General features: G+C 45.3%; 1 protein-coding gene across 1 annotated transcript; it reads left to right on the top strand.

Moving 5' to 3' along the window:
• The first annotated feature begins 33,178 nt into the window (after nucleotides 1–33,178).
• Nucleotides 33,179–92,039, top strand: SERPING1 (serpin family G member 1). The gene is made up of 8 exons (XM_030186217.1): nucleotides 33,179–33,264; nucleotides 48,939–49,028; nucleotides 59,404–59,977; nucleotides 78,370–78,507; nucleotides 82,980–83,183; nucleotides 88,981–89,129; nucleotides 89,760–89,979; nucleotides 91,224–92,039. The coding sequence occupies exons 2-8, from the start codon at nucleotides 48,969–48,971 to the stop codon at nucleotides 91,475–91,477; spliced, it is 1,599 nt and encodes a 532-aa protein (XP_030042077.1). The 5' UTR covers nucleotides 33,179–33,264; nucleotides 48,939–48,968; the 3' UTR covers nucleotides 91,478–92,039.
• The last annotated feature ends 52,140 nt before the right edge of the window (nucleotides 92,040–144,179 follow it).

Genomic DNA, 144,179 nt, shown 5'->3' with positions numbered 1-144,179 from the left:
AGGAAGGGTAATTCTAATTAAGATAATGAAGAAAGGAAGAAAAAAAGTATTTAAGAGGAAGCAGAACTGAGGATGGTGAGCCTCAATGTGCCTACACTAGCGGTGGACATATTGACAGCTCCCAGGGAAAACTCTTTTTTTATTTGCTACATATTATACTCTATTGGGATTTTATTTGTTGATATTTCAATAATTACTGATTGGCTTCTTTGACTATTTGAATAAATGTTTATTATGTCTAATACTTATTTAGTAGCTAGAGTTTTTCTTGCCTGGGGTTCTGCCTGGGGGTCAAGGGTCCACCGTCCAGAAGACCTCCAGAAGGTTACTCCTGTCTCTGAGGTAAAGATAGGAAATGCAAACCCCCACAACAGAACCAGCCTGTTTAGTCTAAACTGAACTGCAGTGATTTTGCTGCATACTTCGCCAACAAAATTAAAAGTCTCCGCCAGGATTTACAGGCAGTCCCACCCAGTCCCCAACCAGTTAACCAGGGGTGCGCAAACTCGCCCCCTCCTGACAAATGGGACACTTTTAATCCAATGACAGAGAAGAGCCTTGACAGAATCCTAAGAGACCTTCGACCAACTACCTGATCCTTCAACCCCTGCCCATCAAAGATAGTGCAGAAGGAAAGTATGGGCCTTATAGAAGGCACCACAAAAATTGTGAATACCTCTCTTTCTAATGGGCAACTACCAGCAGTATTAAGAACATAAGAGTAGCCATACTGGGTCAGACCAATGGTCCATCTAGCCCAGTATCCTGTTGTCCAAACTGGCCAAGCCAGGTCACAAGTACCTGGCAGCAACCCAAATCTTGGCAACACTCCATACTACAAATCCCAGGGCAAGCAGTTGCTTCCCATGTCTGTCTCAATAGCAGACTGTGGACTTTTTCTCCAGGAATTTGTCCAAACCTTTTTTGAACCCAGATATGCTAACCGCTGTTACCACCTCTTCCAGCAAAGAGTTCCACAGTTTAACAATTCAATGAGTGAAAAAATATTTCCTCCTATTTGTTTTAAAAGTATTTCCATCTAACTTCCTCGAGTGTCCCCTAGTCTTTGTACTTTTGGAACGAGTAAAAAATCGATTTACTTCTACTTGTTCTACACCACTCAGGATTTTGTAGACATTAATCATATCTCCTCTCATCCATCTGTTTTCCAAGCTGAAGGGCCCTAACCTCTTTAATGAGCCTTTTCTAATTCCGCTATATCTTTTTTGAGATACGGCAACCAAAACTGAATGCAATACTCAAGGTGTGGACGATACAAAGGCATTATAGTATTTTCTATCTTATTCACCATCCCTTTCCTAATTATTCCTTCACCTTCCCTTTCCTAATAATTCCTAGCATCCTGTTTGCTTTTTTGGCCACTGCCGCACACTGAGCAGAAGATTTCATCATATTATTTACAACAACACCCAGATCTTTTTTTTGAGCGCTGACCCCCAAGGTGGACCCTAGCATCAGGCAACTGTGATTCAGATTATTCTTTCCAATGTGCATCATGTTGCATTTGTCCATATTAAATTTCATCTGCCATTTGGATGCCCAGTCTTCCAATTTCCTAAGGTCTTCCTCCAATATTTCACAGTCCGCAAGTGTTTTAACGACTTTGAATAGTTTTGTATAATCTGCAGATTTGATCACCTCACTCATCGTTCTGATTTCCATATCATTTATAAATATGTTAAATAGTGCCGGTCCCAGTACAGATCCATGCGGCACTCCACTGTTCACTCTCCTCCATTGAGAGAAATGACCATTTAACCCTACCCTCTGTTTTTTTGTCCAGTAATCAATTTCTACTGCACACCAGAACCTTGCCTCCTATCCCATGACTCTTTATTTTTCTCAGGAGTCTCTCATGAGGAACTTTATCAAAAGCTTTCTGAAAATCTAGATACACTACATCAACCGGCTCATGTTTATCCACATGTTTATTCAAGCCTCCAAAGAAATGAAGCAAATTGGTGAGGAAAGTCTTTCCCCATGTTTGTCTACGTGTTCTATAATTTTATTCTTTATAATAGTTTCCACTATTTTGCCTGGCACCGACGTCAGGCTTACCGGTCTGTAGTTTCCCGGATCACCCTAGAACCCTTTTTAAAAATCAACGTCACATTGGCCACCCTCCAATCTTCAGGTACTATGAATGATTTTAATGACAGTTTACATATTACTAACAGCAGATCAGCAATTTCATGCTTGAGTTATTTGAGTACCCTTGGATGTATGCCATCCAATCCAGGTGATTTCCTACTATTTAATTTATCAATTTGGCTCAGTACATCTTCCAGGTTCACTGATATTTCTTTCAATTCCTCCGCATCATCGACCTTGAAAACCAGTTTTGGAGGCCGTATCTTGCTAAGGATGTAAAAAGAATTGAAGCGGTGCAAAGAAAAGCTACGAGGATGGTATGGGATTTGCGTTACAAGACGTATGAGGAGAGACTTGCGGACCTGAACATGTATACCCTGGAGGAAAGGAGGAACAGGGGTGATATGATACAGACATTCAAATATTTGAAAGGTATTAATCCGCAAACGAACCTTTTCCGGAGATGGGAAGGCGGTAGAACGAGAGGGCATGAAATGAGATTGAAGGGGGGCAGACTCAAGAAGAATGTCAGGAAGTATTTTTTCACGGAGAGGGTGGTGGATGCTTGGAATGCCCTCCCGCGGGAGGTGGTGGAGATGAAAACGGTAACGGAATTCAAACATGCGTGGGATAAACATAAAGGGATCCTCAGGAGCTTAGCCTTGAATGGGTGGCAGAGCTGGTGGTTGGGAGGCGGGGCTAGTGTGGGCAGACATATACAGTCTGTGCTGGAGCTGGTGCTTGGGAGGGGGGACTAGTGCTGGGCAGACTTATATGGTCTGTGCCGGGGCTGGTGGTTGGGCGGCGGGGATAGTGCTGGGCAGACTTATACGGTCTGTGCCAGAGCCGGTGGTGGGTGGCAGGGATAGTGCTGGGCAGACTTATACGGTCTGTGCCAGAGCTGGTGGTTGGGAGGCGGGGTTGGTGGTTGGGAGGCGGGGATAGTGCTGGGCAGACTTATACGGTCTGTGCCAGAGCCGGTGGTGGGTGGCAGGGATAGTGCTGGGCAGACTTATACGGTCTGTGCCAGAGCTGGTGGTTGGGAGGCGGGGTTGGTGGTTGGGAGGCGGGGATAGGGCTGGCCAGACTTATACGGTCTGTGCACTGAAGAGGACAGTACAAATAAAAAAAGTAGCACATATGAATTTATCTTCTTGGGCAGACTGGAAAACTCTTTTTATTGGAAAAAACTAAAAACAAATAACATACAAATCAAAAACAAGCCCCTAGCTATACACAGTCCTCCTATCTATGTACACCCCCTCCCCCTCCTCAATAGTTCAGTGGAAACTGTTTATTAGAAAGACCAAAGAAAAAAACCGGACATGCAAATCAAACCCCAGGCTCCTAGCTAGACATGGTCTGCCTATCTATGTACACCCCCTCCTCAATAATACAATGGATCACCCCCCCCCCCCCCGACCCCCCACAACCCCTTCAGACAACTGGCACACAATCCCCTGGGAAGCATGTCCCCTCATGGCGGCTTAAGCCTCACGTGTCTCCACCACCTCGAAGCCACCCCCACCCCTTTTTCCACCCTTTCCCACTTCGCCGCTTCCTGCACCGCCCTTACCACATCCCAGCTGACTACCTCCGCTGGCCGGACCTCCTGGTACAGGGACACCCTGCAGCGCGCCATCCAGAGGCAGTACCGCAATATCACCGAAATCAGAAAGCGTGTTACCGGATCCCCGCGTCCCTCTCCACCCTCTGGGCCATACACCCAGTCCGCATAGCTGTAGTTGCGGAAACTGGGGATCTGCAGCAACGAGGAAACCCGGTCAGAGACCTGGACTGTAAATGGGCACCTCACCAGGAAATGCTCCATCGTCTCTTCAGTTCCAGCACATTCCTCCCGTGGGCACCCTCTATCCCGCACATTGCGATATTTCAAATTTCCTCGGACGTACAGTCTACCGTGAAAGGACAGCCACGCCAGGTCTTTATACTTCACCGGGATGCGGTTCGAAGCAATCAACCGTAACCCCTGCTGCATCCGTGGGGCCGGCGCGTCCCTCAGCGCCAGAGGAGCTGAGAACACCTGCGCCCGTACTCTGTCCATCCAGACCCCCCGTTGTCCTGCCTTCACCTCCCCCACCGTCAGCCCCCACACCCTCACCAATTTCACTAGGGTCTTGCAATAACTCACCCCCCCCGGAGCCCCCCTTCGCAGTGCCACTACCCTCCCCCCCTCCCGCCATAGGTCCCAATATCTCGGCCACCACTGCAGGACACTCCTAGCCCACCCCGGTGGCTCCCGCCCTACCGCCCTCCCCAGATTGAACTGCAGGAACAAAGCGCTGAAAAACAGGACTGGGTTTATCATGCCCACCCCCCCCTCCCTCCTAGGCAGATAGGTAACATTCCGTTTTACCGGATTCGTCCTGTTGCCCCAGAGCAGCCGGAAGAACACCCCATACAAGGCCGTGTACCGGCTCTCCGGCAGCAGGCAGATGTAACTGACGAACAGAAACAAAGGAACTAAGTGTGCCTTGATGAGCTGTACCCGCTCCCCCATGGTCATTTTCCACCCCTTCCATCTATCCACCCTCCCCTTCACTTCTTGGAGACACCTATCCCAGTTGTAGAGCCTATAATCCCCCTTCTCGAAGTATATTCCCAAGACCCGTATACGTTCCACAGCTGTAGGAAACCTACCTCCCAACTCAAATTGCAGCCCCTGATCCCCAACCCACAGGCTATTGGACTTTTGAAAATTGACCTGCGACGCTGTTGCCTGCGAGTATTCCTGGATCAGGTTCTGCAATCTACCTCCCTCCCTCTGGTCCGCTACCCACACTGTAACGTCATCTGCATACGCCACGACCCTTAACTGGTTATTGTCCCCCACCTCCACCCCTTCCAGCCCCTCCGCCCCCCCCTTCTCCAGCCGTCTTATAAAAGGGTCGATGGCGTATGCATACAACAGCGGGCTGAGTGGGCACCCCTGTCGGACCCCTGCCCCTACCTCAAACCCCTGCCCTCTCCACCCGTTAACCAGGGGAAAACACCCCGCATGCCGATAGAGTAGCTGTAATTGCTCTATCCAACCCTTCGGAAACCCATAGCGCTCCAGAATGCTCCATAGGACACCCCACTGCACTCTATCAAACGCTTTTTCCTGGTCGAGTGTTACCAACAGCCTACCATGCCCTCCCACTCTACTGCGTTCTACCCCCTCCCGCACCCACGCTGCAGCTTCCAAGACCCCTCTCCCTTTAACGCCACATGCTTGCGAGGCTGCTAGCAAATCCCCAGACACCTGCCTCATTCTCTGGAATAGCATTCGCGCAAAGATTTTTCGATCCGTATTAAGCAGTGCTATAGGCCGCCAGTTGGCCAGCATCGCCGGGTCCTTCCCCTTACTTAGTAGGATAAGAGCCGCCTCTGTCAAGGAACTAGGCAAGGAACCCTCCAACTGGGCTGCCCCCCATACCCTCACCAGGATCGGCACCAGCTGCTCCTTAAAGGCCTGGTAGAACTCAGTTGTTAGCCCATCCGGCCCCGGCGAGGTCTTCCTGTGGAGCGCCCCGATGGCTTCCTCCACCTCCTGTTCTGTCCACGGGTTCAAGAGGGCCTGAAGCTGGGGTCCCCCGTGACCTATCCCCGGGGTTCCTTCCACATAACACTCCATCTGCTCCATATCAATCTGCTGGGCTGAAAGGAACGCCGCAAAGTGGTCCCTCACTGCCCCCAGAATCCCCTCCTTGGTGTCCTGCAGGACCCCCTGTGCATCCCGCACCCCCTCCATCACCCTGCGCGCCCTCCGCTCCCGGCAGCATGCGAAGGGGTCCGGGCTACACATTTTCCCGAAGTCCCGCTCATACACCAAGGAGGTGTAGCGGTTGTACTGTACCTGCTCCAGGAGTGCTTGGAGATCATGTATTTCTTCCTCCCTCCCCCCTTGTGAAATCAATGTGTCCCTCTTTTTCTTTATTGCCATGCCCAACTTTGTCCTTTCCCTCCCCTCCCTTCTCGCCTGTCTGAGAAAGAATCCCCGCGTTCGTCTTTTCACTGTATCCCACCACTCCCCCAATGACTGAAATGCCCCCTGCACTGACACCTGATCTTCCAAAAACCGGCGGTACTCCTCCCGCACCTGCTCGCTACCTAACCACTTTAAATTTAGTCGCCATAACCCCCTCCCTGGCCTCTGCGCTGCCGCCCCCCCCACCTGAAGGAGGACCATGTGGTGGTCTGAAAAGTCCACGTCCACGGTTCGTGGACCCCCCAGACAAACCCCCTTCTTTACCAGGAATCTATCGATTCTACTTTTACACTGCCCTCGAAAGAACGTGAACCCCTCCTGTTCCTCACAGAAGGCCACATGCGCGTCTACCAGCTCTGCCTCCCGCATGATCCCTGCCAGCCTCACCCCGTCATAGCCCACCTGTACCGATCGTCCCCCACTATCCTTTTTCCGCAATATGGTGTTAAAATCTCCCCCCCAGACTACTTGGCGCGAAGTGTATAGGTAGGGCTTGATCTTCCCAAAGAGGAGCACCCTTTCCTTCTTGCTTTGGGGCCCGTACACATTCACCACCCTCAGTGCTCTATCCTCCCAAATCGCATCCACAACAAGACATCTCCCCACCCCCAGCTCCACCACTCGCTGAATATTCACCCGGTGGGACTTAAATAAGATCCCCACCCCACCATACCTCTCCCCCGCCAACCCCCACACCGAGGGACCCCACTTCCAGGCCCGCCTTGCCCGCCTGATCACCTCAATGGACCGCAGCCGAGTCTCCTGGAGCAGGAAGCAATCTGCTTGGACCCTCGCGAACCAGTCATACGCTAAACCCTGCTTCTTCGGAGAGGCGATGCTGGCCACATTCAGCGTGGCAAATGTCAACACTAAGCCTGCCATCCTCATTGCGAGTCACGGGTCTGCTCACTCCCAACTTCTTTCCTTATCTCCTGGGATACCCCCTTTTTACCCTGAAGCAGGTCCTCTGCTATGCGGTCTACATCATCCCCTGCCAGATCCCCCTCCCCCCCCCCGCAGCCGTCCTGTCTGCACCTTACCCCCCCTCCCCCTTTCTTCCTTCCTTTCTTCTTTGCTCTATCCGGACCCACCCCCTGATCCCTCCCTCTCCCCTCTTCACCCCCGCCCCCTACCTCCTCCTCCGAGTCCTCCACCTCCCCCAAGTCCTCCAAGTCCTCCAGATCCTCCTCTAGCTCCACTCTGTCCCCCCAAGCCTGCACTTGGGCCTTCACCACCTGCCCGGCCCCCTCAGCTTTCCTCTTACTCCCCTTTCCCCTCCCTCCCTCCCTTCCCTCTTCCTCCTCCCTCACCCCTCCCCCTCCCCCCAGAGCCTTCCCGCCCTTCTTCCTACCACCAGTACCCTCCTCCAGTGCTTCCTCATATTTCCGTTTGCCCTCTCCAATCCCCCCTGCCGCCCCCTCTTCCTCCATTAACTCCACCTCTTCTCCTTCCCCCTGTTCTTCCTCCTCCCTCCCAACCTCCCTATCCTCCTCCTCCTCCTCCAACACCTGAAATCTGTTCCTCCCCCTCTTCCCCTGCAGCGACCCCTCCCTGCCCACCCCTACTTTCCCCCCCCTCCGAAACTTCCCTTTCCTCTGTGGCACTTGTACCCACTCCCCCGCTCCCCCCTGCTCCACTCCTGACCCAGCCCCCTGCCGCCCCCCCTCCTGCATCCCCTCCTTCTCCCCCCCTTGCCCCTCCCTGCCTATCACCCCCTGCCCTATCCCCTCCTCCATTACCCCCCCCTCCCCGTCCATTCCCCCACATATCCCACTCGTTATGGGCCGCCCTAGGGCAGTTCCGATATGCATGGCCTAACCCGCCGCAGAGGTTGCACCTGATCGCGGTGCAGTCCTCTGTGGCATGCTGATCCCCGCATCTTCCACACTTTACCACTGGGCATGACATGCTGAAGTGCCTAAACGAACCACATCTGAAGCACTGCCGCGGCTGCCCCTTGTAAAAGCACAGTATCCTGTCACGACCGATAAAGGCAGCCGAAGGAATGTGCTGGACCACATGGCTCTCCTGTCTCAATTTGACCAGGGCTCCCCAACCTCCTGCCCAAACCCTGCTTGGATCCGGTAACTTTGTAAGTGGGGATCTCAGCTCCGCGTACCTCTGTAGCCAGTAGGCTAAATCTGCCCCAGAGATAGACTCATTTCTCACGAGCAGGGTGATCTGCACCAGGTCCGGCTTGCTGACTGGAATGGCCCTGAGGTCCCGCCACTCCCCCTTTCCCCTCACCCCCTCGTACCTTTCCCAGAATATTTCCATCCCCCTCTGGGTCATGAAGCTCAAGTCATATTCTGGGATGTTGATGGGGTGTATACACGCGTAAAAGTCCTCGGGTATAAACCCCATCACCAGCCTCAAGACCCGATCCCTGGAGGGCATTGCCCCCTCCCCTATCCATTTGAGCTGTACCACATTTCGCCGCTTAGGCAGCTGTCCACCCCCTGTCCCCGCTCCCCCCCAACCCCTCCCTGGGCCCTCAAAACCACCCGATCTCCCCCCCTCCCTCCTTCCCCCTCCCTGGACTACTGCCGCAAAGGACTTGGACCCCAGCCCCCACCGCCCCCCCTCCACACTTGTTCCAGCCCTTCCCTCTGCCTCCCCCCCCTTCTGTCCCTCTGCCCCTCCCCTCATCCCTCTCCCTTCCTCAATATCCACCGCCCCCTCCCCCTCCCATTGTCCCCCGTCCCCTTCCCTCTCAGACAAACATCCAGCAACGTCCATAGTCAGTTCTGCGGCTTGGGCTGCCTCCAACTGATTGTCCTGCCCATCACCACTTCCTGGAACGTCCCTGCTCGTCCCTGCCACTGCAGGCTCCAGCCTCTGGGCTAATCGCCTCCTCTCCTCTGTCTCCTGGCGATACTCTGGCACCTGCCCAGTCAGGTCTGCAGCTGGCGATACCAGACTCCCTGCTCGCTCTGCCCCCGAACTCCCTCCAACCTCCGGCACCAGGGGCGAAGCCTCCGGAACTCCGCCGCTCCCCTTGGCTCCTCGCTCCCAGCCGTCCTGCTGGCAGGTCTGCTCCACCACCCGCTGCACATCTGTTAGACTTGCCATGTCCACTTCTGTAGTCAACGAAAGTCTCTCAACAATCGGGTTACTTCCCCCTTGCTTCTGGTGCAGTCCCTCCTGCGTTCTCCCAATGGCTGGCGCTTCCCGGGGGCATGGCTTGTCTGTTCCTGATTCCGCCACAGGCTGGCTGTTAGCACCCCCCGATTTCACCTCTTGTAATGGACAGCTGGTCAAATGAGCTCCCAGCTGCTGCCCGCTCCTATTCCTCTCTCTCCGACCCCTCTCCTGTAAACCGCCAGCTACTCCATGCTCAGGGAAGACATCCCCTGCTCCCGGACTTCGTGGGCGGGGCTTCTCCAGATGCCATGCTGCTTCGGTTTCCACTTCAGTCATTGCAGACCCGGCCAAAAATACCGGAGTCTGCCTCTGCTGACCCTTTTCCAACAGGGCCTCCTTCACGGCAACTGTCTCTGCTGTTTGCACAACTGCAGGTAAGCCCTCTGAGACTTCGACCACCACCTCTGTAGAAAACAGGCTGCTACCTGCGTCTCCCTCTGCTGCCTCCATTATCTGGAGTTTTGAAAAGTTACTGAGTTCTGTCCTCCCCTCCACAGGTAGGATCTCTACTCCAGCCCCCACCTCAGAGCCATGTCCTGCCGCTGCCTCCTTATCCTCTGGCTGCTGGGTAAGTGCTCTAGACTGTGTTGCCAATTGTCTCATGTATTTTAAAGTGGGGTCACCTCTGAACCCAGACAACTCTTTTGAGTCTAATGCTGCTGAAGACACTGAAGCTTGCTGCAACTGTAGTGTTCCTGAACCCCCAGACTGTGGTATTGAAGCCATCCTTTCTCGGTTAACATAGAGCTCCCTCAAAGGATTCACAGAGCCCTTTTTTAAACAGTTCAACAAGTGTTCTTTTTTCCCCAACAACTTTGATATCCGGGCTTCCTCTTTAACATACATTTGTCTGTGCTCCGCTGGGGCAAATTTACACATAGTTCTTGCCATTTTCAGACGTTTTCCTAGCTCCACTACTTCTTTTTCCACCAGCTTAACTCGTCTTACAATATTTACCACACTACTTGCTGTATCATCAGGGTCATAGCTCACTTCAAGGAACTCCTCATCTGACGATCCACTCTCCTCACTCTCACTCTCAGCTGCCTCCAGCAAAGGCTTCTGGCAAACTTCCATCGCCTCTTCCTTCTCCCTTCCTTGGAAGCGCCCTTCTGGGGCCTGTACTATCTTCCTCCCCCCTCCACTGTCTTCTCGCTTACCTTCCGCAAGCTGGGCCATGGAGGGGGAAATGCTCTGGTGGCCTCCACTGGGCTGCTTCTCCCTTCGGTCCACTGGACTCCTTTCCCTTCTCCCGGTAGTCAAACCAGGGAGAGAGCCACTCCTTTCGGCCTTCTGGTCCCGGGCCCCAGGAGGCCCCATAGCCTGGGACTTTCCTGAGGCCTTCTCCCCAGGGACCCTCCTCATCTTTGGGGAGGGAGCTAGGTCTCACTCCCTTTCCACTGGAAGTCAGCAGAGCTCTCTAAAACACCTCCTTCCTCCTCAGCAGACTGGATGGACCGTGCAGGTCTTTTTCTGCCATCATCTACTATGTTACTATGTTACATTTCCGGTACAGGCAGATCTCTTACCTCTTCTTCCGTAAAGACAGAAGCAAAGAATTCATTCAGTTTCTCTGCTATGGCCTTGTCCCCCCTGAGCGTCCTTCGTGATCTAATGGTCCCACGGATTCCCTCGCAGGCTTTCTGCTTCTGATGTACCTGAACAAGTTGTTACTGTGAATTTTAGCCTCTGCAGCGAGTTTCTCTTCATATTCTCTCGTAGCCTTCTTGATTAATGCTGTGCATCTGACTTACCAGTGCCTATGTTGCTTCTTGGTCTCTTCATTTGGGTCCTTTTTCCATTCCTTGAAGGACAATCTTTTAGCTGCAATGGCGTCTTTTACTTCACCTTTTAACCATGCTGGCTGATGTTTTCTCTTCTTTCCACCTTTGCAAATATGTGGAATGCATCTGGACTGGGCTTCCAAGATTGTATTTTTGAATAACGTCCATGCCTGATTTAGCGTCCTAACCTTTGTAGCCGATCCTTTTAGTTTCTTTTTAACTGTTTTCCTCATTTTATTATAGTTGCTCTTTCGAAAATTAAATGCAGCTACAGTAAATTTCTTTTGCGGGTTCATCCCAGATAGTAGATCTTGTTATGTTCACTGTTTCCCAGGGGACCTAACACCACCACCTCTCGCACTATGCCCTGCATGCCACCAAGGGCCAGATCCAAAATGGCTCCCCCTCTCGTCGGTTCCCAGACCAGCTGCTCCAAGAAGCAGTCGTTTATTACATTTAGAAATTTTATCTCCCTGGCACTCCCTAATGTAACATTTATCCAGTCAATAGTGGGGTCATTGAAATCATCCATTATTATAGCATTGCCCAATTTGCCAGCTTTCCTAATCGCTGTAAACATTTCTTCATCCATCTGTTTGTTCTTTCCTGGCAGACGGTAGTACAGCCCTACAAGAACACTCCTTCCCTTCACACATGGAATTTCTATCCATAATGATTCCACGCTGCTATCTGTGTCATGTGAAATGTTTATTTTATTTGACTCAATTTCCTCTTTGTCACGATGGTGACTATTTCCTTGTCTGTGCTCACCTCGCCCTCTGGTGGCCAGTACAGGTGACTGCTATGGACTGTCACACGTTCCAGACTTCAGCGCAGCCCGGTCCGGATCTTCCGGGCTGCCAGACTTGCTTTTCTTGTTTGTGCCTGAACAGCACCCGTAGCTGCCTTGTGATTCCTGCAGCTTAACCTCAGCTGCTGATGGGCTTTATTAACCACCAGGAAACTTCTGTGCTTGCCTTTGCATTGCCAAGGGTCGTCAGGTTAGTCGGTGTGCTGTTGCACGGTTTACCTAGCCTTGTTCTGTGGGCTCTTGCCCTTCTGCTTTGTCTTGCTCTTGTCTTTGGGCTTCTAGTCCTTCTGTTTGCCTTATTCACTGTCTATGGTCCCTGTTTGTGGTGGCTTGTCAGCCTTCAGTCTTGGTTCTGTTCTGTTGCCTGTGTGTGGAGCTCTGGTCTGTCATTCTGAGTGTCTGCAGTAGCCAGCATTGTCCCTAATTAGCTCTCTGCTGTGCAGGTGGTCTGCTGTTCTACCCTGTCTGCTTTCAGCTTTCTTCCCTCTGTTTGGAGCCCCTGCTTCTGCCAAGCTTGTATGTATATCTTGAACCCCTGCTTCTGCCAAGCTTTTGTGTGAATATCCTAAACCCCTGCTTCTGCCAAGCTTGTATGTATATCCTGAACCTGCTTCTGCCTAACTTGTGTGTATATCCTGAACCCTGCTTCTGCCTAACTTGTGTGTATATCCTGAACCCTGCTTCTGCCTAGCTTGTGTGTATTGTAATCCCGGGAGCAAACCTTCAGGGGTGGTAGGCTCCCTTTAGCAGTCCACAAACAAAGTCCTTCCAGACAACACACAGCTTTTAGTTCCCAAACAGTTTATTTCCCCTCCTCCACAAAATCTCAGTTCAAGGGGTTAAAGTCCCATTCAGTTTCCAAAATAAAGCAACAAGAAAAAACTTCCCTTTAAATCCCAGTTCTCCCCCAGTTCAACAGCCTGGGTTTCAGTTTTACAAGTCTTTCCGCTTGGGTGGTTGCAGAATGGCAATACACTGCCCACAACACAGCTAATTGACTCTTGTGACCACCCACTGCCTTCAGCCCCTGCAACTCTGCCCCAAAGTACAATTACAGTCCATGTCCACTGGTTTCTCCAAACCTGGTGTGTTGGTCTCTCCAGCCTCCCCTTCCTCCAAACACTCCATTAACTCTGCTTCTCTGCTAGGCTGTTGGTTGGAGACCTCCTCCCCCTCCCAGGTGGAAGGAATCTTGTACTGATTTCTAACCCAAGGGTATTGAGCTTTGTCATCCCTGCTCCCCCTTCTGGCCCTTGCCCGCCATAGCAGCTGCTCTTTCCAGTCCTTTTCCCCCTCTCTTCCACGTGGGGCCATACCGGGTTTGGGACCTACCACCCCGATCCCTTCTCTCTGGGCCTTGTGGGGAATGTAGTCTGGCCCCATACCTCCTCCTGAGCTGCTTAGACCCTCCAACCTCCTTACAGTATATCCTGAACCCTGCTTCTGCCAAGCTTGTATGTACGCCCTGTCTGCCTAGTCTGTCTATGAATCCTGATCCCGTCCAGCTCCATCCTGTAAGTCCTGCAGGCCGCCCACACCCAGGGGCTCAACCTCTGGGGAACGGCGGTCAGTGCAGGTGAAACCCGGAGCTGCTCCAGTCCTGTTTGCCTCCTGTTATCCCAGTCCTGTGGTTCCAGCATTTGTCTGCCTACAGCCGCAGTTCCAGTCCTGTCATTCTGGCCAAGTCAATTCCAGATTCCAGCTCCAGCCTCGCTTGTTTGCCCAGTCCCAGCTGGGGGTCTTGCCTGCCACTGCCGCTCCTCGGCAGTGGTCCAAGGGCTCACACTCTAGTGATTGTTTGTTTTGCACCTGAGATCGTAACACTCTTTAACATATAGCACAACCCCCCCTCCAATTTGATCCTCTCTATCATTGCGATACAATTTGTACCCTGTTAACAGAGAGGGGCATTTTCGAAAGGGATGTCCAAGTTTTGATTTGGATTCCCTTGCAAAACGTCCCAATCCAGGGGCAGGGAAATCTGTATTTTTGAAATAAGATGGATGTCCATCTTTCATTTTGAAAATACCATTAGGGACGTCCAAATCCTTAAATTTGGTTGTCCCTAGGTTTGGTAATCCATAGACATGGATTTTTCAGATTTTCGGTGATTTTCAAAACCAAGGACGTCCATCTCAGAAATGACCAAATGCAAGCCATTTGGTCGTGGGAGGAGCCAGCATTTGTAGTGCACTGGTCCCCCTGACATGCCAGGACACCAACCGGGCACCCTAGGGGGCACTGCAGTGGACTTCACAAATTGTTCCCAGGAACATAGCTCCTTTACCTTGTGTGCTGAGCCCCTCAAAACCCAGTACCCACCACTGTACACCACTACCATAGCCCTTATGGGTGAAGGGGGGCACCTAGATGTGGATACAGTGGGTTTTGGAGGGATCACATTTACCACCACAAGTGTAAGAGGTGGGGGGGATGGGCCTGGGTCCACCTGCCTGAAGTGCACTGCACCCACTAAAACTGCTCCATGGACCTGCATACTGCTGTCATGGACCTGAGTATGACATTTGAGGCTGGCACAAAAGATTTTTAAAGATGTTTTTTGAGGGTGGGAGGAGGTTAGTGACCACTGGGGGAGTAAGGGGAGGTGATCCCTGATTCTCTCCAGTGGTCATCTGGTCAGTTCGGCACCTTTTTGTGGCTTGGTCATAAGAAAAACAGGACCAGGTAAAGTCGTCCAAGTGCTCATCAGGGGCGCCCTTTTCTCACATTATGGGTCGATGACGCTCATGTGTTAGGCACGCCCAAGTCGCTACGCCTCCGACACGCCCCCGTGAACTTTGGTCGGCCCTACGATGGAAAGCAGTTAGGGACACCCAAAATCGGCTTTCGATTATGCTGATTTGGGCAACCCTGTGAGAAGGATGCCCATCTTCTGATTTGTGTCGAAAGATGGGCGTCCTTCTCTTTCGAAAATAAGCCTGATAGGCTTCTAAGATAGGCCTGGAGAGGGCCTAGAGGTGGTAGTTGGATGGTGCTTTTGGTCAGGGGGGCAGAGAGTGGGAGACACTTTTGGTTGGAGGGAGTTTTGGTTTCAGCCAAAAATGCACCAACTTTTTCGTTCAAAACCAAAACATGGCCGAATCAGAATTTCAGACCGGATTCAGTGCCGAAGCCAAAACTGAAATTCAGTAGGCCTGTACTTTCCACCACTATGCATTTTTTCCTGCAGCCTGGGCTGGCATCTCCTCTTCTCTAGATGGGAGTCTGTGCTGTCTGCAGCCCAGGGCCACTCCTGTAATTTTTTGGTCATTTATCTTCCTATCCTTTCTCTCTATCATTTTGACAGCAGAGATGGCGGGGGCAGGAGCAACTGGGGATTGCTCCTGCCCTGATTAGGCCACTTTAAGGTAGGATCTTAGGGGTGGGTCCAGGAGGAAGGCTCTGTTTGATTGCGGGGGGGGGGGGGGGGGGGGGGGAGAGGGATATAGGGAAACTCTGATTGCAGGGGGATGGAGTTTGGTGTTGTTCACTTTAATATTCCCTTATCGCTTGTTTGTCCTGTTTGTCTGTCCTAATTAGAGTGTAAGCTCTGTCAAGCAGGGACTGTGTCTTCATGTTAAAGTGTACAGCGCTGCGTACATCTAGTAGCGCTATAGAAATGATAATTAGTAGTAGTAGTGGTGAGGTAGGGCTGGTTTTTGGCTTTGGTGTTGGCCGAAACTGAGCGCCTAATTAACATCAGTAATTGATTGTTAGCATCCAATTATTGACTGTAATTGTCTCGTTAACTAATCAAGATGCGTGCACATCTCAAGATCATGCCCATATTTGGCTGTCCAACTTTGAGTGACCTTTATAGAACCAGGGGCTAGTGAACGAGCTGTACAGTTTGCTAATGGATTATGTGTATGTATTGCCATCTAGTGGTAGAGAAGCATAGCAATACCTGTTCTCCTGGAACAGTTTGGTTTCGTTCTCTTTTTTTTAACAAAACAAGACAAAATTATCTGTGCATGCTGCTACTGTCTGGATGACCGTAGCAGGGAATAGAATGATGTTACTTGTTGTGGAGAAACAGGCTATATGAGGACAGAAATTATTTAACTGCAAGTGCCTGGCTGTCCAGTTTGTATGGTAGCTGCATTGCTCCTCAAGTAAACTGGGTTATTTGCAGGCTCATCTGATTTTTATTGGATCAACATAAGAACATCAGCACTGCCATACTGGGACAGACCAAAGGTCGCTCAATCCCAGTATCCTGTTTCCAACAGTGGCCAATCCAGTTCACAAATGCCTGGCAAGATCCCAGAACAGCAAAACAGATTTTATGCTGCTTATCCTAGAATATGAAGTGAATTTTCCCAAGTCCATCTTAATAATGGCTTATGGACTTTTCTTTTAGGAAAGTATCCAAACCTTTTTTAAACCCTGCAAAGCTACCTGCTTTTACCACATTCTCTGGCAACAAATTCCAGAGTTTAATTACTCATTGAGTGAAGAAATAGTTTCTCTGGTTCATTGTACTACTTAGTAGCTTCTTTGCGTGCCACCTAGTCCTAGTATTTGTGGAAAGAGTAAACAAGTGATTCATGTGTACCCATTCCAGTCCACTCATTTTATAGACTGCTATCATATCTTCTCTCAGTCGTCTCTTCTCCAAGATGAAGAGCCCTAGCTGCCTTAGGGGCCCTTTTACCAAAATGTTTTAAAAGGGGGCCGGTGCTGGCGTTGGTGTGTGTTTTACATGCACACTGAGGCCCCCTTTTACCGCAGCTGGTAAAAGGGAAGGTCTTGCTTTCCTGAGGTGGTGGTAAGGGCTCCTGCACTAACCCAGCGATAAATGGGCAGTGCGTGGTACTGCCCGATTACCGCTGGGTACAGTCTGGCACCAGATTGTACCCCCGACTGTAATGCCGGTAATGACAGCACGGTAAGGGTGGGAAGTACTGCTGAGCTGCTGCGTAGCCTGGCGGTACTTTCATTTTAGTGAGCAGTAAGCCCGCGTTGGACTTACTGCCGCTTAGTAAAAGGAGCCTTTAGTCTTTCCTCATAGAGAAGTCATCCCATCCCCTTTATCATTTTAGTCACCCTTCTCTGCATCTTTTTTAATTCTGTTATATTTTTTTTTAGATGCAGTGACCAGAACTGCAGATAGTATTCGAGGTGCAGTACAAAGGCATTATATCATTCTCAGTTTTGTTTTCCATTCCTTTCCTAATAATTCCTAACATTCTATTTGCTTTCTTAGCCGCTGCTGCACATTGAGCAGAGGGTTTCAATGTATTGCCAATGCTGACCCCTAGAACCTTTTCCTGGGCGGTGACTCCTAATGTGGAACCTTACATTATGTAACTATAGTTTGCGTTCCTCTTTCCCACTTGCATCACTTTGCCCTTGCTCACATTAAACGTCATCTGCCATTTGGATGCCCAGTCTCCCAGTCTCGTAATGTCCTCTTGCAATTTTTCACAAACCTCCTGCGATTTAACAACTTTGAATAACTTTTGGTCAGCAGATGTAATTACATCACTAGTTATTCCCATCTCTAGATCATTTATAAATGTGTTAATAAGCAGCGGTCCCAGCACAGACCCCTGGGGATCTCCTCTATCAACCCTTCTCCATTGTGAATACTGACCATTTAACCCTACTCTCTGTTTTCTATCTTTTAACCAGTTTTTAATCCACAATAGGACACTACCTCCTATCCCATGACTTTCTAATTTCCTCTGAAGTCTTTCATGAGGTTCTTTGTCAAATGCCTTTTGAAAATCCAGATACACAATATCGACCGGCTCACCTTTATGCACATTCTTATTCACTCCTTCAAAGAAATGTAATAGATTGGTGAAGCAAGATTTCCCTTCACTAAATCCATGTTGACTTTGTCTCATTAATCCATGCTTATGTCTATGCTCTGTAATTTTGTTCTTTATAATAGTTTCTACCATTTTGCTTGGCACTGAAGTCAGCCTCAGCAGTCTATAATTTGCCAGATCACATTTGGAACCCTTTTTAAAAATTGGCGTTACATTGGCCACCTTCCAATCTTCTTGTACCATGCTTGATTTCAAAGATAAATTAATTATTACTAATAGTTCTGCAAGCTAATTTTTCAATTCTGTGAGTACATCTGGTCCAGGCAATTTGCTACTCTTCAATTTGTAAAATTACTCTATTACATCTTCCATGTTTACAGAGATTTGTTTCAGTTTCTCTGAATTGCCAATATTGAATACCATTTCTGGCACTGGTATCTTTCCCAAATCTTCCTCTGTGAAGACCAATGCAAAGAATTCATTTAATCTCTCCACTATGACCTTGTCTTCCCTGATTGCTCCTTTTATCCCTCGGTCATCTAGCATTCTCCGAGGACAAGCAGGCTGCTTGTTCTCACGACTGGGTTGACGTCCACGGCAGCCCCCACCAACCGGAACAAAACTTCGCGGGCAGTCCCGCACGCAGGGCACGCCCACCGCGCATGCGCGGCCATCTTCCCGCCCGTGCGTGACCGTTCCCGCTCAGTCTTTTCTTTTCCGCGCTGGAGAGAGCCGTGTTCGTCTCTCTCTCTGTCAGCCCTGGAAACCGTATCGCGCTTTCGCCGCGAATTTTCTCTTTTTTCTCATGGTTCTCCGTTTTTCTATTTAGTTAAAAAACAAAACAAAAAAAAAACGCTGAACTTTGTTTTTTCCCTCGTCTCTTAGCGGGGGCGTCGCGTTGCGGCCTTGTGGCCGCGCGGTCGATTTAATTTCGAGGTGTGAATTTTACCGCCACCATCGACGACTTTGACTTCTCCGACACGATTTTTCCATCGATGTCCTCGAAGGTCCCGAGTGGATTTAAGAAGTGTGGTCGGTGCGGCCAGCATATCTCGCAGACCGACACTCACGCTTGGTGCCTCCAGTGCCTCGGGCCGGAGCACGATACCAAGACGTGTACTTTGTGTCTCTGTCTCCGGAAACGGACAAAGGTAGCGAGGCAAGTTCTTCGGGACCGTCTTTTTGGAACTTGTGCCGGCCCCTCGACGTCGACTTTGACGGCATCGGTATCGACGGCCGGTTCTTCGGTACCGGTATCGATGTCCACGAAATCGGCACCGATGGCATCGACCCCAGGAGCACAGGTCCCGTCGGCCCGCCGGTCCCCCGGTGAAGGCAGGGGTGAGAGGCCGCATGGGCAGTCGGCCCCGGTCACTCCCTCTACCCAGGGCCCTCGGGACCGAACCCTGTTGGACCCGGTCCCTCGAGGCCGAGGGGGATCGACCTCCTCCTCCTCAATTCCACCAAGTGCCGATGACGGCCACCGCAAAAAGGCAAAGAAACACCGTCATCGGTCGCCCACGATGTATCTGGCTCCCTGCGCCGGAGATGAGTCGACGCCGAGGAAGCGGCAGCGTCGAGAGGAGAGGTCCCCCTCTGTAGTAGAGGTACCGCCACGTCAGGGTGCCAGCACTTCGGTGCAGTCTCCTGGAGCAGAACAGCTTCCGGCACCGACGCCTCTACCGGCCCACTCGCCTTTCCCGACAGTGGGCCTGGACGAGTGCCTCCGAGCCATCCTTCTGGGGATTCTGGAAGGGCTGATGCGCCAGACTGTGCCGGCGCCGGGGTGTTTGCGCCCTCGGCGCCGTTGACTGTGGCACCGGCGTGCTCTAGCCTGGTGCCGAGGCCTTCGACGCCGCTTGCAGCACCGGTCTCGACTGCCACGCAGGTGGAGTCCCCGTCGACGTCGATGGAGGGAGCTTCATCCCCGCCGGCGCGGGAGTCCACCGCTCGACGACGCCACCGAGGCCTCAGTGCCTCGATGTCGAGCTGGGCCCGGTTGAGGACTGAGCTGCACGAGCTCATGTCCGACACCGAGGAAGAGGCCTCGTGGGGGGAGGAGGAGGACCCCAGATATTTCTCCTCAGAGGAGTCTGTGGGCCTTCCCTCCGACCCCACTCCTTCACCAGAGAGAAAGCTCTCGCCACCTGAGAGCCTCTCCTTTGCCTCTTTTGTCAGGGATATGTCTATTTGCATTCCCTTTCCCGTGGTCTCTGTGGATGAGCCGAGGGCTGAGATGCTCGAGGTCCTCGACTATCCATCACCACCTAGAGAGTCCTCCACGGTACCGTTGCACAATGTCCTCAAAGAGACACTGCTTTGGAACTGGTTGAGACCACTATCTAATCCCACCATCCCCAAGAAAGCAGAGTCCCAATACAGAATCCACTCGGACCCAGAGTTAATGCGGCCCCAATTGCCTCATGACTCGGCAGTCGTGGACTCTGCTCTCAAGAGGGCACGGAGTTCGAGGGATACCGCCTCGGCGCCCCCGGGGCGGGAGTCTCGCACTCTGGACTCGTTTGGGAGGAAGGCCTACCAATCTTCCATGCTCGTGACCCGCATCCAGTCTTACCAGCTCTACACGAGCATCCACATGCGGAATAATATGAAGCAACTGGCGGTTGACAAGCTCCCGTCGGAGCAGTCCAGGCCTTTTCAGGAGGTGGTCAGGCAGCTGAAGGCGTGCAGAAAGTTCCTGTCCAGGGGTATATATGACACCTGCGACGTGGCATCTCGTGCTGCGGCCCAAGGTATAGTGATGCGCAGACTCTCATGGCTGCGTGCCTCTGACCTGGACAACCGCACCCAGCAGCGACTGGCCGACGTCCCTTGCCGGGGGGATAATATTTTTGGCGAGAAGGTCGAGCAGCTGGTGGACCAACTGCATCAGCGGGAAACCGCCCTCGACAAGCTCTCCCACCGGGCGCCTTCAGCATCCACCTCAGCAGGTGGACGTTTTTCCCGGGCCCGGCAGGCTGCGCCCTATGCCTTTACCAAGCGTAGGTACACCCAGCCGGCCTGAAGGCCTCGTCAGGCACAGGGACAGTCCCAGCGCGCTCGTTCTCATCAACAGCATGCGCCTAAGCAGCCCCCTGCGCCTCCACAGCAAAAGCCGGGGACGGGCTTTTGACTGGATCCATGGGAACATAGCCGCCCTCAAAGTGTCCGTACTGGACGATCTGCCGGTCGGAGGGAGGTTAAAATTTTTTCACCAAAGGTGGCCTCTCATAACCTCCGACCAGTGAGTTCTCCAAATACTGCGGTGCGGATACGCCCTGAATTTGGCCTCCTCTCCACCAAATTGTCCTCCGGGAGCTCAATCCTTCAGCTCCCATCACAAGCAGGTACTTGCAGAGGAACTCTCCGCCCTTCTCAGCGCCAATGCGGTCGAGCCCGTACCACCCGGGCAGGAAGGGCAGGGATTCTATTCCAGGTACTTCCTTGTGGAAAAGAAAACAGGGGGGATGCGTCCCATCCTAGACCTGAGAGGCCTGAACAAATTCCTGGTCAAAGAAAAGTTCAGGATGCTTTCCTTGGGCACCCTTCTGCCAATGATTCAGAAAAACGATTGGCTATGTTCCCTGGATTTAAAGGACGCATACACTCACATCCCGATACTGCCAGCTCACAGACAGTATCTCAGATTCCGCCTGGGCACACGGCACTTTCAGTATTGTGTGCTGCCCTTTGGGCTTGCCTCTGCCCCACGGGTGTTTACAAAGTGCCTCGTGGTGGTAGCGGCGTATCTACGCAAGCTGGGGGTGCACGTGTTCCCATATCTCGACGATTGGCTGGTCAAGAACACCTCGGAGGCAGGAGCTCTCCGGTCCATGCAGTGCACTATTCACCTCCTAGAGCTGCTGGGGTTTGTGATAAATTACCCAAAGTCCCATCTCCAGCCAGCCCAGTCTCTGGAATTCATAGGAGCTCTGCTGAATACTCAGACGGCTCAGGCCTTCCTTCCCGAAGCGAGGGCCAACAACCTCCTGGCCCTGGCTTCCCAGACCAGAGCGTCTCAGCAGATCACAGCTCGGCAGATGTTGAGACTTCTGGGTCATATGGCCTCCACAGTTCATGTGACTCCCATGGCTCGTCTTCACATGAGATCTGCTCAATGGACCCTAGCTTCCCAGTGGTTTCAAGCCACCGGGAATCTAGAAGATGTCATCCGCCTCTCCACCAGTTGCCGCACTTCATTGCACTGGTGGACCATTCGGACCAATTTGACCCTGGGACGTCCATTCCAAATTCCACAACCCACGAAGGTGCTGACGACGGATGCATCTCGCCTGGGGTGGGGAGCTCATGTCGATGGGCTTCACACCCAGGGACTGTGGTCCCTCCAGGAAAAGGATCTTCAGATCAACCTCCTGGAGCTCCGAGCGATCTGGAACGCACTGAAGGCTTTCAGAGATCGGCTGTCCTGCCAAATTATCCAAATTCGGACAGACAATCAGGTTGCAATGTATTACATCAACAAGCAGGGGGCACCGGATCTCGCCCCCTGTGTCAGGAAGCCGTCGGGATGTGGCGTTGGGCTTGCCAGTTCGGCATGCTCCTCCAAGCCACATACCTGGCAGGCGTAAACAACAGTCTGGCCGACAGACTGAGCAGAGTCATGCAACCGCACGAGTGGTCGCTCCATTCCAGAGTGGTACGCAAGATCTTCCGAGAGTGGGGCACCCCCTCGGTGGACCTTTTCGCCTCTCGGACCAACCACAAGCTGCCTCTGTTCTGTTCCAGACTTCAATCACACGGCAGGCTAGCGTCGGATGCCTTTCTCCTTCATTGGGGGACCGGCCTCCTGTATGCTTATTCTCCCATACCTTTGGTGGGGAAGACCTTACTGAAGCTCAAGCAAGACTGCGGCACCATGATTCTGATCGCGCCCTTTTGGCCCCGTCAGATCTGGTTCCCTCTTCTTCTGGAGTTGTCCTCCGAAGAGCCGTGGAGATTGGAGTGTTTTCCGACTCTCATTTCGCAGAACGATGGAGCGTTGCTGCACCCCAACCTTCAGTCTCTGGCTCTCACGGCCTGGATGTTGAGGGCGTAGACTTCACTGCGTTGGGTCTGTCTGAGGGTGTCTCCCGTGTCTTGCCTCTAGGAAGGATTCCACTAAAAAGAGTTACTTTTTCAAGTGGAGGAGGTTTGTCGTTTGGTGTGAGAGCAAGGCCCTAGAACCTCGTTCTTGCCCTGCACAGAACCTGCTTGAATACCTTCTGCACTTATCAGAATCTGGCCTCAAGACCAACTCAGTAAGGAATCACCTTAGTGCGATTAGTGCTTACCATTATCGTGTGGAAGGTAAAGCCATCTCTGGAGAGCCTTTAGTCATTCGATTCATGAGAGGCTTGCTTTTGTCAAAGCCCCCTATCAAGCCTCCTGCAGTGTCATGGGATCTCAACGTCGTCCTCACCTAGCTGATGAAACCTCCTTTTGAGCCACTGAATACCTGCCATCTGAAGTACTTGACCTGGAAGGTCATTTTCTTGGTGGCAGTTACTTCAGCTCGTAGGGTCAGTGAGCTTCAAGCCCTGGTAGCTCATGCTCCGTATACCAAATTTCATCACAACAGAGTAGTGCTCCGCACCCACCCAAAGTTCCTGCCGAAGGTGGTGTCGGAGTTCCATCTTAACCAGTCAATTGTTTTGCCAACATTCTTTCCCAGACCGCATACCCGCCCTGCTGAACGTCAGTTGCACACATTGGACTGCAAGAGAGCATTGGCCTTCTACTTGGAGCGGACACAGCCCCACAGACAGTCCGCCCAATTGTTTGTTTCTTTCAACCCTAACAGGATAGGGGTCGCTGTCGGGAAACGCACCATCTCCAATTGGCTAGCAGATTGCATTTCCTTCACTTATGCCCAGGCTGGGCTGACTCTAGAGGGCCATGTCACGGCTCATAGTGTCAGAGCCATGGCAGCGTCGGTGGCTCACTTGAAGTCAGCCACTATTGAAGAGATTTGCAAGGCTGCGACGTGGTCATCTGTCCACACATTCACATCACATTACTGCCTCCAGCAGGATACCCGACGCGACAGTCGGTTCGGGCAGTCAGTGCTGCAGAATCTGTTTGGGGTGTAAATCCAACTCCACCCTCCAGGACCCGAATTTATTCTGGTCAGGCTGCACTCTCAGTTAGTTGTTCTTCGTAGGTCAATTTCTGTTATACCCTCGCCGTTGCGAGGTTCAATTGACCTGGGTTCTTGTTTTGAATGAGCCTGAGAGCTAGGGATACCCCAGTCGTGAGAACAAGCAGCCTGCTTGTCCTCGGAGAAAGTGAATGATACATACCTGTAGCAGGTGTTCTCCGAGGACAGCAGGCTGATTGTTCTCACCTACCCTCCCTCCTCCCCTTTGGAGTTGCGTTTGATCATTTTTGCTTGTCATTCAACTGAGCGGGAACGGTCACGCACGGGCGGGAAGACGGCCGCGCATGCGCGGTGGGCGTGCCCTGTGTGCGGGACCGCCCGCGAAGTTTTGTTCCGGTTGGTGGGGGCTGCCGTGGACGTCAACCCAGTCGTGAGAACAATTGTAATGGTATCAGTTTATTATATTTTGCTGGATTATATATACACCAATATATTTGTGCAGCTTTTACACTGCAGCAGAGAGAATAGTTTCATTTCAAGCCCCTCTCTCCCCCATCCCTTTTTCTGGGTGCTTCTGATAGCAGGGATAGGTAATTACAAACACTTAACAAAGACAAAAGAGAGATATATAACTCTCTCTGCCCTCCCACCTAAAAGAACTGAACAAAAGCATGACTAAGGTGGGTACCTGGACGCTCATCAGGACATCTCTGAAAACCAAAGACCCAAGAGACCGAAAGTCTGGAATACCCCATTGAAGACAAAGACTTCAGAGGGGAAACCATAAACAGGACATTTGCTTGTCAAAGGTATACCTGCCCCTCCCATCAGCTTTCAGACATGTGCAGAAAGGAAGGACTTATAATGTGGTCATGTGAACAGACTACATTAACCATAATGCCTTGCAAAATATCCAGGACATGCACACACCATGCTTCTCTGCTAACATTATAAAAGGCCTGGAAACAGCCCAGCTCGTCCTCTTGGGACCTGCCCCTCTTGGAACCTGGCTCCTCTTGGGACCTGCTGCTCTCTTTGGGGTCTGCTGACGCCTTGCCCCTCAACATGTGCTCATCAATCAGCTGGACCACAGCATGCTTGTAACAAGGACTTGTAAGTTAACCTACCTGCTACTTTGTTCTATTTTATGCACAGATTACCTGTAAAGATCTTTTAAAACCTACCTCTCGTGTGCAATTGTATATTAAATCAACCTTTTTGAAGCTAAAAATACGGTCTCTTTGTGTTCTGAGTATATTGAAGCTAAATATATTTAATTTATTTAATTTATTGCAATTATCACCTTTGGTGATTGGTGGAGAAATTAATATCCTAAAACTTATACATACAGCACCTGCTCTTAAATTATAAACAGTGGCGAGTTGCTCTAGAGCTATTTTCCCCAAAATAAATCATTTCTTGTAACACAATCAGCCTGCTGTCCTCGGAGAACACCTGCTACAGGTATGTATCATTCACTGTCCAGCTGATTCTTTTGCTAGCTTCTTGCTTCTAATATACCTAAAAATGTTAAAACTATCCAAAAATATTCCCCCGGATTTTATATGTGGCGTGCCAAGTAATGTGCGTAAATTTGTGCACTTGGCCAATTTATGTATGCTACTAAATTGAGTAACAAATCAATTAGTCTTGATAATTGGCTGATAATGACCAATTATCAACACTAATTAGGCATAATTGGAATTTATGCACACTTCTTTTTAGGTGTACTCTAAAAAGCAATGCAAGTAAATTCTCATGCACACAACAAAAAAGGAAGCAGGGTCGTGGGACGAGTGTGAGCATGTTGGGGCCATCAATCAAATTTATGCTCGTGGTTATAGAATTCAGGGGAGCATCCCTAGATTTAGAGACAGGCATTTACATCAGCCTTTCACTGGCATAAATGGCTGCACCTAAATCTAAAAAGCAAAACAAAAAAGTATCAGGGGCCTTCAAGAAGAGGGGAAAAATAAAACCTTTAATCATGTGTTTAGATAAGACAATCCTTGAATGGACCCGACACGGTCCGTGTTTCAGCGCCCAGCGCCTGCGTCAGGGGTCACAAAGTCTAGCAGAGTAAGTACAGCTGTATTTTATAATACAGAGCGTTTGCTGGAAGCAATATACTGCACCGCCTCGCTGTCCCTTTGCATAAGATCAAGCCAAAGGTATTTTGCTCACGAGAGTATCTCTTGGCTTGATCTTACGCGAAGGGACAGCAAGGTGGTGAAGTATATTGCTTCCAGCACATGCTCTGTATTATAAAATACAGCTGTACTTACTTTGCTAGACTTTGTGACCCCTGAAGCAGGCGCTGGGCGCCAAAACACGGACCATGTCGGGTCCATTCCAGGATTGTCTTAGCTAAACACATGATTAAAGGTTTTATTTTTCCACTCTTCTTGAAGTCCCCTGGTACTTTTTTGTTTTGCTTTTTGGACTTTTGTTTGCACTTTGCTCCCTTTCTTTGCTGCACCTAAATCTAGGCACATCCACCCAGCCTATGTGCTGTTCTATAAACTGCATCTGAATGTAGACGCGGCTTATAGAATACGGCTAGGTGTATGAATCGGATGTGTCTAGATTTTAGGCACCATATATAGAATCTGGCCCTTTGTGCCTAAGCTTCCTAGATGACAGAAGCCCTTCTTAGAGGGTTTTCACCGTTTTTTTATGCATCATGTTGAGAACGTAGCCATGCTGCTGTTACTTTTGTTTACTGCTGATGGTACTGTTGTATGTTTGTTCTCAGTAAATAAAAATTAGTGAACTAATAAGTCCTTCATCTATCATATCATGAGGAGTATTCATATCTGGACAAGGCTGGTGCCAGGTTATTAGATTGCCAATGATAAATCTTTCCCCAGTGCTAATTTACCTACTGGTGGTTGCTCCAGGACACTGCTTCGCCTACTGGTAGAGGTGGCAGCAGCTTCATCAAGCACAACACTCTCTTCTGTGGCAGCACTGCCTCTAGCACCGTATCCCCATGGCTCCCTTTCTCTTGTTCTCTGCCCAACGTCCCCCTCTCTTTGTCTCCTATCCATAATGCCCAGCATTCCCTCTCTCCCCACTTTCCTCCCTGATAGCATCCATCTCGTTTTACCTCCATTCCTTGCCCAGTATACCAGCATTACCACAGCAGCGTTGCCCTTTTCTCACAGCACTCGGCGTCCTGTCTCTCTCCACCCTGTCATCTGCTGAACACATTCTCCCCATCCAACCAACACCTTCCATTTCTCTTCACACCCCTCACCCACATCCTAAATGCAGCATCTCCAGGCCTCCTCTGCAGTTTTTGGCCCCTGGTGGATGGACTCTGTCAGTGTCCCTGTTCTCCTCTTTGGCCACTGTCAGGATAGATTCCACCAGCAGCCTACCTGCTGATTTCATAGTGCACAAGATCAACCACGAGCATGTGCTAGCCAAAGTTTTATAAATGATAGCAGTCAGTGCCACGCCTTCCTTAAAAGTACTCTAAGCAGCTGTCTAGCTCACTTACTTGAAGGGCTGACCATGCATCTAAAAAACAGACCTAGGTGATTTCAATAACTCACATAAAATATTTTCAGATAATTCTCATGTAGGTTCTGTAAAAGGTTTCAGAATCTGCTAAGATCCCCTGATCAGAAAGTAAATTAACTATTAAGTTACCATAGGGTAATTTTAAGGCTACTTGTATTGACTGAAAATCAGCATGTGTGTTGTACCCGTAGGCTTTGAACCAGTTCTGAACATACCCAGGTACTTTTGCTCTGAAAATTGTTGTAGGAATGAAGTGTGCATGGTCACTTGTACCTGCTCTTTGTGGAGGTAGAATTTTGCTGAACTGCTGAAAATGTGAAAATATGTATTTATTATTTATTTCTATTTGCTATACTGCACAATACCGACAAGCAGAACAAGATGGTGTACAATCTAAAACCAAAATATTTAAAAAGGTAGAAAGAAACTACAATTTACATGATAGGAAAGAGAAAGCAATCATTCACGAAGATTGCAAAAGAAAGAGAAGATATAAATAGACCAGAATAAAAAACAAAGATACCAAGTTCAGGCCACGTCAAATGGAACGCATAAAGATTAGGAAAAGAAAAGCCACATTTTTATAAGTGATTTAAACTTAGGCAAGAATAACTCTTTATGGATAGACAATGGGGCACTGTTACAGATAGCAGGAGCTAGGAAAAAGAAGGCAAGACATCTTGTGTGCCTTTTTATTTCCCCAACCTAATCACAATCCCAGGAAAGCCCCCATTCATAGTACTTTTAGGAACATTTAGGCAGGGCATCCCAGAAGCTGTGATTTGAGTAGGATTTGAAAATATGTGCAGTCACATTTTAAACAGGTCGTAGAAGTAGGAATTGAGACCTGCGGGTCAGTGTGTCTCAACTTTCACCAGTATTTTAGAAACAAATGTGCCAGCATAGAGCCTGTTCTAAAATACAGGAGAAATACCTGTTTATGCACTGGGTGCATGCAGCATAAACATCCATTTTGGAAACATAAGTACATAAGTACATAAGTAATGCCATACTGGGAAAAGACCAAGGGTCCATCGAGCCCAGCATCCTGTCCACGACAGTGGCCAATCCAGGCCAAGGGCACCTGGCAAGCTTCCCAAACGTACAAACATTCTATACATGTTATTCCTGGAATTTTGGATTTTTCCAAGTCCGTTTAGTAGCGGTTTATGGACTTGTCCTTTAGGAAACCGTCCAACCCCTTTTTAAACTCTGCTAAGCTAACCGCCTTCACCACTTTCTCCGGCAACGAATTCCAGAGTTTAATTACACGTTGGGTGAAGAAACATTTTCTCCGGATTAGGAGGATATAAGATTTATTAGTAATTATACTCCTAATAACATCGTTTTTATAGCATTGTGGAGAATGATACATATGTTTGAATGTTAAAATACTTGTGAGATGAATGCACTATAGCAACAAATAGATTTTGAGATAATAACTGATGTATAATACACTATTCTTATTACTTAAGGGGTTAGGGTAACAATAACCAGATGAAGAGGTACATGCAGAGAATTAGTAACTGAGAGGGGCATAAAAACATCGAAGGGTTCAAAGCCAGCACATAACTGATTATCTGTGCGATCTTAGAAGCATAACTGGTTATTGTCCTGATGCCATGGTTTGGCATGGGGGGGGGGGGGGACAAAACCACTGGGGGATTAAAGGGGCAACCCCCCTTATCCCTTCAGTGTAGTGCTGCTCAATAGCAACCATTTACCAAATCCTAAACGTGTTTGGTAGCAGGTGTAATTCCCAATGTTGATATTTTAGGACACAGATGTATAGCCCCTTCTGAAATGGGGAATAAACGTCTATGAATTTGCCACACCCTTGTCCCACCCAAGACATACCCAGATCAAGCCCCCTTTCCATTGCCCACATTTGAGTTTGACATATGCATATCCCGGCTTAGGATAAACATTTGAATGCCAGTTTATGCACATATCAAATGCAAATAGGGCTGGTAAAATGAGGGCAAAGCACATTTATCCCCACAAAAAGGAAGTGTAAACATATGCAGGTACCTTCTGCTCACAGCAGATTTCAAAGGAAAAGGACCCACATACTTTGAGAACTGGTGCAAGGTCCAAGGCTAAGAAGTAGTCATGGATTTCATCCCAGTGTGGACAGTTTGAAAAGTGGCCTCTTTAAGAAAAAATGGGTGTCTTCCCAAATAGAGCAGAGCTGTGAGAACCCTTCTTTAGAACATGTGCACTGTTTTATTTTTGCCAGTTCTATGATCTGTATTTCACCATGTAGAAGCCTCTAAGGCAGAGCTTCTCAACCCAATCCTCAGAGCAGGGGCGGACTGACCATTCGGGCAACCGGGCAGTGCCCGAGGGCCCAGAGGCTCCAGGGTGCCCAGAGGCTCTGCCCAGATGCCTGGTGCGCCGTTGGTGATCTAGTGGGCTCAGGAGGGGGGCACATGTTCTTTCCTGCCCGGCCCACTGGGTTGCTGCTATTCCCCTCCCCCCCCCCCCCCCCCCACCTGGCACCACCGTATTTTAAAAATGGCGGCCAAGACAGTCGAGACCTGTGAGACTACCTTGGGAAGTCTCAGCTGCCATTTTGAAAACACAATGGTGCCAGCAGGCGGGGGAATAGTGGCAGCGCAGCGGGCAGGATAAAACATTGCCCTCCCCCCGCAGAGGCCACCAGACTACCAGGACCCCTGGTAGGACCGGGGCAGCTGGGGTGTCGGCTGCGGCGTCAGAGGCAGCAGGAGGGATGTCGGGTAGTGGCCCGGCAGGGGGCCCAGATCACCCCCAGTGCCCAGGGGCCCAGACCACCCTCAGCCCACCCCTGCCTCAGAGCACATCCAGCCAGTCAGGTTTTCAGGATATCCATAATGAATATGTATGAGATAGATCTGCAAGCACTGCCTACTTAGTTTGTAACTCTATCTCATGCATATTCAGTGTGGATATCCTGAAAACCCCACTGGCTGGGTGTGACCCGAGGCCTTGGTTGAGAAGCACTGCTGTCAGGTTTTGCTCTATGTGACAGCAGAGACCTCTGGTGGCTGTACTAACTATTGAGTTTTGACTTGTGAATATCCCCGCAGCTTCCAGAACAAGAGAAGGGCTCTCCTGTTCTGACCAGTGAGGTAATGGTAAGAAGAAACCCCTTTTGGAGGGAAACTGTGATTGGTAAAAAAAACCCAGTCCTGTTTGAATTCTTTGTCTTTGGCTCCTACTTCTCTAGCCATTGTACTGCAAAGTAAGGGAAGGGGTCTTTGGCTCTGATACCCCAGCCACTGTACCAAGTTCTGGAGGAATAGTGCCAAAGAAGTGATGAGCAGTGACAAGAGTTGCGGGGGATTTAAATTAGAAAGTGGAACCAGCCCACCACTGCTTCTCAGGAGAGGGAGAAAAGAGTGGAGCAGTGGGAGAAACAGCAGGGGATCCTGTCCTAAGAAGCAGGAAGGAACACAGAGGACTTCCTTGGGATCTTCAGAGAGAAAAAAAACAACAGTGGGGGGTAAGGCATTGCTGAAGTTGTAAAGGAGTAAAGGAAATAAGGAGGGGTCTCTAAGGAGTAGAGCATTCTGAAGAAGAAAATAACTGAGTGTAAGTGTCCGTTTTTATTTTTGCTCTCTGCCTAATTTGATATTTTGTGATGTTCCAGAACCGTAATTCTGGCCTGGATGACTGTCAGTGGAGTGCGTGGATTGTAATGCCAATGGCCCCCAGTGATTTCTGGTTCCGACCTGGACCTGCCAACAAAGTTAATATCACAACACCAGAAAAAGTTTGTTTAATTACAGGGTATCACCCTTTGTGGGCTTGTTGGATATAAAATGTTAAAAAAATTGAAATCTCAAAGCCTCCCAGTAGGGAGTGGAGGAGTAGCCTAGTGGTTAGTGCAGCGGACTTTGATCCTGGGGAACTGGGTTTGATTCCCACTGCAGCTCCTTGTGACTGTGGGTAAGTCACTTAACCCTCCATTGCCCCAGGTACAAAATAAGTACCTGTATATATGTAAACCACCTTGAAGGTAGTTGCAAAATACCACAAAAAGGCAGTATATCAAGTCCCATTTCCCTTTCCCTTACAGAAATATCAACCCACTACATCAATCAGAGTACCAGTTCTATCATTTGGTTTCTGTTCTGAAGATGAGTAGTATGACAATTGAGAAGGAGATCCAGTTTTGATCGTTCTACCCACAGGTTTATTTGATACCATAGAGGAGTGGAACATTCGTAATAGGCTGTGGGATCCCCAGTTAAATACTTTGAACTTGGTTTTATTTTTTTTGGTAGTTTTGAGCATGCTCATTTCTTTAATGATATTATATTTGTTGTGATAAATTGGCTACAACCTTGTTTATGAAAAACTTCTAAATCTACTGGAAACAAGTTGCAGTCTTTACCTTCTTATGATTTTTCATTTATCAATCCTTTATTTCAAGGAGGAAAAGGCTTCAGATGCTCGGCTAATTTTTTACTTTTGCGGTTTGCCGGGCGGGCTTCTTCATCAGCCTTAAAAACCTCCAGAAAGAGAACCTTTTTATTTTTATTTTCTTAGTCCATATTCACTATATATATTTCTTTGATCCTCTTTTCAAATTTTTGATATTAATTTTCTTAAGGTCGTCACAGGTACTTATCTTTATAGACGTGCTGTTTGCATAGGTTTGCTCAACAGAGTGCCTCCGTTTTGTTACTTCTTCAGGAGACAACCGTGCCGCACAGTTTCTTCTGTGTCCTGTTAAAAGTAAAGCAAACTGTTTTCTTTCTGGAGGTTTTTAAGGCTGGTGAAGAAACCCACCTGGCAAACTGCAAACTACAAAAGTAAAAAATAGCCGAGCATCTGAAGCCTTTTTCTCCTTGAAATAAAGGATTGATAAATGAAAAATCATAAGAAGGTAAAGACTGCAACTTATTTCCAGTAGGTTTAATGATATTATGTTAGTGTCACTTAAATTGTGGACTTAATTTGGGATTTAAGTGGGGATCTTTTGGGAGGTTTTTGTTTTTTTAATACTGATCCTTTTTTTCCCACTCAGAACAGAAACCAGTGAAAGAATTGGTACTCCGCTTGATGTGCTGGGTTGACAATTCTGTAAGTACCCCTACTGGGAGCCTTTGAGGTTTCAATTTTTTAACATTTGATATCCTACAAGCCCACAAGGGGTGGTACCCTGTAATTAAACAAAGTTTTTCTAGTGTTTTGGCAGAATTGTTATTAACAAGATTAATATAACAAATAAGGCAATTCGCCTAAGACTGATTGGGGAAAGAAGGGGTTACATCCATAATGGTTGTTTTTTGCAGGGAGAGGCTCAGGGGTTGTGAGGAGGAGCCAGTTTGCTGGTCCCTCCTCCTTATACCTTAGTTTTTTTCCATGTGATCTCATAGTCCTTTGAACCTTGCGCCTTCTGTGGTTCACTCTAGTGAGGTATCTGGTTTTGCATAGCAGAAACACTAAGAGGTCTTTCATTAGATTAATGCACATTATTTGCAGCAGGGATCATAGGAATAAAATGGGTTCTGTAGCAGGTAACATGTGCTGATCTTTAGTAAAAGAACCCCTAACTTTCTTTTAAAAGGGTGATTTCTTCTGAAATTGCTAAGAACAACAACAACAACAACTGATAGCTTTATTTGCTCAGTCCTAAAGCATTCTAGATGCTGGATTTCTAATCTCTGACCCTCAGATCTCTCAAATCTCCCTGGCTAATACCTGGCATTGATGCCTCATATCATTCGTTCTGTGCCTGTCTCGGCCAAGCTGTGCTGTCTTCTTCACCTCCTGGCCATGTTTGTGCCAGCAGCCTTTGCTATTTCCCACATGCCTTTTGCAACCTGATTTACGGGAAATCATAGGATCAATCTCCCTTAAACTTTAACTGCTTTACTCATGGGCCAGCCAATGAAAGCTTGTCATCCTCCCCTGTTTTTTCCCTCTTTCTCTAATCCTCTCCCACTCACATTTCATCACACGTAGGACACAGGATTTATCAGTGATACTATTGACTTTGAAGGCTCCAAAATCCAACAGATCAGGTAAAGAAAAAAAATGCAACTTTGCTATTAGAGATTTATTTTTAATTATTTATTTGCCCTTCTTTTTTTAAGCCACAGATCTAGTAAGTTTTGCAATTTTGCAAAAGTTATGGAAAATTGGCAGATACTGGATAAATTGTATAGTCTTTCTCTGGTGGCATGTTCTGTATTTCTGTGGCGGAGGAAGGATGAGGAAGAGTAGCGTAGTGGTTAGTGCAGTAGACTTTGATCCTGGGGAACTGGGTTTGATTCTCATTGCAGCTCCTTGTGACTCTGGTCAAGTCACTTAACCTTCTATTGCCTCAGGTATAAATAAGTACCTATATATACTATGTAAACTGCTTTGAATGTAGTTACAATCAATAGAAATAGAACAAAATAAAGCATGGAAAAAAAGATGATACCCCTTTTATTGGCATAACTTAATACATTTTTTGATTAGCTTTCGAAGGTAGCCCTTCTTTTATCAGATCAGAAATAAGCAAATGTTGATAGATGAGAGTATATATAAATGAAACACCAAAGCATTTCAGTGACAGTCTAACAGGATGAGGGTGGGTTAGGTGAGAAACAGGGGGAGCTGGGTGGATGAGGGACAGGGAAATATGCATGGCGATAAGAGCATGACAAAGCAGTACAATTTTATGGTTTATAATGGGCTAGAAAACCTTTGTTAAGTCCTGTCTGGTGGGTGTCAAAATATTTAATCATTCTGACTTCAAAGGTCTTATGTTCCTGTATTGTTTTAAAGTTTCCTTTCAGTATTCTCACCATAAAATCACTGGTACAGTGTTCTGGTTTTGTAAAGTGCTGCCCCACAGGAGTGTCATCCTGGTTGGTACTGGCATTTTTCATATGTCTATTTAAATTAAATCTCTTCTTTAGTTTCTGACTTGATTCTCCAATATAGCACCCTTCTTCACACTTTTTACATTGAATGATATATACCATATTGGAAGATGAGCATGTGAAGGATTCCTTTATGTTGAATATTTTTCCTTTGTGAATGACTGTGGGGTCCTGTGAAATGTTTTGACATAGTTTGCAGCTGGATATATTGCAAGGACGTGTGCCACTCTCTTCTTTTTGAGTCTGTGTTGGGAGCTTACTTCTAACTAGCTTGTGTTTTAAGTTGGGTGGCTGTCAGAAGGCCAGCACTGGTGGGGTTGGGAATATCTCTTTCAGTAATGTAGCTGCAAAAACCACAGAAAGATGGTATATCAATTCCCTTCACCTTTTCTTTTTCCTCTCCCCAGAAGGGGAGATAGAGGAAAACCTGAATAAACATCATGAGACAGTAGCATTATTCAATCAGAGAACCCAGACAGAAGACTTTCAGAGTAACGGAGAGGGTGAATGCTGGGGATAGGTACTTGCATGCCATCTGATATATAGAACAGTTTTGAGATGGTTACAAAGAGAATTGCCCCGTTTTTGCACTTCTATGCTTGTCCAAAATCTGTTGCAAATGCCAGGAGTTCTGGGAGAGTCAATTCACCTTCAATGTGGGACTGTGGCACAGCACAGTGAATAATTTGCCAGTGCGCTTCTAAAATTGTATAGGAATGGTGTAACTCCTTACAGGCTGGCTGTCACTCCAGATTAACATGTTTGGCTTCTCCTGCAAGGCAGCATTAGCAATAACATGGCACTCCACTGCAGATGGGAATGTGTCATATGAGACTAAGGAAAGCCAGATTGAAAGGGGAGGGGTGGCTGCCATTTACTCTCTTCTCCACTAGTTTGCCCTCTAGTGCACCTGGCTAAATTTACGTCATAGTTGATCTGTATGTTGGAGATGACTATTATATTTGACATGTCCAAAGGGGATATTCCCTAAGTGTGATGTAAGGGGTTAGTATGAAAGCCTCTGGTGGAAGGGGTTAGATGTATTTTTGCAGCTCCAGTCTGGTGGTGGGGAGGGGGAGGTGGCCAGTGTGTAAGGAGGGTGCCTGGATCCCATAGCTAGGGGGGCAGTAGTCCCCATGTGGCTGACACTGGAGGGGCAGAGATTCATAAAGAAGTCTGAATCCAGCTTCAGCAGCCAACTCTATGGGGTGGGGGAGGACTGGAGTGGGTAGCCAGGGCTCTGGGAGGAGTGCCTGGACCCTACTATGAGGGAATGGTAGTCCTTGTGTGGTATCATTGGTCAAAAGGGATCCAGAAACCATAGTGGTTCTTTTAGAGCCACTGGGAATAAGTAGAGAGAATTGGTGAAGGGATTACTGCGTGACCCCGCAGATAACAAGAAGAAAGATGCAAAAGAATACAAGAGAAACCAGAAGCAAGAAGAGAGTTGGGTAGTACTCAGAGTCAGTAAAGATCTTTAGGACTGTCCTAGAGAGTTTGTTTTCAACCTATCCCTGTATGTTTTAGGCCTTTTTACCTGAAGAATACACTTCAGTAAACAGTGTTTTTATTTAGAGACTGGCTTAAGGCAGTGAGTGGACTCACTGGAGTGCCCATGGAATGAAAAGCCTCATGTAGATCAGGAGGAAGACAGCTCGCACAGAGTTAGGGCCTTGAGAGTTAGGCCCATCTCCTCCCACTCAACACAGCTCCAGGGTCAAGAGACTGGAGTTTTACCCCTACCCCACACTTTACTCTTGTTGTGAAGCCTCCTCCCCCCCTCCCCAGCCTCCCAAGTCATGACATAAAAATGAAGGAATTCCCAGGAGTTCACTGGGTAGTTCGTTTATGTATTTATTTATTTTAAATGACCATCAGTTGTAAATTGGGATAAGCACACAGCTCTAAGATGTTGTTATTAGATGGGTATATGAGGTATTATTTTATATTATTGTTATATTGTTGGTGTTGTTTCATTTTGAGGCTGTTTGATGTTTTAATGGTTTTTTTTGTAGATTTATGTTTTGATTTTTATACGTTGTAACTCTGGATAGCTATGTACACCGCTCTGATTGTACCGTATTAGAAGGGCAGTATATCAAATACTATAAATAACTAACTATTTTTGAAATATGCTGTTTATACTCAGTTTGGAAGAGAGTGTGTTATGGGCATTGTTTGGGTGGGCCAAAAAAGTTGGTATGTATTAACAATTTTACACCAGAAATACATGCGTAGTGTAAACAAGTGGTAAAAGCATGTGGGGCATGGTTTATGGAATTCTATCCAACCTCTCTACATAATTGTGTGTGTATGTTCCTGTGTCTGTGTATCTGTGTTGTCTCTGCTGTGTTTCTGACTTGGAAGTGAGAGGGGAAGAACAAAAATATAGGACCAGATTTTCAGCTGGTGTGGTCACCAAATTAAGTGCTGGTGCTTAAGTTCTTTATGTTCAGTGCTTCTATCCATTTGAGTAGCAACACTGTATATATAGCTTGGCTGTTGACTGGGCCAGCACTATCCATTTAGTTTGCACCTGCTATTCAGATTTGTTTAGTGCTGAATATCACCGCTACACAGATAATTTATAGTGCTGCTTTCACTCCTCCACTATTCTGGCCCACAATTAAATGGATAGTATTGGACCATTTAGTGATTTAAGTGACCCATTATTATCTGTATAATTTTTGAAATTCTATGGCTAGGAAAGTGATGTGTTGCCACTCAACAGCCAATGTCTAAGTCCCTTTGAAATTATCCTAATATTTAACACTTAGGGGCTGGATTGCACCAAAACAATTGGTGCTGAAAAAAGCGCTATTCTATAAGCTGCACTTAAAGTTTGGCGTGGTTTATAGAATAGCACATAAGCCTGGGAATTGTGCCTGATAGGCTGCACCAACTGAAACAGGAAGCCAATGTACGTGCCTACATTTATTTATTTATTTATTTGCTGCATTTATATCCCACATTTTCCCACCTATTTGCAGGCTCAACGTGGCTTACAATATAAAACAACAATCACATTGATGGAATAAGGAAATCAGAATAGCGATAACAAATAAGGTGCTTGAGAATATCATGGCAATCCTGTTAATAGAATAACAATTACAGCATTATAGCAGTTAGGATGCATAAAAAATTATGTATAATGAGAAGTGGGTAAGTAGATAAAAAACAAAACATAATGATAACAGGACAAGATAAATATACAATGATTAGGGTGTAAATTAGAATAAACAAATTTGAAAAGTTTCATTAAGCTTGTATCTGGTGAAGGTTAGGTGTCGTTTTTTTATGGGGAAACTTTTTTGTACGTTTTTTTGAACAAATAAGTCTTGCTTCAGTGATTTCCGGAAGGTCATCAGGTCATGTGTTGCTCTCAAGGTGGTCGGTAATTCATTCCATAGTTGTGTACAGATGTATGAGAAACTGGAGGCATTTATTGATTTGTATTTAAGTCCTCTACAGTTGGGATAATGGAGATTTAAGTAAGTGCGTGATGAACTTTTGTTATTTCTCACTGGTAAATCTATCAGATTTGACATATAAGAAGGTGCATCACCATAAATAATTTTATGAACTAAAGTGCATATCTTGAATGCAGTTCGATCTTTCAGAGGAAGCCAATGCAATTTTTCTCTGAGGGGTCCAGCACTTTCATATTTATTAGGTGCATATCCCCATTATTCTATAACAACGCACTCTAATTATAGGAATGCCCCTGTTACGCCCATGGCCCTCCCATTTCTATGCCCCTTTTTCAGACCGTGCCCAAATTTACACATGTAAATACCAACTAAATTAAAAAGCTAATTATCAGCACTAATTAGCTTGTTGTTCAATTAAATTATGCATGCAAATTGACCAAGCTCTTACATTTGCATTACAAGTTTTGATGACTATTATAGAATTAGGGGGTAGATGTGCTGCCAACAGATTTGAAGGATGGATTTTACAGTTTAACCACAGGATGCTTCTTTCCCATCAACTTGTATTGCTATGCTTCTTCACCACTAGCTGGCAGTACACATAGCAACCAGAGGCAAACTACACGCTTGAGTCTAATTGTCATTGTATATAGCAACCATGAAGAAAGCTATACAGCCATTATAGAACTGGCATTAAGTGTGCTCCATTGTGGTGCCAAGTTATAGAATTGCCCCCTTTGTACATGCCTCAAGGAATTATTTCCAATTCGTCTGTGTGTATCATGTGTTTTGTGTCTATTTTGTACAACACCAAAAAAAAAAAAAGCAAAGGGAAAAAAAGATGCAGGAGGAACAATTCAATTCCAACACAAGGATATACAAAAGAGATTTTTATTACCACAAACTTTAGAATCAGACTCGACACAGATCTGCATTTCGGTGCACAGGCAACTGCCTCAGAAGTCAACAGTATTGGCATGAATGGTGCTAAATGAGAATATGAACAATCTCTTGTGAAAGGAGCAAAGAACTCAACGTCTTCTATAGAGGTAATATCTATTGTTCAGAGATATGTAAGTAACTGCTCAGAACAATTCCTTGTGTTGGAATTGAATTGGTCCTCCCCCATCTTTTTTCCTTTGCTTTTGGTGTCTATTTGTATACATGTGTCTGTGTTGATTACTGCAATGCACTCTATAATGGTATCCGTCAAACCGAGCTTAAACGGTTGCAAATGGTACAAAATATGGCAATTCGGTTGTTGACTAATTCTGGGGAAATATGACCATATTACCCCTCTTTTGAGAAATGAACACTGGCTTCCCATTTTTGATTAAATTCGCTATAAATCTCTGGGCCTCTTTTACCAAACCACGCTAGCAATTCCCACGTGGCAATGCTCACGAAGCCATTTCTGCATTGCTGCTCTGGGAATTACTAGCGTGGTTTGGTAAAAGAGACCCTCTGTTTGCTTAGATAAGATTTATTCTACAGGTATTTCCTCCTATTTGGTGGACCTGTTGACTTCCTATACATCTGCACGGTAATTATTGTCTGCTTCTCAGAATCGTTTGGTAATGCCATCTTTTTGAATTTGCAGTCTTGAAACAATACGCACTAAGATGTTTGCTATAGTTGCTCCGGTGTTCTTGCATGCTATGCCTTCATGTTACCAACTGGAGAGCTCCTTGCCAGTGTTTAAGAATTTACTTAAATCATATTTGTTTCAAGATGCTTTTGAGGCATAGCTCTGATGGCTATGCTTGCCCATCTCTTACGTTGTTTGCTGGTCTTCCGACAGGGATTGGGTCACCTGTACCAGATGTGGGCTGTAGGTTGTGAGATGTGTGATGATGTTATAAGATGTTTTAGGTCATGATTGATTCTTTTGTGTGTTGTCTTTTTTTTTACTCGTTACTTTTCTAACTTGTTTTTATTTTATTGTACACCACTCAGAAGGACAATCCTTTGGGCGGTATATCAAATTTTTAATAAATTTGAAACTTGTCTGTGCTTTATCTGCATGTTTTTGTTGTGTGTGTGTTAGCCCTATATGTGTCTGTGAGTGGAACAGAGAAGAGGTGTTTGAGACGAGCAGTTCCCTAACTTCTACGTGCCAGTATATCAATGTTTCTCCAATGCAAAAGCTGAAAACTACCTTCTTCCATAGAAATGTTTTAGGCCATTTTTGGAGAAGCTTTATTTCTCTGCAACTCCTGATCGGATGTGGCCTATTTTCAAAGTTAGTGGGTCTTTTCAGCATTTTTTCTTTGCACCAAATTTGGTCTTATTCCATTAAATTTTCTGAGTTATTTTCCCCCATGAAGACTGACAGACAAACATATAAGAAAATGATGAAGTGGACTCTGGTCCTCGAAAGCTCAGGCATCGATAAACTGGTTAGTCTATAATGTGCCTCCTGCCTCTGTTTGTCAGTTTGATACAGACAGACATTCTCAACCCTTTCTGTATAATTTCTTTCCAATATTCCATTGAGTTGGAAAGAATAGAAATCTAGACTTTGGCAGTGTCAGCTAACTATTCTTTTGGACCTGGGGTTTGCATCAGTGATTGAGGAGGCACTTGTGCTTACCAACATGTGTTAACTTTCTTCAGGGGGTGTTGGCCTGCTTATATGTTAGCTAATGTTCCTGGGAAACAAGGTGAAGGGGGCTGGCATAGTTTTAAAAACGTTCTCTTCTAATTGCCGATCCTTCTTCACTCCCCACTTCCGATCCCCAACCCTTTATACATGATGAAAGTGGTAGCACCTCAAATCTATCTCCCTCACCCATGATCCCTTTAAAAAATAAAATCCCCTCCCTCCACTGGCCACCCCTGCACACTTCACCTCCAGACCCTTTTACAAGTTGATAGTAGACCTCCAGATTTCCCAACCCACTTGACCCTTTTTACAAACCACCACCTATGTGCTCCCATTAAAAAAAACACAAAATCTGTGCTTCCCCATCCCTGGCCCTTATGGAGGTCTACCTGATGAGTAGTAGGGTGCAGAAGCACTCCCTGGGTGCTCCCGTCCCAGTGGCTACTGCTTGAAAATGCCCTGAGTGGTCATATCGGAGTACTACCACTAGGGATCAGGTTGCTAAATAAGGAATATGACTTGAGGACCTAAATATGCATACCATAGACAAGAGGAGGAACAAGGGAAATATGATACAGATGTACACAAGAAATGAACCTTTTCCAAAGGTAAGGAAGATGTAAAACTAGGAGACATGATATGAAGTTGCAAGACAATTGAATCAGGAACAATGTCAGCAGGGCTAGCCAAAAAGCCAGTGCTTATCAATGTTTCTGTGGCCTCCATCCCATTTGTACAGAACACCCCCTGAAGGCATGGACCAATTATGTATAGGGGACCCCTCTGGTTAAAACTTATATTGTGGGTTTTGTGACCGAAATTTGTTTAGGAAGCCCTGTCCTAATCAAACTTTCAGCCATACGATTCCCCCCACTCTCCCACCCCACCCTCCATATGCAGCTCAGGTGATCTGCTGCCTGAGGCAAGAAATGAAATGACGAGATCAAGAAATGAAAATTTTGCAATTACTGGTTATACTCAGCAAAATCTTCAGCAATTAAATTATGTAGCCTAGGACTCTAATATAAAAACATTGAAAATAATGATAAAGACCATATGGTTTATCCAATTTTCACATCCATACCAACCATTAAGCTCTACAATCCCTTCGTCTTGCTTTGAGATCCTTTGTGTTTGTCCAATGCTTTCTTGTATTCAAATATTGTCTTCGCTTCCATCGCCTCTGTTGGGAGGCTGATCCATGCATTCATCACCTTTTCCATAAAGAAACATTTTCTTAGATTACTCTTGAGTCTATCCCTTCCACCTTCATCTTATGCCCCCTCATTTCAGAGCTTCCTTTCAATTGAGAGAGGCCTGCCTCCTGGGAATTTACACCACAAATGTATTTAAATATCTCATATATATTTGCACTCTCTCATCTTTCTCCTGAACTATACATATTGAGATCTTTAAGTCTGTCCCCATTTAAAAAATACTGGTCCCTTACACTTCACACTGGACTGCTATGATGGTAATTGTAAACATATATTCTGCATCCACAGAAGTCCCCCTTGCTCAGTGATAGGTGTAGAGCAGTACTAGGACATTTTCCCATAGAATTCACTATACAAAAAAAAAAAAAAGCCTGATTCTGGTTTCATCTCAGTAACAGCAATATAAACCCTCTCCAGTACCAGACATTTCATGAAGTAATAGAAAACTCTTAAAAAAAAACACCCAGAACCAGAAGTTATCCCAAAGAGTTTACCCAGAAAAGAGCAGTACCATAAATATTGGCATGGGCTGTAGAAAGCCGAACAAGCGAGTACTACAGATATGTGCATAGAAACTCCATGCTAACAGAATACCTGGCTGTAGTTACACACACTGAATACAGATAGACCTTCACTAAGTGCAGAATAAATTACCACAAACTAACAATTGAAATATGTGGACAAAAATGAAGCAGAAACCTCTAGAAGCCACATTTTGCATGTAGTTTAACACCAGAAAAATAGAAATAGCAATGCACCCCCACCCAAGCTGGAATATTCTAATCAGTACATTGAAAATAATTTTCTTTTGTTCTACATTTGTCAGATGGCCACTTTTTTTTAATCATCTTGCTCCTAGTCCTTGGTTTCTGCTTTCCTCTCTCTGTCTGTCTTTGATCCCAGGCTCTCCAATACATTCCTTTTCTCTTCTGTCTTCACTTCCTCCCCTACACCCGTCTCTGACACTGACCTTTCATTTTTAGTTTTTACTCCACTTATTTTTCTGCTACTTGATTTACTCATATTTCACCCTTCCTTCTTATCATTCAGTCCTCAATCTCACTGTTTTTTTTTTTTACTGAATCTACCTACAGCTTTCTATCTTCCTCATCCCAGCCCTACCGTTTCCCACCTCTTTTTCTCCTTCCCCAGCCTCTCACTAATGCCCCCTCTCTCTCCTTCTTTCCTGATGCCCTGTGTCTATCATCCCCCCCATTCTTTGTTTCCCCTCACTAGTTCCCATGTATAGCATCTCCTCTTTCCTTCCTTACTACTCCCCCTCCCCCCATCTAAGAAGTTACTGTAAGTAAGTACACTGTAGAGGAAGGAGAGGGTAGTTAGATCAGTGTTTGTGGGTCTGTGTATATGTGGGGTAGGCTAGATTCAGAGGGAAAACAGGCTAGTTTAGGGGTTAGGTCTGATTATTTTATTTTTATTTATTAGGATTTATTTACTGCATTTTGAAGGAATTCCCTCAAGGCGGTGTACAGTAAGAATAAATCAAACATGAGCAATAGAGAATTACAGCAGTAAAAATATTCAATTAACAATACAAAGTATGGCATAATATAGTATACTACTTACAATGTCAACACAATACGTAATAGAATATTTTAATTGACAGTGTAGGTTGTAAGCAAATATGGAACATATAGATAGGTAAGAGTAAGAGGAGTTAGAAAATAAAGTGACTAATTTAAAGAAAGTTGATTACGTATTTATTTATTTACTAGTATAAAAGGCCCGTTTCGGTAGGCAATGAAACAGGCGCTAGCAAGGTAATCCCCCCCCCTGCAGCATCCTTCCTGTCTCCCCTGCCCCCCCTGCAGCCACCCATCTGGTCTCAGGACCCCCTCCCCACCAACCCTCCTCTGCCCCTGCAGCCACGCATGTGCAGCGGCCCTCCTCTCTCCCTTGCTTCCCCTGCAGCCACCCGTGTCCAGCAACTCTCCTCTCCCCCTGCCCCCCTGCAGCCACCCATGTCCAGCAACCCTCCTCTCCCCCTGCCCCCCTGCAGCCACCCATGTCCAGCAACCCTCCTCTCCCCCTGCCCCCCTGCAGCCACCAATGTCCAGCAACCCTCCTCTCCCCCTGCCCCCTGCAGCCACCCATGTCCAGCAACCCTCCTCTCCCCCTGCCCCCCTGCAGCCACCCATGTCCAGCAACCCTCCTCTGCCCCTGCAGCCACCCATGTCCAGCGACCCACCTCTCTCCCCTGCCCCCCCTGCAGCCACCCATGTCCAGTGACCCTCCTCTCCCCCTGCAGCTACCCATGTCCAGAGACCCTCCTCTCTTTTCCCCTTGCCCCCCCTATAGCCACCCATGTCCAGCGACCCATCTCTCTCCCCTGCCCCCCCTGCAGCCACCCATGTCCAGTGACCCTCCTCTCCCCCTGCAGCTACCCATGTCCAGCGACCCTCCTCTCCTTTCTCCTTGCCCCCCCTGTAGCCACCCATGTCCAGCGACCCACCTCTCTCCCCTGCCCCCCCTGCAGCCACCCATGTCCAACGACCCTCCTCTCCTCTCCTTTCCCCTTGCCCCCCCTGTAGCCACCCATGTCCAGCGACCCACCTCTCTCCTCTGCCCCCCATGCAGCCACCCATGTCCAGTGACCCTCCTCTCCCCCTGCCCCCCCTGCAGCATCCCTTCTGTCTCCCCTGCCCTCCCCTGCAGCCACCCATCTGGTCTCAGGACCCCCTCCCCACCTCCCTTTTCCCTGCCCCCCTGCAGCTATCCATGTCCAGCGACCCTCCCCTCCCCCTGTCCCCCTCCAGCCACCCATGTCCAGTGACCCTCCCCTCCCCCCTCGGCGCATCCCCCAAACCCCTCCCCCCCCCCCCCGCATCACCCAGGCCCCTACCCCCCCCCCCCCTCGGGCACATCAACCCCCTTGCCACCCCCAGCCGCCAGTACTAACGCTGTCCGGCCGCTGCTGCATCTCCTGTTGAGCAGCAGCGGCCGGTACAAAAAGAAAAAAGCAAAAAAAAAGATTTTAAACCTGAAACACAGCTCCGTAGACAGCCATCTGGCATTAGCTGTCATCTCTGCAGCCGCTCCTCCTCTCCCCTCTGACGTCGCTGCGCTCCTCCAGGGTCTTCCTGCAGGGGCAGTGACGTGGAGGGGAGAGGAGGAGCGGCTGCAGTGACGACAGCCAATGCCAGATGGCTGTCTACGGAGCCGCGTTTCAGGTTAAAAATCTTTTTTTGGCTTTTTTCTTTTTGTACCGGCCACTGCTGATCCACAGGAGAAGCAGCAGCGGCCGGACAGCGTTAGTATTGGCGGCTGCGGGTGGCGAGGGAGTTGATGTGCCCAAGAGGGTGGGTAGGGGCTTTGGTGATGCGCCGGGGGGGGAGGGTCTTGGGTGATGCGTCGAGGGGGGGTAGGGGCTTGGGTGCTGCGCCGGGGCGGAGGGGCTTGGGTGTTGCGCCGATGGGGGGGCACTGAGAGCTGATTGATAGGCAGGGGGAGGAGTAGGGAAACATGCGGAGCGTGTTTCCCTACTCCTCCCCCTGCCTGACTCGCGGTTTTGCAGGGCAGGGGCTTGGGTGTTGCGCCGAGGGGGGGCACTGACAGCTGTTTCCCAGGCAGGGGGAGGAGTAGGGAAACACGCGGACATCACTCACTGACATCAGTGCATTCTAAACTGCCTAGCAGACCACCTCCGAGGGAGCCACAGTACCAGGCACATTAGAATGTTGGAGGTGAGAATTATTATATAGGATGGGTATCTGATATACCAAACTAGGATCAGAGCAGTATAGAAATCTGGGTTATGACTAATGACAACAATTAAATACAAAAACTGACAAAACAAGTGGACATCTGAGCAAGTAAACATATGGAAGGGTAATGCTTAGCACAAGAATTAAAAAACATCCAGTAGACCTAGCATTAATATGGGTTTAAGTAGTAAACAGAACACAGTACTACTAACATACACAGTGCTGTACAATTATATGCAGGTACTTTCTCTGTCCTTAGACAGCTCACAATCTAAGTTTTTGTATCTGAGGCAATGGAGGGTTAAGTGACTTGCTCAAGTTCACAAGAAGCTGCAGTGGGAATCAAACCCAGGTTGCCTGGATCAAAGCCTGCTGCACTAACCATTAGGCCACTCCTCCACTCAGTAGGAGGGAAGAGAGTGTCATCCCGGGAATATAAATACAAAAGCTTAAGATGATAAAGAATAAGCATGTTGGAAGAAAACAACGTTAGAATAGTCATACAGGGTAAGACCGATGGTCCATCTAGCCCAGTATCCTGCTTCCAACAATGGTCAATCCAGGTCACAAGTACCTGGCAGAATCCCAAATAGTAGCAACATTCCACGCTACCAATCCCAGCAGTGACTTCCCCATTGTCTTTCTCAATAACAGACTATGGACATTTCCACCAGGAGCTTGTCCAAACCTTTTTTAAACCCAGATATGCTAACTGCTGTTAACATATCCTAAAAGTATCTCTCTATATAAAACGCACTTCCAACGTTCTAATGAAGCCGGAACTTCCGTAGTTGTGTAGATAGCTTTTGCCCATGAGTGTGTGCCCCGCCCTCGCATTACAACATGATGACGTCGAGGGCGGAGCACTCACACTCACCAACTCACCGTGGGAGGGAGAGAAGGAGGGAGGGTGGGGGATTACCTTGCTAGCGCCTGATCGTCATGACGTCGAATCGCATCGCTCAGACGCATAACGGACCTATCCATCACCCGAACAACATCAATCGCCGGCGCAGAGAAGAAGAGAAATGTGGCATTCGTCAACACAGGTACGCAACGGCAAAGGGGGAGGATTTTCTGCGGGGGGGGGTCAACAGGGTCGTGGCACGGGGGTCAAGGGGTCAGTAACGCTGAGGGGGGTGTTCAAATCGGAGGGAGGGGGAAATCTGGAACTTGGTGGGAGGGGCGTGAGGGGGCCTTCAACTGGAGGGAGGGACGGGCATCAGGGTGACTTAAACTGGGAGGGAGGGGGGTCTGCAACTCGGAAGGAAGGGAGGGAGGGGGTCTGGAACTCAGAAGGAAAGGAAGGAAGGAAGGAAGCAAGGGAGGGAGGGGAGTCTGGGAGGGGGGGCTGGAACTCGGGAGGGAGGCGGGGGTCTGGAATTCGGGAGGAGGGAGGGAGGGGGGTCTGGAGACAGGGAGGGAGGGAGGAGGGGGGGAATACCTTGCTTGCGCCCGTTTCATTGCCTACCGAAACGGGCCTTTTATACTAGTTGCTACATAATTAAATGTAGGAAGGATCAGAGTGCAAAATGATTGCTAGTTGAATGTGTAGGAGCCAGGCAGCTAAAGGCTGTTGAGCATGAGGAATTAAATACCAATTTCTGAAAAGAAGGAATTGTGAGAAGATGAGCATCTAGAGAGCGTAATGTTCTAGGAGGACAATAAGGTATGAACATGTCAGAAACTTGTGAAGGGACTCCAGGCAGTAAGCCTTACAAGCGAGAAGGATCTTAACTTGTATTCTGCTTGATATCGGGAATCAATGTTGGGCAATTAACAAAAGGATCACATGATCATTACGTTTGGCATTATAAAGCAATTTTACTGTGGTATTGTAGTAAAACCAGCCAGGATGGAGTTACGGTAATCCAACTGATTTAAAACTAGAGCGGGGATAAGTGTCTTCAGTGCTACATTCTTCAGTTAAGGTTTAATAGATCTAATCCTCCAGAGTGCGTAAAGGACTAAATTCTATATATTGCAACTGAAAAATTGGCTCTGACTAAAAACATGCTTGGCGTGATTCTATAAAGAGTATGCGTCCTTTATAGAATTGCAGTTAGCACTAAACTGAGCCTATCTGTAGGCAACTGCAATTAGGCCTGCTATAAGTAGGCATAAATACTGGCGCCTAAGTTAGGCGCACTTAGGCGTGATTCTATATCATCATGCATAGTATTTGGGAATGCCCTCAGGAATGCCCCTATACATGCCCCCAAATTGTTACGTGTGATAGGATTTAGGTGCATTCCATTATAAAATTGGATATGCGCATAAATCCTCATTATTGCCAATTAGTGCTGATAATTGGTTGTTAATTGCCAATTACCAGTGCTGATTGGCTTGTTGTTCAATTAAGTTTTGTGTGCAATTTGGCCATGCGGCCAAATTAGCGCGCACAACTTAAGGTGCCATTTACAGAATTTGCCAGAAAGTACATTTTAGGTAAGGAAAGAAATGAAAGGGAAAGGACAGGGCAGTGGCATAGCAAGGGCGGGGCGGTGGGGGCGGTCCGCCCCGGGTGCTCGCTGCTGGAGGGTGAAGAGAGCAGCCGCGCACCTGTCAGCTCCGCTGGTTCCCTGCTCCCTGTTCCAGGGTAGAGGGAGCCAGTGGAGCTGACAGGCGCGCGGCTGCTCTCTGCACCCTCCAGCAGCCAAGAATGCACCCGGGGGGGGGGGCTTGATGCGCCGGGGAGGGGGTGTCATTGCACTGGGGGAGGAGTTGATGCGCCGGGGAGGGGGGTGTCATTGTGCCGGGGGTGTGTGTGTCGTGCTGCACCCTGGGGGGATGGACGCAACTGCACCGGGGGGGGGGGGGGGGTGCGCAGCGGTGATCCGCCCCGGGTGGCAGCCGACCTAGGAACACCCCTGGGACAGAGAACTGCCAAAAATGATTCCCAGCAATCGAACTGATTTGGAAAATACTATTAGAATTTGATTTATTGATGGGTGAAAAGTTGGGGACAGATAATATTTTGGAAATGATAGTGTGTCTCACTTAGCACGATTTAATATCAGTTTATGATCTGCTAGCCAGGAGCCTATTCTTAATAAATTAGAGGCCAAGTGTTCCCATTCATCATGAGCAACTAATGACTGGATGCCATTTGCACAGAGTCTGTGCTTAATGAAAGAAGGAGAAGCAGGGCCAGTATTTCCATTAGACATTCTAGGCAGTTGCCTAGAGCACTGAGATTCTGGGGGTTGCAAAAGGCAGCAGGCAGGTATTTTAAATCCCCTCTCTCCTAGTTCCCATTCTCTTAGAGGACCTACTCTAGAGTTTACCCCAGTGGTTTGGCCCCCTATGGCTGGCAGGAAGGAGGACATTTAATAGCGCTGTTTCCTCTTCTGTGCAGGGTCAATGAACTGTGAGATCCCATAACCACGTGGCTCATACCATGAGACTTGCTCCACATGGCAGAGTAAGCTAGTGCACTGTTAAGCACCCTTTCACCAATTACTGAACAGCTGAGGGATGGGATAGGGCCTCCAAGGAAGCCAGACCAAGCTGATAGGTTGTAAGAAGAGCCAGAGCAGGAGATGCAGGCGCAAAACTAAAGGTTTTTCTAGAGCATGGTTGTTCAACCTCGGTCCTTGAGGGCTGCAATCCAGTTGAGTTTTCAGGATTTCCTCAGTGAATATGCATGAGATCTATTTACATGCACTGCCTCCGTTATATGCAAATAATTGTCATGCATATTCATTGGGGAAATCCTGAAAACTAGACCTGGCGAGGGATGAGGTTGGACAACCCCTGGTCTAGAGTATCAAATAATCTTGTGTTGGCCCTGCAGAGAAGTTAGATTTAGGCTGTTTGCCACTTACAGGTTTTCTCTTTTCACCCTCAGCTCTTCATTGCTGTCTCACAATCAACCATCATGAGGTCTGAGCTTGTCTTCCTCTCACTGCTTATGACCATAATCTGTGCACAATGTCAGGTGAGTACCATTTTCTCATATTTTGTGAACAAGGATGGTGATTTCTGGTTATTGATGGTTCTTACTGGTTTGTTTTGCTGATTTTATTAATATTTATAATTGCTGTTTTCTATATCTAGGGTTACCATATTTTGTCCCCCCAAAAGGAGGACACATGCCCCACCCCTTTCATGCCCCGCCCCCTTTCACACCCCACTCCGCCTCCCTTTGACGTTCTTGCTCCGTCCCCTGTCACATTTTCCCCTCCCCCCGGTCACACACCCCGTCACCCCCCTCCCCTTACCTTACTACTGCCCTGGTGGTCTAGTGACCTCTTCGGGGCAGGAAAGAGCCCCCTCTTTCCTGCCCGGAGTGCTGCCCTGCATGCATCCTTCCTGTTTGTGATCTTGGTGCTGATTCAAAATGGCCAACGAGAGTTGAAGTCTCGCGAGGTCACGTCAACTCTCGGCGGCCATTTTGAATCAACGCCGAGATCATGAACAGGAAGGATGCATGCAGGGCAGCGCTCCGGGCAGGAAAGAGGGGGCTCTTTCCTGCCCCGAAGGCGGAAGAGGTCACTAGACCACCAGGGCAGTAGTAAGTAAGGGGAGGGGAGGCTAGCAATCAGCCCGTTTGTCCAGATTTCTGGACAAACAGGCAGGCTGGTGGGTGGGCCGTCCTAGGACGGCCCACCCACCAGCCTGCCTGTTTGTTCAGAAATCCAGACAAACAGGCAGATTGGCAAAACCCGCCCGGTTGCCCGGACATGTCCTCAAAAAGAGGACATGTCCAGGTAAATCCAGACGTATGGTAACTCTAAGTATATCTGATCTATGAAAGTGTTTCTCCCATTTTGAGATTATGGGAAAAGTACTTAGTATATCGAGCCATAGTCTTGTTACCACACCATTTAAGAAAAAAGTATTTGTGAAGAACAAGAAAACCGATGCTCAGATGCAAAAATGGGCACTAGAAGAGGCCATTAGTACCTGACCTACTGCCCGCATTAGTGCGCACAGAATGCTCAGAGGCTGTAGCGCGGGAAACAATGAGCGTGCCAAAGATTAGCACAAATAACATGCAAACACAGTCAAACTGTTGTTACTGAGGTCCTTTTCTATTCCCTCCCAATGCTCAGAGAACAGCACACAAAACAAAGCCGTCCTTACTGCTAAAAAATTAACGCCAGCTCAGAGCAGGCATTAGGGTGTATGAAGAGAGGATTTCTCACGATTCTTTCTTTAAATTCTGCTGGTTTTTCTTTAATTTTGAAGCAGAAGGAAGCCCGTGCAAACCCCTAAGCATCAATAGTGAGAAACAAATGTGCGTGAGTCTGAGCAAACCTGAAAGTGAAAGCACACATTGGTGCCTGTTTCCTGCATTTAAATATAAGCCTTTCAAATAAAAATTTTTTTGAAAAGCTTATATTTAAAGGCGCAGGAAACAGACACCAATGCGTGCGTCATATTTGGGTTTGCCTGGTGCATGCGCACAAGAGCTGGGCATACTGCGAAACTCTTCTGTGCATGTGCCAAGCACATTCCCTCTCCTTGCTTTCATTTTAACAGCACACATCTAATTTGCATACCATTTCTGGATGGCATACATCGAAGGGTACTCAAAGAACTCAAGCATAAAATTGCTGATCTGCTATTAGTAATATGTAACCTGTCATTAAAATTGTACGTAATACCTGAAGATTGGAGGGTGGCCAATGTGACACCGATTTTTTAAAAGGGTTCCGGGTGATCTGGGAAATTACAGACTGGTAAGCCTGACGTCAGTGCTGGGAAAAATAATGGAAACTATTATGAGGAGTAAAATTACAGAACACATAGACAAACATGGTTTAATGGGACAGAGTCCACATGGGTTTAGCCAAGGAAAGTCTTGCCTAATCAATTCGCTTCATTTCTTTGAAGGCGTGAAAACACAGAACTCCACCACATATATTCTGAACTGTCTTACAATAACTGTTTGTTATACTAATACCATGTTTTATCATTATCAAAATCCTGTTGTAACACTAAATGTCCATTTTCTGATATATACAGTGGTGGAAATAAGTATTTGATCCCTTGCTGATTTTGTAAGTTTGCCCACTGACAAAGACATGAGCAGCCCATAATTGAAGGGTAGGTTATTGGTAACAGTGAGAGATAGCACATCACAAATTAAATCCGGAAAATCACATTGTGGAAAGTATATGAATTTATTTGCATTCTGCAGAGGGAAATAAGTATTTAATCCCTCTGGCAAACAAGACCTAATACTTGGTGGCAAAACCCTTGTTGGCAAGCACAGCGGTCAGACGTCTTCTGTAGTTGATGATGAGGTTTGCACACATGTCAGGAGGAATTTTGGTCCACTCCTCTTTGCAGATCATCTCTAAATCATTAAGAGTTCTGGGCTGTCGCTTGGCAACTCGCAGCTTCAGCTCCCTCCATAAGTTTTCAATGGGATTAAGGTCTGGTGACTGGCTAGGCCACTCCATGACCCTAATGTGCTTCTTCCTGAGCCACTCCTTTGTTGCCTTGGCTTTATGTTTTGGGTCATTGTCGTGCTAGAAGACCCAGCCACGACCCATTTTTAAGGCCCTGGCGGAGGGAAGGAGGTTGTCACTCAGAATTGTACGGTACATGGCCCCATCCATTCTCCCATTGATGCGGTGAAGTAGTCCTGTGCCCTTAGCAGAGAAACACCCCCAAAACATAACATTTCCACCTCCATGCTTGACAGTGGGGACGGTGTTCTTTGGGTCATAGGCAGCATTTCTCTTCCTCCAAACACGGCGAGTTGAGTTCATGCCAAAGAGCTCAATTTTTGTCTCATCTGACCACAGCACCTTCTCCCAATCACTCTCGGCATCATCCAGGTGTTCACTGGCAAACTTCAGACGGGCCGTCACATGTGCCTTCCGGAGCAGGGGGACCTTGCGGGCACTGCAGGATTGCAATCCGTTATGTCGTAATGTGTTACCAATGGTTTTCGTGGTGACAGTGGTCCCAGCTGCCTTGAGATCATTGACAAGTTCCCCCCTTGTAGTTGTAGGCTGATTTCTAACCTTCCTCATGATCAAGGATACCCCACGAGGTGAGATTTTGCGTGGAGCCCCAGATCTTTGTCGATTGACAGTCATTTTGTACTTCTTCCATTTTCTTACTATGGCACCAACAGTTGTCTCCTTCTCACCCAGCGTCTTACTGATGGTTTTGTAGCCCATTCCAGCCTTGTGCAGGTGTATGATCTTGTCCCTGACATCCTTAGACAGCTCCTTGCTCTTGGCCATTTTGTAGAGGTTAGAGTCTGACTGATTCACTGAGTCTGTGGACAGGTGTCTTTCATACAGGTGACCATTGCCGACAGCTGTCTGTCATGCAGGTAACGAGTTGATTTGGAGCATCTACCTGGTCTGTAGGGGCCAGATCTCTTACTGGTTGGTGGGGGATCAAATACTTATTTCCCTCTGCAGAATGCAAATAAATTCATATACTTTCCACAATGTGATTTTCCGGATTTAATTTGTGATGTGCTATCTCTCACTGTTACCAATAACCTACCCTTCAATTATGGGCTGCTCATGTCTTTGTCAGTGGGCAAACTTACAAAATCAGCAAGGGATCAAATACTTATTTCCACCACTGTATCCATTACTCATGATATATTGTAAGCCACATTGAGCCTGCAAAGAGGTGGGAAAATGTGGGATACAAATGCAATAAATAAATAAATAAAGGTGAGCCAATTGATGTAGTGAGATTTTTCAGAAAGCTTCGGATAAAGTTCCTTATGGGAGACTCTTGAGAAAATTAAAGAGTCATGGGATAGGAGGCAAGGTTCTGCTGTGGATTAGGAATTGGTTATTGGACAGAAAAAAAAGGGTAGGGTTAAATGGTCAATTCTCTCAATGGAGGAGGGTGAACAGTGGAGTTCCACAGGGATCAGTACTGGGACTGGTGCTATTTAACATATTTATAAATGATATGGAAATCGGAACGATAAGTGAGGTGATTAAATTTGCAGATGACACACAGAACTTTTCAAGGTTGTTAAAACACTAGCAGACTGTGAAATATTGCAGGAAGACCTTAGGAAATTGGAAGACTGGGCATCCAAATGGCAGATGAAATTTAATGTGGACAAATGCAAGATGATGCACATTGGAAAGAGTAATCTGAATCATAGTTACCTGATGCTATGGTCCACCCTGGGGGTCAGCAGCCAAGAAAAAGAACTAGGTGTCGTTGTAGATAATACGCTGAAATCTATTCAGTGTGTGGCGGTGGCCAAAAATGCAAACAAGATGCTAGGAATTATAAGGAAAGGGAAGGTGAATAAGACCGAAAATACTATAATGCCTCTCTATTACTCCATGGTGCGACCTCACCATGAGTACTGCATTCAGTTCTGGTTGCCGTATCTCAAAAAAGATATAGCGGAATTAGAAAAGTTTCAAAGAAGAGCAACCAAAATGATAAAGGGGATGGAACTCCTCTCATATGAGGAAAGGCTAACAAGGTTAGGGCTGTTCAGCTTGGAAAAGAGATGGATGAGGGGAAATATGATTGAAGTCTACAAAATCTTGAGTGGTGTAGAACGAGTAGACGTAAATTGATTTTTTACTCATTCCAAAAGTACAAAGACTAGGGGACACTCAAGGAAGTTACATGGAAATACTTTTAAATCAAATAGAATGATATATTTTTTCACTCAACAAATAGTTATGCTCTGAAACTCTTTGCCGGAGGATGTAGTAACAGTGGTTAGTGTATCTGGGTTTAAAAAAGGTTTGGACAAGTTATTGAAGGAAAAGTCCATAGTCTGCTATTGAGACAGACATGGGAAGCAACTGCTTGCCCTGGGATTGGTAGCATGAAGTGTTGCCATGATTTGTGTTTCTGCCAGGTACTTGTGACCTGGCTTGACCACTGTTGGAAACAGGATACTGGGGTAGATGGACCATTGGTCCGACCCAGTATGGCTACTCTTATGTTCCTTGGATCATTGGCGAGCTAATTTTCTGTGCTGTTCTGGCGGTATAGTTTCTCTACACTATTGGCTTACCATGGGAGTCCTGAGCTCGGGGCCTGAGTGAACAAAAGCCTTTAGGTTAGGTGGGATACATCCTAGGATGACAAAGGAGTTAAAATTCTGGCAGGTCTGCTGGAGACCATTTCAATGGAGATACTAGTAGCAGTGCATGACTAGAGTAGCGTGGATATGATTCTTCTTGTAAAAGTGATGGGGAAGGAGTTAAAATTACAGGCCAACTGGAAGTGGGAAAATTCATGGAGATTCTTTTGAAGGAAAAAATGCGAGCCAGTGCATGTAGAATGCATGGGGACAGGCTTAACTAGCATAAATCTAATGTAGAAAAAGGAGGTGACAATACTGCTGAATAGATCGTTGCTGAGACTTCACCTGAAATATTATGTCCATTTCTGGAGGCCCTATATAGACAGAGTGGAGAGAGTTCAGAGAAGGGCTACCAAACCGGTGCACAGTCTGTATCCAAAGCTCTCTGTGATATGAGGCTTCAGGAAACCCTAGAGGAGAAGATATGACAGAGAACTGAAGCATCTTGAATTCAGCAGGTCACTCCAGCCCTTGGTTGTAAGCTCTGAGACAGTGTGGTTTTACCAGAAGGAGATCATGTCAGATGAATCTGATCAATTTCTTTGATTATATGACCAGAGGAATAGATCAGGAGTGAGTACTGGATGTGGTGAATGTGGATTTGAGCAAAGATTTTGATACTGCCCTGCATGAAATGCTCATAAATAAACTGAGCAGTCTTTGGGATGATCAAAGGTGGTGAACTGATTGAGTGATAGAACACAGAATGTGGTGGTAAATAGAAGTCCATCTGAGGAAGGAAAGGTGATGAGTAGTGTGCCTCAGAGATTGGTGCTGCTGCCAGTTCTGTTCACTGTCTTTGTAAGTGATATTGCAAAGGGTTTTGGAAAGAAAGTTTGTGTTTTATGTGGATGACACTAAGTATGGCTCAATTTAAGGCAAAGGTAAACTAGGTACATGCCTAGGCAGGGCCATCCTAAGGGTATCTGACACCCTTAGTGAGACCAGCTGTGCATCCACCCCCCCCCTCCTCCAAAGTAGCCAGCATCTCCCATTCTCTACCCACTTCCTGAGGTGTCCAGTGCCTCTCTCCTTCTCCCCTCCCCACCAAGGTGTTCAGCATAACTCTGTCCTTCCCTATCTCCCTTTCCTCATCCTCCTGAGGTGTTCAGTATCTCTCGCCTTCCGTTCTGTACCCCCATCCCCGAGGTGTCCAGAATCTACCTCCTTCTATTTCCTAATTCCCCCAAAATGTCCAGCATAACTCTTCTTCCATTCTCCATCCCTATCTCCAAAGTGTCCAGTATCTCTCTCCTTCCCCACCTCCCCAGTCCCATAGTGTTTGGTGGCTTCTCTTCTCTTCTTTGCTCCTCCAGGGTGGCACTTACTATGTCTCCTGAAATCTCACTGCAACCGGCGTAGAGCATGAACATTCACTCAGGAAGTTCAGAGGGAGCATGACCTGGCAGGTCTTGAGAATGTGCAGAAGCTCAGTATCCCACTCCGGGAATGTTAAGATTCCAGGAGACATGTGGACTGCCGCCCCTTAAATTGTGCTGCCATAGGTAGGTTCCTAGTCCACTCATAAGTGCATAAGTAATGCCACACTGGGAAAAGACCAAGGGTCCATCGAGCCCAGCATCCTGTCCACGACAGCGGCCAATCCAGGCCAAGGGCACCTGGCAAGCTTCCCAAACGTACAAACATTCTATACATGTTATTCCTGGAACTGTGGATTTTTCCCATTTAGTAGTGGTTTATGGACTTGTCCTTTAGGAAACTGTCTAACCCCATTTTAAACTCTGCCAAGCTAACCGCCTTCACCACGTTCTCCAGCAACGAATTCCAGAGTTTAATTATGCGTTGGGTGAAGAAATATTTTCTCTGATTTGTTTTAAATTTACTACACTGTAGTTTCATCGCATGCCCCCTAGTCCTAGTAGGTGGGCTGGCCCTGTGCCTAGGATGTAAAATGTTTAGGGAGGCCTTGAGTGATGTGTTCTTATCCAGCCCTGCCTTAAAGGTTGCCATTCTCCAATGCTTCTTTTTTTTTTTTTCCTTCTAACATGCATGCACCTTTAACATGGCCACTAGATGTCACCATTGTATGATGAAAGGGTGTCCTGTCCTCCTACCCCCAAAAAGGCAATAAACATTGCCTCTGCAGCATGATCATTCTCAGCAATTTCATCTGATGCTATGCTATGGATAGCATTGTATTGTCTGATGCTATTTTGGCTTGAGGGTCTCCCGAGTCCTAAGTCGAAAGATCTTTGGCCCTCGGGTCCTAGACCTGAAGCTCTCAGAGGTCCTGACCTAGGAGATTCCTGTCGTAGAAAGCCTGTGGTTTTCAAGTTTAATTTCAGTGGTTAGAGGTGTGGGTTAAGCATGATCTCTGTCCCCATTTTAGTAAGGACATAGAAGTTAGAATTGAGGTGTCCAGTTTAGGACATCTCAAGTTTCACTAGGATTTCAGAGCAGGATCTGCCAATTTAGAGCCTATTCTAAAATACAAGAGAAATGGATGTTTATGTGCCAGGTCTGTATGGCATAAATATCCATTTTAGAAAAAATAAAATTGAAAATTTCAATTTCAACGGGTTAAAAACCAGCACATAAATGTGTATGTGTCAGTACATGACACAGTTCTGTTTAATATCAACATAAATGTGTATATGCTGACACATAAAGGTTTATCTTAGTTTAAAAATTGTAAATGTATTTTCCTGCCACTGAGACCACTATCCCTTGGCAGTTTGGCTTCATGGGGGGACAGAAACCAAGGGAGGATTTTTTAAATTTGGACTTTGCTCACACCTTTTTCAGTAGGTAGCTCAAGGTGAGTTACATTCAGGTACACAGGATATTTCCCTGCCCCTAGATGGCTCACAATGTAAGTTTGTTCACAAGGAGGAGCAGCAGTGGGATTTGAACTGGGTACTATGGATGTCAAGACTAACACTCTAACCACTATGCTACACCAGTGCTGCTAAAGTAGAATAGTTTGACAAAACCAAACATGTGTGGTAGCAGGTATAAAGACATCAATGCTTGTTCCCTTTCTGCAATGGAGAATAAACCTAGGCACCTCCTAGTCCTGCCCAGAACATGCCAAGACCCCACCCCCTTTCCATTTACATAACTTGGGTTTTTCAAGTGCATATCCTGGCTTTGTCCAGTTTAGATTAGGCACTTATGTGCTGAATATAACATTTAATCACATAAGCAATAGCCGACCGCACATAACCAGGTATTCAGTACTGGTGCCCAGACATGGCCTGACATTGAATATCTGGTGGCCAAACAAAATGCTGACCACCACCGGCTGTATATTTGCCATTCTGTGTTAAAGGGGGAAAGTATTCTAAAATGGTTAAATGTTATCATTCATTTTTTATGCATATCACTAGCTGACTACATTAGTAGTAAAGCCAATTTTCAACGTGCTAGTTAAAAAAAAAGTGTGCTGAGGGTTTTCTCATGTTTAACTCTCTGAGACTTGGTTGAGACCAGTTCAAACTGGGAGGCCAATGACACCAAAATCCACTCTCTGCACACCTTCCCCCCCTTACTAATAAATATGCCCAGATTTAACTTTCAGTAAATCGTTAGCTCAGAACTATAATAGGCTGTTGACACACATCAAATAAGGCAGAGGAGAAAAAAATATTAAGAAGTTACAGTCACTTAGGTTGTGCTTGGACCCTCCTTCTCTGGTGGACAACCCCTCTTCTCTATGTCTTCTCCTCAGAATTCCTTGCAGAGCTGGTCTTGTAGCTGCCTGGCTGTCCTTGCCCAAATCCAGGGGACATCAGCTGTATCCGCTCCTTCTTGAGTCACAAAAAAAGAAAATAAAGGTCTTTCACAAAAATGTGAACAAACAAAACAAATATATACATATATTAACATCACTTCATTATGCTTTTTTTATCATCACTATGTATATTTACTAGTGTATATTATTTCCCAGTGTCAGTAGTCATATCATATTGTGCACTGTCACTGTTTTCACCCATTTTATCCACTCTCTCTTTTTTATAGTTCATATTATTTTTTTCATATTTAAATTGTTTTAAATTTTTATTATTGTACAAATTTGCTATTTGGGGATCCTTTATTCTTTGATATTTATGCTTCAAAAGGACCCCTAAAGAAGGCCTGAGTACCGAAACACAGCCTGTATTGGGTCATACTCTTCTAGCTGCACTGAGGTTTTATCAGCTATGGATGAATAAATCTTATGGACATTATTTTGAGTCTACTGACTTTTGTTTATAGTCTTGAACATTTGTACTTTGGTGACTTCCACTTTTGTCCTCTCCTTCTTGTCCGGGGTCAGGGGTTCCATGCTGCTCCTTTATGTTCCAGAGATGTTTACTTTCTCTCCCGCCTTCCTTCTTCTGTAAGCCGTGGTGCACTGGCTTATTCATCCACAACTCCCTCTTCCTTGGGGTCAGCTAACCCCTTAATGTGCACCCTTGTGCTACAATGGCTTGGCTAGCCAAAGACAAATGGCCACTGACCAGTTAAATAGCATTTCGGTGCCCAACTGCTAATATTCAACGCAAGATAACCAGTTATCTCTGCTGAATATTGCCAGTTTGCACTGAGAAGATAACCAGCTATATTGCGCAATAACTCGCAATATTCAGCACTGACTGGCTAAGTTTAGCGGCCAAATCAGACTGCCTAAATAGCAGTCCTATCTTTGGCCGCTATAAATGTAATCAGCCAGCGCCGAATATTGACATAGCCAGTTAAGTTCGAGCCAACCAAAAAAAAAACCCCGGATATTCAGTGCCGGTTACCGGATACAGCCCGGCATTGAATATAGGGGGTCAGCGCCAATCACAATATTTAGGCGGACTGCCTCAAAGTTTAGAGATGGGCTGGGAATTTGTATCAATCTCAGCTTCCCTCCTTCTACCATTACCTCACTGGTCATGAGAGCCCTCCCCTTGTTTTGAAAACAGTGGAGACATTCACAAGTCAAAATCCAGGATTTTAGCAGAGCCACTAGAGATCTCTGCATCCAAGCAAGACAGAACCTTATGGATCTCCACATGAGCTAATATTGTTCTTGTTCTTCTTGTCGTCATTTATGGTAGTGAAGATCTTTTTAAATGACTATAGTGATGTGGGATGCTGTAATGGCAGATTTTCATATATTGTAATTGTTACCACTGCCAATCTGTGTTGTCTATGGGCGATGAGTCACAAGACCATCCTGATTACATGATCTTCTGTAGTCATCCTAATGACAGGATGTATTATTCGCATTCTTTTGTCTTTTTTCTTTTTTGCTTCTGTTTTCGTTCAGATTTCCAATGATGATTCCACTCTTCCCAGTACCAAAAAGGTGCCGAAACATGACATGGAACCTGTGTACAAACAGGAAGGTCACGTGGATAATGATCCTCCAGGAACAGTCACATCTTGGAACACAACGGGGACAATCCCACCTGTGAGTGCAGTACCTGCTGATAATGAGCCTCAGACAACGTCCACATTGTATGGCGCACAAGAGAGAAATTTATCACAATCTACAGAAGCTCTTAGTGATAAGGAAGAGATAAGGCAGGAAGGAGACACACAGGAACTCAAACATTCATGCCAACCTACTCAAGCCAGCATTAATGATACAGTAGAGCTTGTGACTACCTTAAAGCCCTTTGTGGAAACTGAGCCTCCTCACCGTTGTGCTAACTATGCAAGTCCATGGCCCCATTGTGAGCTAGACTCTGCAGAGAGCATTAACCATACAGATTTTCTTGTTGAATCCATTACCAAAGTCTCCCTCAGTCTCTTCCAGAAACTCACTGCCAAGGACAAGAATGTCAATGTGGTCTTCTCACCTCTCAGTGTGGTGCTTATTCTCTCTCATCTTTTGCTGGGTATGTATTATGTGTATATTATTTCAATTTATATACCATCTCCCTTGGGAAACTTGAGGCAACTTACAACATAATTCATAAAATGCCATCATAAAATAGTGTTTTCTGAGGATAGCAAGACTTGAATCCTTGTGCATGGGTGATATCACTGATGAAACCCAGTGTAGGAAACAGTACCCCAGCAACATTTTCTAGAAGTCTCTAGGCCATCTCACTGTGCATGCATGCCTATTCCCACTGTCTGCTTCATAAATACAAAAGTATTGCCAAGCCCAGCATCCTGTTTCCAACTGTGGCCAATCCAGGTCACAAATACCTGGCAAGATCCCAAAAAAGCTCAATACATTTTATGCTGCTTATTCTAGAAATAAGCAGTGGATTTTCCCCAAGTCCATTTTAATAATGGTCTATGGCCTTTTCCTTTAGGAAGCCATTCAAACCTTTTTTAAACGCCGGTAAGCTAACTCCTTTTACTACATTCTCTGGCAAAGAATTCCAGAGTTTAATTACATGTTGAGTGAAGAAACATTTTCTCTGATTTGTTTTAAATTTGCTACTTTGTAGCTTCACTGCATGCCCCCTAGTCCTAATATTTTTGGAAAGAGTAAACAATCAATTCATGTCTACCTGTTCCACTCTACTCACAATAGGACACTACCTTCTATCCCATGACTCTCCAATTTCCTCAGGAGTCTTTCATGAGATACTTTGTCAAATGCCTTTTGAAAATCCAGATACACAATATTGACCGGTTCACCTTTATCCACAAGTTTGTTCACCCCTTGAAAGAAATGTAATAGATTGGTGAGGCAAGATTTCCCTTCACTAAATCCATGTTGGTGTTTGGGCTCATTTTCAAAAGAGAAGGACGTCCATCTTCTGACATAAAATGGAAGATGGACGTCCTTCTCCCAGAGACGTCCAAATCGGTATAATCAAAACCCGATTTTGGACGTCTCCAACTGCAGTCCGTTGCAAGGACGTCCAAATTTCAAGGGGCGTGTCGGAGGCGTAGTGAAGGCGGGACTTGGGCGTGCCTGACACTTGGACGTCTTTGACCCATAATTGAAAAAAACAAGGACGTCCCTGACGAACACTTGGATGCTTTCATCCGAACCTGTTTTTTTAACGAATAAGGCACAAAAATTTGCCCGAAATGACCAGATGACCACCAGAGGGAATCGGGGATGACCCCCTTTTACTCCTCCAGTGGTCACTAACCCCTGCCCACCCTCAAAAAACATCTTTAAAAATATGACGTGCCAGCCTCTATGCCAGCCTCAGATGTCATACTCAGGTCCATGACAGTGCATGAAGGTCCCAGGAGCAGTTTTAGTGGGTACTGCAGTGCACTTCAGACAGGTGGACCCAAGCCCATACACCCCCTACCTGTTACATTTGTGGAGGAAACAGTGAGCCCTCCAAAACCCACCACAAACCCACTGTACCCACATCTAGGTGCCCCCATAGGGCTATGGTAGTGGGTTTTGGGGGGCTCCACACACAAGGTAAGGGAGCTATGTTCCTGGGAGCATTTTATGAAGTCCACTGCAGTGCCTCCTAGGGTGCCCGATTGGTGTCCTGGCATGTCAGGGGGACCAGTGCACTACAAATGCTGGCTCCTCCCACTACCAAATGGCTTGCATTAGGACGTTTTTGACATGGACATCTTTGGTTTCAAAAATTGCTGAAAGTCAAAAACATCCATGTCTAGGGACGTCTAAATCTAGGGACGTCCAAATTTAAGGATTTGGATGTCTTTGACGGTATTTTTGAAACGAAAGATGGACGTCCATCTTGTTTCAAAAATATGGGTTTCCCCGCCCCTGGATTTTGCCGTTTTGAAAGGACATCCAAATTGCAACTTGGACGTTTCTTTCGAAAATGCCCCTCTTTGTCTCATTAATCCATGCTTTTGAATATGCTCTGTAATTTTGTTCTTTATAATAGTCTCTACCATTTTGCCCGGCACTGACATCAGGCTCACCGGTCTATAATTTCCTGGATCTCCTCTGGATCCTTTTTAAAAAATCGGTGTTTCATTGGCCATCCTCCAATCTTCTGGTAACATGCTTGATTTTAAAGATAAATTACATAATACTAACAATAGTTCCACAAGTTAATTTTTCTAATCTATCAGAACTCTGGGATGAATACTATCCAGTCCAGAAGATTTGCTACTCTTCAATTTGTTAAATTGAGCCATTACATCCTCCAGGTTTATAGAGATTTAATTCAGTTTCTCCGATTTGTCAGCTTTGAATACCATTTCTGGCATCTGTATCTCTCCCAAATCTTCCTTGGTGAAGACCGAAGCAAAGAATTCATTTAATCTCTCCGCTATAGCTTTGTCTTCCCTGATTGCCCCTTTTATCCCCTCTGTCATCTAGAGATCCAACTGATTCTTTTGCAGGCTTCTTGCTTTTAATATACCTAAAAAAAATTTTTACTATGTATTTTTGCCTCCAACGCATTTTTTTTCAAAGTCCCTCTTTGCCTTCCTTATCAGTGCTTTGCATTTGACTTGACATTCCTTATGCTGTTTCTTATTATTTTGAGTCGATTCCTTCTTCCATTTTCTGAAGGATTTTCTTTTAGCTCTGATAGCTTCCTTCACTTCACTTTCTAACCATGCCGACTGTCGTTTGGTCTTCCTTCTTCCTTTTTTTAATTCACAGCATATATCTGGCCTGGGCTTCCAGGATGGTAGTTTTGAATAGCAGTACAAGGCAGAGAAGGAGTGGGGAAGGTAGGTTCTTTCACTGAGACTGTATTTCCTGTTCGCAGAAGTCGTTTGATCTCAATAGTGACTCCTGAAGAAGGCGCTCCGGCGCTGAAACATGGCTGTGTTGAGTTACTTTTATTTTTTATGTTACTAATGAACTTCTTTTAATCATACGTCTTACTCTCTGTTTGGAAAGAGCCTACCTTCCCCACTCCTTCTCTGCCTTGTACTGGACTTTTTTTTTTGTGGGGATCAAGTGCACCTCCACACTTTTGTGTGTTCTCTCTCCTGCTTATTTATGAATAACATTCATGCCTGATGTAGGTTTTTTACCTTCGCAGCTGCCCCTATAAGTTTTCTTTCACCGTTCTTCTCATTTTATCATAGTCTCCTTTTTGAAAGTTAAACGCTAACGTATTGGATTTCCTGTGTGTACTTACTCCAAAGCCGATATCAAATTTGATCATATTAAGATCACTGTTATCAAGCAGCCCCAGCACCATTACCTCCCGCACAAGATCATGAACTCCACTAAGGACTAGGTCTAGAATTTTTCCTTCTCTTGTTGGCTCCTGTACCAGCTGCGCCATAAAGAAGTCCTTGTTTTCGTCAAGGAATTTTACCTCCCTTGCATTCCCTGATGTTACATTTGCCCACTCAATATCAGGGTAATTGAAATCACCCATTATTACTGTGTTGCTCAGTTTGTTAGCCTCCCTAATTTCTGATAACATTTCTACATCCATCTGTTCATCCTGGCCAGGTGGGCGATAGTACACTCCTGCCACTGTCCTTTTCCCTTTTACACATGGAATTAATAGTTAAATGAACAGAACTCCTTGGGGAGGTGGAAAGTTTGTGATGACTCTATTCCTGCTGTCCTTGGAGAACATCTGGTACAGGTAAGTAACCTTGTTTTCTTCAAGGTCAAGCAGGACTATGAATCCTCATGCACAAGACTCCCTAGCTACAGGCTGCCTTCAACAGGAAAGGGGAAAGAACACAAATGCTGCCACAACAGGCAGACACCTATATTTTTGGTGGCAATAAGCTGGTTTTATTATTTATTTATTTATTTTGGAAGGCAGTCTGCAACTGAAATAGAAGGGCCTAAGGGAGGTGGAGTTAGTTTCTATTCCCTAAATAGATTCTGGAGGACTATATGGGAATCCTAATCTAAGTGGTAATGGGATGTGAATTTATGGGCAGATGTCCATGATGCAGCTCTGCAAATCTCCTCTTTGGAGGCTGATCTCAAGTGGGCCACCAATGCAGCCATAGCTCTGACATTTTGAACTGTGACACGAGTCATCCTTGCCTGGGCATAAGTGAAGAAAATGTAGTCTTCTAGCAGTTCAGAAACTGTGTGTTTGCCAGTGGCAGCCCCCATTCTGTTTGGGTCAAAATAAACTAAAAGTTTGGTAGACTTTCTTTGGGCTTTAATCTGCTCCAGATAGAAGGCCAAGCCTCGCTTGCAGTTCAAGGTGTGCAGTACATTTTTACCTTTATGGGTGGGCATTTTAAGAAAAAAGGTTTGAAGGACTATTGATTGATTAAGATGGAACTCCGACACAACTTTAGGAAGCAAATTCAAATTGATGTGCAAAACCACTCTGTTATTACAAAACTTAGTATGAGGTAGATTAGTGACTGGGGCTTGGAGCTTACAAACCCTGCATGGTGAAGTAACCACCACCAAAACATAAACTTCCAGGTTAGATATTTTGAGTGTCAGGTATCTAGTGACTCAAAGGAGATTTTAGCAGCTGGGAAAGAACAACAATGAGGTTCCATAACACTGTGGGAGGATTTATGGGAGGTTTCATAAGCAGCAAGCCCCATATAAAGCAAATAACTAAAGACAGTATGGAGATGGGCTTACCTTCTACCCAACAAGGATAAGCTTCAATTGCATTAAGGTGAATCCTTACCAAGTTGGTCTTGAGACCTATCTTTGACATGTAGAAGGCAATCAAGCAGTGTTTGTATAGGGCAGGTGCCGGGATCTATAGCCTGGCCCTCATACCAGACGGCAAATCTCTTCCATTTAAACCCTTATGCTCTCTTAGTAGAATCTAGTGGAATTCTTACATTAACACAAGATTTGTTATACTGGAGAACTTTCTTTTTTCTCATGTTATATCAGAGGTGGGCATTGAGGGCCACAGTCCAGTAGGATTTAAAAGATTTCCACAATGAATATGCATGAGATTGATTTGCATGTACTGCTTCTATTGTAAGCAAATATATCTCATGCATATTCATTGCGGAAATCTTGAAAACCCAACTGGGTTGTGGTGCTTGAGGAGCATAGTTACCCACCCCTGTGTTATGTAATCCCTTATACTTCTGTGAGATTACTTAGATCTAGTCAACAGAATCTCCTGGTGATACCTTCATTTCAGTCTATCCAGCTGGATACTATTTGTCAGGTAACCTTTGCAGTAATGGCTCCATCATTATGGAATGACCTACCAAACTATTTGCATTTGGAGATGTCATACCAAAAATGTAATAATGGGTTAAAAACTTCTTTCTTATATAAAGACATTTCCCTCTTGATTATTCAGGGGCCACCTGTTGCTTAACAATTTGGATTGGGGCCTGGGATGTAGAACTCTATGTTTTATGTTTCATTATGCTCTTTTATTCTTATGTCCAATCATTGTAGTTTGTTTTCTGTGTTTTATTGTATATAACATATTTGAGTATAATGCAAAACCGCTTAGATATATTATAATAAGCAGTATATCACATTTTAATAAACTTGAATCCTTTCTGGCAGCTAGCAAGGGAAGAAATATCAACCTCTCAACATCCAAGCTGTGAGAACTAGGGGATTTATGTTAGGATGTGTCCTGCTCTTGTGTGATCAGTGTTGGTAAACACTCCAACCTATTAGACTCCTGAGGGAAAGATCTAAGAGAAGTGAGAACTTCATTTGCCTCTGCAATAAGGGGCTATGAGAATCATGATTCCAAGACCTTGCTTCAGTGAATTTCTCAGAGATGTGACTGCTTTGGTGGTGTAACTTTGTAGCAGCTTCCTGAGCTCAGTTTTTGTTGTCTTGAGTCATGTGTTTCTCACTCCCTCCTCAGCATTATTGAAAGAATTGTAACTTTACCCTCTTGCATATTGCGGTATATCAAATAAAAAGAATGATGATGAATAGTTTTTACTATGAGGGAAATTGGAGAAGGCCCTCACCCCAATGTAGAAGGAAGGTATCTGAGACTAGTGTGAGAGAGAGAGAGATCTTTGCTGAAGCCCTGTAAAAAAAACTTATATTTGATAACTGGTGAGCAGCTATATGTCCTGATCGCCCCAGATACTTTTTAGAAAGTAAACAAATGTTTAGTTAGTGTTATAATTCATCCATTTCAGTTACCTGTTATTATTTGCCGATTGCACATTTTTTGTTCCTTGTTCAATATATTTTTTAAGACAATAAAAAATTGTTTATTGCTTCTGCCTGTTTGGACTGATAAAGAATCCGTGTAGTTTGTGTGTTGGGTCTGTGAGTGCTGTCTGGGAACTGTGGGAGACTCACCCAGAGGCGGTTGTGACCCAGTCAGTGGAAGGAGGGTGCTACTGTAGAGCACAAGTGGCAGATGCAGGAGGGCCTGAGCTGTGTTGGGGATAGTGGCCATGGGGTAACCCCAGGCAGGTGGCTAGGTGTTTCGTGACAGACTTGTCCTTCTTGTTTGGTGGCAGCATAGTGATATTGTCAGCCTCAGTGTGTGGCGTGATGGTCACCATCCACTGAGTGGTGCAGAGCCATTTTTATCTGCAACCTCCAGACACATAGCACAGTGAACAAGTGCAGCAGTAACAGGGTCCCTTTCCTTTTCAGTTTTTTTTAATGGTAATGTTAGGAGATTAGCAGTGTTCTGATGGTGACTGACAGTGTCCAGAAGACACTGGAGATGCCTGACCTAACACAAGAGTGACCAGATATATTCAGCGAGGAGGTGTTGCAGGACCCACCTGTTCGTAGTTTAACTACTAGGGAGAGATCAAACTCCTTGTGGGCAAAGGCCTGTGAGTTGGCAGGGCCAGATGCCATGCCCACTGAAATCCAGCAGATCTACAGGGAAGAGCATCAGTGACAAGAGGAACAGGAAGAGTGATGGCAGTGGGAGAAGTGAGAGCATGAATTCCAGCTGCAGAAAATGAAGTTGGAAATGGAAATGGCTCACATCCAAAGCTCCAGCCCAACTTCTACGCTAAGGCCAGAGGCAGGATCCACAACCCGGATTGGGCCTAACTTGTTTTCACAGTTTGATGATACCAGAGGTGACATAGAGGGTCTCTAACTGCCTTTGAAAAAATTTGCTGCCTAAATGAAATTCCTCAGAAAGACTGGGTGCGCTATCTGGGAGGAAAGCTCACTGGTAGAGCACTTGATACATTCCAAGGACTGTCCATGGAGACATGCTCCCAGTTTGAGAAGGTGCGCAAAGTTTTGTTGAACCATTATGCACAGAGGATCTCTGAGGGGAAGGAAGAGATAGCAGAGCTTAGTAGTTGGTATGGATGGACAGATTGGATAGGCTGTATGGTTTTACCTGCTGTCATTTTCTGTTCCAACGATAAAAGCCTTTCCTATAAACTATTTTGGGTTTAGCATAATTGGAAAGTTTTATTGACCAATAGGGTCTTTTACTAAGCCGCAGTAGAAATCAGCTGGCGGTAAACACCGAAATGCCCATTATATTCCTATGGGCCTCTTAGCATTTACTACCTACTGAGTTCTACTGCGAGTTAAAAACACTATCATGGCTTAGTAAAAGACCCCCCCCCCCAAGATTTTTGCTGCTTTTCCTATAATTATGCTAATATTCCTCTGCCATAACATCTGCTGTGTTGTAGCAGCTGGTATAAACTTACCACTGGCTTGGGTAATTGAATTTTTGGCAGTCAGTGCGATTTGTTTTCCATAGCCACATTGCAAGACCAGGACCTCTGTTTCATAGCGTATAAGCTCTTCTAAACAAAATAATATCAGGTGGTTACGCTATCTTTCACTAAAAATAGCATGGAGGAAAAAACATCAGAAGCCCGTGGTGCTCAGTGAAAATTCACAGAAATATCTCTAGTACTCAACGGACATTCACTTCATCATTGGCCAAAAACCTCCCGCAATATTCAACATTTTTTCTTTCACTTTTCTCTGCTATGCTTTAAAACAATGTGCAGTGCAAAACAAAATATCACAAATAAACTTTTTGTAATAAAATCTTCAAATGGCACTTAGCTTTTAACTCACAACAGGGAGCCATTTTGCCCACTGGCTTTTTCAAGGGAGGCTGAATATCAGCATCTGCAAGAAATAACAGCAAAATGAATAAAAAAAATACAAAAGCCACAAGATTAAATGGTTCAGTTCTTAGAAAACTTACTTGCTTATGTTTTTCTTAGGACATTCTTGCAACAAACCTGTTTCAAAATGGCACTTGATTATAACTAAAACGTCAACAGGAAACCCACCTATCAGAGAAAGATAACTCAACTATGGCAAGTCACAGGAGATAAACCTGAAAATATTTCAAAAACCTTCATAAGAATGCAGCCCACTCAAATGAAGTATTCAAACACTTAGGGCCTTGTTTACTAAACTGCGCTATAGGCACGCTAGTGTTTTTAGCATGCGCTAAAAATTAGCACGCGCTAATGCTAGAGATACCCATAGGAATATATGGGTGTCTCTAGTGTGCGCTAAAAACGCTAGCACACCTTAGTAAACAGGGCCCTTAGGTTTTATTGTTTGCAAACGGTAGATGCAGCGCTGTTCATGCAGGCACCAACAGGTGATCATGGCTACCACCGAGAGGTGGAACATTTACTTGTTCAATTGCAAAACAGCGCAACTCAAACAAAATCTGCTTCATATTGACAGAATATGCCATTAACGGCACTTCTTTTTGGCGGGTAGTCCAAGACTTGTATTCATTCATTCTTACTTGCAAGTTTCTCATGGTCTTACCAACATAGAATTTGTTACAAGGGCACCTCAAAACATATATAACATAAGTGGAATGGGAATCTATTTTAGAAGTCAATCTATAATTCACAGAGTCTGCAGGATTTGTAAACTCAACACATTCAATAGTGATGGTACAAGTGCTACAATTTCCACAGTTAAAACATCCACTATCCAATTTCGATGTCTCTGTGTATACCATAGGCAAATCAGCACAATAACTGGTTTAGGCTATGCCCTCTGGAAAAAGCAATCTGTAGACAATGTTGATGAAATATGTCCCAATTGTTTCTGATTATTTTTTTTTTAGTTTATTTATTTATTTTATTTGTTACATTTATATTCCACATTTTCCCACCTATTTGTAGGCTCAATGTGGCTTACATAGTACCGGAGAGGTGTTACAGACTCCGGTGTAAACAAATACAAAGTGATATTGTGGTAAGATGAAGTTCATGTGGCATTAGGGAATCGTACAACGGATGAGTTGTGCTATGTCCATTACATTCTTTTATTTATTTATTTATTTATTTATCATTTTAATATGAAATATACAAAGAATAACTCTTTGATAAGATACACCAATCTAGGAAACATATTCTAACTTAATAGGAAAATTTTACAAACAAAAGTATATATTCAGTTGGTTATTATAGTCCACAAATTGAGAGATTCAAGATATTGTGATACCAAAGGAAGTTGGTGCTAGAACACTATTAAATTAAAAAAGAAAAAAACAAGCAGTGGTTATCCATAATTATGTAGGACTCATTTATCTGGGATTAAGCCTGGTCTCGCTTCGTGTCAAGGAATAACCTCAATTGATCTGGCTCAAAAAACACATACTTCTTCTCTTTAAATATCAAAACACATTTACATGGAAAACGTAATTGGAAGACTGCTCCTATATTTAATGATTCCTGTTCATAAACAGGAATTTTTTCCGTCTTTGTTGGGTCCATCGAGCAATGTCTGGAAATATAGAAACTTTGCTTCCCTTAAATTCAGGACACAAGTTTTTAAAATAAAGTCTCAATAAAGATTACATTCTTTAGTTTTCTTGTGTTGCAAAGATCAGGCATTTATGTTGGATCGGTAGGGTATGCCTTTTTAAACAGGTTAGATTTTAGTGTTTTCCGGAAGTTTAGGTGGTCGTTCGTAGTTTTCAAGGCTTTTGGTAATGTGTTCCACAGTTGTGTGCTTATGTAGGAAAAACTGGATACGTAAGTTGATTTGTATTTGAGTTGCACTGTTTTGCAATTAAACAAGTAAAAGTTCCATAAGAACATAAGCACTGCCATACTGGGACAGACCGAAGGTCCATCAAGCCCAGTATCCTGTTTCCAACAGTGGCCAATCCAGACCACAATTGCCTGGCAAGATCCCAAAACTGTAAAACAGATTTTACGCTGCTTTTTCTACTCTTTGTCGCTTATTTGTTAAGTGCTTCTAGGTTATCCTTATTCTAAATGGATTCTTACTAACAGCTTGAGTTAAAAAAAATTGATACTGTTTCTAGCTATTGTGAGTAACTGATGCTAGACAATTGCTAAAGAGCAATGTAGCTGTATCCTGTAAAGATCCTAGGATGAAACTTCATTTCCAGCATGATAAAAGCCTATGGAGACATGAAATCTGCCAATTCACTACTACTACTACTATTTAACATTTCTAGAGCGCTACAAAGTGTACGCAGCGCTGTACAAACACAGAAGAAAGACAGTCCCTGCTCAAAGAGCTTACAATCTAATAGACAATTCAGAGCAATTCATTTCTGTTAAAACATTTTTATTTCTTTATGCAAGTTTCTATGGCACTTTTGACCAAAAATATCCTTAACTGGTTTTACAAGTTAACATCATATATAGAAAATACATAAAAACCTATAAAGTCAGCATTATAATTTCAATGAAAGTTTTGTTCGAAAAGCCAGGCCTTCAACAACTTTCTATATTTTAAATCTTTTGATTCCAATCATAAATCACATGATACAACTATTCCAAAATATGGGTGCAAAACTGGCAAAAGCTGTTTTTTTTTGTTTTTAGTCATTATTACTCTAATATCTGAATATTTGGCACATCAAGTAACTGCTGTGAAGAATGCAAAACCCTTTGTAATTTATTAGGTGCATTTTTGGAGTGTCTTCCTCTGAGGCCAGCTGCTATTTTGCTGAAAGTCTAAAGTCGGGTTGTGCAACTGGAGGTCTGTGCAGTGCTGGGTCTGGCAAACTTTTGTTTCAGACCTCTGTGTGTTAGTATTGGTGTTTCTAAATTGTCATACAGTGTCTGATGCATGTGTACTTGATCCACTAAATAGGAGCTTAGTTCTGAGACCTGGAAGGGCATTTTTGATATGATGTCTAAGTCCGACTTTTGACGTTTTGCTCAAAACGTCCAGAATCTGAATATCAAATATAGCAATTTTTGAAATGGCAAAACACATTATCTTTTTTTGGGGAAATGGACACTTGCTAGATTTTTTTGTGCTCTATCTTTTTTGTCCATTTTCGGAAAAAAAAAGTCCAAGTGAAAAATGCACAAAATCAAGCCATTGGGATGTAGGAGGAGCCAGCATTCTGAGTAGATTGGCCACACGGACATCCCAGCAGAGCAGTGGGGCACCCTAGGGGGCACTGCAGTGTCCTTCATCTAAAAGCTCCCAGGTACACTTCTCACCATTGCTCCCTTATATTGTATATGGAGCCCTCCAAAACTCACCAAAACATGCTGTACCCAACTGTACACCACTACAATAGCTCACATGGCTGTAGGTGTTATCTGTATGTGGCTACAGTAGGTTTTTGGTGAGGTTTTGAGGGTTCACACTTTCCACCACAAGTGTAACAGTTAGAGTGGATTGTTGGCCTGTGTCCCCTTCTCTACAGTGCACTACACCGACCACTAGGCTGCTCTAGGAACCTGCTTGCTGCTCTAATAGGACTGGCTATAACATCTGAAGCTGTGATAGAGACTGGTATGTACTGTTTCGTTCACATCTTTGGGGGACGGTAGGGGGTCAGTGACCACTGGAGGAGTAAGGGGGTCATTCCTTTATTCTTCCCGTGGTCATCTGGTCATTTATGGCACTTTTTTGTGGCTTAGTCATAATTGAAACAGGTCTAGACCAAAATATCTTAGTTTTAGTCCTGGATGTTTTTGTTTTGTTCTATTATGGCTGAAAAATGTCCAAGTCTGAGAAATGCCCAAATCCTGACCTTAACATGCCCCCGACACACCCCCTTGCAATTTGGATGCACTGCAGATGAACAGCATAGAAAAGTGTCTGGAAAATGGGTTTTGAAAATACCAATTTGGACATTTTGCAAGGAAACATAGTGAGCTGCCTGGTCATTCTCATTTTCATAGATCTTAGAATGTAATTTTATCACTGATTGTCTAGGTAGGGAGTGCAAGTAATCTCCTATTTTGAAGCTGCTTTATATAAAGCCTCACAAAACCTGCAGAAATCGCAGCTACAATGCAGTCATGACAATTTACCCCAGCTAGGAACGAGTGTAAGTGTACACAGCCGAAGGGGGTGCATTGGTGTGTATTTTACAAACTAAACATGTACTTTGTGACTCCGCCCCCCAAACATGCCTACATACAAATACATGCCTACTTGACAAGGGGACAGTTGTATAGAAATATATTGAGGGTATGTGGAGTCTTTTAACCATAAATAAATTATAAAAATAATCTCCATTCAATTATAGTAGTAAAGAAGTCTATATTAATCAAAATTCATCAAAATTGCCGCACATCTCTGACCTTACTGCCATCCATAGACCTAGCGGTAAAGAATTTGGCCAGTAATGAACTACACGTGTTAGATGGCGCACGTCCACTACGCATGCCAGAAAATAAAAATATTTTTCAGACGGGCGTATCGGATGCGTGCCAAAAATGAAATTACCAGAAGGGCCATGCGGTAGTTGGGCGGTAAGTCCATTTTGGCGCACGTTGGACATGCGTAGGTGCCCACATGGCTTAGTAAAAGGGGCCCTAAGAGAAAGGGGGGGGGGGTTAATGCCAATGAAAGAAATTACAGCTGTCCATGATATACAGTGGTGGAAATAAGTATTTGATCCCTTGCTGATTTTGTAAGTTTGCCCACTGACAAAGACATGAGCAGCCCATAATTGAAGGGTAGGTTATTGGTAACAGTGAGAGATAGCACATCACAAATTAAATCCGGAAAATCACATTGTGGAAAGTATATGAATTTATTTGCATTCTGCAGAGGGAAATAAGTATTTGATCCCCCACCAACCAGTAAGAGATCTGGCCCCTACAGACCAGGTAGATGCTCCAAATCAACTCGTTACCTGCATGACAGACAGCTGTCGGCAATGGTCACCTGTATGAAAGACACCTGTCCACAGACTCAGTGAATCAGTCAGACTCTAACCTCTACAAAATGGCCAAGAGCAAGGAGCTGTCTAAGGATGTCAGGGACAAGATCATACACCTGCACAAGGCTGGAATGGGCTACAAAACCATCAGTAAGACGCTGGGCGAGAAGGAGACAACTGTTGGTGCCATAGTAAGAAAATGGAAGAAGTACAAAATGACTGTCAATCGGCAAAGATCTGGGGCTCCACGCAAAATCTCACCTCGTGGGGTATCCTTGATCATGAGGAAGGTTAGAAATCAGCCTACAACTACAAGGGGGGAACTTGTCAATGATCTCAAGGCAGCTGGGACCACTGTCACCACGAAAACCATTGGTAACACATTACGACATAACGGATTGCAATCCTGCAGTGCCCGCAAGGTCCCCCTGCTCCGGAAGGCACATGTGACGGCCCGTCTGAAGTTTGCCAGTGAACACCTGGATGATGCCGAGAGTGATTGGGAGAAGGTGCTGTGGTCAGATGAGACAAAAATTGAGCTCTTTGGCATGAACTCAACTCGCCGTGTTTGGAGGAAGAGAAATGCTGCCTATGACCCAAAGAACACCGTCCCCACTGTCAAGCATGGAGGTGGAAATGTTATGTTTTGGGGGTGTTTCTCTGCTAAGGGCACAGGACTACTTCACCGCATCAATGGGAGAATGGATGGGGCCATGTACCGTACAATTCTGAGTGACAACCTCCTTCCCTCCGCCAGGGCCTTAAAAATGGGTCGTGGCTGGGTCTTCCAGCACGACAATGACCCAAAACATACAGCCAAGGCAACAAAGGAGTGGCTCAGGAAGAAGCACATTAGGGTCATGGAGTGGCCTAGCCAGTCACCAGACCTTAATCCCATTGAAAACTTATGGAGGGAGCTGAAGCTGCGAGTTGCCAAGCGACAGCCCAGAACTCTTAATGATTTAGAGATGATCTGCAAAGAGGAGTGGACCAAAATTCCTCCTGACATGTGTGCAAACCTCATCATCAACTACAGAAGACGTCTGACCGCTGTGCTTGCCAACAAGGGTTTTGCCACCAAGTATTAGGTCTTGTTTGCCAGAGGGATTAAATACTTATTTCCCTCTGCAGAATGCAAATAAATTCATATACTTTCCACAATGTGATTTTCCGGATTTAATTTGTGATGTGCTATCTCTCACTGTTACCAATAACCTACCCTTCAATTATGGGCTGCTCATGTCTTTGTCAGTGGGCAAACTTACAAAATCAGCAAGGGATCAAATACTTATTTCCACCACTGTATATATATATATAGTCCAGGAAGAACTTGCTGAGACTTTTTCATTCACTTATATTTGGATTTTTGAATTTATAAAATATTATGTAGGACTACTTTACAACTATAAGTGAGTGGAGATTATTTTTATATAGTTTTATAAAGAGCCTTTTAGATGTGCATAAACTGCATATACACAGGACAAAGCCTCCTTAGGAGGGTAATTTTAGGTAGATCAGGGAAAGTAGATGACAATGAAGAAAATGGATTGTGAAAAAGTGTACCGAGGGATTATAAACCGTGCAGCAGGAGACACAGGGTTTATAAAATAGTGATATCACCACCCCTCCCACAAAGTTCGTATGTACTACTCCGCAATATGTGCATAGAAAGGTATGTGCATAGACCTTGTGTGCACACATTTCTATGCAACATGGATGCTGACACGCATGTAGGGGGATATGAGCAAAATAATCCCTCAAACAAGGAAACCAAATTTTGGATCTGAAGACACTCTCCTCCTGGCCCAGCTAATGGTGGACTATAAGGAACATCTTGTTCCCCATCCCAGAGATCAGAAAGAAAGTTGCAGGGCTAGTCAGGGCTGGCAGCAGCTGATCAACTGCTTATGTTACGAGGTATCACATCTACAAGAAGGCAGAGTTCACTAGGATGTGGCAACATAACTCACAGACTAGCCACAGAAAGGTTGACAAGGAGGTTAAAACCCATGTTATACAGCTGAGGTACTCAAACCTGTCCTAGGGGTCCACAGACAATCGGGTTTGATTTGCATATATTGGAACATAAGAACAGCCATACTGGGTCAGACTAATGATCCATCTAGCCCAGTATCCTGTTTCCAACAGTGGCCAAACCAGGTCACAAGTGCCTGGCAGAAACCCAATTAGTAGCACCATTCCATGCTACCAATCCCAGGGCAAGCAGTGGCTTCCCCATGTCAGTCTCAATAACAGACTATGGACATTTCCTCCAGGAACTTGGCCAAACCTTTTTTTAAAGCCAGATTCACTAACCACTGTTACCACATCCTCCGGTAAAGAGTTCCAGAGCTTAACTAGTCTTTGAATGAAAAAAATATTTCCTCCTATTTGTTTTAAAAATATTTCCATGTAATTTCATTGAGTGTCCCCTAGTCTTTGTATTTTTTGAATGACTGAAAAATCGATTTACCTCCACCTGCTACACACCACTCAGGATTTTGTAGACCTCAATCATATCCCCCTTCAGCTGTCTCTTTTCCAAGCTGAAGAGCCCTAACTTCTTTAGCCTTTCCTCACATGGGAGAAGTTTCATCCCCTCTATTATTTTGGTCACTCTTCTTTGAACCTTCTCTAATTCCTCTTTATCTTTTTTGAGATATGGCAACCAGAATTGAACAGATCTGAATATAAATATACACTAAAGGAAAGGAGGGATAGGGGAGATGTAATACAGACATTTAAATATTTGAAAGGTATTAATATATAAAGAAATCTTTTTCAGAGACAGGGAAACAGTAGAACTAGAGGACATGAATTAAGGATGCTGGGTGGTAGACTTCAGAGTAATATCAGGAAATACTTTTTCACAGAGATCAGCCTAGAATACCCTCTCAGTGGAGGTCTTGGGGAGAAAAACAGTGACATAATTCGAAAATGCATGGGATAAAAACAGGATCCCTATATAGAAAGTGGGTGAAATCAAAGCAAAATTTAAATAAGCTTTAGCACTTTAAACAGGACAAAGATGTGTGTAACATGCACAGAGTGGCAGGTACAACTCTGGCCACCTTGTTGGCAGACTGGATGGACAATATAGATTGTTATCTGCTGTCATTCACTATGTTGCTATGAAGCATTAGTGCAAGGCCAGATGTAGGGCAGGAACCAAGGAAAGGTATGAGCAAATCTTGTCATGCAGAAGTATTTGAGAGGCTTTCATTTCATCTGTGCTGCCAGTTGACATTTTAGCGGTGTATCTGAATTTTTGTTTATTTAAAACATCTTACATGCTATGAATATGGAACAATCACCATTCATTGCAATTTCGAAATGCACCTCCATAGTTCATGGAGTGGCTTAATGGTTAGTGCAGTGGCTTGATAACCTGGGGAACTGGGTTCAACTCCCACTGCTGCGCCTTATGACTCCAAGCAGGTCACTTACCCCTCCAATGCCCCAGGTACAAAATAAGTACATATATGTAAACTGCTTTTATTGTGACCACAGAAAGGCAGTATATCAAAATCCATCCACTTGTCCTATCATTAAAAAAAAAAAAAAAAAACCCATCCTGGCCATGTTGGGATTGGGGGAGGGGGGGAAATGTTAGAAGAGGATGCTTATGTGAGAAGTCCAGAAAAGTGCCTGGTTTATCAATGTACGTAAGGTATCTTTGTTGACTTTATAAAATTGGTGCTTTTTCCCAACTTTGATATAGATGCCCCATTGTAAAATAAGTCCCAAAGGGGACAATTTTATTCAAGGAGGCCAGTGTGACAAGTCCAAAAAGGCACCAATTTTCAGCCTATTTTAGAAAGACAAAGTAGATGTCTACACACATATTTACATTTGCTCCAAAGTTTGAAAATTAATCTCCCAGGAGTTGTTAAGTGGCGTGAATAACAACCAGAATCAGTACTGCCACCTTCCAGAAGTTTCCATGCTTGGGATCACCATTCTTCATCTATCCAACAGATGGAATATGTGAAGGAGAGATTCATCTCCCAGAGTTCTCTGAGCTTTGAGCAGTGAAGATTTTAGCTAATGCTACTTCTGGTTGCTGCTCATATTAGTGCCCCTTCCCTTTATCCCAGAATTTCAGGCCTTTTCCTCTTTTCTGTCCCCTCCCCAGGGGCGTAGCCACACACCCAATTTTGGGTGGGCCTGGGTCCAAGATGGGTGGGCAGAACTCCATTTGGCCCACAGGTGATTTGGTCTCTCCCTCTCTCGCCTGCATGCCATATGGTCTCTCAAACATCCCCCTCTCTCCTACATACTACTAGTACTTGACATTTCTAAAGCGCTACTAGGGTTACGCAGCACTGTACATACCTATTAAATAGCAGATTTTCACCAGCAGCGAGCAGCAACTAATACACACTGCTCATGTTGGCCCCAGAGCCTTCCCTCTGATGCAACTTCCTGTTTCCACATAGGCGGGAATACATCAGAGGGAAGCCAGTGGGGCTGGTGCGAGCAGTATGTTTCAGTCGCTGCTCAATGCAGGCGAAGATCTGCTATTTACAAGGTATGCAGGAGGGACAGTCGTTGGGAGTTTTTGGCTGGTGGGGCTTGGGGATCATAGGTGTGCTGCTACTGGGTGGACCTGAGCTCAAAGTGGGTGGGCCTGGGCCCACCCTTGGCTACGCCACTGCCTCTCCCCCTCCCCCCCAGACTTCTAGTAGTGTGATCCTCAGAAGGCAGTGAACATGGGGACTAAGCCTGCAGTCACAGGCTCCATATGCAGAGGGAGCTGTGTCTGTGAGGCCTCACTGTGCCCTGAGGATCAAGCCACTGGAATGAAGAGGCAACAGTGGTGGCAGCAGCAGAAAGAGATATTTTGGATGTGTGGAGCAGGATTGCTGGTGTGTGGGGTGTAAATTTGTGTGTGCTTTCTAGTGTCCATGTGTACCTTATAAAATGCATGTGTACATCACAATTCCATCTCTGTTCCACTCAATCTGTGTCCCCCCAAAACACCTACATGCAGATCATGCAAAAGGAGGCCTACTCTTTTTTTGCTGTTCCCAAGTTTTACCACTCTAGGTCTACCCTGTGTAGAAATCCAGGCCTGGCTTTTGTTTATCTCCTGCTTTTGAATGAATGTACAATTTTGATTTCCCAGACACACATATTTACTTAAGGCTGTATGCCAAGGTAATTATCCTGGAATGGGACCCATCAATCCTCACTTACCCAAGGATAGATGCCTGGGGGACTCTTACCTTGAGCACAGAATCTCCTTCTCCCTCCCACTGGTTCCTACTCACAGTAACCTTCATAGTATAAGAGCTCCTTATTCTTTGGCCTCTGTCTTTTTCCAGGTACGCGTGGAGCTACAAAGGAGAAACTGCAGGAGGCATTGTTCTACCCTAATAACTCAGACTGTGTCCATACTGCAATTAATCAACTGGGCAAATCCAAAGGCTTTATACTGGCCTCCAAGATCTTTCACCAGCAAGGTGGGTACACAGGTCTTCTGCACCACAATTAATGATGAACGAGATGCTCAGTCCAGGTGAGATTTCAGATTACCCAGTATTGAGGCCATTACCCAGGATTGAGAAGCTGTAATGGCAACACAGACCAGAGAGCATGGAAGGGTAAATATTTTGTATTGCAGGAAAATGTAGAACAAATAGGAGGAGGACATATTCTTGCTGTACACCGCTGTGCTTTGAGTGAATTCCTTCAAAAAGACAGAAAATAAATCCTAGTACATAAAAATAGACATAAGATTGTTATCTTTGCAGGTGATGTTCGATTGCATGGTTCAGGTCTAATTAATTCTCTCCTCTGTTAGCATAATTGAGGAGATGGAAGTGCTCTCTGCTTGAAAGATAAACATCATGAAATATGCACCTAAGCTAGGTACCTTAAAAAAATACAAAAATCAGAATGATGCAGTCAGGACAACAAATTGACAATCACTAAACCTCAGGCTAGTCATAACAATAATAATAATCATAATATAAAACCCAAGAATAAAAGTGACACTGCATCAGAAGTGCAAAATCCCGTTAGCTCTTAAAGTGCTGTCCCACCGGCATGACTAGGACCATTAAAAAGCTAACTTAAATAACCACATCTGCCTGGCTTTCCAAAATATCAAATAATTCTTCAGCAATCTGTTCCCAAAGGCTAGCTGGTTCCTGATATGAAGATTGATACAAGACCGACTCAAGGAATTATGGTGCCATAAACCAACTTGCTTCAGTGCTTCCCCCCCTCACCTTGCTGCCTTCCCCAGTGTCCCCCACAGGTCCAGTATTTCTCCCTCACTAGCTCGGTCCAGGGTCTCTCCCTACGCCCCTGGTCCAGTATGCATCAGCTAGTATAAGATGAGAAGAGACTGTAAACAGCTTGCACTGTACCCAGAGATGGCTTAAAAAACAAGCTAAAAGCTTCATTTGTATATGACATATCACTGAGAGCCAGTGAAGTGACTTCAGAATGGGAATTCATCACTCATCATAGCTAGTACCTGAAACTTTAATGGCAGCTGCCAGGGCTGGCGTTAGAGGGGAGCAAACAGGGCAGCTGCCCTGGGCCCCACAGCTCCAGGGGGCCCCACGGTCCAGACATCTCTTCCCCCCACAAAGTCTGTCTCCTCCTCCCTTCCCGATCTTCTTTAAAAATGTATTTCCCTTCTCAGAGGGGCTCTGGTGTAGCAGCCACTCTCACAAGCCGCCTGCAGCTGGCTCACAGCTTTCCCTCTCTGCCGTGATCCGCCCCCTCTGATGAAATTTCTTGTTTCCGCCTGGGCAGATTGCGGCAGAGAGGGAAACTTCAAGACAGCCAGAGGCAATTTGTGAGGATGGCTGCCGCGCTGGGGCCCCTCTGAGAAGGAAAATAAAAATTTTAAGAAGGCCATAGGGTGAGGAGAAGGGAGGTAGATGGACTGTGGTGGGGAGGAGAGGAAGAGATGCACCGGACCATGGGGGGGGGGGGAGGTGGATTAGTGCCCCCTCCTTAATTTCTGCCCTGGGCTCCACCATGTCTAGAACCATCCCTGGTAGCTGCATTCTGGGCAAGCTGTAAGGAATGAGGATATTTTAGCAGAAGTCCAGTCTGCAGGCTGTTACAGCAGTCCTGATGCATAAGAACCGCTGCCTGGACCATTTTCTTTAACTAAATGTGCTCTAAATGTCGACTCATAGTGACCCTGTGGTCAGTTGTCCTGAACTGGGTTTGGCTTTCAGTAAGGAATACTCAATAGCATGGCATCCATAGCTGTTATTATTGTGTTGATCCATTGCATTCCTCTTTTACTTTGACTTTCAACATTGCCCAGCATAATGTCTTTCTCTAATGATCTTTCTCTTCATATGATGTGTTCAAATTATGAAAATTGAAGTCTCATCATTTGAGCTTCCAAGGAAAGCTTAGGTTTAATCTTCTTCAATACCAATTGATTTGTTCTTTGGGTTGATATTCATCCTGCAGCAGTGAGCAGCTTGTAAGTTACAGGCTGAACTAACCCCGGATGTTCAATGCCTCTTACTGAGTATCCGAGTAAGACCAGAAGTTAACCAGGCACTGGCCAAAATTCCAGTTAACTTGGTATATAAAGGAGTCCTTTTTCTAAGGTGCACTAATGGATTTAGCATGTGCTAAATGATAAGAAGCCTATTTTATTCTTGTGGGTGTCTTGTCATTTAGCGTACATTAATCGTTAGTGCATGCTAAATCTGTTAGCACACCTTAGTAAAAGAATCCCAAAGTTAGTATCATGGCTAGGCTGTACTTAGTGGGGGTGGAGTTCCTCAGTCCTTTCTTGGGACTCCCTAGGTTGTCTTCAGCACAGCCAGTTGCTGGCACTATTCACTTCGGCAATCTGAGATGCCAGCACCTCTAGGTGTGCTGGAAGATCCTTTTAAAGGGCCTGCAGCACAGGAATGGGCTGGGTGCACTCAGATGACATATCAGCGCCTGTCTCATTTAAGGCGGCTGGTCACCCTCTCTCGCTACCTTCACAACGTCAACTGCAAATTGCCTTGCTTGCGTTTGGTTTGCTTTGCCTTGCTTTGAGTTGCCTTGCCCTGTGCCTGCCTTGCCCAGACTTGCCTTGCCTAGCCCTGTTTAGCCTAGCCCTGCCTAGCCTTGTGCCTGCCTTGTTTTGCCCTTCCCTGCCTATCTCTGCCTCATCTTGCATTCTGCCTTGTTTCCAGCCCTGCCCTGTCTTTGACAGACCTTGTTTCCAGCCGAGCCTTGTTTCCAGTCTTGCCCTGTCCTTGTCCTGCCTTGTCTCCAGCCTACCTGGCTTTTCTCCGGCCTGCTTGCCTTATCACCAACCCACTGAGCCTTGTCTCCAGTCTGCTTTGCCTTGTCTCCAGCCTGCCTTGCCTTTTCTTCTGCCTTGCCTCCGTTTGTTCCTGCTGCGCCCCCAAGGGCTCTTTTCGGAGCCAGCCCCAGGTCCACGTTTTGCCAGATCTGCTCGCAAGGACTCTTTACAGAGCCACCCCAGGTCCCGGTTTTGCTGGGCCTGCTTCCAAGGGCTCTTTTCAGAGCCATCCATTGGCCTTCGTGGAGTGACTCACCTGCCATCTGTTGCGACCTTCCTGGTCTTCAGTTTGGGAGCCCGGCGGCAGCCCAAGGGCTCACCCTTCTAAACTTGTGACAGATAGCACATGCTATTTTGCTGTCCTAACTTTATGCACTTACTTAGCTAGTTAACAGACCAAATATTGTTTCTAGCCAGCTAAGTTGGTGCTCTGCCCTATCTCCTTCCCCAGCCTGCCCCTATCCTAGCTGGTTAGGGAATGTCTGGAGGTATCCAGTAGCACTACATGGTTAAGTGTTGCTGAATATCAATGGCTGACTAGCTTAACAGGGTTTAACTGAGCAGGAGTCTTTCATCTAACCCATGTGAAGTGGCAATTATCAGCGCTGACTGGCCTGTTAAGATAATGCACAACACTGGTTGCACTACATAGAAACCACAAAAAATGGCGGAAGATAAACCAAAACAAACCAGAAAACAAGGGAGTAAGAACGCCAGAAAAGTTTAATGGGACCCTACACGGTCCGTGTTTCGGCCAGCAGGCCTTCCTCAGGGGTCCTGAATCTGACGTTTACAGGTGCACTTCCAAGATATTCATGAAACAAAAACAAAATACGCTAATGCTTATGTCCGCCATTAGACAGCATTAGCGTATTTTGTTTTTGTTTCATGAATATCTTGTAAGTGCACCTGTAAACGTCAGATTCAGGACCCCTGAGGAAGGCCGAAACACGGACTGTGTAGGGTCCCATTAAACTTTTCTGGCGTTCTTACTCCCTTGTTTTCTGGTTTGTTTTGGTTTATCTTCCGCCATTTTTTGTGGTTTGTTCCGTTTTTACGGGAGATTTGGACCCCCTTTTTTGTGTTTGCACTACATAGAATCCAGGTAATGTGGGCTGAAGCTTGCCACCATATTGAGTGACCCAAAACATTTGCAGAAGCTATTGAAAATCCTCCTTGGGTTTGCATTCTTTCTGTTAGAAGGGAAGAGGGGGGGAGTGAGGAGTTTTCGAGCGGTTTGTTTTGGATACACTAATATGACAGCTGCTAGGGAAAACTGGATTCAAATTTTTGACGTCATGCTGTCTCCTGTCTTATTAAACCATCTTGTTTAGAATCTAGACAGAGAGCATTATGGGAAAGTTTAATGGCAGACAGAGCTAAAGGTGGTTTTGATAGGGCTTTCTGGTAGCCTTTGGTTTCCAGTGGTAGAATGGTCACTTGGGGGCCCATAGGAGCCGACTCTGTGGGTGCTGCGGGTGCTTGAGCACCCCCAATATTGAGAAAATTCCTTGTATGTGTCCAGGGAAGGGATATTTCCACTGGGTTTAGCACCCCCAATGATTTTGAAAAGTTGGCTCCTATGGGGCCATGTGTGATCCTTCTCTCTTCTGTCCTCACCCTCAGCTCAACATCTCTTCCTTCTTTCAGACATTGTCTTCCATGAGTTCTTTGTAAATGATTCAAAAGAATTTTACAACAGTACCCCTCAAATCCTCAGCCATGATGCAAGTGACAATGTTCAGCTGATCAATAACTGGGTGGCAGAAAACACTCACAACAAGATCAAGAAACTCATGGACCAGGTCCCAAGCGATGTCCAACTTATACTCTTGAATGCCATCTATCTGCGTGGTAAGATGTATTTCATTGGCAATCTCCCCTCACCCTGGAGCTGACCAGAGCAGTGTAATTCTCCTCAATTAACAGGAAACAACTCTCAGTCTGTGACTTCTTTGTATTTTGGAAACACCCTGAAAGTTTTGACTCTGAGACACATCAGTAGTGGCGTATTTATGCGCCCCCCTGTTAGACCTGCCCCCCCCCCCCCCCCCCCCCGCCCATGCCTTAAAATTGTCTCCACTCCAGTTTTCACCCAGGCAGCAGCAGTAGCATTCATAGGCTGCCTGTGGCCTTCACCAGGACTTTCTCTCTGAACCGTCCTGCTCCTTTGAAGCGACTTCCTGTTTTGTGACGGGTGGGATGGTTCAGACAGAAAGTCCTGGTACAGACCACAGGCAGCCTATGACTGCCGCTGCTGCTGCCTAGGTGAAGACTGGAGCCGAGATGATTTTAGGGGGATGGGGTATTGAGGATGAGAGGGGTGCGAGGGACGCACCCCCTTTTAAAAATTCTTAGCTATGCCACTGCACATCAGAGATGGCCCCAGTCCCTGATACCCCAATATACTACTGGATACATCCTAATACATGGAAGAAAACTCAGTCTCTGTCTTGTCCTCAGAAGACACACTTCATTATTTGAAGTTTTGACATGTGCAAGTGAAAGGGCAATTCTATAAGACATGCCTACATTAAGGCATCAATGATGCGCCAATGTTTACAGAATACTAGCACTTACGTTTGGGATTCGCATCCTTAATTGGTAAATAGATGTGTAAGTTCTAGGTGCTATCCTGTAAACAGGGTCACATGTCATTTACAGAGGAATTCTGTATACGTTGCCAAACATAAGGCGCTATTTCTGCACCAAATTTTTGGCATGGAAAGTGCATTCTAATGGATGCATGGATCAGAAATGGGGCAGAAATAACAAATCTGCAAGAAAACACACTTACATGCCCACTTATCGAATAGCGCAGAAGTGTTTCCTTGTGGATCTTTAGAGGGGGTATGGCCATGGGGGGGCATGGGCGGGTCAGGGGTGTAACTTTAAAATGCATGCAGTATTATAGAACACAACTTGGGAGCTGGGATTTATACCTGGTTTGTATTGTATTATGCAATTTCTATTCTGCCTTTAACTGAGATAGTGCCAAGTGGATTACAAAACTATCAGAAAAAAATCCCAATCGGATAGAATTACAAGCACATAATCAGTTACAGTCTCTAAACTGGATAATCAGAGGTAGTATTAAACAATCAAGTGCTTTACAAAAAAAAAAAGAATATATGGTATAATAAGACGAACTTCAACAGGGATAGCGTTCCACATCTTAGTATGTTGAAAAACAAAAGAACGTTCCCAAATTGACTTTGAGATCATCTTTTTATTAGAAGGAAAGTCTAATGATAGATTTTTTTCTATTTTTGACTTGGCTTCTATTATTTGCAAGAGGAAGAAACCCACCCACTGAATCTGAGTTAAGGCCATAAAAACCTTTATATATCAAAGTGACTTTAAAATGAATGTGAGATTCAATCTTTAACCAATGTAAGCTATTCAGTAGAGGAGTAGCTTCATTAAATTTACCCAGATTATAAATCAATCATGCAGATGTATTCTGCGATAATTGGAGTCTTTTCTTTAACTGTTTGTTAATTGTGCAATATAAAGAATTGCAGTAATCCAAATTACCGGTTTCAGTTGGTGTAACTCGTCTTTGGCTGTGGAACTTGGTGCTACGCACTAATCTATAAAGGGCATTAATCCTCAAACACCCGTTATATAATGCCATTTAGCGCCAATATTTTCAGTGCTAGATTTTGAGCATCATTTACTGAATCCACTCTTAGTGTGCAACTGCAAGTAGGCCATACCTTTGGGTGGGCCTGTCTTGGGCATTCTGCCTAGAGATGTACACAACTTATAGAATACTATGAGATGCGCACACTGAAATGCGTACTTAAGCACGGCAAATTATGTCTGCTATTGACCTGGCATAAGCAGTCGTGCCTAGATATCGCTGCACCAAGGCTGCTTTATGTTAGTACTAGTAAAAAAGGCCCGTTTCTGACACATATGAAACGGGCGCTAGCAAGGTTTTCCTCATAGTGTGTATGTTTTGGAGAGTGTATGTGAGAGTGACTGTGTGTGATAGAGAGAGTGAAAGTGCGAGTGTGTGTGTGTGTGAGAGAGAGTCTGGGTGTGAGTGTGTCTGTGAGAGAGTGTGTGTGTGAGAATGAGAGTGTGTGCAATTGCGTATGGGAGACACAGTGTGATAGAGAGAGAGAGTGTGTTTCACACAGATACAGTGTCTGCGAGAGTGAGAGTGTGTGTGAGGCACAGATTGTCTGTGAGACTGAGTGTATGAGACCAAGCAAGTATGTAAGTAACTGTGTGACACATAGAGAGTGAATGTGATACACTGTGAGACATAGAGTGTGTGAGAGTGAGAGACAGAAAGACATTGTCTGTGAGAGAGAGAGTGTGTGAGAGAGAGAGAGAGAGTGTGTGTGTGTGTGACAGAGATACCTCCCTCCCTCTCTCTCTATGGTGTCAGGCCCCCCTCTTTCTCTGGTGTCTGAGATTGCTGCCACTGCACCTAAGCAATTGGTGTGCTGGAGGAGAGGAAGAGAGAGAGAGTGTGTGTGTGTGTGGGTGTGTGTGGGGGGGGGTGGGGGGATGTGTTGGAGGGGTTCAGCTTGGAAGAAGAGGGGTGTGGGGGATTCAGGATGTGCTGCCAGATGAAAGTGAGAGAGTGAGTGTGTGTGTGTGTGGGGGGGGGGGGGGGGGTCAGGAAGCAATGCCAGATGACAGAGTGAGGGAGTGTGTGTGTGTGGGGGGGGGGCAGGGGGTTCAGAAAGCGCTGCCAGATGAGAGAGAGAGTGAGTGTGTGTGTATGGGGTTTCATGAAGCGCTGCCAGATGAGAGAGTGAGTGTGTGTATGTGGGGGGGGGGGGGGGTAGGGTGGGTTCAGGAAGCGCTGCCAGATGAGAGATAGAGAGAGTGCGTGTGTGTGTATGGGGTTTCTGGAAGCGCTGCCAGATGAGAGTGTGTGTGTCTGTGTGTGTGTGTTTGGGGGTGTGGGTGGTGTGTTGGGGGGTTCAGCTTGGAAAAAGAGGGGTGTGGCTGGTTCAGGAAGCGCTGCCAGATGAGTGAGTGTGTGTGTGTGTGGGGGGGGGGCGGTTTTTCAAGTTTTGCCAGATGATAGTGAGTGTTTGTGTTTGTGGCGTGTGTTCAGGAAGCACTGGCAGATGAGAGAGTGAGTGTGTGTGTGTTGGGGGGGGGGGGTTCAGGAAGCGGGGCTAAATGAGAGTGAGTGAGTAAGTGTGTGTGTGTTTGGGGGGGGGGGTTCAGGTACGGCTGCCAGATTAGTGAGTGACTGTGTGTGGGGGGGGTGGCAGGGGTTTCAGGAAGCACTGCCAGATGAGAGAGAGAGAGTGTGTGTGTGTACGGGGTTTCAGGAAGCGCTGCCAGATGAGACAGAGTGATTGTGTGGGGGTGGGGTGCATGGAGGGGGGGTTCAGGAAGCGTTGGCAGATGAGATTTTGTGAGAGTATGTATGTTGGAGGGGTGTGGGGGGGGTGTTGGGTGGTTCAGTTTGGAAGAAGAGGGGTGTGGGGGGGGGGGTCTGGAAGTGCTGCCAGATGAGTGTGTGTGTGTGGGGGGCGGTTTATCAAGCGTTTGCAGATGAGAGTGAGTTTGTGTGTGTGTGGGGGGGGGGGGTTCAGGTAGCGCTGCCAGATGAGAGAGAGTGTGTGTGTGTGTTTGTGTGTGTGTGGTGGTGGTGGGGTGGTTCAGGAAGTGTGGCTAAATGAGAGTGAGTGAGTGTGTGTGTGTGTGTGTGGGGGGGGGGGGTTCAGGAACGGCTGCCAGATTTGTGAGTGACTATGTGTGGGTGTGGCAGGGGTTTTAGGAAGCGCTGCCAGATGAGAGTGAGTGTGTGTGTGTGTGTACGTGGTTTCTGGAAGAGCTGCCATATGAGACAGAGTGTGTGTGTGTGTGGGGGGGGTTCAGGATGAGCTGGCAGAAGATATTTTTAGAGAGAGAGTGTGTGTGTGTGTTGGAGGGTTGTGGGGGGTGTGTTGTGGTGTTCAACTTGGAAGAAGAGGGGTGTGGGGGGGGGGGGGTCTGGTAGCGCTGCCAGATGAGTGAGTGAGTGTGTGTGTGGGGGCAGGGGTTTCTGGAAGCGGTGCTTTGAAGATGAGTGAAGGAAGCGCTGCCAGATTGCAGGGGTTTGTTTTTTGCCATCACTGCCTCTTCCGCGCGATGTTCTCCCCCCCCCCACCGCCATCCCACCCACCGCGATGGCCCCCCTCCGCCGCCATCCCACCCACCGCGATGGCCCCGCCGCCGCCGCCATCCCACCCACCGTTGCATAGTTTTGCTGGCAGGGGACCCAAAATCCCGCCAGCAGAAGTCCTGTGTTGTCTGCTGACTCAGCATGTTCTTCAGCATTGCTAGCCTCTGCTGGGCGGGGTTATGTGCGTCTGACGTCCTGCACATGCATGACCTCAGACGCACAGAAGCCCTGCCTGCAGAGGCTAGTAATGCTGAAGATCACGCCGGAGTCTGAAGACAGGACTTGTGCTGGCGGGGTTTCGTGTCCCCCGCCAGCAAAGCTACGCGACGGTGGGTGGCTTGGGGGTGGTGGGCGGCTGGGGGGGGGGTGTTGCACCTCCTGCTTTTTGTGGGATTGTCTTCTTTTCTTCTGTTGAGCTTTGTTGGTTGTTTTGGGGGGGGCGTTGCGCGAGTGGGGGTGGGGGTGTTGGACCTCGGTCATTCTGTTGGCGGGGCTTCATTTTATCTATGTAGCTTTCGGGTGGTTTTCGAGGTTGGTGGCCAGCGTTTCCTTGGCAGGGGGAGGAGTAGGGAAACACGCGGAGCGTGTTTCCCTACTCCTCCCCCTTCCTTGATGCGGTCCCTTCTTTCATTTTTCTGTTGGTTTTCCGCCCTCGACGTCATGACATTTGACGCGAGGGTGGGGCAGCAAGTCGTTCAGTGGCTTCACCACCATGAACTTACGAACCGTTCTGGGAGTCCGAGTGACTTCAGAACGTTGTCCTCAGAACGTTGAGGGTGAGTTTTATTATATTAGATTCTATAAGGGGTTAGGTGCACCCTAACTAGGGTTACCACATGGCTCCAGAAAAAGGAGGACGGATTGAGCCAGCCGGGTTTTACTTCCATTGCTTTCAATGGAAGTAATTGAGCCAGCCGGGTTTTACTTCCATTGCTTTCAAGCAATGGAAGTAAAACCCAGCTGGCTCAATCCGTCCTCCTTTTTCTGGAGCCATATGGTAACCCTAACCCTAACACTGTTGTAGAATTATGACCAGGGAAGTTTGATTAACAGGAAATGGCAGGAGTGTGCTTAGCCTATCAGCGGGCCTGAAGCCAGTAGGAAAGCTTGTCACCCTAGCAATTACATTGTTTTGAGTGTACCAAGATGGCGGCAGCTGCAATGGCGAGAATGAAAATCTCCATGGGTGGAGTGACTTCAGCCTTGTGACATCATGCTGTCTTCTGTTAATCAAGCCTCCTTGATTGGCACTATGTGCACCCCTTTGTGGCACCTATATTTTGGTGTGACTTTGTAGAATTGTCACTACAGTGATACTTATTCAGTCACTGACCCTTTGCTGCACTACCAGCACTCCTTATCACCCTCGGTTTGTGATTCAATGGAGAACCCCCTCACTGTAACTCTTTCATACACCAGAAAAAGCCATTCATAAAAAGTTCCCTGATACACAGATAATCCCTCACTGTATAGCTGCCTATTTGACCAGTTGTTTTTTATTTCCAGCAAAATGGATTACAAAGTTTAAAATGGAGAATACGAAAAAGGACAAATTTCAGCTATATGGTGCTGACAAGAAGACAGTGAGGGTTGCTATGATGAACAGTGAGAAGTACCCTCTCATCTCCTTCTCTGACAGTACACTTGGAGCCCGGGTAAGGGTCTTTGCACACCTCTTTTCCCATCTCTTATCCCCTGCTGCTTCTGTTCTTTGTCTGTTTGCTTTTTCACTCTCTTTATGTCTTTTGCTCTAATTCATAAAAGGGGGAGGACTTCATATCAGATCATTAACAGGCTAGTTGAGATCCCCCTGAGCAGGACTGGGCCCCGTTATTGGAGTGGTGCAAGAAAGCTCGTGACTGAATGAGCATGAGGACAGAATTCTCTCTTATCTAGAAGAGGGTGTTCTTTCTAGGACACTCCATTGGCTGGCCTGGTTTGTACATGATGGGTTTGGGTTTTTGTGCTGCTCTGTTGTTGTTTTGCTCCAATATATGATTGTATGTTTTGTTTTCCTGTGCTATTTGTCATTGCTGTTATGAATGTGGAATAGTACACCATTTGAGCAAGAAACCTTGATAGGTGAACTATAAATTTCCATGAATAAATAAATAAATAATAATGGTAAGACTACAGGACTGATTGAATTTTCATCTGAATCCAGGAAAGGGCCCAGTGTCAGTCAGCTTCCAACTTGAAATGATAAGAGGAAGGTGGGCTCTGAAACTAGAGTCTCTGGACACACGTTCAGTCCGAGCAGTTGACTTATGTTTTTGTTTCCACAGATTGGACGTCTCCGTCTGACTGACAACATGAGCTTGGTGATAATGATGCCTCAGTGGCCCCACCAAACTCTGTCCAATATGGAGGCTCAATTGAGTGATGACGTGTTCCAGCAAGTGATGAGCAAACTTTATAAAGAACCAGTTAGGCCTGCTATGGTATCAATTCCTAGAATCAAAGTAGACACCAAGCTAGACCTTCTTGAGCTTCTGGACAAGATGGGTAAGATGTTTGATGATGTCATTCCCTGACCCTGACTATGCTGCATGGACAACTCATTTCTAGGGGATGCCAGGAAATTACTAAGTGATGACATCGTTTTGGAGCCACAGTAATACACATATCCTTGAGAAATGGCATTGGAAAATGTAGAAGGAATTTCTTCTAATAACTAAAAGTTTGATATTCAAAGAGGTTTAACTAGGCAGGAGAGGCTCCTGCCTTGGTTAAACCACTTGTGTGTGGCTATCCATTGATATTCAGCGCCACTTAGCCTGCTATTGCCACTGAATATCAGCACTATCCGCTAAAGCTGTAGCCACTATTTTGTGGGCAGTCTAGGGGCGGAGTCAGCATTTATTCATAAAACACAGTCCTATCTTTGTCCAGTTTCACTTAGGCAGTTACGTGCTGAATATCGCACGTAACTGGATAAGTGATAGCCAGCAACACATAACCAGGTATTCAATGCCCAGACATGGCCGGCATTGAATATTCAGGCAAAAGACCAGTGCTGCCCAAAAATATGCTGACCATTGCTGGATGCATATTTACCCTAAGTTGATGCTTTCTTATATTCAGAGGGATAACTGTATGACGGCATCACCACTGTCAAATGGTCCCAGTTTACATTTTCTAGATTCTGGTATTTTTATCTCAGAGGTCTTTGGAGCCTGGATTGGATATACTGTAGCACAGTGTGAGTCACAATTATAACAGGAGAAACCTCTTGCCCTCCTTCGTATGTCAGTAGGAAGGAGAGGAGAGCATGAGCTTCAGTTGGTGTTTGGGTCGCGAGAATCTAATCTAGATGTGAAGCCACCTCCACGGGCAGACTTGCTTATTTATTTTATTTTTATTTTTGTTACATTTGTACCCCGCGCTTTCCCACTCATGGCAGGCTCAATGCGGCAGGCAATGGAGGGTTAAGTGATTTGCCCGGAGTCACAAGGAGCTGCCTGTGCCGGGAATCAAACTCAGTTCCTCAGTTCCCCAGGACCAAAGTCCACCACCCTAACCACTAGGCCACTCCTTACTCTACGCTTAATGTGGAACTCACTCTCCATAAGCAGAATGAGTATAGATTGAATGGGGTTCACCATTCTAGCAGAAATGTATGAAAATAGGGTAATAGTGAAGTTGCTACCACTATCTGCATGGTTCTTCTACAAGCAAAACCAATTTGCCATTTTCCCTTTGGTCTTGGGGCCCTAACCTTGTTTTCTAATCTCCTATTTTTTTACCAGGCCTGTCAGAGCTCTTCTACAGCCCCAACTTATGTGGGATAGCCGCAGACATTGAACTGGCAGTGTCAAGTGGGACACACCGCTCGTTGGTGGAGGTAAATGAGGAAGGGGTAGAGGCAGCAGGCGCCTCATCCATCTCTCTTTCTCGTGCTTATATGACATTTGAGGTCCGGCAGCCATTTGCCTTCTTTGTGATGAATGACGACCCAGTGTTGCCTGTGTTCATGGGGCGCATCGTTAACCCTGCTGCTTGAGGCCTTGTCCCCCAATCTGTGGATATGCCCTGAGAGCAAGCACAGCATTGGGGCAGGAACTGATCCCTCGCCTACTTCATTCTCTTGATATAGAAGTCAATAACCAGTTTTCTTAAACAACGATTTTTCCTGTCTAAGGGAATATAGTGCTGTGGTGAAACACCAACTATATAGCACTTCAGCATGCTTTTGACCATTGAGCTAGCAGTATTAAATACTCTTTCATTTTATGTGTTTAATTTTATCTCTTGTTTTGAGATATATTTACCATTCTGTGCCCCCTCCCCCAACTCCATACCGTTGTACTGTTTCTATTTGTGTTATACAGGTTAGTGTCTCATTAAATTTACAAGAAGGCTGAAGCATTTCTGATTAGGGTATGATTAGCTTCCGTTTTTACTGCTAAAATCAGCAGCAGCGCTACCTTCAGGTTGCTCCTGATATTGCCCTGCCCTCTCCACAGCTTTGCTGACATGTCTTTACTGAAACACCCTCCTGTTCTCTCTCCTGTCTCTTCATCTCCATCAGTCTCCTGTGATCCCAATAAACTCTCAGAACCCTGCATTCTTGTGTTTTCTCTCTTTCATCTCGTGTCAGTATGCCTCTGCGTCGAGGGTGTCTTTCTTTTAGGGTGCTGCTGTAGCCATGCGCTGGGATTCCTTGCAGCCAGTAAGAAAGCAATGTCAAATGACCCTTAACCCATCTCCATGAATCAAATTGCTACAGACATAGGAAATGTCAAACATTTTACTTTCAAGCTTGTGGCATATTCCAGTAGCAAAGTAAAAAGAACAAATACATATATTATCAATATTAATAATAAAATAATTATCTTTAAATATATATTATTATCAGTTAAAAATATATTATTCTGTGTTCTGAAGTGGACGTGGTAAGGTCACTCATGGGTTGCTACAATATTCTGTGGTGCTAGTGAATCCGTGAACTGCCACTAACTGCATGGATAGGAACCAATGCTTAGATATCCCAGATCGTGCAGCAGCTTCTTTGCCAGGTGATGCCCATTAGTTACCTCTCTCCACATCGACTCCATGGGGGTATGGGCTTCCACGTTTGATGCAAACCTGTGTGGCCACTGTTGGAGAAAGGTTGGCCAATGCATTAGTATGTGTTTCTAGTCTGAGATATTCATGCACTATCCACAGTCCCTGACATTTGTCTCCCTACAGACATTCCATTGCATATCACCTGGGCTGGGCCTGGAAGAAGCCGAATTCTTTATGGATGGTGATAAGTTTTAGCAGATCAGTTTTAAGAAAATTTCAAAGATGTTCTAGAGACAAAGATGCAAATTACCCAGTTCCAGGCTGAAGATTTTGGGACAGTCTTGGATTTCTGAGCATCCCTTCACGTTGCATTATGGGACTGGCAGCACTGATTTCAATGGGCAGGATCAGGCACTAGAAATCCCACATTACTTTGGGATGTAAGTTCAAAACCAAGACTGGTCAAAAAGTCTCCTGCATAGAACTGGATAACTTGACATCTCTATATAGAGCAGTGGTTTTCACCCCAGTCCTCAGGGACCATCTGGCCTTCTTGGTATGCTAATCTCTCTCATGCATATTCATTATAGATATCCTGAAAACCTGACTGGCCAGGTGGTACCCAAGAACTGGGTTGAAAACCACTAGCCAAAAAGCTTCCATACTGGAAGTGGGTAACTTGGTATTTTTGCTGGTAGGTAGATGGGAGGGTGGGAGTGCAGGATTAATTCCCAGTTATTCCTGCTCTGGGGGCTCCCTCAATTAAAATGGTGGCTTCGGACCCTATAGTTATAGTTTAGTGATTATACCACTAGTGGGCCAGGCTGTCAAATAAAGGAATGCAACAATGCACTTTTTTTTTATTTATACCTTGGGCTGTTATGCTGGGGCAATGGAGGGTGAAATGTAAGGCTGCCAACTGGATCTGGATTCAAAGTACTCGGGAAATCAGAACTACAAGTCCCTGCATGCAACAGGGTAAATTCTGGACTGGATCAAACCTGTCCTGCGAATCTGGATCCAGTTGACAGCCTTAGTTAAATGACTTGCCCAAGAAGATCACCAGGAGCATCTGTGGTAGATGAACCCTGGCTCAGTCCACTACACCTCACCCATAATCCCTTACATAATATCCTAGGAATCAGAGCAGTAGAACTGGCCTGATTACTAGCTCCAGGTTAGCAGGAACAAGATAATCCAGGCCTGGTTTTGTCCCACTGTGTGCATAGACTTGTAATCCTGGTTGCCTCAGAGAAATTCAAACTTCCTAGAGGCAGTGTGATGAAACCAGAAAGTGGTCTATCGCTTTATCAGGTGGCAGCCTCAGAGATGCCAAGTTACCCAGTTCCAGGCTGGAGATTTTAAGCCAGTCCTGGTTTTGAACTTACATGCGAAAGCAGTGTGGGATTTGTAATGTCTGATCCTGCCCATCGAAATCAATGCTGCAAGTCCCATAATGCAACAGAATGAGGTAGTCAGAAATCCAGGATTATTCCAAAACCTCCAGCCTGGAACTGGGTAACTTGGCATCTCTGCTGCCTGGTGCCTATGATATGCCATTGAGACCAAGACACAGATTTAAGTGTCTACTCAAAAGAGGGCAAACGTTTCAAATGCCTGCAAGTCAGTCTGCAGGCAGAATTTGGAATCACCTGCTCAAGGATTTCATTTCCCACCACTTTTGCTGGAGAAACAGTAATCCACGTCAAATAATTGTGCAAACAGACTTATTTGCACACAGAACTCTGGGGCTCTTTCTCTTAAGAATGGGGCAAAAGACCCTCTGCACTCTTTGAGCACATTATGACTACTTAGGGGTCACTATTCAGAGCAATTTAATTGGACAGGCTCCAGGCCTGTGAAATTGTGCAGGGCCACTAAAGCCATAGCCAGCGATTTTGTGGGTGGAGCAGGCAGGACATCAGACTAGAATGAAGCCTTGCGCGGGATTGTGAAGAAGAGGACCTCGGCTGGCGGGGATTGGGGTCCCTCGCCAGCAAAGGTAGGCGGTGGCGGGAGGGGGGGGCCGTTGGGTCGTTGGTAGGGGGGGTCAGCAATGGCAGGGGGGGGTCAAAGTTGGTGGGGGCTTTAGCAATGGTGGGGGGGTTAGCAATGGCGGGGGGGTCAGCGGTGCCAGGGGGGGGCTAAATGTGTCTCCTCACCTCGGGCTCTGGACCCCCCCTCCCGCCGAAGTCTGGCTACGCCCCTGGGGTGGACCAGGGGTAGAGTTGGCACTTATGTAGTTAAGCGCTGATATTCAGCACATATAATTGCCCAAGTTAACCAGACAAATCGGACCACATAAAACACAGTCCTGTCTTTATCCGGATAAGAGTTGGCCACACAAACCCAGATATTCAATGCTGCTCCTGCTGCCCAGATACGGCCTGGAATTGAATATCTGGGCCTAGCTGGCAGCAGCCAAAAAAAAAAAAAGCGCGACCACCACTGGCTGAGTATTTACCTCAATGTTTTTCTGTAGAAAGTGCAGGAAATCAGATCCTTGAGAAAAGAGGCACTGTTTCCAAATTCATCAAGCAACCCCTCTCACAGGCATTGTGGGCACATTTGTTTGGCTCTACTTTTGCCCAAAATGTCAATCTGGGCTTCTGAGATTTCAAAACAAATGCATTAAGGGGTACTTTTACTAAACTGAGGTAAAAAGTGGCCAGTTCTATTTTTGGTGCTGTGCGCTAGGGAATTTTTTTTTACCACAGCAGGAAAAAGGCCTCTTTTTTTCAATGGAACATTAAATGGCCATGCGCCACTGTTCCTACTAAGCTGAGCGGGAGTCCTCCACTTACCGTCCTGCCAGTGGGTGGTGCTGTTTCAGTATCACATTTTCAATAGTGAGGGACAGGCAAGCTCTGCAGGACTCCAGGGAACCTGCCTATCCCTAGCAATTGAAAATACAACATTGAAGCACCGCCCCCTAGTGGCAGTGATGTCGTTGGAGGACTCCTGCTCAGCTTAGCAGGAACAGTGTTGTGTGCTAATATTAAAATTAGTGCATGGCCATTTACTGCCTGAGCCCTTACCACCACCTATTTAGAAGGCGGTAAGGGTCCACGCACTAACCTGGTGGTGATCGGGCAATGTGCAGCACATTGCCCGATGACCACCGGGAACGCCGCCCCCCCCCCCCCCGCCCCCCATGGTAGAAATAGAAAATTATTTTCTACCGTGGGAAATGACGCACACCAAAAGTAGGTGTACTGCTTTGGCGCGCGCTACCCACGCAGTAGCCTTACTGCACCTTTGTAAAAGTCTTACCTTCATTTTCTGGATGGCAACGATGAGATTGTCCAGGTAATTTCTGGTCAATTTGAGCTCGCTGGCAATGCGGGTATAGTCATTTAACGACCTGAAAGCCTCCTGTACTCGCCCAAAGCAATGGTAGTACTTATTTAGTCGCTGAACAACTGTGCTCTGTATCACAAGAGGCAGAAACAGAAGGAGGTGGGAGATAATCAGTAGGTGCTATGGAATATACAGGGAGATGTGACCAAGTAGGGTCGTCACCTCACTCAACCAGGCAGCTGACCCAGACTTTAGAGTGTTCCACTGCATATGTGGAGTTGTAGGTCTGATTTTTCTGTTGATTGGCCTAAGAAAATCAGACCAAATTTTTCAATGCATGCAAGGGGGTGAAACCAGCACTTTTTAGTTAGCCTGGATGAAGGGGAGGTGCCAGCCCTATGACCAAGAGGGGAAGGGAAGTAATATACTGCCTTTCTGTGGGTTTTGCAGCTACATTCAAAGTGGTTTACATGCTACATACAGGTACTTATTTGTACCTGGGGCAATAGAGGGTTAAGTGATTTGCCCGGAGTCACAAAGAGCTGCAGTGGGAATCAAACTCAGTTCCCCAGGATCAAAGTCTGCTGCATTAACCACTAGGCTACTCCTCCACTAGCGACATTCTATGTAGAAGCCTGCCCTTGCAGATCAGCAATGTGGCCACGCAGGCTTCTGTTTCTGTGAGTCTGACATCCTGCACGTACGTGCAGGACGTCAGACTCACAGAAACAGAAGCCTGTGTGGCCACATTGCTGATCTGCAAGGGCAGGCTTCTACATGGAACGTTGCTAGTGGAATAGCAACATTCCATGTAGAATTTCAAATAGGGAACGGGAAATGGGACTTGATATACCACCTTTCTGAGGTTTTTGCAACTATATTCAGAGCAGTTTACATATATTCAGGTACTTATTTTGTACCAGGGGCAATGGAGAATTAAGTGATTTGCCCGGAGTCACAAAGAGCTGCAGTGGGAATCAAACCCAGTTCCCCAGGATCAAAGCCTGCTGCAGTAACCACTAGGCTACTCCTCCTCCCTGGCAGCAAACAGCTTCTCAACATTACATCCGGGGTGGATAGGAAGAATACAGAAAGGAAACAAAACAAAGAATACAAGGAAGAAAGAAACCCCAAAAAGAAGACACAAGAAAGGTATGCATCCATTGTCAGAAGACTGCACACTCTAGCAGTGATCGGCAACAAAATAGTATGAGCAACTAAGGCCAAACCAATGATGTAGCCTGACATGAATTTTTAGGGAGGCAACACATAACATGGGTGGGCACCATGCACCCCCTTTCCTCTTCCCTCCTCCCCACCCCCAAAAAAATTAACTTAAAATTTAAAAATATCTTAGCTGGTGGGGCTTCCAAGCCTCACCAGCTGAAGAATTCATGAATCTGCCCCAAGTCAACTAAAGCATATTAGTCAGCTGTAGCATTTTGACTCAGGACAGGCTCTGGATTTCTTCAGCTGGCACGGCTGTGGGGGGATCTCTGTCAAGTATAGGAATGGATCACCTGGCTGCTAGGTGGCCTGGGGCAAAAGTGGAGGAGCCCAGGCTTGATCCAAGTCCTCCTTCCCTGCCCCAGCCCAATATTTTCCTCAACACAACATCAACAACCAGAGAGTCTAGAAGTGGAGCTGCTGCTTGGTTTGTTTGGCCCTTCCAACCAAAAAGATGTTCAAAGAACCTCCTTCAGCACTGACTGACAAAGCTGGTGAAGGTGTAAAGATTCCACAGGGTAAATCGGGTCTTTCCAAATCTGTCCCTAAACCTGGATACCTTCAATGATCAATTTCTAAACTTTGGAAACTCAGGACATTGACCTTCTACATAATCACTCTGGCTCTCCTGACTGGCTGTGGAGTCACCACATTACATATGGGACGCTCAAAAGTATTCATACGAGCAAATCTACTGAGGATAGAAGGATGAGGAAGGGAACATTTGTACAAGGCCTCATCTCCCCCTGTCATAGATGGATTTCACCCTTATTCCAAAGTGGATGTGGCTTTAGATGACCTCTGATTCTGAGAGGGTGCTGTGTCATTTTGGGATCCTGTCTGGATAATGGATGATAGGGTGGGTGTATGTTTAGCTCCCGGGGCATATGGTTGAATGAAGTTTTAGGTTAATATGAGTAATGAACTGTTCAATGACCATGGCTACTGAAACCTCAGAGTGAGGTCCAGCAGAGAAACAAGGCCCCAAGCTTATCCCATCTGCCTCTGTCCCCCTGAATAGGTTCTCATTCCCTCTTACCAGCTGTGTGCTCCACTCCACAGAGTTCGTTTCCTCTGGTGCACATACCGGCATGTCAATATTGTTCGACCTAATATTATCATGCTACAATTAAAAAATAAATAAAACAGAAAACGGTAATTAATTCCGAGACAAGGTCAGCATTGAATAGACAGACATAGAACTTAAACTCCCCTCTCAGTTCGTAATGAAAAGAGTTGGAAAGGTTGACATTTGCTGCCAGCGGTGTTTATCATTACGCATAAGGGAAGTCACAACAAGAGTTATACTAAAGAAGTTATAGTTGGAATTGGTCACTGTATGAGCACAGTTACCAAAGAGGTTTTCGCTATGGGCCTCATGATATAAGGAGAAGAAGAAAAGGTGGACATGGTCAAAGGAGATAAGGATGCCACAGGAGTCAGTTTACTGATGTGACCCAACACAGCTATGTTTCGGCATGTGCCTGCACCAGGGGGTTCTTGATGCACTATGCACAGAACTATATGATCTGTGTAATTTATCAGTGCATTGATGAATGTTCAGAGAGATGTATGCCCCACCACCACCACCACCATCACCGCATGGTTTAACAACTCCTCCCCCTCTCAGTCCCTTGTCTACTTTAAAATTTGTCTCTCTCCATCTTTAGTTGTTTCTGGCAATGACAGAGATCAACCTTCTCACCTGTGGCCTGCTCTAGAGCCTTTCCTCTGACCCATTCCACCCCTGCAGAAACCAGATGTTGCATCAGAATGGGCAGGATGGGTCAGAGGGAGGCCCCAGAGCAGTCCACAAGCATTGTATGTTGATTACTGCTGCTGCCAGGAACATTTAAAGTTGGAGAAAGACAAATTTTAAGGTAGATGAGGATATAGAGAGAGGGGAGATGCTGAACCAGGTGGTGGGTGGTGGTGGTGGCAGAGAGCAGAGGGAGGGATGCCTTTGGATGGAGAAGATTAGTAGCAGTGGCTAAGAAATCCAGGGGCGAATGCCCCACTTGCCCTCTCCTTATGCTCATGGGGGCCCCTAAGAACGCAGGGCCCTTTGCAGCTGGCCCTGATGTCTTTCCCAACTATCACGATGGAATAATAGCATTCACATGGAACAAAGGATCACAATTGGCAACGGTCTGTCAAGCTTTCTGTAATATGACCATGGTAAATATTAGCACTAAATTTGTACCAATCATATTTTTACTAATGCGTTCAATTTTTATTTCCCTTCTGATGTGATTAAATAAAATGAGATGCCTAGTGCACAACAGTAAATAGTGAATAGACATTAATGCTTTCCTTTCTTTTCAGGGGCTCAAGTAAAGTTTCAGCACTACAATAGACATAGAAATGTAAGCTAATTTTTAGTGCACTTCCCTGCACTGGAAGTACTTATTTCACTTGTTTAGTGAAAATTTACAGCCTGGAAATCCAGGAAACAATTCCTTTTTTTGGCAGGTCATTCCATATACAATGTTACTTGCATTCATTAATGTGGAAAGTGTGTGAAAATTAGCTTACCCTTATACTTCTGGGTTTTATGGGTGCTAAACCGCTGTAATTGTAACACACAGAAAATCTGTGCTAATGGCAAAGCAAACCACTGTACTAAGCACATCACACTTATGATATCAGCCTATACATCAGGAACGTTACAACTGGCCATGAGGGAGGATACAGCAGGAGGTTATCACCATACTAGATAGAGGTTACGGCTAGGAATTTATGACCGAATAATAAAGACGTTATTATTGAAGATAATTATGAGGTCACAAATGGGGTTTACTATCTCACCTCGAATAACTGGGTGATGTGCTTCAAGCTGTTCCTCAGATGCTTGTCACTGTCTCTGGCATTGATTCTCTCAGAAATGCAGATAGATTGACGTTTCTGTGGAAATGCTTCACACAGCAGCCTGATGCCAGCTAGGAGGATGTACAGCAAGGTGATGGTGTTGCTTCCCCTTCCTGGAAAAATTAAACATTCATTTCTGATGGCAAATATCCTGCAAACACTTTGAAAGTTTCCCACCCTACACTTCTGAAGCTTTATAAAATGATACGGTTGTCTATAATGCAAATTCTTGCACCAGGGGAAAAAAAAAAGGTGTAAGTCTTTACTGTCTTCTTCCACCATGTCAATCAATAAAATAGTCCCTAGGCCTCAGTGCATTAAACTGTTTCTAAAGCGTCCTCTGCTTCCAAATTCTGCCTGCAGACTGACTTACAGGCATTTCTAAAATGTTTTCATCATGTAGAGGCAGAGCTGTAGGTACAAGAACACTTCAACACACAAAGAGCAATTCCTAGAACTATTTCTCTTCACTTTGTCTTTATAAACATTATGTTTATAATGTTTCAGAAAAAAAATGCAGATTGTTGCATTACTATTGATATTATTTGTTTGAACTTTGGGAAACCAGTGTAGAAACTAGAGCTCCTTACCCTGAAGAGGCATGACCTATATAGCAGGACATTAATCAGGTCAAGTTTCTAGGCTATCTTCAATAACTAGTCATGAACTATATTTGCATATATTTGATCCAAGAACTGGGTTAATTTGCATGTTTTGATCACCTTGAAACCCAGAACTGGTAAGGGGAAACTCTAGTTCTAGTGCATTGCATGACATAAACTCACCTCCAGTGCAATGGTGATGTCATAAGAACATAAGAGCAGCCACACTGGGTCAGACCAATGGTCCATCCAGCCCAGTATCCTGTTTTCCAAACAGTGGCCAAGCCAGGTCACAAGTATCTGGCAGAAACCCAAATCGTGGCAACACTCCATACCACAAATCCCAGGTCAAGCAGCCGCCTTCCATGTCTGTCTCAACAGCAGACCATGGACTTTTCCATCATACATAAATATTCACTCTCCTAATCAAGCCATCCATGTCATCACCCTTAAACATTTCCCCTACTCCCCCCTAACCAAGCCATGTACCTCCATACACTTGACTGTCATCATCCTTAAACATTCCCTCTCCCTCACCCCTCACCCCTAATCCTCCATGAGGACAGCCATATTAGAATATCAGTCTATGATTAAGAAGTCCTGAAACATAAGTTCAAAAATACCCCCCCCCCCCTTACTGTTGCTACTGACTGTCTGTGTGACCTCAGTCAAGTCACATTATTTTGCCGACCCTAAGGACGCAGTTTAAAAGTGAGTGTTTTTCTTAATCTGGCTTTTTAAATCAATATTTTAAAGGAAAGGCTGAAGTATCTACGGCTCTTCAGCTTGGAAAAAAGATGCCTTGGGGGAGATATGATAGAGGTCTATAAAATAATGAGCGGAGTGGAATGGGTAGACGTGAATCGTTTGTTTACTCTTTCCAAAAATACTAGGATTAGGGGGCATGCGATAAAGCTACAAAGTAGTAAATTTAATATGAATCGGAGAAAATGTTTCTTCACTCAACGTGTAATTAAACTCTGGAATTTGTTGCCAGAGAATGTGGTAAAGGCGGTTAGCTTAGTGGGGTTTTAAAAAGGTCTGGGCGGCTTCTTAAAGGAAAAGTCCATAGACCATTAATAAATTGACTTGGGGAAAATCCACTGCTTGTTTCTGGGTTAAGCAGCATAAAATGTATTCAGCTTTTTTGGGATCTTGCCAGGTATGTGTGACCTGGATTGGCCACTGTTGGAAACAGGATGCTGGGCTTGATGGACCTTTGGTCTGTCCCAGTGTGGCAATACTTATGTAAAAATGATAATAGTCTTAAAAATAATCATAGCACTTTCAGCAGCTTTATGAGTCAGCAGAAATCATGGAATGGGAGCTTTCTGGCACGGACTCTCTTTATGTGAACCTGGGCAACCGTCTTTATCTCCCTGTGATTACAGTCTAATCCCAACTCTGTCGTGACTATCTATCTGAATTGACTCATTTCCAATCCCAGCTGTGCCAATGACTCTCTGTGACCCTCAAGAAGTCACTTTTAGTTCTCTGTGGCTCAGTTCTAATCCCAGCTCTGCCATGACTCTCTCTTTAACTATGTGTCTCATTTCCATAAGAACAGGAAAGATCAGGATTCCTTTTCTTGCCATGGAAAGTTTTTGGCGTTAGAAATTTGCCGGAAGTCTATCCATCCCAGAGATGGCTGCGTCTATGCATGTTTGTATGTTTAATGTGCACATGTGCACACACTACAGAGAGGAAAAGCCTGAGCTCCAATGAAATGCAGTAACTAGCAGAGAAGGAAAAACCTAGAAAAATCATCCAGATTTCAGCTAAGAATGGGAGCCTCCCTACTAAACAGGGTGTGCAGGTAGCTCCAGGAAGCTATGCTATAAATACAAATTACTGTAACAATAATTATTCTAATATTATGATGTCTGTCACGTTGCCTGGCACATTGTCTCAGGATGGGTCCTTGAGTCCTGAACATCTGGGTCTCTATTAGTCCCAACATTTCTCAGTCTTTTGCACAAATTTGTTTCTATTAATTAAGCTCTAGATATTCATTTTAGCGACTTGTCTCTCAGATCTACTTGCATGCAATAAGCATGCCCCATCCTGCTGCTTCCTCCCCACTTTTATTTATTAACAAATTTCTACCTCACATTATCTATAAAATCTAAGCAGGTTACAATCAAAGTATACAAAAATGTTAAAAATTAGTAACAGTAACAATAAGCAACAGCATATATTGTTGGAGGATGGTTTTTTCTCGGAAGGAATTCATTCTTGGTTTTCTTATGCTGCTGATTGGAGATCACAGCCCTTATTTCTTTGAGTTTTTTTGTTAGCCTCTTCCACTTTGGAAGAAGTTGGAATCTTGCCCCACGTGTTTGTAACCACTACATCTAGGCACATGCAGACAGGTAGCAAAAAAGCCATGGAATGTGTCCAAGTGAAGTGTGTGTCTGTATGGTTCCGCCTCGCCACGGCCCTGTCTGCCTGCTGCCATCTATCATCAGTGCTTCAAAGGAGGCAGAAACTGCTCCATCACTTTCTGGCCTTTGTCCAGTTGGAAAGGTGAAGACTCTGGATTTGCATAACTCATGTGTCATTTCAGTTCTTGGATGGTTTTCCTAATCTGCAAGTCAGATTGCTTTCCAACCCACCCTGGTTTGACACCCTCCCAAAGTTTAGCCTCTCTCTCTCTCTTTCTCTCTCTCACGTGTCCCTGTTTTGAGGTCCTGAGGCTCTTCTTCCCACATAGACCTGTCCTCAGCCCCTTCACTGCTCCGATACACACCAACATTACAGAACTCTTCAAATGGACATTGTGTAAATAAAATGGAGTGAAAGAATAACAAGCAAAATGAGCATTTTGTTCCCATAGAAGGAGTGCTGTGCCCTCTCCCCCCCAAAACAGGGAATGTCTTTGCTGACCCACAGGATAGCTACAAACTCCCTTTATTTCATATACTCTGTACACGTTTGGGAAATTTGAGAAGTGAATGAAGAGAGGAACATATGCAGGGCCCCCAACACCAAGAATTCAATGTTTGGGGCGGGGGGAGGGGGGGCGAGTAAAAGCTACAGATAGAGCTCCACCATCACCAAGTGCTCTATGCTGGAGGGGTGGGAAGCAAAAGCTACACATTGACCCCCACCCCTACCCCACCACTAATAACTCAGTGCTAGAAGGGAAATAAAAAGCACATGCAAAGCCCCTCCAGTAGTAGAAGAACTCATTACAAGAGGGTCAGAACCCCATATCAGTAAGACTTCCCTGCAAGAGGGGGAATGAAAGACATTCAAACTCCCCATCAGTAAGAGCTCCTTGCAAGAGGATGAGTGAAGGATACACTCATAGCCCCCCCATTAGTATAAACTTCTTACAAGAGGGAGAGTGAAGGGTACATAGATACCCCCCAACCCCATCAGTAAGAACTTGTAAGAGGATGAGTGAAGGGTACACTCAGATCCCCCCCATCAGTAAGAACTCCTTGCAAAAGGATGAATGAAGAGTACACTCAGAACCCCTCATCACCAAGAACCCAATGTTGCAGAATGAAAGGCACACTTAGACCCACTTCCTTCCCCTCCTAATCAATAAGTAGAAGAAGGGGAACAAGTACCTTCAAGGGATGACTGCATTGCATAAGATCTGTACTACATCTCAGCAATGGATGTATGGTAGGATGAGAAAAGTAAATACATACCGGCACACATCACTCAAGTTAAAAAGGTGCCCAGTCATAGCTTAAAGACTAGGGCTAAAAATAATAGTAATGACAGTGCAGAACCTTCAGAAGAAAACATTCCTGCTGCACAATAGGCTATTGTGAATGTCTTCATGGACCCTCTACAGTAGCAGATAAACCATAAAAATGAATGAAAAGGTTTAGAGGACTAATGGGTATATGGACCCCTGATGAGAAATGTATTGTTACCATTATGCCACAAACCCTATATGATATTCAGATCATCTCCAACTTACCCTGGCTTAGGAATGATATTTATTACCGTCAAGATGTGCACTTGGAGACATTAGCCCTAAAGACAATGGTAGAAAAGGGGTGAAGGGCATATGCAGAGACCCTGCCCCTCCCCAAGTTCTAATAATTCAATGCAAGATGAGAAGGAAGTGCACACTGGGAGCCCTCAATCAGTAAGCAGAAACTGGTAGAAGAGGATTATAGAACATTCTTCGCCACCAAGAGCTCAATGCTAGAGGCAGAGTGACGAGAACATTCAGAGTCCCACAACATTAGAGGGGAAGTGATGAGCACACTCGGAGCCCTGATCAATGAGGAGACAATGGTGAGGGAGGAATGAAGAGCACATTCAGAACTCTGTATCAATAAGATTGAGATAATCTTCAGTCTACCTTGGCATGGTGCGTGCAAAATGTACCCACTTGAAGACATTATCCCAAGCAAGAACTTAGTGCTAGAGGGAGAGTGAAGGTACGAACATAGTATCCCATCATGAAGATGTCAATGCTAAAAAGGAAGTTAAGGGAATACTCTGATCCCCTAATCACTAAGGGGTCAGGAAGAGCACTCATGATTAAGAAATCAATACAACAGTGGAAGTCAAGAGAACACACAGAATCTCTCCCCCCCCCCCCCCCCCCCCCCCGCCCTCCTTAATGCTAAAAACACGGAGACAACAGTAGATGTGTATGGGGCTGGAAATATCTTGCATCCAGGAGAAAGCATCTGTGATGCTGCAAGCAACATAAGCATGTAACTTCTAAGTTCCAGCCAAGTGCTGGGTGCCATCTTAATGAAGGAACCCATTTAATTCCTGGATTGGGTCTTCCATAGCATGGATTGGCTGGGGCTGGAACAGTGCTAGCTCAAGGGGTTGTCGTCATGCCCTGTTGCTCTGGCATCCCCCCTCCCTTGCCCCTGCCCTGCCATTTTACAACAGTGAGAGGATGTCTCACCACTGTGCTCCCCTCCACTAGCTCCATCCCAAGTTCAAACACAAGTTCACATTTAAATCTGCAGTGGGCGCCAGTGGCCATGGACAAAAGAAAGCACAGCAGTGAGAGCAAAATACCTCTCTGCCTGTGAGGCAGGTTTTTAGCACTTTTGAGCTTTGGTGCTCTGACAGTGCTGTCTAAACCATTGGACCAGGTGAGGCTCTGGCCCAGGGTACTGGCGACTAAGGATGTCAAAATACCCAGCCTCTGACTTCACCTGGTCTACAGGTTAAGCCTTCTCCCCCTCCCCCCAGTTCAGTCTCTCCCCTTCTCTCTTCCCCCTCCCCGTGGGTCTGGCACTGTTCCCTCACCTCTCTCACTTCCCCCTCGTCTTATAAAATTTATGTTGGTTGCTGGCGTGAGCAGCAGCAGCATGACAGGCTGCCTTCGGCCAGCCCACAAGAAGGAGAGATGCTGAACCACATGGGGGATGGAGGGAGGGGGTGCCAGAGGTGATGCTATGGGGGTGGGGAGTGTCGCCAAAGCAAGTTAGCTCAGGGCACCACAATCCCTTGAGCCAGACCTGTGCCCTGAGCCAGTGCCTCAGCTGGCTCATGCCTTGGACTGAGAATACCCAGGGCTTTTTTTGAGGGGGTACTTGGGGGTACTGAGTACCTGCACCTTTTCCATTGTCTGTTAAAATTGACCCATGGTCCTCGTATTTTAATGAAAGAGCTCAGGCTCTAAACACAACTTCTGCCTTGTCATAGATTCTGTGACTGGTTACAGGGGGCCTAGCTATTGTGGGGTGGCCCCCTCAGTGATCACTCCACCCCTGAAGAGTGACCTGGCATTTGAGTACCAGCACCTTTTTCGCTAGAAAAAAATGCACTGAGAATACCACAGAGGTAGTATTCACAGCCACTGGAGGAAGAGAGTTGAGGCCCTTTTAGAGGGCGTGACCTAGGGTTTTGGAAGGAGGCTTCAAGTTTCCCCGATCACTGCTACAATGAGAGGAAGATCTATGAAATGGGGGGAAATATCTGAGTAGCTGTGAATGAAGTTTCAAAGTGTCAAGATCCCTGCACTGGTTCTGACTGAGCTAGAAATAAGCAAGAGAAAGAGGGGCCAAAAGCCCAGACTATAACCTCTACAAAATAAAAAAAAATCCTCTTTAATGCACTATTTGCATTAAAAAGGAATTGTGCATGTGTGTACAGTTTCAGAAGTTTCGCTGTTTGGCACAGATACCACTATCATTCCTGGAAGCCACCATATTCTAAGACCACCACTCTCACGTTTTCTGAATGAACTCTGCTGATGTTCCTGACATCATAACAAGTCTGATGACAAAAGCATACTGGTGCCCCAAGCCCAGGGCCCCCACAATAATATGAATATAAAAGCAGTGTTGTAACAATTTTAGAGAATATCTGGAAAAAATCACGAAAACTATATTTCAACAGAAACTAATTCAAAAAACTGAAGTCTCATAAACACAAGTCAAATAGTAAGAAAGTAAACCCTTTGCATTACAGCAATAAAGGATTGAGTCCTGAACTCAGAAAATTAAACAGCACACTCATAGGGTTTGTCTGAAGCTTTTTAAATAGGGGAGCAGCACCCATCTGCTGAGGCTGGCTGAAGGCTCGCTGGATTATCTGGGGGAGATGTACCCCTCCAAAGAGATTTCTCTGAAAGGATTTGCACACCAGTCTTTAGAGACCAGTCAGATTCAGTGTGTGAGTCAACCAGTAATCTCTGACTAGTGGCACAAGCATGTTTCCAACAGAGCTGCTGAACATCACCTTAGAGAAATGGAAATCGAATGCTGCAAAGGGAAAATTTGAACTGCGAGAAATAAACTATTTGCTAGTTTTTCCTTACACGGTGCTTCCCACAGTGCACTGCTTAAAGATGCTGCAAGGCCATCGTTCTAGGAATATGTGGCATGGTACGCAGCCAAGGTGGAGGGGCTCTGCCAAGGCATTAACAAAATCTGTCCAGCTCACAAGGTGGCCCACCTCTGGGCAGCTGCAATGCATCGTGGGGAAATTCATTTCAGCCCTGAGTTGGAATAAATGGATGCCTAGTGAAGATGTCCATCGTGCAAAGAAATGGACCCAGAAGTGATGCAGCAAGGGCCAAAGCACAGGTAGGCTGCACCAATTCACAGAGAGTCTGTGCTGTACAAAGTCTATCACACAACCTGCTCTAAGCAAAGATGCAACAGGAAAGGGTATATGTCAGAAAGTTTTTCCAACTTACCGAGTTGCATCCTTTTCTCTCTTCTTTGGATTCTACACTTTTCTTTCTTCTGGTTTCTCTCCAGAAAGTTGATTTGATTTCCCTTTTCTATCAGCTTATATCTCTTCTCTTCTCCCTTTCCCTCTGCTCTGACATCCACACACACACAAACACACACACACACATATATACACACACTGTGTCTTTGTCTCCCTCTGTCTCTATTTATATACACCTTGAAACACCCACAGAAACCTGAAACACTCATTTCCTCAGACTTTCAAAACCAGGTAATGTCATGCCAGAAGGAAGTGAGGCTTTACTGGGAGGGTGAATCTTTGTATTAGTGTGCAGATCCTGCTGCGCTTACAGCGTGGGAGTAGGAATCCCAGCACTAGGGTATAGATTCTGCAGTGCTTGGAGGGTGGAAGTGTGAATTCTGGCACAAGTATAAGGATACTGCAGTGCTTGAAGAGTGGGAGTGTAAATTCTGGCATTAGTGTATGAATTCTGAAGTACACACAACGTGGAATGTGAATTTGGGCACTAGTGTGCGGATTCTGCAGTGCTCAGAGGGTGGGAGTGTGAACTCTGGCATGATATAGGGATTCTGTTTTCTATGTTTTTATGCTTCATTGTATACCGCTTTGAACTGCTTGTTAGCAAAGGCGATATATCAAGCCTATATCAATAAATAAATAAATTCTGCAGTGTTCAGAGAGTGGAAGTGTGAATTCTGGCACTAGTGAATGAATTCTGCAGTGCTCGTAGTGTAGGAATTCTGGCACTAGTGTAGGAATTCTGCAATGCTCGTAGTGTGGGAAATCTGGCACTAGTGTATGAGTCCGGCAGTGCTCAGAAAGTGGGGGTGTGAATTCTGGCACTAGTATATGGGTTCTGCAGTGTTCAAAAGGTGGGAGTGTGAATTCTGGCACTAGTGAATGAATTCTGCAGTGCTCAGAAAGTGGGGGTATGAATTCTGGCACTAGTGTATGGGTTCTGCAGTGTTCAAAAGGTAGGAGTCTGAATTCTGGCACTAGTGAATGAATTCTGCAGTGCTCAGAAAGTGGAGGTGTGAATTCTGGCACTAGTGTTTGGGTTTGGCAGTGTTCAAAAGGTGGGAGTGTGAATTCTGGCACTGGTGTATGGATTCTGCAGTGTTAAAAAGGTGGGAGTGTGAATTCTGGCACTGATGTATGAATTCTGCAGTGCTCAGAAAGTGGGGGTGTGAATTCTGGCACTAGTGTATGGGTTCTGCAGTGTTCAAAAGGTGGGAGTGTGAATTCTGGCCCTAGTGTATGTAGTGGCAACCCTACCATTAGGCCACCTGAGGTAGGGGCCTCAGGCGGCAGTCTTCCAGAAGTGGTATATCCCCCCCACACTGGCCACAGTCTAGCATCTCCCCCCTCCCTTCTTCAATTTCCTTCCCCATGCCTACCTTTGTTTATTAAAAGATGTAGTGGCAACCCTACCATTAGGCCACCTGAGGTAGGGGCCTCAGGCAGCAGTCTTCCAGAAGTGGTATATCCCCCCCACACTGGCCACAGTCTAGCATCTCCCCCCTCCCTTCTTCAATTTCCTTCCCCATGCCTACCTTTGTTTATTAAAAGTTAGCAGCGCCAGTGTCTCCCATTGGCTGCCTACTCTCTCGTATGGCCCTCCTCTGACATAACTTCCTGTTTCTTCAAAGGCGGGCCGCAGTAGAGAGAAGAGGTTGGTGCTGGCAGCAGGGCAGCCTATGGGAATTGCTGCCGCTACTGTCTTTTGAAAAATAAAGGTAGGCTTGGGGAAGGGAGTTGAAGAAGAAAGGGGGCAGATGCCAGACCATGATCAGGGGAGGGGGGCACTCGATCTCAGACCTTGCCTCAGGTGGCAGATTGCCTTGGGCCGCCCCTGAGTGTATGGATTCTGCAGTGTTCACAAGATGGGAGTGTGAATTCTGACACTAGTGTATGAATTATGCAGTGCTTAGAGAGTGGAAGAGTGAACTTTGGTACTAGTGTATGAATTCTGAAGTGCTCATACAGTGGGAATGTGAATTCTGGAACTAATTTATGGATTCTGTGGTGCTCATATGGTGGGATTGTGAATTTTGGCACTAGTGCAGTGGTTCCCAAACCTGGTCCTGGAAGTACCCCAGCCGTCACGTTTTCAGGATATCCACAATGAATATGCATGAGAAAGAGTTGCATGCACTGCTTCCACCGCATGTAACTCTCTCTCATGAATATTCATTTTGGATATCCTGAAAACTTGACTAGCTGGGGTGCCTCCAGGACCAGGTTTGGGAACCACTACACTAGTGTATGAATTCTACAGTGCTGGGAGGGTGGGGGTGTCAATTCTGGTACTAGTGAGTAGATCCTACTATGCTCAGGGGGTGGGAGTGTAAATCCTGACACTGGTGTGGAGATCCTGCTGTGCTCAGCAGATGGACGTAGGAATTCTGCCAGCAATGTATCGATCCTGTAGTGCTGAGAAGCTGGGAGTGGGAAATCTGCCACTGGTGTATGGATTCTGTAGTGTTGAGAAGTTGGGAGTGTGAATTTTGGCTCTAGTGCATGGATTCTGCATTGCCCAGAGGGTGGCAGTGTGAATTCTTGCACTAATGTATGGATTCTGCAGTGCTCAAAAAGTGGGAGTATGAATTCTGACACTAGTGTGTGGATTCTGCAGTGCTCAGAAGGTGGGTGGGTGAATTCTGGCACTAGTGTATGTATTCTGCAGTGCTCAGAAGGTGGGTGTGTGAACTCTGGCACTAGTGTGTGGATTCTGCAGTGTTCAGAAGGTGGGAGTGTGAATTCTGGCACTACCGTATGAATTATGCAGTGTTTGGAGGATGGGAATATGTATTCTGGCACTAGTGTATGGATTCTGCAGTGCTTACAGCCTGGAGTGTGAATTCTGGCACTAGTGTATGAATTCTGCACTGTTCAGAGGGTAGGAATGTGAATTCTGGCACTAGTGAGCGAATCCTGCTATGCTGAGAAGATGGGAGTGCAAATCCTGATTCTGGTGGGTAGATCCTGCTATGCTCAGAGAGTAGGAATCCTGCTACTAGTGTGTGAATCTTGGTGTGTTCGGAAGATGAGAGTGTGAATTCAGGCACTAGTGAGTGGATTCTGCTGTGCTCAGAGGGTTGGAGTGGGAATCCTGCCAGTAGTGCATGGATTCTGCTGTGTTGAGAAGATGGGAGTGTGAATTCTTGCACTAGTATATGGATTCTGTAGTTCTCGGAGGATGGGAGTGTGAATTTTGGCACTAGTGTGTGGATTCTGCAGTGTTCAGAGGGTAGAAGTGTGAATTCAAGCACTATAGGAAATGTAAGGTTCTGATAAACACTTATTTTTTCTGGTATGCTTTTGGGACAGTTGTTTCAGATGACAGCATTATCTGAGAACACCTGAGAATGATTGTAAGACAGTTTTATGTCTGTGCTTTCATATGAAATTGTAGTTCTTGTTCATTTGTTTTACATTTGTTATTTATTGTACACTGCCTTGATCTTTATAGATTTGGCACTATATCAAGATTTTATAAACTATAAACTAGTGTGTGGATTCTGCAGCGCTCATAGGATGAGAATGTGAATTGTGGCACTACAGCACAGCTCCTGTTGTGTGAAAGTGTAGGATTGTGCATTCTTGCACTAGTGAATGGATCCTGCAGTGCTCAGAGGGGGGTCAATGTGAATTCTGGCACTAGTGCCCAGATCCTTTTGTGCTCAGACGCTGGGGATGGGATCCTGGAACTGGATCCTATTATGCTCTGAGGTTGGAAGTGAGATTTCCAGTACTAGTGTACTGATACGCAGATCCTGCTATGCTCAGAAAGTGGTAGGTTAATCCTGGAATTTCTGCATAAATCCCATTATGATTAGAGGGTGGAGTGTGAATCCTGTTACAGTGAGAGAGTGGGAGTATAATTTGTCACACTGGTGTGTTGGTGCTTGGATGATTAATGAGATACCAGTATGCCAATAGTGGAGTCACCAGGACCTTGGGTTAATCATTTTTACTGTGTTCCCTCTGAGCCACACTCCTGTGGCTGTCTGCATGAAGTGCTTACTGCTATTATGAATACGTAACACTGGCTGTATGCATTTTTGCAGGACTTAAGTAGAGACAGAGGGTATGAGGCAGAGGAGCTTTTAGTAGGTAGAGGATCTTCTCAGAGAAGCTTTGCTTTTAAATACCTCATTTATCCTTTTTCATTCTGTTACTCTCAATATTTCTTTCTTCTCAGTGAGGAGAAAAGTCCATAAGCCATTATGAAGATGAACTTGGGAAAATCCACTGCTTATATGTAGGTTAAGCAGCATAAAATCTGTTTTACTCTTTCGGGGATCTTGCCAGGTACTTGTGACCTGGACTGGCTAGTGTTGGAAACAGATTAGTGGGCTTGTTGGACCTTCGGTCTGTCCCAGTATGCCAGTGCTAATGTCCTTATGAGTTGTGAGTATTCAACATACATCTATCAGACCTGGCCCAGCACTGTCCTGCTCTTTTCTTCTGCAAGAGTGACGGATCTGGAAGATTTCAGTGGTGCAGCAAGATGAGAACATTCAGATTCTACACTGAAAATAAGAAGAGGTATTTCAGCCCAGCTTTCACAAAAAGCAGATAAACTAAAATTCTCTTAGTGGGTGTATTACACTGTGTTATAGTGCTACACACCCTCAAACAAGGAAATAAAATTCTAAACTATTTTCTCTGGGATTTAGGGCTAGACTCAATGTGAGAGAACATTTGTTCCCTTGTCAGCAGAACGCCTGCCCTTGCAAGGTCTATGTACAGCTTTCCACAACACAGTAAATGATGGCAGATAAATACCTCTATGGTCCATGCAGTCTGATCAACAACAGGTTGCCCACTTTGGTTGCCAACAACTACTCCCCGTCCCCTGTGTCCCTCACTCAGTCTACAAAGTTGTACCCCTGCTGTTTAGAGTTGAAGCCGTCGCTCTGTGCAGGACTCTTCATGCCTTCTGGGAGGCACAGTACAGCCATGTCACTGCTGTGAGGGATTCATAGCACTATATTGTAGCACTATGCAGCCTCTGCTAATAGTTTTACCCAGCCACCTTTTTCAATGGACAGGTAGATATTCAAAGTAATTTAACCAGCCAAAAACAGCTCCTGGCTGGTTTAATCGCTCATTCAGGGCTCACCGGTCATTTTCAGCTGTCGCTGAAAATGTCCAGTGAGCACTCATCTCAAAACTGGCTACTTTGGGGAGCATTCCGGGGACGGAGTCAGCACTTGGCCAGTTGAATGCCGATATTCAGCACTTAACTGGCCAAAGTCAACGCATAAATAGGACCACGTAAAAGTCACTCTTATCTTTATGTGGTGCCCCATAGCTGGTTAAGTTCTGAATATCGCATTTAGGGCCCCTTTTACCAAGCTGCAGAAAGATAGGCCCTGCAGTAGTGCCAGCATGTGGATTTGCCATGCCGAGGTCCCTTTTACCGCAGCAGGTAAAAGGGAATGGCTATGCAGTTGTCAGGTTCTCACGGATAAGTCTGGGATCGTGAGCCCTTGGGCTGCTGACGGGGAGTGGCAGCAGCAGGCAAAAACCCACCAATTAGGACTGGACAGGATACAGGGTTCTCAAGCAGGATACAGGAACTAGTGTGACTGGACAATACTTCACCTGTGCTTGACCACCGTTCCCTAGGGGTTGAGCCCCTAGGTGCAGGCAGCCGGCAGGACTTACTCGACGGAGAGGATCAAGACAAACTTGACTAGACAGAGTACAGGATATAGGGTCTCAAACAGGCAGGAAACAAACACAAGCTTGGCTAGAACAGGGTGCAAGGTACAGGGTCTCAAACAGGCAGGAAACAAACACAAGGTTCACAACCAGAAGGGAAAGGAAGCCAAAAGCAGACAGAGAAGGAGCAATCAGGACTGGATTCAAGACAGCATTCAGGAGACTCAAACAGGCAAGGAATACAGACTAGGGACATTAACTAAGAAACAAGCCTAAGCAAGACAAGGCAGAAGTGTACTAAGCACAAACAAAAACCTGGACCTTTGGCATTGCAAAGGCAAAGCAGAAAGTTTCCAGGTGGCTAATAAGCCCATCAGAAGATGAGGCTCAGCTGCAGCAATCTCAAGGCAGCTAAGGGTGAAGCTAGCTGCCAAACTTCCAAGCAAGACTGGAGGGCTACAATATCTGGACCGGACTGAAAAGAGAGTCTGTAAAGTCTATGGAAACCACTGGTTCTGGCCACCAGAGGGCGAGAGGAGCACAAACCAAAAAAAATAGTCACAATCATGACAGCAGTAACTGCACCCTTGCTGCGTTGCCATTTCAGGAGAAACCCTTACCGCCACCTATTTAAAGAGGCGGTAAAGGCTCCTGTGCTAAAAAAAAATATTAATTTCTGTCATGCCAGAAATGGTGTCCGCTGGGGGGCAGCAGTACTGCTGGCTCCTGTGGTAGGCTAGCAGTAGTACATAAGTACATAAGCATCACCATGCTGGGACAGACCAAGGGTCTATCGAGCCCAGCATCCTGTCACCGACAGTGGCCAAAAGAACAAGCAATTTATCCTGCCCGTCCTAGAAATACTGTATTATTCCCTCGTCCATTCAATAACATTCTATGGCTTTTTCCTCCAGGAAGCCGTCCAACCCTTTTTTAAAGTCCGCTAAGTTAACTGCCTTAACCACCTTTTCCGGCAGTGAATTCCAGAGTTTAACTACTCGTTGAGTGAAGAAAAATTTCCTCCGATTCGTTTTAAATTTACCACACTGCAGCTTCATCGCATGCCCCCTTGTCCTAGTATTTTTGAAAAGCGTAAACAGACGCTCCACATCGACCCGTTCCATTCCACTCATTATCTTATAGACCTCTATAATATCTCCCCTCAGCCGCCTTTTCTCCAAGCTGAAGAGCCCAGCCTCTTCAGCCTATCCTGATAGGGAAGTCGTCCCATCCCCTGTATCATCTTTGTTGCCCTTTTCTGCACCTTTTCCAATTCCACTATGTCTTTTTTGAGGTACAGCGACCAGAATTGAGCACAATACTTGAGGTGCAGTCGCACCGTGGAGCGATACAATGGCAGAATAATATCCTTATTTTTGTTTTCAATCCCTTTCCTAATGATACCCATCATTCTATTTGCTTTCCTAGCCGCAGCAGCACATTGAGCAGAAGTTTTCAACGTATCATCTACGACGACACCTACATCCCTTTCTCGGTCCGTGACTCCCAAAGCCGCGCTAGCTCTACCGTGGTGTTGTAAAAGGGCACCTTAACTGGCTTCAAAAAACCCAGAAATTCAATGCCACAGCTCAGACAGGCCTGACATTGAATTTCCAGCCATGATGTCAGTGGCACTCGGCAAAATGCCGAGCAACATCAGCTGAATATCAACCCCTGAATCACTTATTTAAAATGCACAGCGGGATAAATATTCAGCCAGTGGTAAATGAGTATTTTGCTGACCGCCGCTGGTGTTATTCCAGGATATTCAACGACAAACCCGGGCTTTGGCACTGAATATCCAGTTTCTGCAGAGACGGCTTTCGCGTAGCCGACAAAGTCATTATTTAGCACTTCAGTGGCTATGAGTTACTGCATAAAGATAGGACTGACTTTTATGCCAGGTATTTGTGACCTGGATTGGCCACTGTTGGAAACAGGATGCTGGGCTCGATGGACCTTTGGTCTTTCCCACTATGGCAGTACTTATGTACTTATGTACTCCGGCAGCTTCTAGCACAACTTAGTAAACGGGGGGGGGGGGGGGGGGGGGTTAATTGGTTAGCGGCTGTTTCTGGCTGGTTAAATTGTATTGAATATCGATCCCCAGTATTTATAGTCTGCATATTATTATTATTTTTTAAAAATGCGTATTCCGCTCAATCTAAAATTCATGGCGGATATTGCTATGTGGATCCTAAAATTGTTTCGACAAACAAACATAAAATCAACTATTATAAACATCAGACACATAAGAACAGGCATTGGACAAGACAAGGCCAGACTAAACAAGAGAAAAACCAAGGCAAACCTATCGGCAGCATTATTTTAATCAAAGGCTTGCGTAAATACAAATGCCTTAGCTGCATCCTAAGTGTTGATTTGTCCGCCAAGGCATGCAGTGCTACTGAAAGGGGATTCCACATCTGTGGTCCTGATAGGCTACGGCTGAGCTCCCTCCAGCCCCCCCCCCCCCTCCCAGAAAGAGGAATTCAGGCCAGGACCACAGTGAGACAATGCATGGGAAGAAGGCCCTGCAAACATTGTCAGACCTGGGGACTTAGAATGTTTACACTTTGTTATGCAAATTATCGAATTGCATGAGCTCTTTGCCCTGCTGCCTGTATCTTTAGGGTGAGCTGGGCAGGAGTGCTAGCATAGCTCATTAAGAAATCCCTGCACATGTCTGGGTGGTGCAGACATGTGCGAGTGAAGCAGGAGAGGTGTGGTTACTGCAACAAGGAAGCTGCAGGCCATCATGTTTCCCTGCTCCCTAGAGATTAGTGGCTTGCTTGGACAAAGCTAAGACACAAAAGAAGGGCAATGAGCAATGAGGAGTGCGCCTATGTCCTTCTTGCTGGGGACAGGCAGTACACAAACATGGTATGACCTTCAGGAGCTGTGAGTCAAATTGGTTTTGTTACCTTTCAGGAATGAAGGATAAATTGGGGATGGAGTTTCTGGGCTGACCTGGACAACTAATGGAGTTGCATGGGTGCTGGGAGTGGTAGGGCATGGTGGGCAAATACCTCACTGATGATTCGGTTGTTGAAAGTTGCAAACCTCAGAAATGGAGATTTGGCACGCTAAGGTCGGTTTGTTTCCAGCTCCATTTGGGAGGAGACAATTCATCTGCCCGAGTTTCATCCACCTGACCGTTGACGAGGGAGGAATGAGAAGGTACCAGGCTGTGCACCTTTGGTTGGAGAGAAGGGGAAGGAGCTCTGTGTCCTGTGACAGAACACACAGAAGGAGTAAGATAACCATCCCACATGCTTGTACTTAGTGCATTGACCATTATAGGCCAATTGTCCTTTAATCAAAGTAGACCCATGCGGAAGTTGGCAGTGCTGGGGGATAATGATTGGTGCCACTAGAGAGCGATGAATTCAGGAGGATGCTTACCTCCTACTAAGGTATACATTTGTGAACATGCATTCAGTTAGTCTGGGTGCCTAAACATTGAATGTTTGCACCAATCACTTGTATGCATGCATATCTACGAACTTACACGTGTACAATTGATTGCATGCATCTAGTTGTTGTGCACATCTAAAAGAAAATCAGGTCATTTTTGTTTAAAATGAGCATGAACTAAACTTTTCTTTTGGCCGTGCACATCCCTACCGCCTAATGTCTGGGGAACATGTCTATTTTGGAAGATCTGGGGAACCTGAAATCCAGTTGGGAGCAGTGCTCAGTGTTAGGACAGGCTAAGCTAGTCCTGGTTTTAAATACTCCTCTCTCTCTCTGCCAACAGGCCACTTTCACACAGTTCAAAAGAAGGAAGCCCAGAATATCATGACATAGCTGAAAGAAAAAGCAGGTTTTGGATAAACAGAAGTGATCTGGGTGCCATGTCTGAGACTTAGGACTCAGCCCACAACATGCCAGAAAAGAAGCCCAGGGGAAGTTACAACATCCAGCACTGCCTGCACTGGCATCAATCCTGCAGAGGTGGTGATGAAGCAGGCAGGATACCTGGCATTATTACTAAACAAGCTACAAACACCATGACACGTTTTCTGCGTAGGGAATGCAGGAAACTGCTCATTTTCCTGGTAGACTTGATTTGACATCATAAGTACATAAGCATCGCCATGCTGGGACAGACCAAGGGTCCATCGAGCCCAGCACCCTGTCACTGACAGCGGCCAAAAGAACAAGCAATTTGTACTGCCTGTCCTAGAAATACTGTATTCCCTCATCCATTCAATAACATTCTATGGCTTTTTCCTCCAGGAAGCCGTCCAACCCTTTTTTGAAGTCCGCTAAGTTAACCGCCTTAACCACCTTTTCTGGCAGCGAATTCCAGAGTTTAACTGCGCGTTGAGTGAAGAAAAATTTCCTCTGATTCGTTTTAAATTTACCACACTGCAGCTTTATCACATGCCCCCCTTGTCCTAGTATTTTTGGAAAGCGTAAACAGACGCTCCACATCGACCCGTTCCATTCCACTCATTATCTTATAGACCTCTATCATATCTCCCCTCAGCCGCCTTTTCTCCAAGCTGAACAGCCCCAGCCTCTTCAGCCTATCCTGATAGGGAAGTCATCCCATCCCCTGTATTATATTTGTCGCCCTTCTCTGCACCTTTTCCAATTCCACTATCCAGCTTATTTTCAAAAGAGAAAGACGCCCATATTTCGACCCAAATTGGGAGATGGGCTTCTTTCTCCCGTGGGCGAACAAATCGGTATAATCGAAAGCCGATTTTGGTCGTCTTCAACTGCACTCCGTCGCAGGAACGAACAAAGTTGACGGGGGCGTGTCAGAGGCGTTGTGAAGGCAGGACTAGGGCGTGGTTATCGGCCGAGGAGAGATGGGCATCTTTAGCTGATAATCGAAACAAGAAGGGCGTTTTTGACGAGAATTTGGTCCGCTTTATTTGGACCCTTTTTTTTCAGGTCCAAGTCCCAAAAAAGTGCCCCAACTGACCACATGACCACCAGAGGGAATCGGGGATCATCTCCCCTGACTCCCCCAGTGGTCACTAACCCCCTCCCACCAAAAAAAACCCACTTTACAAACTTTTTTTCCAGCCTCTATGCCAACCTCAAATGCCGTACCCACCTCCATGACAGCAGAATGTGTTCTATCCTCTGACAGCCTTTCCCTGGTTCTGATGTGGGTCTCGGGTGAGTGTGACACCTTTTCTGTTATGCACACTGCAGAGTCACATCAGCAATGCATTGTGGTGGGTGTAGGGTATTGGGCTCCGTGATTCCACTAGCTTGTGTTACCTGCTCACGATGTTGGTAGTTGGTAGGCTCTACTCCCATGGTGTTTTTCCCTCTGCTTACTGGGTCAGAGTGTGCCCTGTTTTGTTTCCGGTAGTCCATGAGGTAGTGGCCATTTTTGTCAGCCAGTTTTAGATCCCTTTCATGTGTTAGCCACGTTACAGAACTTAGTTCTTACCTTGAATGTTGCTGAAAGAGGGCATTGTACAGCATTCTGCCAGCTCTGACCTACTGCTAATCTCAGTTCCAGGGAGACTCTTTGCCAGTGGGGCACAACCTCTGATCTGCAGTTAACTGTGAGTAAACGTGCTTATTCCAATAAAGGACGTTTTCGGAGACATTAGTCTTCAGGTGTCAACTGGTGTGCCAAGGTTATACAGCAGCAACAAGTCCTAGAGGCCTGCGTGTATGCAGGTCCCTGGAGCACTTTTAGTGGGTACCGCAGTGCACTTCAGGCAGGCGGACCCAGGCCCATCCTCCCTACCTGTAACACTTGTGCTGGTAAATGGGAGGCCTCCAAAACCCACTGTACCCACATGTAGGTGCCCCCTTCACCCCTAAGAGCTATGGTAGTGTTGTACATTTGTGGGTAGTGGGTTTTGGGGGAGGGGTTGGGGGTTGGGGACTCAGCACCTGTGGTAAAGGACCTATGCATGTGGGAGCATTGTCTGAAATCCACCGCACTGACCTCTAGGGTATCCAGTTGGTGTCCTGGCACGTCAGGGGGGGCGAGTGTACTATGAATCCTGGCCCCTCCCACGACCAAATGGCTTGGATTGGGCCGTTTTTGAGCTGGGCGTTTTTAGTTTCCATTATCGCTAAAACAAACAAACACCCAGCTCGGAAACGACTAAATCCATGGCATTTTGGTCCGTACAAACCGTATTTTCAAAATGGAAGATGGACGCCCATTTTTTTCGAAAATATGGTCTGTCCCACCCCTTCACATACCCGTTCTCGGACATAGACGCCCATGGAGATGGGCGTTCGCGTTCGATTATGCCCCTCCATGTCTTTTTTGAGGTGCGGTGACTAGAATTGAACACAATACTCGAGGTGCGGTCGCGCCATGGAGCGATAAAGAAATATGAAGACACGAAGATGACTTGGTTTAAGAATAAGAGGTCATGGGTGGGTTCATTGAGAAAAAACCAAGGCCCCCATGTGCCATGCCCTCTGGAGTCCTATCCCTTCCAAATAATCCAGCTGCCAACTTTGGTAGATTTGCAAACATCTGCAAAAATGTCATTTTTTGGCCACTTCCATGTATGTCTTTTTCTTTCTTGAGCTGGTTACTGAATGCTTCCTTGTCATATAAGGCTAGATTTACTAGAGCACTCACTTTCACGATTAGGAATGGAGGCATAGCCTAATGGTTAGTGGAGTGGGCTAAGAACCTAGGGAACTGGGTTCAACTTCCATTCTGGTTCCCTGCGACTCTGGGCAAATCACTTCACCCTTCATTGCCCCAGGTACAAAAAACTTAGTCTGTGAGCCCACTAGGGACAGAGAAGGTACCTGCATACAGTAAATGTAAATCACTTTGATCATGCCACAGATAGGAGGTACATCAAAGCCATGACCTTTTACTGCACTTGTGTTATTAATAAATAGGTCTCATTGAATAAAACGGGAACTACCACAAATAGTGTGCACAAGAACATATTATCATCTTTTGGGAAATTTCACCCAGAGCTTGTAAAACTGGATTTAGCAGATTGCATTCATTACCTGGAAATTCCTGAGTAACATTTATTCAGACAATTCCATGTCATTACTATTCTATTAAATATATTATTCTAATTCTGGAGCTCTAATACTTCTATATCACCTTACCAGGCTTGATCACTAATGGCTATGGTATCCTTTGGGGTTTTTTTTTAACCCTGTGCTAAGGAGGAGTAAATCTGCTTATTTTAACAAGACTGGTTATGAAATTCTCTCATAAATTAACATTATTGTTTTTTGATGTTTAAAATGAGGACATAATCAGTCTATGAGCTTGACTCATCCTAGGCATTTTCCCTGTTCACTGTGTACTGGGAAAACCCTTGCAAAACCAGGCTCTACGTAAGGATGGCCTGATGCTTTGATGTTCCAATTTCAGGAGCAAAGCATTTTTATCAAAATAAATGAGCACATTCTGGCTATTTTTGTTTTCCTTTCAGTCAAACCATATCATTTGTTTCCTACAGGCCATTTGGTGCCCAGATCATTGCAATTTCCATCAAGATCACCACTGTTTAATCAGACTTTTGTTGGTTGTTTGTGTAAAACTCCTTCCCATTGTGTAGGTAAACAACTGGTTCCTAACACAATGAGTGGAAGACATCAAGACAGTATCCAAGATAAAAAGTCTTTAATTCATAAAACACAGTAGACGCATCTTCAATACAATCTTCACATATGGTAAACAGGCAGTAAACAGGGTGCACTTGACAAAAAAGTGTCAACAGTGGCTGTGTTTCAGCACATATGCCTTCATCAGGGGACCAGACCCAAATGCACAATGTGTTCTGATCATCGCAGCGTGAGCATGGTGCTAACAGCAAAGCCGATAGCACCTTGCCATCGGCTTTTCTGTTAGCGTCATGCTCACACTGCGAATTATTAGAGCACATTGTGCATTTGGGTTTAAAATACATTCACAACTTGCAGCCTGGTAACGGTGTCATCTTGAGAGGTCCCCTGATGAAGGCATATGTGCCGAAACACGGCCAGTGTTGACACTTTTTTTGTCAAGTGCATCCTGTTTATCGCATGTGAAGATTGTTTATCTGGGTTTAAAAAAGGTTTGGACAAATTCCTGGAGGAAAAGTCCATAGTCTGCTATTGAGACAGACATGGGGAAGCAACCGCTTGCCCTGGAATTGGTAGCATGGAATGTTGCTGCTAATTGGGTTTCTGCCAGGTACTTCTGACCCGGCTTGGCCACCGTTTGGAAAACAGGATCCTAGGCTAGATGGACCATAGGTCTGACCCAGTATGGCTACTCTTATGTTCTTATGTTCACTGAATGCAGCTTATAGAGTATTGACTACGTGCAGTTATATGAGTAACTGCCAATTAGTGGTAAGTAGCACCAATTAACACCAATTATAACCAATAATTGGTTGTTAAGGCCAATTAACATCTAATTAATCTATTGCGTTATGTGCACAACTAATCTGCTTCTAGAAGACCCTGCAATATGTCTACCCCAAATCAACATCTAGCATATTAAAATCACCTATTAGTAGTACTTCCCTTTTCACAGCTATATTTTGAATAAATATTTTGAATGTCTTCAATTAAATCTCTGTCCACTTCTTCTGTCTGTGAAGGAAGCCTGTATATCACACCAATGTAAATACATTTGCCATTCCCTCTTTCCAGACTTATCCACAGTACCTCTTCCTTACCCTGTAGGTCCTGCAATTGTGTTGCTTTAATATTATCTTTCTTCCTGTCCTGTCTTTCCTGAATAGATTATACCCTGGTAATAACTATATCCTAGTCATGGTTCCTTGTGAACCATGTCTCTGTGATCACCACTAAATCCAAATCGGCCTCTTCCATCACAGCCTCAAGATCTAAAAGCTTATTTTCCATACTTTGGGCATTAGTACATACTGTTTTCCAGATGTTTTCTCTTTGTCCCATTTGTGTAGAGGTATTTAATGATTCGATTACCTGAGAGCTTGTACGTACCTGGGGGCTTTGATCACCCTGCCCCAACAATTCTAGTTTAAAGCCCTATTCAGTAGGTTAGCCAGTCTGTTGCTGAAAACACTTCTTCCTTTCTTTGACAGATGGACACCATCTCTTCTCAACAGCCCTTGGAAAATCATCCCATGGTCCAGGAAGCCAAAATGCTCTTGATGACACCATCTGCGCAGGAACAAAGCAAAAAGCACCAAGGGCCTTCAAAAAAAGGGGGAATAAAGTCTTTAATCATATACGTTGATGATACAATGCTTGAATGGACCCGACACGGTCCGTGTTTCGGCGCCCAGCGCCTGTGTCAGGAGTTGCAAGTAATAGCTGACAACATGCGGCAGTATTGTGAGAACAATTTGTTATCTACATACATGTTGGCTGGCTTGGGGAAATTACCATGGGTAGCTGTAACATTCAATATACACAGCAAAGTATGTAGACATTGACTTTTATCCCCTCCATTGTGGCCCAGGCTCATACCAAAGTTAGGGAGTGTTCCAGAGTCTGCTTCCAGAATACACCACTAAAGGTGCACAGCCTATTTATGCCCTCACAGTTGATCCCTAATATGACACATGATGTATCGTGTACTCTGTCTGGACAATGTGGGAAAACCAAAACCATAAGGAGACAGCACTATTTATCCTTGAGTAAGGGTTTACACAAGACCCAGAACTCAGGTCTACGGCCAAATCTGTGCCAGACAGGGGAGACTATGAACAACCTGAACACATCTACAAAGCACTAATCTAGGTGTGAAGTGGACATGTTACAGGACAAATAAAAAGATCAAGCAGTAAAACTGAACTGCTAGGCTTTACTGGTAAAACCCAGAGCTCAGCACTGCTAACAGATGTTGCTAAATCCATAAAGGCTGAACCTCCACAGTGAGGCCTACAAAGACATCCAGTAGGCCTTCTGTTGTGCCCACTTACCAAACACATGGGCCATGAGCATGGTCCACAAATACACCTGATGACTATTCTATCAGTGGCTCCATAAATGTGCATGCCTAGGTGTGTGTGCAGGCCAGGGTCTAGCCTGTTCCAACTCCCCCCCCCCCCCTTTGCTGGGGAAAGTCAATGTTCCTCTATATGGGAAGTGTTGCTGCTGTATCCTTGGATGGGCATTGGTGGAGGTATGGGTAAGACATCAGATACTGATGTTAAACAAGAGAAGCAAACTATGAATAATAATCATTAACCTTAACTTTACGCTCAGTGTGGGTGACCATACAAAGGAAGTACCTATGGAATGTGCTATTATAATATGCTGACCAAAGTGGCTCATCTTTGACCCATGTGCGGTACCCCAGCTACTACTGCTCACATCAAGGAGGCAAAAGACGTCCACCAAATGACAATGATAACCAAATGTTTCACTCACCACTTATGGACAGGAAAGCCCTAGAATACTGCTATTGTGGTCCCGATTGCTAGTTAATACCTAATAAAGTGGAAGGCACACAATGTGTATGACTGAACTGTAAACATGCTCTCTCTTTCCACATTGCAAACATGGTTGTTCCATACTCTCACCTGTATTGCACATGTCTCCTATGGGTACATTCAAATAGATAGAATAATGCATGGCATTAGCAAAACATTCATAAAATTGCAATGCACATCTTACATTCTGTTGTGACAAAGACTGCATGGAGTTTCAATTTCCTCTTTGTACCCTTCACATAGGGCTACTTCCAGTGGTGTGTCTCATCCAGCAGAGATTTCCATCCTTCCCCTGTGTCAATCATGGAAATGTTACTCAAGTGGGAAGTGTCAGCAATGTACAACTTTTTGTTGAATCTGGAAATGTAACATGATATCCTACCAGACCACAGGATCTGTAGCCTGTGCTAGGGGAGCACCAGGCACCTGGGTTGTCGGTATTGGCTACATGAACAGCCATGAGTGTCATTTGTATGCCCAGGAGACATGACATAAACATTGAAGTGATGAGCTCTTAATATGCTCACATGCAGACTACCTGGAATTTCCCCAGGATAGGGTGAAGATGATCTGTACATTATATGTGAATATGTGAAAAGGATCTAGCAATTAAGTAGGACAAAGGTGAGAGATAGAGGGTTACAGGTGTACAAGAAGGGGAACCTATTTTCTACATTCACAATCCACAGGTTCGCAAAGTTGATTCAAACACATTCCTTTCCTGGACATAAAGGAGCATGTAGAATATGGTATGAGGTACTGTGTCTGAGCCTACCTGTCCCCACTCCCCTACTAACATGCAACTGTCAGCCTGCTAGTCAAACTAGTGAAATATAAAACACTGTCCTCAATAAGTCACGAGCATCCCTGACTCTATGTCCTCTTTGTACTCTACTTAAAACCCTGTTATGTTGCTGAGGTGACACAAGGGGTGCCTTTTAGCCATAGTAGACAGTTAGGTACTCAGGCCGGTGTTCTCAATGGAATGAGGCCACCTTGTCATACATGGTGTGCTAGATTACCTTCCTCTGGTCACAAACATCATTATCAAGGAGTAGAGCTCTCCTTCAACAAAGGGGACTTGCTATACACTTTGACATTGAAGGAGAGTGGAATATGTGAACCATCACTAGGCCTTTACATGTATGGGCTTAGAAGGAAAATATCCATATGCTGCATCATCTACAACAGCTATATATTGTGGTTCTCTGTACTTTGTGGCCTTAAGCACCTACTAAGGACACTACCTCAACTTTGCCCTGTATAAAGGGGTGGTGCTTATGTTTGACATGGAGTTGGAAACACACAGCTGACTGGGGGGGGGGGGGGGGGTGCTACTTTATAACCATTTAGGCCTCTGCATCATTAGCTAAGAGTAACTTACACACACAAAGCAAGGGACAAAATGAGCTTAAGCTGAAGCAAAATACCTTGTCCAACCTTTTGTAGTCAATAGACACATGTTATATTTTGTTAAATTTTGACCTCGAAAACACACACTGGTGTACTTGTTGCACATGTTTTGTCAAATAGTGATCAAATATGACAGCGTGTGGTGCCCTCCTCACCCATCAGCCTGTCTCCCTCTGTCAAGTTTCCCTCCCACCCTTCACCCACTCTCCATGTCTATCATGTAGCCCCACAGTCCTCAACAATTTTCTCTCTCTCTCATGTACTCCCCAAGCCTTCACACAGTCTCTGTCATGTGCTCTTATGTATCCCTCCCATAATACGTGTCACGCTCCCATGCTTTGCACAACCAGATGTAAACTCTGGAACAATGTGATCCCTTGGCCTACTGTTGTCGAGCAGCAGCAGGAGGCAAAACCCTCTAAGCAAGACTGGGCAGGATTCAGGATGCACTTGGCTTGGCTAGAGTCAGATACTGGAACAAGCTTGGCTTGACTGGGCTGGAGCCAAAAGCTGGAATGGACTTGGCTTGACTGGACTGGAACCGGATACTGGAACAAGCTTGGCTTGACTGGAGTGGAACCAAATACTGGAACAAGCTTGGCTTGACTAGAGTGGAACCAAATACTGGAACAAGCTTGGCTTGACTGGAGTGGAACCAAATACTGGAACGGACTTGGCTTGGCTTCACTGGAACCGGATTCAGGATACTCAGACAGGATTCAGGATTTACAAACAAGCTTGGCAGAAACAGGATTCAGGATACTCAGACAAGGCAGACAAGCTAGGTAGGGCTGAAGCTAGGGACAAACAGGGTAAAGACAGACAAGCAGGGACAGAACCAAAGCTCAAAGCTTGCAAGGCTGAGGCAAGCAGGAAGCGGACTGGAGCTAAAGACTACCAGGGTAAAGACAGACAAGCAGGGACAGAACCAAAGCTGAAGGCTTGCAAGGCTGAGGCAAGCAGGAAAGGAACTGAAGCTAAACCCTACCAGGGTAAAGACAGACAAGCAGGGACAGAACCAAAGCTAACCCACACAGACAAACAACAGAACTAAGGCTGAAGCTAAGGTAGAAGGGACTAGAACAAGCAAGGCAGACTAGGCTGGACACAAAACAGACAAACAACAGAACTAAGGCTAAAGGCAGAGGTGCACACAGGCACCACAATTAAAAAGGTAAGACACAGAAGTGCCAACAGACACACAGATGAGAACAAGGATCTAGGCAGAAGTGCTCACAAGCACACAGACTAACCTGGGGACCTTTGGCATTGCAAAGGCCCTGAATGAAAGTGAACCACTTCCTTATAACAGGGCAGAGACAGGAAATACACAGAAACCAAAGTGAGGCTTGGAACACAGAGGAAGTGGAAACTCTACAGGACAGAAAATCTTAGTTTCTTACCTGTAATGGTAGTTTTCCGTGGACAAAGGATCTTCTAGCCACACCCCTGAATATACGCCACGTGCATGACCCGGCCATCCAATAGAAAAGCTTAAAAAGAGAAAGCAAGAAAGTTAGCGGATTCCCGCCCATATGTACAGTATAAATACACTTGACAGCTGAGACCAGTCAGTTTAATAATATAGCTACGATAACCAGGGAGGGTAGGGAGGGGTGGTGTGGCTAGAAGATCCTTTGTCCATGGAAAACTACCGTTACAGGTAAGAAACTAAGATTTTTCCATGGACAGGATCTTCTAGCCACACCCCTGAAAACTCCCAAGCAAACACAGGTAACAAAACATGTGATAGATAAACATGAAATATGCAGTAAACACACTGACAGAAAATCTGTTACCTGTGATAGGAGAAGGAGGAGGAGGACAGTTGTCGGTTACATTGCCCCCCGCAGGACTGATAGTCCAAACAATGAATCTGCACGTGAAGCTGCATCCAAACAGTAATGCTTTGAAAAAGTATGCAGGGAGGTCCACATAGCTGCCCTACAGATATCAATAAGAGGCGCTCTATGTAAAAATGCAGTAGACGTTGCCATTGAGCGTAATTTATGAGCTGTAACATGAGGATGTGATGCGTGCTGGTGATAACAAAAATTGATACACTGAGTCACATATGACAATAGAGTTTGTTTTGAGATTGGCTGTTGAATACTCCCATTATAAGACAAAAAAAGCTGCGAAGGTCTGTGACTACCCGACGTACGTTGCAAATAAATGGATAATGCTCTGGTATAATCCAATGTGTGCAATCTACTGAGTTGAAGAGATTGATGTGGAGGAGGGTAAAATAATTGATTGATTGATGTGAAAAGAAGAAACTACCTTTGGTAGAAACTTTGGATAAGGACGTAGTATCGCTTTATCATGTAATACTTGAGTATAAGGACTGTAATATAAGAGTGCATGTAACTCCCCAGTTCTTCGAGCTGAAGTAATAGCTATAAGAAACAACGTTTTCCAAGTAAGATATTGAAGGGTAGTCTCCTGAAGAAGTTCAAATGGAGGTTCCATGAGTTTGTCTAAAACCAAATTTAAATCCCATACTACTGGAGGTAATTTATTTGTAGCATTTGTATCCCACATTTTCCCACCTATTTGCAGGCTCAATGTGGCTTACATTATGCCATAATGGCGATCGCCATTTCCGGGTCGAGAATTACAGATGATGTTACCTTAAGGTAAAATAAAATATGATACAGTTTGATATTGCAAAGAGGTTCCTGAGTGATAGAGTTAATTATAGCATAAGTTGGATAGTCAGCGATAGAGAGTTCGTTTCTGGCATAAGAAATAAAGTGATAGTGCGTGTTGCGTAATTTTCATTAGTAGTCATTTGGTTATCAGTCAGGTGTGGGGGGTACGGTTTTGTCTTGTTCATTTAAAGTCTGTGGTTAGAATGGAACGTTGTGGTATGCCTTCTTGAATAGAACCGGAGGTTTAAGATTAAATAACCCCTTCAAAAATCGTTTAGTGATAGGATGTGCCATTACAGTGCAATCATCAATCGAATCATGAAAAACAGAAATAGCTGCAATATGTACCTTTACTGAAGAAGCAGCTAGTCTTGAATTGGATAAACAGAGGAAATATTCCAATAATGAAGAAATTGAACAAGAAATTGGGTCAAGCTGATGCGCTGTACACCAATAACAAAATCTTTTCCATTTAGAGGAATAAACCATTCGAGTTGACTGTTTTCTGGAAGCCAACAATACTTCAAGAACTGGTTGAGAACAAACCTGAGAACCTAATGATTGACCTGAAGATACCAAGCGGTCAGTTGGAGTTTGCTGAGATTTGGATGTAGAAGCTGACCGTTGTTCTGCGAAATAAGGTCTGGAATTACAGGAAGAAACTGTGGTTGGCGGACAATTAGCTGCTTTAGCACAGGAAACCACGCTTGCCTTGGCCAATATGGCGCTATGAGAATGAGTGACGATTTGTCCTGGAGAACCTTCTGTAGCACTCTTGCAATGAGAGGGATTGGAGGAAAAGCATAAAACAGAGAATTTGTCCAACGGATAGCAAATGCGTCCTCGGCTATTCTGTTGTTTGCAGGCCACCTTGAACAATATCTGTGACATTTGTTGTTCTGTGGGAACGCAAAAAGATCTACTAGAGGCCAGCCCCACCTCTGGAACAGGTCATGAATAATTGTGGTCTTCAGAGACCACTCGTGTGGTTGAAGACTCCTGCTTAAGACATCTGCGATATGATTCTCCCGACCTGGTAGATAAATTGCTTGAATTACCGAATTGAGGGAGAGAACCAGGGTCCAGAGTGTGACAGCTTTTTGACACAGATGAAGAGAACCCATACCTCCTTGCTTGTTTATATAAAACATTGCGACTTGATTGTCTATACGAACTTGTATCACTTGAGATCGAAGTAGATGCTGAAAGGTTTGAATAGCCAATCTGACCGCTCTCAAATCCAGAAGATTGATGGAATAGAATCTCTCTTGATTGGTCCATCGATCTTGTGTGGAAAAGTGATCAATATGCGCCCCCCAACCCACCTTGGATGCATCCGTGGTAAGAATTATGTTTGGAAGAGGTGACTGGAAAGGCGCTCCTACCAAAAGATTGTGTTGATGTGTCCACCAAGAAAGCTGAAGTTTGAGACAGGTGGATAGAAGAATCCTTGAAGCAAGAGGATCTCGATACTGAATCCACCTGTTCTTTAAATACCACTGTAAAGGCCTCATGTGAAGTCGTGCTAATGGGAGCACCGCAACTGTCGATGCCATATGACCTAACAGAATTAGGAGAACTCGAGCAGTCGTGACCTTCAGTGATTGAAGCTATTGAACTAATTGGATGAGCAAATGAGCTCGAGGGAGTGGTAACCGCTAGAGATTCGTACGACACCAGATCCGCTCTGATGAAAATCAATCTCTGTGTTGGGATCAAATATGATTTTTTGTAATTGATTACTAAACCTAACTTTTCTAGAAGCATAATGGTAGTCTGTAAATCTTGAAGATTCTGCTGAGGAGACTGTGCTACGATCAGCCAATCGTCGACATATGGAAAAAGGATGATTCCCTGTCGATGTAACTGAGCAACTGGAGCTATGACACACTTTGAGAACACTCTGGGAGCTGATGTTAAGCCAAAGGGTAGAACTTTGTACTGGTAGTGTTGCCCATGACAGACAAACCGAAGAAATAGTCTTGAAGAGGGATGAACAGGAACATGTAGGTAAGCATCCTGTAGGTCTATAGCTGAAAACCATGCTCCCTGCACAGGAAGACTCTCATCCTGAGGAGTAGAAGGAATAGCTGTAAGAGCAGGTAAATCATGTCCTGTCGGAGTCATGTGTGTATGATGTGAAGAAGCCACTGAAGGTGTAACATGATATAAATTTAATTGTCAGGATTATTGAATATATGTAGCAGAATTATTGAAATATGTAGAAGTGTGCTGAATCAGGTACCAATATAAAAATGCAGCTTTGAGATCAGCTAGCCTGAATTTCATCTTCCCCCTCCCTTTGGGAACACTTAACAGAGACAAAAGGTACTGCTGCAAGGACCTCACCTCCCCCTTCCTCCCCCTTTAACAAAAGACTAAGAGACTGTTTCAAAGTTTTAAATTGACTCTCTTCCTCTGATCAAAAAAGCCTGGCTGATCAACACAACAAAGATCAAAGGTAACCAGTAGAGGCAAGGAGACAGGCAGGCTGGAAAGGTATAACTCCAGCTATTGACTCAGAATGAAAGAATAAACAGGAAGCCATAAACCACTTGCCACAGAGAACTCAGTGCTCCCCCCCTTCAGATAAGACTTCAGCACATGTAAAGACAAAGGGCTGATGGCATGTGACCCCTTGCAAACTACAATACCCAAGATCCTCCGCAAGCTTCAATATCCAGGACTCAGGGAACATTATAAAAGGCCTGGAAAACGGCCCAGCTCACTCTCTTGGGACCTGCCAGCTTCTTGGGACCTGATCTGCTATGAGGACCTCTCCTAACCATGTGCTTACCTCAAGCTGATCATACTTGGTAACCAGGACTTGTAAGTAACATAACTTTTGATCTAGACCTGCTACCTGGCTTTAAGTGCAGATTCTCTGTAAGACCCTTACCTCTTGCTGCCACATTAATCGCTGCAATTGTATTAAAATTGTAACTTTAAATAAATCTTTTGAATCTAAATATATAGTGTTCCTGTTCTTTCTTAAACCTGGTAATGCAGGTTAATATAATCCAATAAATATAATTAATTCCTTTCATTCAGTGTAATTGTAGATCTTGTTGCTTTAATTGGCAACTGGTGGAGAATTAAAATAAATATATATATATTAAAAATTATAAACATTAGTGAGTGCTCTAGAGCTCTTTCCCCCCAAGATAAATCACTTCTTGTAACATAGGCGCTGGTGAATTCGCTGGTGATTTTACTGATAACACTTCCTGCACCGAAGGTGAAGGAGATATAGCCCATAACTGCAGCCTCTGAGGTGAATGAGGCAGAGATGTTGATTAAGAGGTGACTAATTGATTAGATTGAACTGCAGGCTGTTGTATTTTCTGCTGATTTGCTAACAACTTCGTTAGCAAATCCATTATCTTCAACTGTGTAGTAGAAGAAGAAGAAGAAGAACGCCCTCTATAGGAGGCGTGGGAAATTGAACAGGTAGATCCCCTATACCTAGCAGAGCGAGAGGGTGATCGAGCATCCCGTCTACATCGCTTATTTGGAGGAGCTGCAGATGATGAAGAAGATGAAGAACTGGAGCGAAAAGAACATCTGCCTTGACGAACAGAACAGTCATATTTAGAAGAATGGCCAGAATGGGAAGAACGGCGATGGTGCTGTGCACTAACCTGCCTGGTATCGACATCGGATTCACTATTCGAAGTCGAGTTCGATGACATCGTGCGATATCGAGGGTTTCCATGACGATGTCAAGCATCAGCTGATCTCGATGATCGGTGATGCCGACGTCGATCTCTAGAGCTGACCTCGATGTCAGTGAATTCCTTCGCAGACGCTTGCTGTCCATTTAGTGAAGGAGGAGCCTGATCCCCGGGCACTGAGGCAAGGGGGAGAGCAGGAATGGACGCCACCTGATCCCCGGGCACTACGGCAAGGGGGAAGAGCAGGGAGAATAGGAACTTCCTGAAGCGCTGAAGCTGCTGATGCTGTGACAACCATTGGCGGTGAAGTTTTGTCAGAAGAGCTGACAGACAGAGTTTCAGACTGAGACGCTGTCAAATACTGCTGTAATTTAAATGCCCTAATGTCCAAAGATTTCTGTGACATATTTCTACAGGTAAAACAGGTCTTGGTATCGTGATGTTCTCCGAGACATCTTAAACACCTGATATGTGTATCTGTGAGAGATCATTTTCGGGGGCACGTAGCGCAAGCTTTAAACCCCGTCTTTTTCTGAGACATAATGAAGACAATTATCGGAACAATTTGTGATGACTGACTGACTGACTGACTGTATAGATAAAAACCGGGTCACTGTCAACGCGGAAAAAATAAAACTGACTGGTCTGGGCTGTCAAGTGTATTTATACTGTACATATGGGCGGGAATCCGCTAACTTTCTTGCTTTCTCTTTTTAAGCTTTTCTATTGGATGGCCAGGTCACGCACGTCATCGTGGCATATATTCAGGGGTGTGGCTAGAAGATCCTGTCTATGGAAAACAGAAAATACACACTGAACACTGAAGTGAGGCTTGGAACACAAAGGAAGTAGAAACCCTACACTCAACACCAAAGTGAGGCTTGGAACACACAGGACAAACACAACAATACAGAAAAGAAGCTCATGAGCTGACCAGCAGACTAAGGTGAGTCAAAAGAGGGGTCACGGCCATAGTCGTGACAATACAGAATACGGCAGCCAGGCTTATCTATGAAAAATCTAAATTTGAAAGCGCAAAACCCCCTGGGAATAACTACACTGGCTACCAATCAAGGAAAGTATCGCTTTCAAGATTTGTACCTTTGTTCACAGAATAATACATGGTCTAGCTCCGAGCTATATGTCTGAACTAATTGACTTACCAATTAGAAACACAATTAGCCAGAACGTACTTAACTCTTCACTTCCCAAGTTGTAAAAGCCTGAAATATAAATCAACATAGGCATTAAGTTTCTCTTACATGTGCACACAGCTCTGGAATTCTCTACTAAAATGCCTGAAATCTACGAATAATCATCTAGAATTCCGAAAAAAACTAAAAACTCACCTATTCAAGAAGGCATACCCCACAGTATCTGACATAAATACCAAATATTGAAATCTGGCATTTTAATCAGGAAACAGACAGTTTTCAACCCCGACGCATGATCACACCCTAACATTTTGTCTGAATCACCCCAACCTATTTACCGATACTTCTTTACTGTATCTGTCACTGTAATAGTACCCCTATACTGTATTTGTTCACACCGGAGTCTGTAACCATATCTCCGGAACTATGTAAGTAACAAACAAACAAACAAATAAATAAATAAATAAATAAATAAATAACCTTCTCACACTCTTTTTCTCCTGACCTGCCTTCAACTACAGAGGTTTCAGCAGGTTTCCTGCTTTCCTAACGTGACTGCACTCTCTGCCAGCTTAAGCCTCACACTGCTGGAAGTTTGCATTTATCTTGTGTTTGCAAACTGTGAGACCTACCTGGAAGCCTATAGAGAGACAAGTTGCCACTGGGATGAAAAAAATCTTGCTGTAAGTCCCACTACAACTGCCATGGCTGTTGGCTGCCAATCAGTGGGATGGGACACAACAAACAGTGTACAGACAGACCCCACCTATGACCCCAGAAGGCCTCAGACTGACTACACCACCAGAAGGATTAACAGTACTGTGACAGAGTGTAAGGCACAAATACTACAGTTGACATACAAAATGCAGGGTGGCATAGGTTAACCCTTGGAGTAACCTTTGGCAGTCGGGTTATCAAGATAGCCTATATAAATTACCGTGACACAGATGAGAATACAATAGAGGCAGGGTAGAGTGGAGGAGTGGCCTAGTGGTTAGAGCACTGGTCTTACAATCCAGCGGTGGCTGATTCAAATCCCACTGCTGCTCCTTGTGATCTTGTATACAAGGAGCATAGGTGAAAGAGGACATTATATTTTGTTTCTTCTAAGACACAAACTCAAAGTGCACCCGGCGTGCACCCAGGGGGGGGGGGGCACGCTGCACCCGGGGGGGGGGCGCATCGGCGATCTGCCCCGGGTGCCGTCGAGGCTAGGAACGCCACTGACCTAATGAGGAAAAAGCCTCAGAAACCTTCCTCCACTTCATTATTACATAAGAAAACTTGGTAGAAATATATTGGGCAGATTAACTTCATCACCATTAACAACCTCTTGAAAAACAATTGTGTTTACTCCTAAGAACCCTGGTGCAAAGGATCATTTTCAATACGTGACATAGAAATACAGATCAAAATGAAGCCTATCTTTTCATCATGTAGGCTATTCTACTCTCAATGCAGCACATAACAACTTGTGGCCAAAGTGTAGCTAATCAAGCTGTGCGAAGGTACAAAGACATGTCAGCTCAGAACTGCCTTGCTTACTTGAAGCGTCACCTGATCTTGTAACACCTCAAGTAAGCAATGCAGGTGTAACACGGAGTAACCCTTGGCAGTCGGGTTATCAAGATAGCCTATATAAATTACCGTGACACAGATGAGAATACAATGGAGGCAGGGTAGAGTGGAGGAGTGGCCTAGTGGTTAGAGCACTGGTCTTACAATCCAGCGGTGGCCGGTTCAAATCCCACTGCTGCTCTTTGTGATCTTGGGCAAGTCACTTAATCCTCCATTGCCTCAGCTACAAACTTAGATTGTAATGTGAGCCCTCCTGGGACAGAGAAATATCCAGTGTACCAGAATGCAACTTATCTTGAGCTACTACTGAAAAAGGTATGAGCAAAATCTAATTAAATAAATCATGCTCATGGATAGGGGTGCACCAGCCACATTCCTAGAGTGAGGCTCTGCTTCTAAACTTTGGAAATCTGGTCACTTTGTTTAGTAAGCCACAAAGGCCATTGTAGGTAGGCTCTGCCATTTTACCTTCAGCCAACCACACTGATTGTGGATCAACTGCTGGTTAGATAAAAGATATTTCTTTAGCAATGTATCAATCAAGTATCAAGTTCATGGGAGGAACAATCCATATTTCACATTCATCGCTGAGTGATGTAGAGAAGTGTTTATTTATTATTATATTTATATCCCACATTTTCCCACTGATCGCAGGCTCAAAGTGGCAATCAAAGTCTGTAGTGCAAGCTACAGTACAAGAAAAACAATTATACAAATTAAGAATAAGATATAAAATAACAATTAAACATCAAAAGGCAAGTGATAATAACAGGTAATTATTGTCCTTGGATCTGAATTTATAGTAATAGTTAATTCAAGTTAGGTTAAACCTGGGGAATATGCCTTCTTAAACAATACTGATTTCAATTATTTTCAATGATTTTATGCAAAGCACAGGCTCTGACCCAATCCTTCTCATGGGAGGGAGTCTATTTGAGATGAGGTGGATGCAGCACTGTGTACATTAATGCCAACACTAGAAAAAAATTACATTATGGGAATGGGTGTCTCTGTACATATGGAGGTGAATGGGGTTGTGGAGAGCACTCACAACCCTCTCCCTATCTTTACAGCACCAATGTGGTGTGCCTACTTTGAAAGTAAGAGGCAACAGACCCAGGTGTAACATCAAACCCATCATTTATAGTAACATAGTAGATGACGACAGAAAAAGACCTGCACGGTCCATCCAGTCTGCCAACAAGATAAACTCATATGTGCCACTTTTTGTGTATACCCTACTTTGATTTGTACCTGTGCTTTTCAGGGCACAGACCATATAAGTCTGCCCAGCACTATCCCCGCCCCCAACCACCAGCCCCGCCTCCCACCACCGGCTCTGGCACAGACCGTATAAGTCTGCCCAGCCCTAGCCCCGCCTCCCAACCCCCAGCCCCGCCTCCCACCACCGGCTCTGGCACAGACTGTATAAGTCTGCCTAGCACTATCCCTGCCTCCCACTACTGGCTCTGTCACCTAATCTTGGCTAAGCTCCTGAGGATCCCTTCCTTCCTTCTGAACAAGATTCCTTTATGTTTATCCCACGCATGTTTGAATTCCGTTTATCAGCTATATAAAAACAGGGAAGGGAAGAAAAACTACTGAGGACAAAATTGCACATGGGAAAGGCCACTTCACAATCACTGTTTCAGCTAAAATTACACATCAAAATACATATCTGCTAAGGATGGGCCTCATGCCAGTTGCAGTGGATGGATGGATCTGCAAGGCTTTGCTTTCATGTAAAGTTAATGTTAGTTTGGTTCAAGTGCCTGAAAAAATCATAAGAAGTAGGCACCTTCTGTACTCATTAACTCAACTCACTAGACTACACTTGTGTCACTGTGTTCTCACATAAATCACTCATAAGTACCTAAGTATTGCCATACTGGGACAGTCCATCAAGCCCAGCATCCTGTTCCAACAGTGACAAATCCAGGTTACAAGTATCTGGCAAGATCCCAAAACAGTACAATACATTTATGCTGCTTATTCTAGAAATAAGCAGTGGATTTCTCCAAGTCCATTTTAATAATGGTCTAAGAACTTTTCCTTTAGGAAGCTACCCAATCCTTTTAAAAACCCTGCTAAGCTAACCACTTTTACTACATTCTCTGGCAATGAATTCCAGAGTTTAATTACTACTACTACTACTACTTATCATTTCTGTAGTGCTACAAGACGTACACAACGCCGTACACTTGAACATGAAGAGACAGTCCCTGCTCGATAGAGATTACAATCTAATTAGGACAGACAAACAGGACAAATAAGAGATAAGGGACTTACTAAGGTGGGAATGATAAAATATAGGTACTGAACAAGTGAGTACGGGTTAGAAGTTAAAAGCAGCATCAAAAAGGTGGGATTTGAAGAAATATTTTCTCCGATTCATTTACTATTTTCTAGCTTCGTTGTGTGGCCCCTAGTCCTAGTATTTTTGGAAAGAGTAAACAAGTGATTCACGTCTACCCATTCCACTCCACTCATTATTTTATAGACCTCTATCATATCTCCCCTCAACCGTCTTTTCTTCAAGCTGAAGAGTCCTAGCCACTTCAGCCTTTCCTCACAGGGAAGTCGTTCCATCCCCTTTATCATTTTTGCTGCCCTTCTCTGTACCTTTTCTAATTCCACTATATCTTTTTTGAGATGCGGTGACCAGAATTGAACACTATATTCGAGTTGCGGTCGCACCATGGAGTGATACAAAGGCATTATAATGTCCTGATTTTTTTTTCCATTCCTTTCCTAATAATACCTTTCCTAATAATCAAATTGATTCTATTTCCACTTTAACAATGATATCTATCTACAAATCATGGGCACTGCGATGGGCACCAGGATAGCACCCCAATATGCTAACCTCATTAAGGCTGAACTGGAAGAGACATTACTGAATACATATCAGACCACACCCCTAAAATATTACCGGTATATCGATGACATTTTTATGATTTGGACTGAAGGGGAAGAAACTCTAAAACAATTTTACAGTTCTTTCAATACATACCATCCTACAATCAGATTCAAAATTGACTACTCCCCAGAAAAAGTCAATTTTTTGGACACAGTTTCAATCAGCAATGGCTATATACAAACATCCATATACAAGAAACCCACAGACAAATGCAGCTACCTCCATAACTCCAGCTTCCACCCTTCACATACAAAAATATCCATTATTCACAGCCAAGCCACAAGATACCACCGTATCTGCTCTGACCCAAAGGACAGACACCTCAAAATCCTGACTGCTTCCTTCAAACAAAAGGCTACAACCCCAAAATAATCTCCAAGAATATTTCTTCCTCCCTCAGAATACCCAGGGAAAATCTGCTACAGTACAAGGAAAAGAAAGCCACAGACAGAATCCCTCTTGTAATGACATACAACTCAGAGCTGGAAAATTTGAGAAAAATCATAAAAGATCTACAACCACTACTCCAGGAGGATGAATTACTGAAAGAGATACTCCCATCTTCACCAGTGCTGGCCTTCCGACAGCCACCCAATTTAAAACATATGCTAGTGAGAAGTAAGATCCCAAAGGAGGCTCAAAGAGAAGAGAGTGGCACACATCCTTGCAATATATCCAGCTGCAAAACTATGCCATAGGCGGTTGGTGGCCCAACTGTTTGGGGAGGCTAAAGGGGGTGGGGTTAGGGGTGGGCTGGGGTGGGGGTTAGGGGCAGGGTTAGGGCGGGTCAGGGTGGGGTTGGGGGCGGGCTGGGGTGGGGTGGGGTGGGGTGGGGCTTACATCCATAATTGTCTGACAGCACACAGAAAAAAATAAGTAAAAATAAAAGTTACAATTAACAACTTTTATTAAATGTAACATAACATAGTAATATAGTAGATGATGGCAGAGAAAGACCTGTACGGTCCATCCAGTCTAGATATTACATATGTATCATATGTCAAGCAAAGTGGTTGCTCAAAGCATATACTAACCAATGTGTATACTATTCAAAAATGTTACCAATTATTAAACACTGCTATTTCTATCCATGGAAAATCCCAAAATGAAATAGTCACATTAGTGAAGTAACATCCGGCGACTAGACTTCGCATTATAGGTGTCAATGATCTGCTCAGGGTTAATATCTCCAACAAGATCACTTTCAATGTTCAGTAAACATAAAGTTGTCAGTCTTTCCTGACCCATTGTGGATCTCAGCCAGTTTCGTACACGTCGCATGGCAGAAAAAGCTCTCTCACAGGTAGCTGTGCCAACAGGAAGAGTAAGCGCCAGTTTCAAAAGCTTTGTAAAATTTGGATAAAAATGTGTTGAAGTAGCTGCTTTCAGAGCTTCCAGAGTGATTTCTATGTTTGGTAAGTCATTTTTTATCATTTCCATCTCTGTGTGAGCAAGTTTCGTATTGATAGAAAGAGCACTTTCAAATTTACTGAGTAGCCCATTGCTGCCCTCCAAATCACATTTCAGAACTGCATCAACACTTTTTGCAATTTCCATTGACTGAGGTGAAAACCTGCGACTACATTCTTCTAATAGTGTATATAGCACAGAAAAATACAGTTGTCTTGCCCATTTTTCTTTTGCATTCTCATTTTCACTTGACGACTCTGAGAGAGATTCTCGTTGTCCAAGTGTGCTTGTAATAAATGAACATTCTAGCGAAGCTGTTCTTTTCACAGGTCTTGACTGTCGATGTTTGTAAGCGTGCTCTTCATCTGTGTCAGGAACATCATGCAGTTCACAGCACTTTTGGATCTCCTCCCAAATATTAGCCCACTTAGCATCTGTTCGCATATTCTGCAATACGTCGATGGTTTTCTGGAGTACACTAGAGGCCTGAGAAAGTGTTGTATCTTCTGCCTGCAGTGCTTTGTGTGTCACAGGAATTGTACTAAGTACATGGTAAAAAATAATCAAGCACACACAAAATTCTAACTTGCGCACAGTTTTCAGCAACCCTGATGCTTCAATGAATCTACGGTATGGAGGCTCTGACAATCCCAATAAAGTACTGAGAAGTGCTCCCAGTGAGTTTTTAACAGCAGATACATTTTTCCATCGACAGGCCCATCTCGTGTCACTTAAACTGGACATTTCCAATTTGACACCAAGCATCTTCTGGGCCTCTAGGTATGCATGATGTGTACCAGGCTGTGGAAAAAAATGTGAACAAGCTTTCCAGGGTGTAAAAAAAACCCCTTGCTGCTCTGTTTACTTTGCAGGCCTCTACTAAAACCAAATTCAATTTATGGGCCATGCAGTGTATATATATAGCTGTGGGGTGATCTTGCAGTATTTTTTGCTGTATTCCATTGACATGACCTGCCATGACAGCGGCTCCATCATAGCACTGTGCTACAATTGGCAAATCTGCAATCCCTGATACATGTAAGAATTGTTTAATGTGCTGATCGATGGCATTAGTATCTCCTCGCTCAGAACAAACAATAAATCCCAAAAAGTGTTCTTTTATTTTCAGATTTTCTGTATATCTCACACAATCATTTCTTCTTGCTTGAAACTGCGTGCTTCATCAACATGAAGAGTAAAGAACTCATTTTCCTGCACTTTCTGAATGATTTTAGCTTTTACAAAATCTGCTGCAATCTGTAGTAGCTCATTTTGCATTCTGTGGCCCAGTAGATTGAAAGAACCCTTCAATTTTCTTTCAAATGCTTCATCGTATTTTGAGAACAAATTGCACAATTCCAGGAAGTTTCCACGATTTGCTGATTCTTCTCTTTCATCATGTCCCCGCAGTGCAATTCCTTGTTTGGCCAAGTAAAGCAGTAAATTAGTAATTTTTAGAGCATAGTCTCTATTTTCTTCTACTGTTTTCTTGTGAGAAGATGAGAGCTGTGTTGCGATACAGCCCACTTGTCTGGATGTTTTTGAGGGAATGCCATCTTTCAGAAGACTGCTTATGTATATCAGAATCTACATGTTTCTGAAGCTTTTTCTTTAAAATTTTCCAGTCCCTGACTCCTTTTTCAGTAAAAGCAGAACCTTTCAAAACACTAGAACTTGAAAACTGTCTGCAAGGAAAGCAGAAAACTGCATCTAACTGCTGACTATACTCTAAAAATGAAAATGTCTTGTAATATTCTGATGTGAAGGAACGGTTTTGCTTTCCATACACATATTTTGGAAACTCAGGTAAATGAGGCTGTGATGGTCCCATTGTAGTTGACCCAATATCTAATACAGGAGTAAGGACAAGATTTTTTTCAGTTGCAAGATTTTGAGGCTGATTTTGATTTGATGAGAATTCTTCCTGCGGATTAGGAACTAAGATGTTGCTAGAGCAGCCAGCCAATGACATATTTGAATCTTGCTCAGAATCACTTGGCATCTCATTCTCTCCAGAACTTGTTTTCTCTGGAGTGCACTGTCCAGAGCGCACTGTGGCTTTTGGCCCAAAATATTTTCTAATATCCATGATTTTTTGAGTAACTGCCTGGGTTTGTTTGAGATGATCTGAACTCAAATTCTGAGTCAGGCGATGGGTCGCCAGCAGAGGATCTTCAGTCTCAAGTCCCAGGGCCTTTAGAAAGAGAAAAGAGGCGGCAGCAGGGGCACAATTAATAGGGCTTTCAAAGAGACTCATAACACAGAAGTCAATGTTTAGTATATTCTGGTTGAAGACTATAGATCTGAAAGTCTAAAATACCCTATTTACTTGTGCATCACCATAAATCTACTCTAGGGGAGCGAAGGGTGTCCCATCCCAAATTTGAAAAGTTACAAGTACCACTCTAATTAGTGAGATTGAAGGTTAGCAAGTGAAAGTTTTCTTGCAGTGTATTCGGTATATAAATTTGTCATGGTGGAGAAGAAGAGACTGAATCCCAAGGAAGGGCTGCTGCTGCTGATTATTGACAAGTAATGCTTCTATGTGCGTGTAAAAATGGATTTATATATCATAAATGACATATATTTTAAACTCAATTATTTCAAGCACTTAACCAACACTAAACCACATACACATCTGGAACAATTCAACACCAGATCCTCCAAAATATTCTAAAACCAAACCATGTCTGGTGTTATGACAAACTAAAATTAAATTAAAGTGTTGATGTTTGTCACCTCAATAAGGCCAACAATCCCAACTGTAAAACACTATGCACAAACTTGTGCAAAAACATACTCAGAACCTTACTGTACCATAAATATTAAACTGGGCAGACCCTAATACACCAATATACCACCCAAACGGACAACATCACAGACCGTCAACAATAAGAAACAAGGGATCATATCACAATTCTCATGTACAGCCACAAAACATCCTTTTAGGGTGGATAGTATTCACAATGAGCTCCTTTTATTAACGACCAGATAGAGATAAGTGTTTTCAAATTTCAATTTTGGCTCAGTATAAGTCATCTTTATGACTACTGGTGCACTCAAGCTTGCAAGTAATTAATTTGAAACTCCAAAGCCACAGTCTCACACTACCTGTGCATAAAACAGGATACAGGAAACGTTATCATCATCACCCACAGTTAAATGTGAATCTTCTTTCAGCATATAGAGTGGAGAAAAAAGGGGGGTTCAGTAACGCCACCCAGCCAGCTCAAGATGATCAGACTATATAAGGCGTAGTAGGCCCGGCGCAACATCATCTAGCTCCCCAAAAACTCCACACTATTAAATGGCCAAAATTAATATAAAAAATAGACTTGAAATGTCCTGAGGGTTAAATTGTACAGCGCTGCGTAACCCTAGTAGCGCTTTAGAAATGTTAAGTAGTAGTAGTAATAATGGACAAAAAGTTGAGATCACAGCAGTGGCGTAGGAAAGGGGGGGGGGCGGTCTGCCCTGGGTGCATGCCGCTGGGGGGGTGTCGGCTCCGCTGGTTGCTTGCTCCCTCTGCCCTGGGACAGGTTACTTCCTGTTCCGGGGCAGAGAGATCAGGGAACCAGCGGAGCCGATGCAGCTCCCAGCGACATACACTCGGGGCAGTTTGGCCCTCCCGCCCGTCCCTCGCCGCTTTCCCATGATATAAGTACGCACTCCGGGGGGGGGGTGCGCTCCAGAGGGGGGAGGATGCGCAGTGGCGACCCGCCCCGGGTGTTAGCTGCCCTCGCTACGGCACTACATCACAGTCTGTCATCACAAACAATATAGGAAAAACCAAAAGCATTAGGGGCTTATAGCCCATTTAGTTATGTTTAAACAAAAGAGATGTGCATGAAACTAAATATTTATTTTTTTTTATTTTGACTTGTTTTAAAACCTTCAGGCTTCAGAGTCAGTCAGCATCTCTGCCTAATAGTTGAGGTCACACAGTCTGTCATCATCATCACAAACAATATAGGAAAAAAATTCAAAAGCATTAGGGGCTTGCTTGGCTTATATAGCCCAAGCATTTAGTTATGTTTAAACAAAGAGATCTAACTTACAAAAATAACAAAATATTTATTTTTTTTTACTTCTTTTGTTTTAAAACCTGCTTCAGAGTCAGTCAGCAGCACCTTACCTCTGTCTCCTGAAATCCTAGGTACAGTCGTCGTCGGTGCAAATTTCTAGAAGGAAGTGGGAGGGATTGGAAACATCAGACTCTCAGTCTCCTTCTTCTTGCCTTCCCCCCGCGTTCCCGCCTATACAGACCAGTACACACACCACGTGACGGGAGCGAGCGTCTGAAGAAGGCTGACTGGCTGCTGCAACGTGACTCATGAGCTGAGGGCGAGAGCCCAGCCGAGGCGGGCGAGGGGCAAAGAAAGAAGAAGCAAGCAAGCAATAAGTGCTGCAGGCACACAGGACGGTGAGAACCTGAGCGGGCCGGGCGGGCGGAACTCAACTGCCTGGGGGGCCGGGCTGAATGTGGGATGGCCTGGCGTGTCCGTGTCGGCTCAGCATCGTGGTCGTGCGCGTCGGCGTCGGTCCGAAAAAGTCTTCTTGAAATCTTGATCCTTCTGTGGCTGGGCCGAGCGGCAAGCCCCGCGGGCGGAGCTGGGGGCTGCTGATGCGGCGTGTCGTGTCGGCGTAGTCATCGCGACCTCACCTGTCAATCATAATCCGACAGTCCTTCGGCTGGGGAGGCTTAGCCTCCCCAAGCCTCTTATACCGGGCGCCTATGAACTATGCCAAAACATTTCACAGGACCCCACAATCATTCACAAAGGAAAAATATTCAACATAAAGGAATCCTTCACATGCTCATCTTCCAATGTGGTATACATCATTCAGTATAAAAATGTGATGAAGGGTGCTATATTGGAGAAACAAGCATAGTAACATAGTAGATGACGGCAGAGAAAGACCTGTACGGTCCATCCAGTCTGCCCAACAAGATAAACTCATATGTGCTACTTTATGTGTATACATGACCTTGATTTGTATCTCAATCTAAAAATATATAGAGGGGCATAATGGAAAGATCGTCCAAGTACGAATTAGGACGTTCTTACGAAAACGTCCAAAAATAGACCTGTATAATGGAAAAATAGTGTGGGCGTTTTTCGATAATCGATTATCCCTGTAAGAAAACAATCAAATGATGAGCGCATAAGCGTGACTAAATTGGGCGACCTAAGATGGTCGATTATTGCAGGTGCTAACGACCAAATCACGTGGTGTGTAAAATAATGTACATAGGTGTATCGCAAGTACAGTACATGTTGTTCAGGCCATCCAGGTACGGAAATATATGAGGAACGCATATATGTGTCAACTACAGACATATCATGCTGCTCCACCCATACTTTCATCATATGTGCCCATCTGAATGTCCGGATCTGCATGCACTGTACACCTACTGAACATGCAGTAAATGCATATTGTGTATATGGGAAAAGGGTCGGGTGGGGTGCGTCATACTCATCTATATAAGGCACGTTTCACACTCCTGCAGGCATGTGCACGTCAAAGACATCTATGCTTACGAGGGCGTCCACGTGCTGATAGGGGCCATATATGGAATGGTCATCCATATATGAAGCTGTGCATGAAACGACGTCCCTCACTCAAGGTCGTCTATATAAGGCACTTCTTTTCCAACACGTGGAAAAATGG

Source organism: Microcaecilia unicolor, chromosome 1 (assembly GCF_901765095.1).
Source record: "Microcaecilia unicolor chromosome 1, aMicUni1.1, whole genome shotgun sequence".
In the NCBI taxonomy this organism is placed as follows: domain Eukaryota; kingdom Metazoa; phylum Chordata; class Amphibia; order Gymnophiona; family Siphonopidae; genus Microcaecilia; species Microcaecilia unicolor.
This window is presented reverse-complemented; position numbering and strand designations above follow the sequence as displayed.

Excerpts from the sequence above, each read along its gene's own strand:
- SERPING1 (XM_030186217.1), top strand. The coding sequence starts at position 48,969 with ATGAGGTCTGAGCTTGTCTTCCTCTCACTGCTTATGACCATAATCTGT. Across the intron at positions 49,029-59,403 it reads TAATCTGTGCACAATGTCAG|ATTTCCAATGATGATTCCAC; the intron begins GTGAGTACCATT and ends GTTTTCGTTCAG. Across the intron at positions 89,130-89,759 it reads ACAGTACACTTGGAGCCCGG|ATTGGACGTCTCCGTCTGAC; the intron begins GTAAGGGTCTTT and ends TTGTTTCCACAG.